Below are 110,919 nucleotides of genomic sequence, written 5' to 3'. Positions count from 1 at the left end.
CTGTCATCCTTCACTTACAACAAAGCACGGATTCCTCTGAGCTGCAGATGACGGTGCTCAGCAGTGTCCTGGGGCCCGCTGGGGGGCGGGGGAGGGAGGTTGCAGTATGTGGCATTGGGGGGGCGGGGCTTGGAGCCCCAAGCTTGGGGGCTGGCGCTTCTGGAGACCTGGAGCTGACAGGTGTAGAGCAGCAGGGGACCTGAGGGTCCCCCACCTCCCGGATGGGTTGGGAGCCCTGGAACCTCTTCCTCCTTTCTCTTGGTATCTCATGCCTCTCCCACCCTTGGAACAGGTGTCCTCCACCTAGTGGTGGTGGAGGATTCCCAAGCGCTTCCACTACCACCACGTTTGGAAAATGTCCCAGATACTAGAGATAGACGTCCATGGGCCAGACCAGGTAACTTCCAGAACATGGCATAATGGGGATTACTTGAGCCCAAGTGTGCAGAAGATGCTGACCTTGTACTGAGGAAAAGAAGTGTAAAGTCAAACAGTCGCTGCATAATGTTGGCACAGCGGTTTAAAGGGTTTGATGAAACAGAAAGCCTTTAACGTTGCTTGTAAACTGTGGAACTTTTACACTTTGGTGCTTTAAAATTTTCATCTGTCTTGCCCTGTGTAGTTCTAATTAGCCTCTGGATGGGCTTAGTACAACCAAATCAAAGCTGCAGCTGAAAAAGATCCTACAGCTCAGGACCTGGTAGTAATAATGCTAATAGCACCTCCATGAAATTATATAGTATTAATTTGTCCAGCTTTGGGAAATAATTTCCATTGTGATCAGAATAGAAGCTATTCATGTTAAGAAACTATTCTGGCTAATAAATGTCACGTCTAGGGGTGTGTGATTTTTCTAAACAACTGCAATTTATCAAGCCTAAGGTAACATAACACAGTTTTGACGGTTCAAGAATAACAGAACTTAAGGGTTTCTTTGGATCACTGTTAAAAACAACACACGTTAACGCCTTTCTAGCACAATTTAGAAGTGCCAAATAAGAGGAATTTCTGTTTGAAAAGATCTGAAATGTCAGCTTTTTAATTTTATCCTCATTCATAACTGAAGCTGAAGTCCTAATCATAGATCTTTCTATTGGCTTTGTGCTTTCAGCATTGGTTTGCTGCACTAGGTATGAGAGGATGATGACATCAAATAATTGCACAAGCCCAATTTTCGGGCTCGCTGCTATGTGTTTGACGAACATATACTAGTGATAAAACACGGTGGTCAAGTGAAACTGGTCTCCTTGCCTCCAGGCCAAGTCCATTTTTCACACAGTCCAGGTGATTCTGGTTTTCACCCACATGCTTAAGGCCCTTCCATGGCTCTGAAAGGCTGTTTGCATGACCTGCAAGCCCCTTGCTTTTGCATCCGCAATTTCAATTCCTAACAGCTCCTTTTCTCTATTGCTGGGGATGTAGGACTAGGGAAGGGAAGGGGGCGCTGACAGCCAGCCGGAGGGCGTGGTCTGGGGTTGCGGCTCGGGCTGCTAAGAGCTGCTCTCGGCCCTGTTCCACCCACCGGCTTCGTGTCCCCAAAGGCAGGGGCTGTGCAGCGTGTGTCCTTCCCGGGCACCCGAGGCTGGGCCTGCTGGGGTGCGACCCCGAGCGGTGCCCGCGTCCTCTGGTGCCAGGCCCGTGGGGTCTCGCCTGGCGGCCCGGCCGTGGATCTGCAGCCTGGGCAAGAGAGGCTCCAAGCTGGCGTCTTCTTTACAGAAGGTTTCAGAAGTCCATGGCAGAGATGCAAGCCAGTGATCATCTCCTGACATCTACTTCCGCATTTCCCGTGGAAACTGCCGGATTGTTTTTCCAGGGTGGTTGCAAAATTTCGCATTTTCAACAGCTACGTATGCAGATTCCAGAGGGTCCACATCATCGCCGACCCTGGATATTGTCAGTCTTTTTAATTCTAGCCATTCTAGCGGGTATGACATGGTTTCCTCTCGTTCTAATTTGCATTTCTCTAATTACTAGTGAAGAATTAATTCTAATTAATTAATTAGAATAATTAGCTAATTAATTAGAATTCTCTAATTACTAGTCAAGAATATTTTTGCCGGTTTATTGGCCAGTTGCATCTTTGGTACTGTTCACATCGTCAGCCCACTTTTAAATCAGGAGGCCTGGGGCACCTGGGTGGCTCAGTGGTTGAGCTGCCTTTGGCTCAGGTTGTGACCTTGGGGTCCTGGGATCCAGCTCCCCACAGGGAGCCTGTTTCTCCCTCTGCCTACGTTTCTGCCTCTCTCTGTGTCTGTGATGAGTAACTAAAATCTTTTTATGAAAAAAATCAGGATGCTTGTCTTCGATGAGTTGTGAAAGTTGTATGTTCTTGATGAAAGTCCTTTCTCAGATATGTGTTGTGCAAATATCTTCACCCATCTGTGACTTTCAAATCAAAAACAAAATAGCTTTACTGAGGTATGACTGACGAAAAACAAATTGAACGTATTTAAAATGTACAAGATGGGGCCCCTGACTGGCTTAGTCCACAGAGCATGTGACTATATGGGGGTCCGATGGGAGTTCAAGTCCCATGTTGAGTGTGTAGAGCTCACATTAAAAATGAATACATAAATAAAATGTACAAACTGGTTAAGTTTCATATAGTTATACACCTTTGAAGCCATCTCAACAATCAAAAATAATATATCCATCCTGTCCTCAAATTTCCTCATGCTCCTTATTAATTCCTTCCTCTTGCTCTCATCCTGTTCTCCAGGCAACCATTAAACTGCTTCTTGCTATAATTCATTTTCATTTTCTAGAATTTTATGTGAATGGAATCATTCAGTGTAAACTCTTTGTCTATCTTATTTCATTTAGCATACCTTTTTTTGAGATTCATCTACTTCCTTGTGTGTATCAATAATTTTTTAGGTTTTGTTGCTAAGTTGTATTCAAATGTATGGATACATTATATATATTCAGATTGGAGAACAGTTGGACTGTTTGCAATTTTTAACTATTACAAATAAAGATGCTAGGGATGAGTGGGTGGCTCAGTCAGTTAAGCATCTGCCTTCAGCTCAGGTCATGATGGGGGCGGAGGGGGGGGGGGGCGGTCCTGGGATGGAACCCTGCATCAGGCTTCCTGCACCAGGCTCCCTGCTGGGCAGGGAATCTGCTCCCCTCCCCCTTATCTCTCAAAAATAAATGAATAAAATCTTAAAAAACAAAACAAAAAGCAAATAAAGATGCTAGAACATTTGTGCACAAATCTTTTTAGGGACATTTCCTTGCATTTTCCTTGGTTAATACTTGGGCTAATAGCCAGTGGGATGGCTCAGTCATAGGTAGGTGTATCTTTTTTAAAAACTGCCAAACCTAGTTATAAAAAAAAAAAAAAAAAAAAAAGGAGATCTTGCTATTTGCAACAACATGGTGGACCTAGAGGGTATTATGCTAAGAAAAATAAATCAGAGAAAGACAAATATGATTTCACTCATATGTGGAACCTGAAAAACAAATCAAATGAACAAACAACAACAAAAACCAGAAACAGTCTCAAAAATACAGAGAACAACCTGGTGGTTGCCAAAGGGGAGGTAGTGGGCGAATGGGATAAATAGAGGGAGATTTAAAGGTACAAATTTCCAGTGAATGGTCATCTCTTGAAATCTAAGTCAAAAGGATGAAACAAGTCAAAAGGATGAAAAGTACAGCATAAGGGGGTACCTGGATGGCTCAGTGGTTGGGTGTCTGCCTTTGGCTTAGGTTGTGATCCTGGGGTACTGGGACTGGGTCCCACATCTGGCTTTCTGCAGGGAGCCTGCTTCTTCCTCTGCGTATGTCTCTGCCTCTCTTTCTGTGTCTCTCATGAATAAATTTTAAAAATCTTAAAAAAAAAAAGTACAGCATAGAAAATATAGAAATAATATAGCAATAACTTTATGGTGGTGACAGATGGTATTACATTTATTGTGGTGAGCATTTCTTAATGTATATAAATGTCAATTCACTATGTTGTTCACCTGAAATTATTGTAATATTGTATATCACCTATACTTCAATTTAAAATAATAAATAAAGACTGCCAAACTGTTTTCCAAAGTTGTATCATTTTATGTTCCCACCAGGAGAGAATGAAATTTGAATTGTACCATATCCTTGACAACACTTAATATGGTGATTCTTTTCAAATTTTAGTCATTCTAATAGGTTTGTATTTCATTGTGAATATAATTTACATTTCCCTAATTATTAATATATTAGGCATATTTTCATGTACTTATTAGCCATTTGTGTATATTTTGTGAAGTGCTGTTCAAATCTTTGGTTATTTTTATTGTTTTTTTTTTTGTTATTGTTATCGAGTTTCAAGAGTTCTTTAAATATTCTGGATACATATTCTTTATGGATTGTCTTTTCTTTCTCCTAACACAATTTTTCAAATAGTAATTCTTAATTTTAAGTCCGATATATCATTTACTTCTTTTATAGGTCATACTTATGGTGTCATATCTAAGTTATCTTTAATACAAGGTCACACAGATTTTTTCTATTTTTTAAAGATTATTTATTTATTTATTTATACATGAGAGACACACAAAGAGAGAGAGAGAGAGAGGCAGAGACACAGGCAGAGGGAGAAGCAGGCTCCATGCAGGGAGCCCGACGTGGGACTTGATCCGGGGTCTCTAGGATCACGTCCTGGGCTGAAGGCGGCACTAAACCTCTGCGCCACCAGGGCTGCCCTTTTCTCCTATTTTTTTCTGCAAATTTTATGGCTTTATGTTTTATATTTAGATCCATTGTGTGCATTTTAAATTAATTGCATACTGTGAAAGTATGGATCAAAGTTTATGTTTTTGAATTGGGAAATTCAATTTTTCCAGCACCAATTATAAAGACCATTGTTCCGCTCTTGAGTTGTCTTTCTACCTTGGACAAAAGTCTATTGATCATGTACATATGCTTGTATTCCTGGACTCTTCTGTTCCAGTAATCTATTTGTCATTCTTAATACCCATATCACATTATTTTAATCCCTGAAGCTTTATAAATCTTGAAGTCAAATAGTGTAAGTCCTCCAATTTTCTTGTTCCTTTAAAAATTACTTTAACTGTTCTAGGTCCTTTGCCTTTCCATATAGACTCAAGTTTGTCAAGTTAAAAAAAATCCTGCTAAAATGTTGATGGAGGTGATGTATAATTCAATTTGGGAAGTTATAACTTAATATTGAGTCTTTGGATTCATTAATGTTATCTCTCTCCATTTATTTGGATCTTTTACATTTTTCTCAGAAGTGTTTTATAGCTTTCTATATCCAGGTTTTGCATATATTTTATTAAATTTATCCCTAAATATCTCATATTTTATGCTACTGCAAATGTTACGTTTTAATTTTTAAATGTTATCTTTTAAATTTCAATTTCTAATTGTTATAGCTGAAAATACAATTGATATTTGTATCCTGTTGCCTTGTTACACTTCCTTATTAGTTCTGGTAGCTTTTTCTTTTTTGCTTTTAAATTTTATTTTATTTTTTAATAAATTTATTTTTTATTGGTGTTCAATTTGCCAATATACAGAGTTCTACTAGCTTTTTAAAAAAAGTTATAGCATTTCTACTTCATTAAGTCATCTGCAAATAAAGACCATTTTCTTTCTTTCTATCTAATTTGCATGCTCATTATTTCTTTTTCTTGTTTTACTGGACTGGTTAGGGCTCCCACTGCCTTATGGTAGAAAAGTTAGAACAGTCATCCTGCTTTCTTCCCAAAGGCATAAAAATCCAGATTTTCACTTGGTTAAGTATGATGGTAGCTGTAGACTTTTTATAGTTTTTATCATGGATAAGTGTTGAATTTTTTCAAATACTTTTTTCTACATCTTATTGAAATAATCACATTTTTTCTCTAAACTTGTCAATATGGGATGCCTGGGTGGCTCAGTGGTTTAGAGCTGCCTTCAGCCCAGGGTGTGATCCTAATCCTGGGATGGAGTCCCACGTTGGGCTCCCTGCATGGAGCCTACTTCTCCCTCTGCCTGTGTCTCTGCCTCTCTCTCTCTCTCTGGGTCTCTCATGAATAAACACATAACATCTTTTTAAAAAAATTGTCAATATGATGAATTATACCAATTGAATTTCAATTGTTAAATTAACCTTTTAATCCTGGGAATAATTCTATTTTATCAGGATAAAACCTTTTAATAAATTTCTGGATTTGATTTGCAAATTTTTTTTTTAAAGGATTTTCCTGTCTTCCTGAGGAATATTAGTCTGTAGTTTTCTTGTAATGGTATACTGATAACCAATAACTGGTATAATGCTGTTCTCATAAAATGAGTTAGGCAATATTCTTTCCTCTACCATTTTCTTGAAAAGTATGTTGTTTTTTCCCCTAAATATTTGATAGAATTCACAAGACATCTGGGCCTGAAATTTTCTTTGTGGGAAGGATTTTAACTACAATTTTTTATAGCTACTAATTTTAAAAAATATTTGATATGTATATTGGTAGCAGCTTACTGTGTTATAACTCACATACCATGCAATTTATCCACAGTGGCTGAGTAACATTCCATTGCATAGACACGGAACATTTTATTTATTCATTCATGTTAATGCCCATTTGGATTGCTTCTACTCTTTGGCTACTATATAATACTGCTATAAACATCCATGTACAAGTTTTTTGTGTGGACATGTTTTCATTTCTCTTATGTATATATGTAGGAATGGAATTGCCAAGTCATATGGTAATTGTTTGACTTTTTGCATAACTGCTAGACTTTATTTCTTGAGTGACTTCAGCAATTTGCGTCTTTCAAAAAATGTGTCCAGGGCAGTCCCGGTGGTGCAGCGGTTTGGTGCCGCCTGCAGCCTGGGGTGTGATCCTGGAGACCCGGGATCGAGTCCCGCATTGGGCTTCCTGCGTGGGGCCTGCTTCTCCCTCTGCCTGTGTCTCTGCCTCTCTCTTGCTCTCTCTGAATGAATAAATAAATCTTAAAAAAAAAAAAAAAAAAGTGTCCATGTCATCTAAACTGTTGAATTTATTGAATAAAGTTGTTTGCAATATCCCTTTATTACCATCATATTCTCAGTAAGTTCTTTAGTGATGTGCCGTCTTTAATTACTGACGTCGGTAATTTCTGTCTTCTCTGTGTGTGTCTGGGGGAGCAGATTTGGTCAATATGGCTAGAAGAAAGGTTTATAAATTTTATTTTTTCAAATAAGTTGCTTTTGATTTTTTAAAGATTTTAAAATCTTTATTAAAAAATTAAAACTAAAAAATTTTTACAGTAAACTTTATGTGCAATGTGGGGTTCAAACTTACGACCCAGAGATCAAGGGGCACATACTCTACCAACTGAGCTACCCACGTGCCCCTTATTTTTTTTATATTGTTCTTGCTTTCAATTTTACAGGTTTCTACTTTTTTATTATGTCCTTCCTTCAGCTCATGTTAGGTTTAACTGGCTCTTCTTTTTCTAGTTTCTTAAGATGGAATCTTATATTCTTGAGTTTCCTCAAGAGTTTTAATACATTAATAAATTATTTAATAATACATTTAATACTACAAACAATCCCTTAGGCAATTCTTTAGTTTCATCTCATAGTTTTTATATATTGTTTTCACTTTCCTTCTGTTCGAAATCTAATTTCTCTTGCCATTTCTTAAGACTTATTTAGAGGCATGTTGTTTAATTTCCAAGTATTTGGGAGATTTTCCAGATAGGTTCACTCTTGACAATTTAGCTATTGATTTAGTCTCGTGTGGTTAAAGAGCATGGTTTGCATGGTGTTAATTCTCTTAAAGGGACTGTGACTTATTTTATGGCCCAAGATACGGTCCATTTTGGAGAACCATCTTTGTGCGCTTGAAAAGAATGTCTATTCTGATGTTGATGGGTGAAACATTTCATACATGTTAATTAAGTCATTGGTGAAAAATGTTATTCAATTCTTCTAAATTTTACTTATTTTCTACCTGTCTTATAATTTACCAGCAGTTTGGAATCTCTATATAATTGTGGATTTGTCTATTTCACCTGTCAGTTTTTGCTTCATGTATTTTGAAGCTGTTACTAGGTTTTATACACGTTAAAGATTATATTCTCCTGACCAATTGATTCTTTTATCATATATCCCTGGAAATCAATTTTGTTCCAGAATCTACCTTGGTATTAATTTAGCCAACCCAGCTTTCATTAGTGTTTACATGGAATATCTTTTCCACTCTTTTGTCTTTAAAAGTGAACCTGCTGGGGGGGTCTGTGTGGCTCAATGGATTAGGCGTCCAATTCGGATTTCAGGTCAGGTCATGATCCTGAGACTGAGTCCAGGCATAGGATGGAGCAGCTTAAGAATCTCTCTCTCCCTCACCCTCTGCTCCTTCCTCCCTACGGCTCCCCCATCCCCCTGCCACCATTGCACATAGACGCATACACCCTCTTAAAAAAAAAAAAAGTCTTAAAAAATATCTAAAGATATTTATTTGAGAGTGAGAGTGTGTGTGTGTGGGGGGGGGCGGGGGGATGGCAAAGGGATAGAGAGAACCTCAAGCAGACTCCACTCAGTGCTGAGCATGTAGCCTAAGGTGGGGCTCAAGCTCAGGAACCTGAGAATCACTACCTGAGCTGAAACCAAGTCAGACACAACCGACGTCACCAGAAACCCCTCACTTATATTTAAAGTGGATTTCTTATAGGGAGCATTTTGTTGTTGTTTTTTAATATGCAGTATGAAGAATCTTTGCCTTTTAATCAGCATTTAGGTTATTTACATTCAATGCCATGATTGTGACTGGATTTAAAGTTTCATCTTGGTTTGTTATTTGTCCCATCTATTCTTTGTTGTGTGCAATTTTATAACTTGCCTTCTTCCACTTTTGATCATATTATTTTCAAAAGCTAGGTAATACTGACATACTGTATTTTAACCTTATTACTCAGCATTCTGGCTGCTTCCAATTATTCATTGTGAACATTATTATACAAGTGGCTTCCCTTAATTTGGTCATACCATTAAGATGTATTTCTCCAAACTGAAGTAGTGAGTGGTTAGGGGTTGGGCTTTGGAGTCATAAAACTTGTACACTAATCCCAGCTCAGCCCCTTAACTAGTTGTGACCTTGAGAAAGTTACTCTAAGCTTATTTCTGAAGCTATTAAATGAAGCTAAAGTTCCTATCACCAGACACTGCTGTGTGAATTAAGTAAGGTAACTTGGTATGGAGCACTGATCAGTGCCTGATACATGGTAAACTTTAAATACATGTTAAAGCAATGAATGAATCCAGTGCAAGGAAGTAGGGTTAGGCCTGGCAGGACACAAATGCTTTCAAATTCTCAACATCAGGCAAAAATAAAGCCACGGTTTTTAATAAACTGCCTATTTATTAGAATTCCCTTTCCCATTGTTAATTATATTTCCTTTTTGATAGTCTGCTTGGTAAATTACTAAGATCTCAATGTTTTTCTTAAATATGAGCTCCTTAGAGTTGATTTAATATATTTCCCAGTCTTTTACTACAGACATGTGTAATTGTTAAATCTGACCGTATTTTTAAAAACTTTGTGATTTCTGTAATTTCCCCAAAGGATACACCTGCCAGAATATTGTTGGACTTCACTGCTCTGCAGACATTTTTAGACGCACTTTATACTTTTTACATCCATGAATGTGGTATATACCATTACTTTCTCTTCCATTAATTCCCTAAGTTCCAAAGGAATTTCATGTCTTGTATAACTTGTTTTTACTAATTTACTCCGTTTCCTTTGTGATAGTTTTCCACTTTCTAGCTGGTGAATGCTGACAGATGCTCCTGATATTTGTCTAGCTTTTATTTTTGAGAGAGCAGGGGGGAGGGGCTTGAGCAGACTGCCCACTGGGTGTGGAGTCCAACGTGGGGCTAGACATCACAATCCTGAGATCATGACCCAAGCTGCAATCAAGAGTCAGGGGCTTAACCAACTGTACCACCCAGGAGCTTCTTGTGTCTAGCTTTTATTAAATTTACTTGGTTCTGTATCAAAATATTGCTAAGATATCTTGGGTTTTGCAACTCCAAAGCTTTATGGCATTTACAGTGATTATCTTTTTACTTAGATGTAAAAAATATTAACGTCATTTTGTATCGAGAACCAAAGTTAAATTGTCTTAAATGTTTTCCCCAAAATTCTATAAAATGTATTATACCTCCCACTCCGACATACTACCCCATGGCATCTCAAATGTTTGTTCACTATACCAGACTATTAAAGATTATGAGGGTAGGGGGTCATGCCCGTTATTCTCACTGCTCTATTGTTAGAGCCTGACCCATTGTGGGTACACTCCTTGACCAAATGTCATGTAAGGCAGTGTAATTTAGCCCTATGTTTTAGAAAGCACTTTATTTTTTAAACTTTAAAGGGTGACAATAATCTAGGAACCGTGCCCTAAATTTGCCCCAGGTTACATATTATTAGCTGAATTTTGATTTAGAGTGAAGATCCTAGACAATTCTTTGTAGGCAGATAGGGTTTGGCGATAAAAGGGGAAACCAGTAAGTACTGGATAGTTGTGGTAGTTACAACTGCAGGAGTTAACAGTATTTTAACCACAACCACGTAAATAAGGTTATGCGAAATCTTGCAAAGTGTAAACAAAGGTCACATAGATCTGCTTATATGTCAAATAAATGAATCAAGTCCCCAGTAGGTGGTCATTCATAGCATCAATCATCAGCAGAAGAAATGTTAAAGATCAGAAACCAGGGGCACCTGGGTGGCTCGACTGGTTAAGCATCTGCCTTTGGCTCAGGTCATGATCCTGGAGTCCCAGGATCAAGCCCCAGGGTATTGGCGTATCAGGCTCCCACTGGTAGGGAGTCTGCTCACCTTGCTCATGCTGTCATAAATAAAATCTTTTTAAAAAATAGATCAGAAACCAAAATGATGGAGACCTATGGATGCAGAAGTTTATGCTTTGGATTCTGATGCAAAAGGTCAAATTGTGTGGAAGGTCATTCTTAATTTGCCTGACATCTCTGGCTAAGATGCCAGTTTTTTTGTTTGTTATTTAAAGATGCCAGTTTTGAGCTAGTCCAGTTTCTAAATTGTAGCTTTCTCAAGGAAGTTTAGACTGGGATAGCCCGAGTCCAGGGGAACAAGTGGAACCTCTACAAAGTAAATTTGATGGCTTATTGCATATTCCTTTCCCACTCCCTCTCATACCTCTAGTCCCAGTCCTTCTGTGGGAATTAGATATTGTTTTTACTCAAACCAGTGTTATGAGAAAGCAAGTTAATGTAGGGAATATTTGTCTCCACCAAGTTCCTTCCAAAGTTGAAGTCAACATCCTTGGAGGCTCTGCTCATTATTTTAGTAGAGGTAAGCCTTTACTTAAGACATGAATTCTAAATAATTAGACTTTTACTTCCTTTTAAAGAGGTCCTCTTATCTGCCTAGCTTATTCACATATTCCTAGAGCTTAGAATAGGTGCTTAATATTAATTTTCAGGAACAATTTATAACTTTTATATCAGCAAAAGGCAGGTAACTTTCTCACACAGGAACATGGTAAAAACAAAGAGTTGTGAAACTGCTTTGAGGGTGCTGTAATACAGCCCTCACCCTACCAGATTTTATTGTTATATATACAAATTTCATCTGCGTGTGGAATCTAACAGTTTCAATATACTTTAGTGTAGGAGATTGCGAGTGACAAATAGGATCCAAAAGATTGTTCAAATCTTTATATAGAGAACTCTGTGGCAAATCAGGAATATCAGAGTTCACAAACTGCAAAATATTCCCTCCTGATAGAGTAGCTTCTGAAATGGTGGATTTAAGCTTTCATCATAAATTAATATACAACAGGCCATTAATTCTTCAAGATTTAAAATTCTATGCTGAAGGTGCCAGTCTGGCTTACTTGGTAGGACATGCAACTCTTGATCTCAGGGGGTTTTAAGTTTGAGCCCCACGTTGAGTGTAAAGATAATTATTTTTTTTAAAGTAAATTCTATGTTAAGTAATGACTGCTTCGTAATAACGTTATGCTCTCAACTATTTCTGAGTAGACTTTGATTCTAGATAAAACATTTTCTTACGTAAGAAGTGTTTTAGAAAACTGGAAAAGTTGAGAATTTGTTCCAGTAACTGATTATTTGACTTCACTCCCCTCAACGTTCTATCAGGGTAACTGGACTTAAAAATCTGACTCAAGTCCTTTTTCCCCCGTGTCTGTTACTTGGTTGTATCATAAACTAGGACTAAATTCCTACAGTATAGGCTTATAATAGGGGAAATCCAATTCAGGACCCTCGGCCATGATTTATTCTCTCAATATTCTTATTAGAGGCTCACCACTCCTTACTATGCTGTACTCCACTCAGGAATGTTCAAAACATCCAGCTAGAAAAGCACAACCTGGGAGATAGACTACTGTATGCCTCCACCTAGCCAAACTCAACCATTAGAACAGAACTTTTTAAGCTCACTTTCTGTTCTTTTACACTCTGAATGGTAAATTGTTTTTCTAACCCTCATTTAGGAAACTAAACCCTTCAGAGAGTAAGATAACAGAAGCTTTCCAACTACTTTGCCTTGCGTGACAATAAAATCCAACATTTTCTACAAGTATGATGTTGTAGGAGGTCCACATTGATCTCCACCTCCTGCAAATCATATCCTTGTGTATTGCCTTTCCATACTGTAGCAGGATGGGTAAAGTGGTTGGTCTGGGTCACCAACAGAATATAGCAGAAATAAATGGTGTTGCTTCTGGACATAGGTCATACAAGAATATGGTTGCTACTCTCTTGTAACACTTGCTTTCAGGGAAGCTAAACACCACTTGTAACCCAGGTAGCCTTGTACAGACACCCAAATAGTAAAAAACGGAGTCCCTCCATTGGAGGGAGTCATTTTAAGTATTGCTTCTCCAGCCTTAGTCAAGCCTTCAATGATGTGGCCCTGGCTGAGTTTCACTGCAACCTGATGATACCTCAAGCCAGAACCATTCAGCTAAGATGCTCCTGGATTCCAGATTCAGAAACTGCGGGTGATCATACACATGTGTGGTTTAAGCTGCTAAATTTTGGGATGTGCTACATACTGATAACTGAGACACACTGGGCAAAGATCACCTGTTGTTCCCTGAATAAGCAAAATTCTAATTACAACACTTCCAAGATACTGAATTAACTTTGTTAATAACAAAATTTTAAATTCTTGTTTTTTTTGATAATCAGAAAAAACTTAAGCCATTCCCAACTTACTCAACTACTAAACTCCTTCACTGCTAACAAAAAGAAAAAACTCTGAAAATACATTACTTGTACTCAATGCACACTAATTATATCACAGCTTACAGTGTCAGTTGTTTTTAACAATTACATTTAAAACTTCCCAGCAGTTAAGACTCCTCTTTAGATCTTACTTTTTCTCACTGGGACAGAACTGTAGATACTTAGCAGTATTCCTAGCAAGTTCCAAAAGGTCTGAATTAGGAGGCCTTGATTGCATTTGGCCTATTTCAACGTTTTAAGTTAGATCTTAAAGAAATGTTAAAGTAAATAAAACAGTATGGCCAAAGTAAACAATTACTACACATAACTGCAATTACTACATATAACTGTTGATCTCAGGATTCAACACACTGCAGGGTTTTCTTTGACATTACCAGACATCATAGATTACTACTAGAACATCACGTAAGTTTATTTCAGATGTAACAGCAATGTTAAAATCAACAAGTTTAATTTTTAACTGCACCAAGTAAACTTAGCCATTTAAGTATTTTTAAAGTTATTCCCTCCAAAAAACTGAGGGAGCTTTTCTTTTCCACCCCACAAACCACGGTTTCCCAATAGTTCTATTTTTGGAGGACTTTCAATTGATGAGTAAACTGCTTTGGGATATTTTAGAACTTCTTTCCCCAAATAGAAACTAATTTGGACAAATTATATATTGCATAGATTTCTCTGCAGATTCTTTTCTTTAGGACCTAAATGCAATTACCATAAGGATTTTTTTACCTATTTGCCCCATAGTAAAAACCATCTGTCCTAAAAAATATGATCGCTATATCCTCTGATTTTCCAGTTAATAGAATTGTTTTACCTCAACAATTTTTATGTTCCAAAATAACCAACTCAACATGGGACATTACTTGAGTCTCTACGGACTCACAGGCATATGAACTAGTGCCCAGCTTCTACTGCTTCTTACATCCTCCTCTTCCTTAAATGGATGGAATTACTTAATAAAAGTTTGATGTAGGAGAATTAATCCTTTCCAAACAAGTTTGATGTAGGACAACTAACTTTTTCAAACATACACAATTTAGACGTAAAGTCATTGTCTAATGTGGAAAAAGGAACTGTAACAATAGGGAGCCTACATACTCAATTCAAAATTTAACTTTTTTCCCCTCCTTAAATAATGTACTTAATTGTCATGAGGCAGCTATTCAGTTTTCAATAACCACATTTAGGGATACATTCATAGGACTGATTAGATAGTCCAGGTGAAATGGTTATAGAAATAGAGGCAGTGTCATCTCAGAAAACTCATTTATATATCAAAATCTATTTTGATATCTGGAAGTTTACAAAAAGGCTGAATTCTTCAAACTAAGTATGCCTTCTGTGTAACTCAAGCACTCTTCTCTTGGCAAGAGCAAGCTGAAGCTTATCCATGAAGGTAAAGGTGCTTAATACTAAACTTTCTCTTCTAAGCTTGTATTTGGACTGCTTAAGAAACTGACACCCAAGAAACCAGCATGGTCTTTCTACGTTTTTACTACCTTAAGATTCAAATTCTATAAACTCATTCAACTATCTTCCTTTTCCTGTATTACTCTTGGCACTCAAGACTGCTGAAATCTACTGTACTTTGTACTTTCACATTCTCAAAATAGAACTTAGGATTATAAAATGTGCATAAACATTGTGTAAAATAATTTTGTCATTTAACATATTTGGAGAGATGAGACTTCTATTACCACAATTTACATGAGGATAAATATTATAAATCAAATTTCCTTTTAAAGTCAAATGACAAGAAAATCCAAGCCCTCTGCATTGTTTTAAAGTCTAATGAGAACATTTCATGGGCCATCAGTATTGGCAATCTAGAAAATTTTAAATATTGGATATGGGACTATAGAAGAAAACATGAAAATTTCAGATGTCTCCTATCTTACAAAAAGTTACCAACCCGTCCAAGCCACTCCCTATGTGCCAGAAAATGATCTGGCATAAACCAGTCCTGTCAGTAGAGGAGGTCACAGTGACATTTACATTATTAACACTTCTGAACTTCTACTTTTCCAACAATAGAAGCAAAATGTTGAACAATTCCCCCTCCCCCAAATCCTTAAGCTCAGTATCATAGGCACAGAAAATAAGCAAATCTGGGATGTTCTCCAACAGATATGCAATAGCACAGCTATGTTATTCTCAAAAATACTGTCTAGATATATTTTCCTATATAATCAAATGCTCAGTGGCCACACTTTTAACAGTCTGCATTAGCTGACATTAAATGCATTTATTGTGCCACGAGTTCTTCTAAGCTTCCTTTTAGGTGTTTTCTAATATGTCCAAGAGACAATACCTGCTTCAGGTTTATTTAGGGGTACTGACCTATAAGGACATCAACTCCCATTTTTAAGGTTAGACTAACTATTGTGAGTTTACTGATGAAAAAGGACAGGGGGAAAAAGTAAATCACAACAAACCTCTTTAGGTCAGTTAAAGGCCATATCTCTAGCTGGGATATTAAAAAAAATTAATCTCACCAGCCACACTCTAAAAGTTAATGCCACCAATAACAATCAACAGCAGGAAAAATAAACCTGCTAACAACCAGCCCATTCATTAGCAAAAAGCAGTTTAACTCAAATACTGAGACCAAAGTAAAACACTATCTACCCAAACTGTCCCACCCACCCTCAGCAAGGAATAAAGAAATAATTGCTTAAAAAAAACAAGATAAGCTTAGTATTTCTTACAAGGATAACAATGGTCCAACTCCTGAGATAACACTCAGAAGGACAAAAGATGGAGTGAAGGCAATGTCTAGGGATTAGTATCCCACAGTCTTGAAAAACCCAAAGTACCACAAACACACTAAACTTGTCTTTGAATTAGAGAACAAGATATTGCTGCTGCTATTTCTTTTTGTCTTTTGATATATACAACATTTTTGTAGACTCTGCCCTTCAATGTGAAAGCAGGACATAAAAAAAAAAAAAATTGACACTGACACCCAATTTTTTGGGACCATATATATCTTAACTGTGAAACCAAACATATCTATACCTCCTCTTTTCTACAATCAAACCACCTCACAAAAATAAGAAAACTAAAAACAATCCAAACATGATTAATTTTGAAAGTCCTTGGAAGTACTGAACCTTTTTCAGAGGAAAGAAAAAGAAAGAAGGGAGGACAAACAAGAATAAGGAAGGAGGGGGAAAAGAAAGAGGGGGAAAAAAATCAATGGGCCTCTCTTTTATTTGGCGACAAGCAAGTGCAAGAAAGTTCATTTCTAATTTGTTCAGTTGTCTGTCTTTTGCACATCTGCATTCTGGCCAGAAGGGACTTTGAGGTTTTTCTGCAACACATGAGCATCTGCGGGCTCTATCCTCTTATAGTAGTTCTTCTTTGTCTCAATAATCTCAAAGCCAAACTTCCTGTAGAAGTCAATTGCCGACTCATTGCTGATCTGGACATGCCTGAGATATAGAAGGGTATCAGAAAAAAAAAAAAAAAAAGTAAGATTTCATCAGCTTTTGTGTATTCTCCACAAATAGCTTCCAATTGGTTAGAGCTGGAATACTGCACACATTTGTTAGATTCTTCTCATAATTACTAGTAATCAACAAAGGTCAGTATTCATCTCAGAAAAACCTTTGATGACAAATGTATACTTTTAACCTGTTACATTTGCATGACAGCTGGTTGAGGTTAGGAGACTCAGAAATAGTGTTTACTTTTACAATCAGCAAAGGACAAAGTACCCTAGGCTAGCATGGTATTTTTCATTTCAAGGGGAAAAAAAGATTCCTGTAATTAAAAATGGGTTAATAACCATAGGGATAATTCAAAAGCCGTATTTACACATGTAGGAAAAAACACAGAAAAATAACATAACTAGAGTCTCAAATGCCTGAATATATCCTCACTGATTTATTTTAAAAAATGCCAGATTTTGATAATAAATAATTTGAGCTTTCTCAATTGCTCCTTAAAACAGCATTATATAATCTCTCCCACCGACAAAGTTAAAATGAGAACAATCTTAATACCCTTGTGATATAGCCTTGGTTCTTAATTTGAGTTCTCTTAAGACAGAAATATAATACCAGCTAGGTACTCTCTGATTTTAATTATTGAATTCTACTACTAATGAACATAGCACTAAGAACCTTAAACAAAACCCAGAGAGCAAACAGCATGAGAAAAGTAGTATTAATGATACTAATTCTCCAATTCTGAACACTTGAGTTTTAATCTTGGTTTCATCTCTGACTTTGGAGCTCCCATTCCAACATAATAAAGCAAAATGAGAATGTTTTAAGTCAGATTCTATATCTATTATTGAAACAAAACAAAACGTAACCATTAAACTTCCATGGTTTTTCCAAAAGACAATAAAATAACTAACCAGATTTTAAAGTTTCTAGTAAAGATTTTATTGCCAATCTATTAAAATCTTTAAGGAAATTAAATATTATTTTACTTACAGATAGATGTTGTCAAAAGTGCCATCTTTTTCACAGATGTTTAAGACATGATTTAACATTTTAGTTCCTATTAACAAGACAAGACAAATAAGTAATCTCATAAAAATCAATCTTTACATTATATATCTAATTGCCATCTTAACATTTATTGGGTCCTAAGAGAATCTGAGGTAAACACTAGACAACCTGATTTTTAAAAATTTTGTTTTCTAAAAAAAAAAAAAAAAAAAAAAAAAAAAAAAAAAAAAATTTGTTTTCTCTCAACGTTATCTACAGATGTTTTAAACTCCTAGCAGAAAAACAACTTTTATATACAAGCCCTTACAGGTAAAAGAAAAACAAAAAAAGCAAAAGGGACATTGATAACAAATCTATATAGTGCTTCTAGCTGAAATATATTAAAGTTATTTCCTACCTTATATAATTCAGCAACTCTTTCCCAATATTCCCAAAAGAAACGGTCTGACTCACTGGGTCAGAAACAGTAGCTATGTATTTATGCTTCTTTAAACAAATAAAAAAATAAATAAATTTACCTATTCCTAGCCTTCGGTATGGTGCCAGACATCCTAGTGTCATGATGTAAAGTCTCTTCTGATTCTGTGAATGATCCACCCTACAGCATACTGCACCTACTGCAATATCATTGAAATAGGCTGCCATGGAAAACATAAAAATATAAAGTTCAAAGACAGAATAACACATTTTATTCAATCTCCCCCCTTCTGTAAGAACTAAATTACTGTTATTGGCATTAAATTTTATCAGCTACTTTGAATATCGACAGCTTCAAAAATTTCCTACTTCTTTTTAGGGATTTAAGCCTCTTCTAGTAAAAGACACACACTAATAAATAAGAGAAGATATTTAGCATTTTCTTTTAAAACTCAAATATCGTCTTGGTTTCTCTGAGATTTTGCTAAGAATCTAAATCATCCCCCATTCCCTACTTGTAAAATAAGGGGATTAAATCATTTAATTCTGCTCTAATGTTAAAAACTAGGGTCAAGAACACCAACAAACAAATGAAGGAAGAAAAGAAACTGTATAATACCAAGTTTTGCTAGCTCGCCAACCTCCAGCACATCCTTGTAGAACTTGTCATTGTAGCTGACTGGAAAGATGACCTGGTTTAATCTCTTCAACTGTTTAATATTGTGTGGTGTCACATCTCCCAGCTCGATCCGGCTACTGGAACAAACCAAAATGTACTCAATAAAATATAATTAGCTTCATCTGTTAAGATGAACACATTTAGAAGAGACTAAAGCTTTTTTTTCATGACTGATAAATCCAAACTTTCATAATGACTTTATAATCCTCTGCAGATTACCATTTATAAGATTCTGCTGGCCATTCCATCCAGATTCAATTCACAGCTTTCATATAATTTTATACATTGAGATAAATACAGTAAACAATTACTAAAAAGGCCAGACTAATATTCTATATAAATCCCAGAATTTTCCTTGTAGTTTACAGTTCAGAAAAATTTAGACATCTATTACTGATCAAAAGGACTGATGATACCAAATATTGGCAAGGGGGTGGCAAATGAAAATGGTGAAAACGTAAATAGAGTATCTCTGGAAGACAATCTTGTACTATGTATCAAAAAGCCTGAAAGGGGGCAGCCCGGTGGCTCAGCGGTTTGGCGCCGCCTTCAGCCCAGGGCGTGATCCTGGAGACCTGGGATCGAGTCCCATGTCGGGCTCCCTGCATGGAGCCTGCTTCTCCCTCTGCCTGTGTCTCTGCCTCTCTCTCTCTGTGTGTCTCTCATGAATAAATAAAATCTTAAAAAACAAAAAACAACACCCCCCGCCCCCAATCCAGATTCCTGGACTCATGCCACTTCAGGAGCAGAATCTCTAGGAACAGGAACACCTGAGTGGCTCAGTGGTTGAGCATCAGTCTTCTGCTCAAAGCGTAATCCTGGGTCCAGGGACTGAGTCCCGTGTTGAGTTCCCTTCGAGAAGCCTGCATCTCCCTCTGTCTCTGCCTCTCTCTCTCTGGGTCTCTCACAAATTAATAAAAATAAAATCTTAAAAAAAGAAAAAAAAAAAGAAATCTCTGGAAATTAAACAAAGGAACCCACACAGGGCAGGGTGCTGTTTGAAAACTACTTACCAAGAATACAACATAAACCATATGTAATCAAAACAATTTGTTCCATGGGAAAAGGAATTAAGGCTTAAAAGATTCAGACAAAGCTGTGTTGCCTATAATGCCATCAACAAAAGGATTTTTTAATAGCTCAAGTCAATATCACTACCATAAAGATTGATCAAATGTGAAAGACAAATCTGAACAAATATACAATTTTTCCCTATTATCACTAGCACTATCATTAGTAGAGTTGCTTGCATACATTACTGTCTTTCTTAAAAATCACAACAGTAGGTTATAAAATCCTTCAGAGAAAAGATCAAACTAAAAAATGAGTTGAAAAATAAAACGGGACGCCTGGGTGACTCAGTCAGTTAAGTGGCTGCCTTCAGCTCAGGTCATAATCTTGGGAGTCCAGGGACTGAGCCCCTCGTCTGGTTCCTTGTTCAAGGAAGAGTATGCTTCTCCCTTGGTTTCTTACCCTGCCTGCGCTCTCTCAAATAAATATATAAAATCTTATAAAAAAAAAAGAGAGAGAAACAAAATAATCTGACGTCATCCAAGTAGCTAGAAAAAGGTGAGCCTTACTCACTGGGTGTTAGTTCCAGATCATAATGGCACTAGTAAATAGCAGGGAAATGCAAACAACACACCTTAATCAATCATTTGCATCATATGCAAAAGGTTTTGAAAAAACTGTTGGAGAAATGACTAAACGAAAATGTTAATCATCACACTTTTATAATGGTAAAAAAGAAAAACCTACATAGTCCCCATCAGGGAACTCGTTAAATAAAGCATGCATGACACATTTCGGGGGGGGGGGGGGGGGGGGGGGGGGGGCGGGGAGGGGGAAACACACACACTCCAAATATATACAATATATAAACATATAAAATAGCTTTTATTAATTTAAAAAATCCTTTAAAGCACATACAAAAAAATCTGTGATCAGAATTGGGAGTGGCGCCTGCCTGGCTCAGTTCAATAGAACATTGGACTCTTGATAACAGGGTTGTAAATTCAAGCCCCATGTTGGGTGCAGAGGTTACTTAAAATATTTTTTAAAATTAAAAAAAAAGAATGGTAGGTAATTTTGAAAATATTCTCTGAAACGTCACAATTCAGATGATCAGAAAATCGAATATAGACGATTATACTCATTTGGAACTTTAGCCTTCCTGACTCAATTATTTCATTTTTATTGGAACTTTAGCCTTCCTGACTCAATTATTTCATTTTATGCTGTTTTTTTATTACTTACTGTGACCAACTACCCTTGCATTACCCTTGCATACTACCCTTGTATATTTTCTTAAAATCTGAGTACACAGTTTCTAAGTAGCCACACAAGTTCTTAAGATGCAAAAATCATAGTAAAAAATATAAAGATTTGTTTTATTTTCTTTCGATTTGTAGATACATTAAATACAGGTAAATACAGCCTCTCAAGTATTATTTCACAATTAAAATGAATTCCTTTTGTGAGATTCGGGTCCTCTTTAACTAGATTATATCTCACTCACAGAACAACTCTCCTCTTCATTAAAGCACACTCTGGCTTTCTCTTAAGGCTGAAGTAAATAACATTTTACCCAAAACCTTTCTGGTTAAATAGCTACTTAGGTTCACTTATCCACCATCTACCACTCACAGACTTTTATCGGCAGATATTGTTATGCTGTAAAATACAGAACCCTTAAAGTACAGGGAACACAGGGTGCCTGGGTGGCAGAGTTGGTTAATAAGCCTCTGACTCTTGGTTTCTGCTCACATCAACAATTTCAGGGTCATGAAATCAAGCCCCACAACAGGCTCCTTGCTGAGCACTGAGTTGGCTTAGCACTTTCTCTCTACCTCTCTCATGGCCCCTCTCACCCCTCTGAAACAAATCATAAAGAAAAGAAGAAAAGAAAAGAAAAGAAAAGAAAAGAAAAGAAAAGAAAAGAAAAGAAAAGAAAAGAAAAGAAAAGAAAAGAAAAGAAAAGAAAAGAGAAGAGAAGAGAAGAGAAGAGAAGAGAAGAGAAGAGAAGAGAAAAAAGAAAGGAAAAGAAAAGAAAGCAGTACAGGGATTACACCTCACCTACACTGCCTATTCCTTTTTTAGAAAAAGGATTCCTACCATTTAGTTAATTAACACATCTATGGCCTTGCATTTTTTTTGGGGGGGGGAGGGTTAGAACATTTATGTTCTACTCTCTTAGCAATTTTCAATTATATACATTAGATCCTCAGACCTTATTAATCTTACAGCTGAAGTCTGCACTTTTCCTATTCTCCTCACCCTGGCAACCACTTATATACTGTTTCCATGAGTTTGACTTTTTTTTTTTTTTAAAGTCACATATAAGTATGCCATGCAGTGTTTGTCTTTATCTGTCTAGCTTATTTTACTTAGCATACTACTACTTTTTAATTGGGTATAGCACCCCAAATTGGGTACAGTAATTTATTTGAAATAAAATACAGTATTTATTATATTTAGAGCACGGTACTTAAAAATTATCCATTGCAATTAAAAAAGAGATTCTATATTTTAAAAGTCACTGAAAAACTACATTATAAAGTCAAATTATAAACAACAATAAAGGGATGCCCGGGTGGCTCAGCGGTTAAGCACCTGCCTTCAGCCCAGGGCGTGGTCCTGGAGACCAGGGATCTAGTCCCACAACAGGCTTCCTGCATGGAGCCTGCTTCTCCCTCTGCCTGTGCCTCTGCCTCTCTCTCTCTGTGTCTCTCATGAATAAATAAAATCTTACAAAAAAAAAAAAAAACAATAAAGAAAAACTTAACCTAGGGAAGTCAAGTTTCTAAATTTTAAGTGAAACAACGTGGGTTTTTAAAAGTTTAAGAATGGGGGTGCCTGGATAGCTCAGTTAATTAAGCATCTGCCTTCAGCTCAGATTATGATTCCAGGGTCCTGGGATGGAGATCAATGTCAAGCTCCTTTCTCCGTGGGGAGTTCTGCTTCTCCCTCTCTTAACAGCACCCCCCCCCCCCCCCCGGCTCACGTGCGCTCTCTCAAATAAAGAAAGATCTCAATAAATAAATAAATAAATAAAAGTTTAAAAATGATTTCCAGGTGGGGCGCCTGACTGGCTCAGTTGGAAGAGCACACAACTCTTGATCTTGGGGTTGTGAGTTTGAGATCCATGCTGGGGCAGAGATTACTTAAAAATCAATAAAAACTAAAAAGATCTCTAGGTTATTGCCAGGCTTCTAGTATCTTCAGAATTCTTAAAAAGACAATAACCAAGTATTTTTAAACGTTAAGAGAAGGAAAAGATGGTTATGATACAATGTGCAAGGTTAAATCTAATAAAAATTCACGACTAAAAAAGTTTCCATTAGAGTAGGCAGATCGAGGCTAAATAAAGAACATTGTATTAAATCAATTACAGAATAGGCAGCTTAATCTTTCCCTGCCTAATTAAAAAACAAAACAAAACAAAAGAAACCCCACAGGTCTTGATTTAAAAAAAAAAAAGTCTATCACCATAGAAATGACTTAGGAAGTGAAAATATCCTATAAGACTACTACCAGAAATAGGTTCTATATCTAGTCTTTCTATATTTTCTATGTATATACACATATATATTTCAAAACAAAACTGGGATACTATGAATACTGTTTGGAAGCTGTTCAAGAAGTATCTATTAAATATCTTTGTCAGCAAAATTCACCTTCAATACAGTTTTCATTTTCACGAACATGATATGTCTGATTGAAATGGAATACTTCTGTCATCTTGATCACTTCTGAATTATTTTAAGATGCAGATATTCTAAATATATCAGAGTAATAGCAACTTGTAAATATAATTTAGCAAAGAACGTGTAAATATCAAAGGCATAAACATAGAGTGCTAAGTAGAAATGTCAAGAAAATGAGAGCATGATTACAAACAACCAACAAGCTTTTAGAAGTTAAAAAAAATCTACAGTAAGTCAAAAGGAATTCCAAAAAACACAGGAATTCCAAAGTCTCCATTACAAAATTAAACAGGGTGTCCAAGAGTTCTATCTGTGAATCTATAATTTTCGAAGTTCTTATGAATAGTTGCCTATTCAAAGCATAAATCAGGTCTATTTCAATAAATATATGAACACCTATGTGCTAACACCTGGAATGCAAAGGAGTTTATACCTAGTAGGAAAAGTGTCTGATTACATATGTATCAACACACAATAATTACATATATACATATAATACATATAATTATAAATATATAAATATAATGTCTTAGTAATAGCACATGCACATGAAGTACAAAAATAGTACTAGAATGAAAGTGATCCTGGGAACAGATGTGAAGGGTGACTAAGTTTGTGCTGTGAGAAGGAAAGAAATGAATTCTTTTTTTTTTTTTTTTTAATTTTTTATTTATTTATGATAGTCACAGAGAGAGAGAGAGGCAGAGACACAGGCGGAGGAAGAAGCAGGCTCCATGCACCGGGAGCCCGATGTGGGATTCGATCCTGGGTCTCCATGATCGCGCCCTGGGCCAAAGGCAGGCGCTAAACCGCTGCGCCACCCAGGGATCCCAAGAAATGAATTCTAAGTAGAAGGTAGAATATGAACAAAATAGCAACAGTGTATTCCCCAAATTACAGGCAGTTTGATTTGGTAAAATTAAGTGTACTTTGTGGCTCTCTTCCTTGGGGCTCCTACTAAGGGGACATCCGTCTCTTCCTCTACTGGGCATCATGGCCATCCTCAGACCTCTGGTAAAGTCCACGATCATTAACAAGTGGACCAAGAAGTTCATCGCACACCAGTTAAACTGCTATGTCAAAATTAAGCACAACAGGCCAAAACTCAGGCATTGACAACAGGGTGTGCGGAAGATTCAAGGGCCAGATCTTGATGCCCAATATTAGTTACAAGAGCAACAGGAAAACAAGGCACATGCTGTCCAGTGACTTCCCGAAGTTCCTAGTCCATAATGTTATGAAAAGAAAAGAAAAGAAAAGAAAAGAAAAGAAAAGAAAAGAAAAGAAAAGAAAAGAAAAGAAAAGAAAAGAAAAGAAAAGAAAAGAAAAGAAAAGAAAAGAAAAGAAAAGAAAAGAAAAGAAAAGAAAAGAAAAGAAAAGAAAAGAAAAGAAAAGAAAAGAAAAGAAAAGAAAAGAAAAGAAAAGAAAAGAAAAGAAAAGAAAAGAAAAGAAAAGAAAAGAAAAGAAAAGAAAAGAAAAGAAAAGAAAAGAAAAGAAAAGAAAAGAAAAGAAAAGAAAAGAAAAGAAAAGAAAAGAAAAGAAAAGAAAAGAAAAGAAAAGAAAAGAAAAGAAAAGAAAAGAAAAGAAAAGAAAAGAAAAGAAAAGAAAAGAAAAGAAAAGAAAAGAAAAGAAAAGAAAAGAAAAGAAAAGAAAAGAAAAGAAAAGAAAAGAAAAGAAAAGAAAAGAAAAGAAAAGAAAAGAAAAGAAAAGAAAAGAAAAGAAAAGAAAAGAAAAGAAAAGAAAAGAAAAGAAAAGAAAAGAAAAGAAAAGAAAAGAAAAGAAAAGAAAAGAAAAGAAAAGAAAAGAAAAGAAAAGAAAAGAAAAGAAAAGAAAAGAAAAGAAAAGAAAAGAAAAGAAAAGAAAAGAAAAGAAAAGAAAAGAAAAGAAAAGAAAAGAAAAGAAAAGAAAAGAAAAGAAAAGAAAAGAAAAGAAAAGAAAAGAAAAGAAAAGAAAAGAAAAGAAAAGAAAAGAAAAGAAAAGAAAAGAAAAGAAAAGAAAAGAAAAGAAAAGAAAAGAAAAGAAAAGAAAAGAAAAGAAAAGAAAAGAAAAGAAAAGAAAAGAAAAGAAAAGAAAAGAAAAGAAAAGAAAAGAAAAGAAAAGAAAAGAAAAGAAAAGAAAAGAAAAGAAAAGAAAAGAAAAGAAAAGAAAAGAAAAGAAAAGAAAAGAAAAGAAAAGAAAAGAAAAGAAAAGAAAAGAAAAGAAAAGAAAAGAAAAGAAAAGAAAAGAAAAGAAAAGAAAAGAAAAGAAAAGAAAAGAAAAGAAAAGAAAAGAAAAGAAAAGAAAAGAAAAGAAAAGAAAAGAAAAGAAAAGAAAAGAAAAGAAAAGAAAAGAAAAGAAAAGAAAAGAAAAGAAAAGAAAAGAAAAGAAAAGAAAAGAAAAGAAAAGAAAAGAAAAGAAAAGAAAAGAAAAGAAAAGAAAAGAAAAGAAAAGAAAAGAAAAGAAAAGAAAAGAAAAGAAAAGAAAAGAAAAGAAAAGAAAAGAAAAGAAAAGAAAAGAAAAGAAAAGAAAAGAAAAGAAAAGAAAAGAAAAGAAAAGAAAAGAAAAGAAAAGAAAAGAAAAGAAAAGAAAAGAAAAGAAAAGAAAAGAAAAGAAAAGAAAAGAAAAGAAAAGAAAAGAAAAGAAAAGAAAAGAAAAGAAAAGAAAAGAAAAGAAAAGAAAAGAAAAGAAAAGAAAAGAAAAGAAAAGAAAAGAAAAGAAAAGAAAAGAAAAGAAAAGAAAAGAAAAGAAAAGAAAAGAAAACATTGTGGTTTTAATTTGCATGTCCCTAAATAACAAATGATGTTGAGCACGTTTTCATTTATTTGTTTCCCATTCTTTGGTAAAGGAGCTGTTCAAATCTTTTGCCCATTTAAAGGAAACTGGGTTCTCTAACTGGGTTTTAAGTGTATTTAATATGGATACAATGTTCTTTTTTTTAAAAAAAAGATTTTATTTATTTATTCATGAGAGACACAGAGGAGAGACAGAGAGAGGCACAGACACAGGTAGAGGGGAAGCAGACTCCATGCGGGGAGCCAACGTGGGACTTGATCTTAGGCCTCCAGGATCACACCCTGGGCTGAAGGCGGAGCTAAACCGCTGAGCTACCTGGGCTGCCCTGGATACAATGTTCTTTGTAAACTAGTACAACTGCAAACAATCTGAGGCCCCTTCCCACTTTTTACATCTCTCTCATTTATGTTTCTCTTAAATAGCCTTGAGGTATAATTTATATGCCATAAAATTCACGTTTTAAGTGTACAATTCAATGATTTTTAGACTATTTACAGAGTTGTGCAACCATCACCTCAATTCAGTTTTAGAACATTCACATCACACCCCCAAAATCTCTTGTGCAAATGTGAAGTAAATCCCCTTTCCTACCCAAAGTCTGCCACTAAATCTACTTTCTTTCTATAGATTTGTCTCTTCTGGACATTTCATATAAATAGAATCAAAAAATAAATGTGATCTTTTGCACTACACTTCTTTCATGCAGCATAATGCTTCTGAGGTTCATCCATGAGGTAACACGTCAGCAACTGAACAATATTTCATTGTAAGGATATACCACATTTTTTTTATCCATTCACCACCTGATTTTTACAGTATTAACTTCAATGGCCATTATAAATAATGCTGTTATGAATACTGTATACAAGTCTGTGTGTGAACATAAGCTTTAGTTTTTCTTTTAGCTTTTCTCTTTAGTTATTCCTTCGAAATAAGGAATGCATGTGGCCTATAGAAGCTGAAAACTAGGGTGCCTGGGTGGCTCAGTGGTTGAGCGCCAGCCTTTGGCTCAAGGTTGTGATCCCTAGATCCTGGGATTGAGTCCCGAAATCGGGCTCCCCCTAGGGAGCCTGCTTCTTCCTCTGCCTATCTCTCTGTGTCTTTCATGAATAAATAAATAAAATATTTTTTAAAAAGCTTAAAACTAAGGAAACGATTCTCATCTAGAACATCTAGAAGAAACATCTTGTATTAGTTTCATAGATCTGCCTTAAAGGATTATCAGAGTAGCTTAGAGCAGAAATTTATTCTCTGAAAGTTTTAGAGGCTGGAAGTCAAAAATCAGGTCAGCAGAGCCATGCTCTCTGAATCTGAATAGAATCCTTCCTTGCCTCTGCCAGCTCCTAGTGTCCTCAGATACTTCTTGGCTTGTGGTAATCACTCTAATGTCTGCCTCCACCTTCACTTGGTGTTCTGTGTGCATGTCCTCCTTCCTCTTCCTTTAAGGACACTAGTCATCAGATTTAAAGTCCACCCTAATGGAATATGGCCATCTTAATTACATCTGCAAGGACCCTGTTTCTAAATAAGGCCATGTGCTGACGTTCCAAGTAGACATGAATTGTTCTTGGGGGGAGGGTACTATTTAAAATTGCTGTATCTACCAACACCTCGATTTTAGCTCAGTAAAACCCAGTTCAGATTTTTTATCTCAAGAACTAAGCTAATAGATTTGTTTTCAAGCCATTAAGTTTGTAGTAATTTGTTATAGCAGTAATGGAAAACTAATAAATTGCTAAACGGTTTTCCAAAGTGGCTGCACCATTTGCATTCTTACCAATAATGCATTAGGGTTCTAGTTTCTCCACATCCTCACCAACACTTTTTTCAAAAAGATTTATTTGAGAGAGTGTGTGTGCACATGAGAGCAGGGGGGAGGGGCAGAAGGAGAGAGAATCCTCAAGCGGACTCTCTGCTGAGCATGAAGACTGATGCAGGGCTCCATCCCAGGACTCTGAGATCACAACTTGAGTCAAAATCAAGAGTTGGACGCTTAACCAGACTGAACCACCCAAGTGCCCCTTCACCAACACTTTTCACTGTCTTTCTATTTATAACCATTTTAGTAGTATGAAGTGATAATCTAATTGGATTTGCATTTCTCTAATGACTAATGTCAAGCATCCTTCTGCATGGTTATTAGCCATTTGTCTATCTTCTTTGATAAAATGTCCAAGATTTTTGCCCATGTTCTAGGCCTGCGAATAAACCTAAAATGTTTACGTTAACTAATAAGAATTCCTGTTTTATATTGGATTACTTATTTTATCGAATTGTAAGAGTTCTTTATATACTCTGGATACAAGTTCTTTAACGGACATATAACTTGCAATTATTTTTGCCCAGTTTTTGGCTTGCCTTTTCATTCTAACAGCATATCACACTAAAGTAACCTGTTACTAATAGTGGAACTGGAAATTCTCTGTACCATCCTCACAAATCTAAATTAAAAACTACAAAACGATTCTAAAGTTAGTTTTTTAAAAAAGGAGGAGAAACTGTCAGATTAAGAGATGATGAGGCATTTCAGCCAATTAAAATGTGTGGACCTTTTTGAATTTTGATTTGAAAAAGATATTTATAAGACATGAGAAAAAGCAAATACAAACTGAGTATCAGATCATAAGATGGTATTAGGATTTAAGAGTATTATGTTTGTTTTTTTAAGGTCTTCCATGATAAAGACTTATACTGTAGTATTAACAGATAGAATAGAATAGCATATCAAGAACTTCCTTTGAAGTACTCCGCAAAAAGGGAAAGTACTGATCAGGCAAAGATGAAAAACCATGAAAATTAATACCACCTATTGGAACTGAATGCACCAAGGGCTCAATGCACTATTTACTTTCATAAGTGTTTGAAAATTTCCACAACAAAAAAATAAAACAAACATACATTACTTATTACATAAGGTACTACAAGCTGTAGCACTTTGCATTTAAGTTTTGTAGCAACTTTGGCTGAGAAAGGACAAAGACATGCTATTTTTGATATTGAAACTCATGGTAGAAAGCACTTTGATGCCAGACTTAATTTAATCTCTACTATCTGAAAAACACAAAAGGCAAGAATTTCAAACCTTTAACAATTGACAATCCCTCAATTTCCAGCTGTACCAAGCCTTCGGTTTGCAGAAAAGAAGTTGAACCAGATCTAGACAAGAATGAGCCTTCCATTCTGGTACAGACCTCCTCTTCTAACTTCACCAGTCACAGGGCAGCCTGTTATATAGTCGTTGTCTCTGGTGTAAATGGCTACATGTCCTGACACTTTTTTTTTTCCCATTAAAACTACAGTCAAATGCATTTTAGGTAAGAATGATCATTTAAAAAATTACTTATACAATGTAGTTTAAATGCTACCTAATGTGACTAAAAGCAATGTTGGTGTTAGGTAGCTAAAAACAATTAGATAGTAGGGGGAATGCATCCAGTTTTTTGCATTAACTTAACTCATGAGGGAAGAATTCCCTTTTCTAACATACCACTCTGAGAACTATTTCCTGAAATACAAATATTGCATAATATGTATCTCTGATTATGTGAACATATCACGTTATCAAGAAAATCACAGTGAATTAGAACATCTAAAAACACAACTACTAAAAGAAACACTTGAATTTTAGGGTAAACAAAGAGGAGCCCATAAAGAAACCCAAGAAACAATTTTCAAGAGAGTCTGGAAAAGCATTGTCACAAAATCTAAGAATGGATTCCAAATCTGCCTATATACCAGAATCACTTTGTCAGTTAAAAACTCAGACTTCCACATCCCACCATGGAATCTTTAATAATTAAAGCCTCTTATGTTAACCACACAAATTTAGCATCCACCTAAATAAATAAACTTCCCACTGCATATGGGTACATTTCCATATCCAAGAACTCTGAAGGGAAAGAGAGGCTAAAGATGGGCATAGAGATTTCATATAAAATGTTAAATCATTTTCCCTATGTAAGTAACACACTATATATTACACTACAGCTTTAAGGTTTATGGCATAGCTAGTGTTGAGAGCTAGTCTTAAACTCAAATCGGCCTGACTCTTGAAAGCTGATTATTAATCACTACACTGTTTACTTCAGATAAGATTTCATTATAATTTATTCTTTTTTAAAGGTTTATTTATTGATTCAGAGGACACATGGGAGCAGGAAGAGGAGCAGGAGGAGAAGGAGAGAGAGAATCCAAGCTGACTCCATGCTAAGACATAGGGCTTGATCTCTCACGCCTGAGATCATGACCTGAGCCGAAATCAAGAGTCAGATGCTTAACCCACAGAGCCACCCGAGTGCTCCAGATTTTAATGCAACTTAACAACTATCTTAATTTAGCATTACTATTTGCCACATCTATTAGACTCAACTGTTTTTAAGTTGACTGCAAATATTTATATCAGAAGCTTTTACATAAAGCCTACATTTCTGCTCTTTTTTAAAAAATTTTTTTATCTTATCTGCCTGGTCCCAGGTTCCTGTTGGTATCCACTTACAACCCTACCTGTAAAAAACTGAATACAGTAGTAATTAAAGAAATTATTCTCTTGGCTCAAGTAAATTCATGTGACATGTCTTTTTTCGTTTTTCAAATCTATAATAAATCCCAAAGTTTCTTCATACCAAAGATTTTAGAATGAGGATGTCAAAGGGGAAAACTGATATTGCAAAAGAGCCCATGTATACCAAGTTCTTAGATCTGAACACAGCTACTTGCCTTCTACTTTATAGAGCCCATTAGTTATTTATTTTGTATCAGCACCACAAGATTAATGTCTCTCAGTCAAATCTATCAACTTCACGCTTAGAATATGGTAGCAGAAAACCTTTACCTGTGGCTTAAAATAAGCACTGTGATACAATGATAACACACATTTAAGCATTTAGTACAGCAACATCAGATAATAAGCACTCAAATGTTTAGCTATTAAAAGTTAATGTCAATTATACCCATAATTATAAAAACAAAATTTAGTGGTAATATTCTAAAGGGCCACAAGATGGAGGTATGACTACACAAAAGTTGGTCTTTCTCTACGAAGTCTGACTTTTTAAGTTATACTGCAAAAGGAGAAAATTAAATACTGTAGAGAGAAAGTTTAAAGTTTAATACACTGTAGCACAAAATTTTAACTGCTTGGCAACTTCTTGTGCATAGTGTTTGATCTGGAAGGGACCTTAGAAGCCTCTGGGTCCATCCCTCTTCATTTCACAGATGACAGAACTGAAACCCAGACAAATGGACCTGTGGTTATACAGCCAATTACCAATAAAGCCAGAACCAGGCCTAAGTCTACAAATTTTCATTATAGTGCAAGATCAGCCATACCACGATTCCCCTCAAAGGAGTCATCTTTACTCAAGGTTATTAAGAGAGAAATACCAAACCTAGAACACTTATCTAAGGTATACTAATGATAAAGGGGATTTGCATAAAACTTAAGTATTTTAGCAAGGATCAAAGTATGCCCATGACCCTTTGATAAAAAATTTCCAGGGGCTTAGAGTAGGTTATTTTTTCTTAGCTAGCAGTAAATTTGGTTCTAAACTCTTGCCTTCAAGTAAATTACATCAAAGAGTGATTCCTCTAAAGTATAAATTCCCTTAACTTGAAAGTAAGTCCACTGAGAATTTATCAAAGCACAGCTTAAATACTAATTGCTCATGAGGCCTTAACTTGTCATCCTGCTGAGATTTCCACCTCATCTGAACTGTATCATATTGTTTGTACCCTTCCAAGGCAGAGCACCTCTGTGCTGCTGTAAGCATTTATTTTTTATACCCTACCTCTTCTACTGAACTGTAAGACTTAGGGCAGGACCTCAAATATTTCAAGGAATTGATGAATTACTCCAAGACTCTCTAGACCCTTAATTTAACTGATGGGCTCTTTCTCATCTCATCTAGATTTTAGGGTTTCTTAGTCCTAGTACTACCGATATTAAGTGCTGGATAATTCTTTGTGAGGGGCTTTCCAGAGCACTGTAGGATATTTAGTAACATCTCTAGCATCTAAATGCCCCACCCCACACGGTGACAACCCAAAATGCCTCTAGACATTACCAGATATCCAGGGATGGAAGGTGTGACCCTGGTTGAGAATCACTGTTCTAGAAGTTTAGCAGTTATCAAAAAAGTGGTGGTGGATGGATTAGCTCTGCAAGCTGTGTGAGTCCAAGCATCAACTATGCAAAAATCTCAACAATTATTTGCTTGGATACCAGAAATGCTAAACACACATTAGATATAATCTACTTAAGGTTATAACCTAAAAATAAATTATTATTTGAAAAAATTTTCCATGGTCATCCATCCATATGTTCAATTAGGAGAGCTCCTTCCCAGCTAAGGTTTTTCCCTTACTACCACCTAAATATTGCTTTTACTTCTCAATTTCTGAATCCAAGCACACATTTCAAACTGCTTACTGGTTATCTCTACAGAAATCTCACATTCAACACAATGAACTCACTATCCTCCTCAGGAAGTTAGAACATCCACCTGTATCCTCTATCTTTATGAATAGTCCCATCCAATACAAAAATTTAGTTTCATATGTACTCTTATATCCCACTTTAATTCCTGTTAATTCTGCTCCCCAAATATCTTCATAAACTGTTCCTATACCCCCCTCTAAGCAGTATGCTTCAAATCATCCTTTCAACACAAATTCTAATAGCCTAATGAAGGAACAACAACAAAAAAAACCTAGAGCCAAGGAGGCAAAGCCATCACAATGCAGTCAGAATAATATTTTGAAAACACAAATCTGATCTCTTTACTTAAAAAAAAAAGATTTTTTTTATTCATGGGGGGGAGGGAGGGAGGGGGGGAGAGAGGGGGGGAGGGGGAGAGAGAGAGAGAGAGGCAGAAACAAAGGCAGACGGAGAAGTAGGCTCTATGCAGGGAGCTCAATGTGGGACTCGATCCCTGAACTCCAGGATTACACCCTAGGCCAAAGGCAGGCGCTAAACCACTGAGCCACCAGGAATCCCCTGATCACTTTACTTCTAATGCTTAAGATCTTTCAATAGCTATACATAACCTCCCAAATGAAATTAGAATAGCACTGCATATAAAACTCTCATCACCTAGCTGTGGCCACCGGTGTAACTCTCTCTCCTCTACCTTGTTTTTTGGCCATATAAAACTTCAAAGATTCTAGAATCCACCAAGCTTTCTGTCCTTCTTGGTTCACCTCCATGTTATTTCATTAGCAGACTAAAGATGCTATACCTAAAGATACATTAGTACATTATGGATGCTATCTTAGAGCTTTTATGGTATTAAGTGAGAATCTATTGCCTGAAAGACATGTACTAGGTAGCTATAAAAAGTAAAAGTGCCATTAGGGGGAAGGATGGGAGAGCAGGTGTCAAAAGACAGACATAAAAGCAATGAAGAAAGCACCTTAAAAGAGAACAGTTCAAACAGGATTCCAAAGTTTTGTTTCTTGGTAGCATAGAGAGAGATAATAAGAGACCAGGTATGGCAAACATGTGACACACACGCCACAGCAGTCATGGTTGATATTAATAATCAATGACATCATTCTTTTTTTTTTTTTTTGGAATCTGAGAACTCATCAAAGCTATCAGCAGATTAAATACTGATTAAGTACTATTAGCAGATTAAAATGAGCACATGAATTTCAACTTTTGGCTGTTCCGGTTCAAGTTTAAGCTGTGCTTTCTAAAGACAAATGAAGGCCCAGAGGTAAAAAAAAAAAAAAAAACCTATTAGTCACCACACTGCTAACTATCACTAGTTAGCTGGATTGTCACAGCTGAACTACAAAATGTGGTTGCTTTTAGTTCAATGCTTTTTGTGTTAAAGTCTCCTTTAAGAAGATAAATTACGCTGAGTGGCTCAGTCTGTTAAGCATCTGACTCTTGATTTCAGCGGAGGTGATGATCAAGCCCTGAGTAGAGCTCCAAGCTCAACAGGGAGTCTGCTTGTCCCTTCCCCAACTTGTGTGCATTCTCTCTCAAATAAAAAAAAAAAACAAAAACAAAAAACAAAACAAAAAAAAACCACAAATAAATTAAAAAAAAATCTTTTCAATTTGAATGTCTCAACCCCATTTTCTGAAAAAATTACCTTTAGTTGTTTTGCAATTTGAAGTCCACACACTCAATATACAACTTAAAAACTGTTAAGTTACACAAGTAACAGGTAAGTAACAAATACAAATGGTTAGTGAAACTGGAAAATGTCCATCTTCACTAAGTAATCAAACCAACAGTAACAAAAAACGGGGGTGGGGGTGTGGATACCATTCACCATCTAACCAGCAAGTAAAACTATAAAGCTAGGAGTTAAGCTATTATGTGATTATGTCCTCAAACCCAACTTGTAAAGAAACTGTTATTTCTACCATTTTACAAATAAATGTTCAATGTATTCCACTCATCCCAGAAGGTAATTTATACTATCAATGGCTGAAATGGCAGCTGTAATGTCTTCCTTCATTTCTTTAAGGTTTAAGTGTCCCTCCCTTTCCCCATCAGCCCTTGGAGAAGAAAAAAGGACACTCATACATTGTTGGCAGTATGAATTGCTACTATCTTTCTAGAGGTCACTTGGCAACAAAGATCAGAGATTTTAAAATGCCAGTACCTTCTGATCCAAAAAAATTCACTTCTAGGGAATTATCCAAAAGAAAGATGTGTGTCAAGTAGTTTTGTAAATAAGCATTCACTGCAGCATTATTGAGCAATGAGAGAAGCCTCTGGACTTAGAAAATAAGGTTTTCCATTAACAGCTTCAGCAATGATAGAGGCAGAATACAGGTTGCACTAGCTGAGCAAAGACAAGCGATTACTTCCAACTACGCTTTCTCCATTATGGTAAACAAGGTAACTGAATTACAGTATTTTAATCTAAGACCAAGAGTTCCTCAGAATCCTTCACCACAGAGGTATAACCAGCCACTCACTATCTGTTGGCTTGCAAATTTACTATTTAGAAACACCTTCTGGGAATTGGATTCTAAGGAAAGAGATCATGTTTTACACCAATTTTTTTTCAGGGTCTAGCACAGCACCGTCCAAAACAAGTACAATTCAAGTCACATACATAATTTAAATATTTTTAGTATCTACATTAACAAGCCAAAAAGAAAAAGATGAAATCATTTCAAAAGGTAATCAAAATAAAAATTATTAATTTCATCTTTTTAAAAAATATTTATTTCATACTAAGCCTTTTTAAAGTTTACTTATTTTTGGTAATCTCTACATCCAACATGGGGCTTGAACTCACAACCTGAGATCAAGGGTCGCATGCTCCTCTGACTAAGCCAGCCAGGCACCCAGGGTTTCTGGGATGAGCCCCACATTGGGCTCCCTGCTCAGCGGGGAGTCTGCCTCTCCCTCTCCATCTGCCTCTCCCCCAGCTCATGCTCTTTCTCTATCTCAAATAAATAAAATCTTAAAAAAAAAAAAAAGAATAAATCCACTGTGTATTACACTGCAAATCTCAATTCAGATGCTAATTTTCCTTCGAAATATTTTATCTATATTTACATTTCATAAATTTTATAGTAGATACACATATTCAGGTTGTTCCAAACATGTGAAAATTGTCCAACTGACTCTTAATATCAATTTTTAAAATTGAAAATGTAATTAAAATTCACTTCCTCAGTAACACATGCCACATTTCAACTGCTCAACAGCCTACGATAGCTAGTCATTACTGTATTGGACAGGACAGGATTAACATTTTTCCAATAAGTTAGGAGATGTATATACATGTATATATGTATATGTATATATATAGAACTGATGGGAGAGATCAGATCAAGAGAAAGCAGTGTTAATGATATGAAAATTACATATTTTCTAGTAATTAAACTGTAATACATACAGCATTCATTTCTGTGATGAAAAAGTTTCCATTGGTTACAACTGGTATTTAAATGGTTTCTGCAGACTGTGCTTAAAAAAAAAAAGGACAACCATTTAAATAAATTGAGAAGTTGTATCTTTTCAGATGGCACAGAGCTAGAGGCCATAGCTAATATGCATAAGAGAAAATCAGAAGTCAAAAGGATTTCCACAGGCCAAAATGGAAAACATAGCAAAGTGAAATTTAATATAGATGATTAGTTTGGTCTGGAAAAACACTGGCTTTGAAAAATAATGCTTTATATGGACAACCTTTAAAAATCTTTTTCAACCCAGAAATTTATGATTATTCTTTGTTCAGAACTTTACCAACAGCTGTCCACAGTTTAGGGGAAAAAAATCACATCGATGGCAACACAGCATTAGTCACCAAGGCATATACCTATATTGGTAGCAGATCTACTTTCTAAATTATATAATGGTTTTATTTACAGACAGATACAAACATCTGGATATTATGATTTATGGTATAGTTGTACCCGATCATTTACATATTGATATAAACATAGCTTAGTTCTCCCTTATATTGGTTACATTATAATATTGATTTTCTAAAAAAAAAAAAAAAAAAAAGAAAAGAAAAGAAAAAAAATCATGGTACAGGTAGGTTATATTTTGTGTGAATGAATTCATTTCAACAAAGCAAGGGAACATTACAAAGTATTTTTAAAATACAGTATCTCAATCCATGTCCCACAAATTATTGGCTTTACAGAAGGAGTATGAATTGGAGATTTACAAAAGCTCTTGAACTCTCCTTCAGTCTCACTGTCCCCCCTACAAAAACAGCAATACAACCTTAAAAAAAAAAAAAAAAAACCTGTTTTATTGAAGTACAGAATTTGTATGGTAAAGAGCACAGATCTTGTTCACAGCTCAATAACTTTTTTTACGTAGTTATACATCTATGCAAGCAATACCCAAAGAAGAGAGCATTTCTAGCACTTCAGAAAACTCTCTCATGCTCCTGTCATATGCTGTCAGAGGTAACCATTATTCTTAGTTCTTCAACATAGTTTCTTTTGACTGCAGATTCTTCTATTTTAATAACTAGACTGTCCTATATATTGTATTTATATTGTTACCTACTTCCTCATCTTTACATTACATGTATTCACATCTTGTTAAAGAGTTTATTATTTTTTTAAGTAAGCTCCTCACCCAGCTTAAAGCTCAACATATGTCTGAACTCCCAACCAGGAGATCAAGACTTGAGCAGAGATCCAGAGTCAAAAGCTCAACAGACTGAGCCATCCAGGCATCCTAAAGACATTTTTATTAGAACTAATTTACACTTCTTTGCTACAATTAAAGGTAAACGGATTCAGTTTTACTTTTTATCATACTATATTGCCATCTCAGTCATGGCTGTAACTTTTTGCCTGAATATCACCTTCCCTAGAGAGGAATACTAGATAAAAATGATCAGCTTACTATCCACAAATTCAACCTACAACATCCCTGGTCCATAAAAACAAGTAGCTTCAGTGCAAAGGAAATAACATCTTGTAATATACCCTCAAAAGTTCTAGACCATGCATATAAATACATACAGTAATTAAAAACTGGAAATTTATCTGCTATGGTGGAAAGGCAAGTACATGCCAACACTATTAAATGTCCTACTGCTATGCTACTACTAATAAAAACAAAGCATAAATATATGGAAAAATCTGATAAAATAGTACATTTAAAAAGTTTGAAAATGATGGGGAATATAGACAATGATGTAAAACATTTAAATAGATTGACTTAGAGGTAGATGTTCTTCATGTTTCTAATAAATAATCAGGACCCACGGTTTCATTTTCATAGGCCTTTCCAAATCAAGAGTCAGGACTATAACGCTAACCACACTATGTATTACAAGTCTTTGAACTTAAGGACCTCAGAATCTTTTATTTTTATTTATTTTTTTAAAGGATTTTTTTATTCATGAGACAGAGAGAGAGACAGAGACAGAGGCAGAAGGAGAAGCAGGCTCCATGCAGGAGCCTGACGTGGGACTCAATCCCAGGACTCCAGTATCATGCCCTGGGCCGAAGGCAGGGGCTAAACCGCTGAGCCACCCAGGGATCCCAGGACCTCAGAATCTTTTAAATAATGTCAATTGTCTTCATTTGTTCCGTGCCTTAAATACAAGAGTTAGAACTTTAAAAAGTTTTAAAGTCCCATTTTATCTAGTAATTTTTCATCTGGGAAGTTAAAGGGACTATTCCTGTGAAATCATCTTAAAAGTTTAACATTAGGAACATAACTTTAAATTCCCGATCAAAAATGATAGGAACTAGATGTAAGGACTCTTCATTTTAGGGATGGTTGCTGGCTTGTGGTATAAATTCAGTAACTATAAGTTTCCTCTAGATTTGGCCAGTTACTTGTTTCTGAGGATTTGCCACCATCGTGTTGTTACATATAAATCACACTTTAAACAAAAAGAGAATTGCCTCATGAGTGTATTAACTGAAGGTAGATTGTGAATACCGCTGTTTGACCCCATTTCCATTGCCAAGGTAGGTATCAGAAAGAACATTACACCCTAGCAAGACTGAGCTAGACCAAAGATTTTGGATCTAAACACCCAGAATAACTTCTTGGAAGCCCTCCTTTATAAACCCATGCAGAGCCTCAACTGTAAGAACTATTCAGCCTCATTTTTAGTACTCTAACAGATAAGATGAGAAACACTGTGTGCTGATTAAGAACACAAAAACCAGTAAGAGAAAGCATCCATGCTCAAGGGAAAAAAGAAAAACCCCACTAAATTATGTTGGATCATATATAATAATAGCCAAACTTCCCAGATCGTGATTCAAGTGCTACAAATACTTCCCATACTTTAACGAGTATCCCGACTGGAACTCTTTAGAACTCGATGTTCTGTAGTACATGTACTATGAAAATTTCATTTCTGACCTTTAACGTGAAACAGACAATTCAACAGTAGACTGAATGTCCAATATTTAAAGCAAAATTAGAGTTAAGGAATCACATTACAAACCTACAGCCAATTAACCTTTCCTGGACCTCTTCAACCCCAATCACGTACACACACCGAGGGCCTTGTTTTAGGCGGCATGAGATTATTTCGGAGACTGGCTTTTATTCTCAAAAGGCTGAACATCTGAAAGGCTTCACTAACTCAAAACACAGTTCCAAGTCTTTGACTTGCTACAATAGAAAAAAAAAAAAAAAAACAAAAAAACCTCAGACATCTCAGAAAGCTTGTTTTGTTTTGTTTTTTTCTTCCAGAGAGCTTTTAACGCTGATAAAAGGAGAGGTCCAAAACGGCTAATTTAGGGAATTATTTTAAGACGTCGTGTTATGTAATTAATATTTTAACTGTATATAATTTTAACAGTAAGGTGACACCTTATCCAAGTGGAAAAGAGTTGAACCAAAATAGTCCCTGATTTTATCCAAGAAGGAAACTGTGAAAAAAGAAATATTAGTTTTGCTATCACCTGAAAAAAGCTTGGTAGTAGGAACCAAGGCCCCACCCCCCACCCCCCCACAGCGCGGGGGCAAGAGCACACCACTGGAACAATAGCTCCACCTACTGATCAACAACACTTCCTTAAACATTTTGGCACCCCGAGACTAGAGCTCACGCTCTCTCCCCCTCCTCCACGCGCCCTGACCCAACCCAAATCCAGTTGAGTCACTAGCTCTTCATACTCATCTCCATGCTCTTTATTCCAATTCCTTGTCCCTCCAGAAGGTTCTGCGCTGCTCCCAAGCGTGAACACGGCTGGAAGGTGTCAAAGATCGCAGGTCCCAGGGGTGAGCCTGGATCTCAAGAGGGCAGCCCGACCACCCGGCTTGGAGGGGAGGGGAGGGGCGGGGCGGGCGGGGGTGGCCCAGCCGTGCCCCCCCGGGTGGGAGGGCCAAGGCGCCTCACAAGAGCTTTTCCCTGCTGCCCCCAACCCCCCCCCCGCCGGCTGCTGGTCTCCGCTCGACCCACACGCGTCCCGGGTCTCGCCGCTGCTGGCCCTGGAGCCCGCCAACAGCCCCGCGCCGAGCACCCGCCCCCTCCGCTGAGCAGAGGAGCCCCGAAGCCTCCGTCCGCCGGGTCTCGGCCCAGACTCTCTCCCCTTCCCCGCAGCCCCTCGCTCTCGCCCGCCGGGCCCTGCCCGGCTGCCCTTCCTCACCCTTTCATCTTCCCCGCCTGCTGAGGCCGTCGTTGCCGCCGCTACCAACGCCGTTGTCGTCGCCGACCTGAGCTCTCCGCGCCCTCAGCTCGGGCCGCTCAACCCCCACCAGCCGGCCTCCCCGCCTAGGGCAGGGAGCTGAGCGGGTGACGGAGGCCGCGAGAGCCAAGCGCAGCCCTGCGTCTCCGGAGGGGGCGGGGGTGCGTCCCGCCGCCGCGCTGGGCCGCCGCTCCTCCACACGTGCGCCCCGGGCAGCCCGCTCCCGCCGCCGCCGCCGCCGCCGCCAGCCAGACCCGCCGCCGCGCTGTGACCTTTCACCCCGCCCCTCTGCGCGCCGGCGCGCCGGCCGCCTCGCGCGCAGGCGCACTGCTGCCCTCCGCGCACCCCTCCCCCTCCACCTCAGGACCTCCATTTTCCTACTGGGCTGTGGCTTCTGGCGTCACCTTTCTCCTCCCATCCCTTACGACACCTACTCGTGGGGCTTGCCCGGTAGGCCCCGGCGGTAAAATCCGGATTTTTCCACCCCTCCCTCTCTTCTCCCGTGTTAGCAAGAGCAACCTGCCCCGGCCCTGTCCTGTTTTTCCAGTTGGTAATTTCCAGAATGACCTTCAAACGCTCCTGCCTCCTAATACGGTTTTATAAAGGTGGTTTTTCTAAATGTAAAGATATCTGTGGAAGACTCAAACAAATGAGACTTTTTTTTTTTTTAAGACCAACGTAACGAGCAACCGGCCGGATAACTTGGCTGCGGTCCAGCACGATCCAAGTTTTGGGGTCACGTGATTGCCTGGGCTGAAGCCTGGGATTTTACCGGCGACAGAACGCCTTCGCCACTTCCGGTCCCTGGATCCCAGCCGGAACGTCACTTCCTTGGAAATGCACTTTAACCCGTTTCGCTCACGCACGCCTTCTGTATTGCACTTTACGACACAATCTTTGTGAAAGTTTTCTGGTTTTGTTTTTTGCTTTTCTTCCTCTGACCTCGTTGCAAGGAGATGAATGTTTGAAGGACTCGCAAAAAGACCTGCGCGGAGGATGCGGCACGCTCGCCCCGGGGGCGGCTGGGCGGAGCTCGAGGTCACGTGAGTGCCTAGGCCCGCCTCCCGCTGCAGCTGAAGACTTCCCCTCCCGCAGTGACAGAGCCTCTGGTCCGTGGTCGGTACTGTTTGTGCACCTCGCGCTCCGGCAGGTGAGCGGTGAGCGGTGACCGGTAACCGGTAACCGGCGACTGGTGGGAATAGGAGAAGGGGTGGGAAGAGGAAGAGAAGGGAAAGTGTGAACGGCGGCCTCCGTTGTCCGGGGCTTCCTCCCTGCTGTCATCCTGCACTGGCTAGGACCTCTTTTCTCCAGTTCTTCTGACCCTCGCTGCCCCCACTGTGGTCGCCCCCGCCACTTAGGGGTGAGCTGTCCACCTTTCCCAGGGTTGGGGGCGACTGCGGCCACTATGGTTGCCTATTCGGAGTCGTTGGGGCTTCGGGTAGTGGGTTTGGTTCAGCCATTTCTCGGGGTCCGCGGTAGTCTCCAGGTCCTATTGCCCAAAGCCACCCCCCCCCCCGCCCTTTTTTCTTTTTCTTTCTTTCTTTCTTTTTTTTTTCTTTTTTTTTTTTTTTTTTTTTTTTTTTTTTTTGCAGAGGCCCTGCTCCGTCTTTATCTTCAGCCTTGGGCTGGGAAGCTGGGAGGTAGGAAACACCCTGGAGGCAGAGGCGTCTCCGGTGAGACAGGCTTGGGAGAGACTCTCACTGATGGGGCCCTCACTGCGGAGTCACTGTTAAAAGCTTGCTCCGAATGTGCTTTCTCCGTAATTCTGAGTTTTCAATCTGGCATCCCTGTGTGAGGCGTTCTGTAGATGTTCATATACTTTGGTTGGGCCTGAAAGAGTAGAAGCAGCCGTTTTACCTTTCTGTTGTCTGATTTTACGCTACAGGAAGGGAGAAAACAGTTGAAATAATAAAGATACACTAGCTTCAAAACGGGAGGTGTGGGTAATGCGACAGTCTCCATTGAATGGGGAGGCGTTGAAAGATGATGGTGTTGCGGTTTCATGCTCTGCAGGAGACCCAGACTAGCTTATGGAAAAGTGACTGGGTTTCCCCGACAGGGAACTAATTCTTAAGAAACCGATTGAGCAGGAAATATAATGAAATCAAGTGTAATTTACCTTAAATTTAGAGGTAAGAAGGCTAAGTCGAGATATCGCTTACTTCATATTTTCAGCCTTTGACATTCTCTATTGTCGTGTCTACCTAAAATCCTGCTTAATTGCCCTTCGCAATCAAGTCCCTGACCGGTGGTAAATTTATAGTAACTAGCACATCCTCCTTAGGTTTCCCTATCTGATTTCTTCAGATTTAGATGAATAGTGTGTTGTGAACACTATTTTGCTTAGGTTTTTGCCCAGCCCAGTGTACTCCCATTTCATGTGTAATGTTGTAACCAATGTTTTGACCCCAAACAATGTGCTTTAAGGGAAGAGTGTTTTTCAGTTTTGGGGTTAAACTCGTTTATTTATACTGCAAACTCAGAAAGTCCCCTGGTTCTTTTAAATTGAAATGCCTTACAGAAATTACAAATTTGATTTTTAAAATTTAAATTACACTTTTTAAAAATCTGGAAAGTCATAGATTCTCTATTAAACCTTGTAGCTTTCTAGCTGATGTAATAGGAATATCCATTAGAAAGCTGGCTGAAAAGTGAGGAAAATGGAATCTTTATCTTTGAGTAGTGGATATGACTTATTTTTGTTTTTCTGTATCATCCAAATTCTCTACAATAAACTGATTTTGTTAAGGGGAACAAAAAGTTAAGTTTCTCGTGTAATATTAATTTAACAAGATATTTTTATAGTAAGTTCAAAATAGAAAAACTGAGCTATTGATGCTCCTTGCTAGAAAACAACTTAAAAAATGCTTCTTGCTTCCCCTAAGTAATAAACAAGACCAGTATCCTGGATTTACAGTTTTAGCATTTTCTGATATTGTCCTAATTTATTGGTATGCTTATGTAGTTATGCCTACTACCAGTATAAACATAGTTTCATCCGTTAATTTGCTCCAGAGTGAAGTTATACAATTTCTAGGGAGAAAAACATAAGCAGTGTTCCTTCATTGGCCAGGTGACATTCCACCAAAGACGACACATTTTTTTTTTAAGAGCCCTGGAAGTCCAAACCAGTCCTGTCTGGGTGAGACCACAGTAGGAAAGAGAAAACCAGCTAAAGAGCATTGAGTACTAGAGGGGAAAATGTCAGTATGAAAGAGGTTGTGAATGAGTCTGCAGTTTTACTTCACAATTTCCCCAATTTTAGGAAACTCTGAAAGAGTAGCTTATACCACTAATGAAATTAGCAGCAGGAATTGGTGACTAAATTGCTACTAAAGTTGAATGTGAAAAAGAGCTTTAATGTTATTTAGCATAATTTATACACAAACAAGTGATTTGAAGCTAGGAAGCCATTTCTGAAGCTAGCTTTTCTTTCTTTTTTTTTTTTTTTTTTTTTTAGATTTTATTTATTTGTTTGTTTTAGAGATAGAGAGAGGTAAGGGAGGTGCAGAGGAAGAGGGATAAGCAGACTCCATGCTGAGCACAGAGCCAGAGGAGTAGGGGAGCTCAATCCCACAACACTAAGATCATGATCTGAGCCTAAACTGAGGCTTGACGGACTGAGCCCCACAGGCGTCCCTGAAGCTAGCTTTTTATCAGTTTATGAGTATTACACGGAGAAACCTTAACATTCATTAGGGAATTGTATTGTAGTCCCAACAGCAAATGACCCACAAGAGTTTTTGTGTTAAGGTCCTTGACACCTCTTGTGGGCTTACTCTGACATCTTTCTTAACATTTCTCTGCCTTTATAGATTATCACCACCACCAAGAATGCTTTGTCCCCCTATTGGCAGAACTAGCCACTCAGTCCTCTAGCACACACATTATTTTCTATTTTCCTATTTTTACTTCTAGCAGATTGTATGATTACTGTTGGCTGGCTGTTCCTCGGTAAACCATAAAGCTCCTAGGAGTTCAAGAATTGTGCCTCTACTGCTATGTCTTTAGAACCAGGGTGCTGAAGTAATTTTTTTGAATGAATGTTTGACAATTAGGAAGATCAAACTAGTTATAAACTTTTTACAAATCATAGCTCCTTCTAAGGTTGTATACTAGGTATTAGTTTTCAAATATAAATTGGTAATAATATCCATCCAAATCATGGTCAAAAGAATAGACATAAACATCTAGACTTTATTAATACAGTGACCAGCTTATTTTCACAGCATATATGTTTACTAATAGGTATGGTTATCATAAATGGAAGGGACGAGAAGAAGAGTTGTCATTAATATGGTTGTGTATAGGCTACAGTTGATAGAGCAGTAGAATGAAAATCAGAGGATGATCATTCAGCCTTGCCACATTAGTTATATTCTTTTTTAAAGTAAAGTTGGGAGTAGAGGCTTAGGATTTAATACTTGGGAATCTTCCTCTCAACAGTATTGTGAGTTCAAGTGAAATAAACCCCAGGTAATCTGTGTAAAAGTATTTTAAAAACTAAGTGGTATTCATGTAAAGCAATATAGTATAGACTCTATTAGAATAGATTTCCCAGTCATATAGTCCTGAGGTTTAGGTTCTGGCCCTACCACTTATTTAGGCTGTGTGACCTTGGACAGTTAATGTAAGCTTAAGTTTTCTCATAGTCAATGTTATCCCATAGGTGCTATTAAATTAGATCATGAATGCAGGGGGCGGGGGACCTAGTATATACTTTGTAAATTTTTGTTAACTTTATTCATATCTAGTTGGTTTTATATATGGAATTTTTTTATATTTTATTATTTATTCATGAGCAACAGAGAGAAAGAGAGAGAGAGGCAGAGACACAGGCAGAGGGAGAAGCAGGCTCCATGCAGGGAACCCGAAGTGGGACTCTATCACGGGTCTCCAGGATCACGCCCTGGGCTGAAGGCGGCGCTAAACCACTGAGCCACCCGGGCAGCCCTATATACTGAATTTTTAAAGGAGACTTGAGGCAGCCTATAAAATTGAGGAACATGGGATCCCTGGGTGGCGCAGTGGTTTAGTGCCTGCCTTTGGCCCACGGTGCGATCGGATAGAGTCCCACGTCGGGCTCCCGGTGCATGGAGCCTGCTTCTCCCTCTGCCTCTCAATCTCTCTCTCTCTCTCTCTCTCTCTCTCTGTGACTATCATAAATAAATAAATAAATAAATAAATAAATAAATAAATAAATAAATAAATAAATAATTGAGGAACAGGTATGGGGTATGGAGAAATGAGTAGAATTTGAAATGAGGCTATTACCAAGAAATAGAGGAGTCAGAAAAATATACTTTTGGCAAAGATTCTAAAACAGATTTATCAATATAAGCTAGAAATCTCAACATAAGTCTTATTTTGGCAACTGCAGTGGCATAATTTTTTTTTTAAAGATTTTATTTATTCATGAGAGACACAGAGAGAGAGGCAGAGACATAGGCAGAGGGAGAAGCAGGCTTCGTGCAAGGAGCCTGATGTGGGACTCGATCCCAGAACCCAAGGAACACGCCCTGGGCCAAAGGCAGATGCTCAACCGCTGAGCCACCAGGTGTCCCAGTGACTTAATATTTTTTATAGACTTTCCAAAGTTTATGATTATTAATATGTGGAATCAACTTAAGGAGGTAGTTCTTCCATTTCTAAATTTTTATTCCTACATTAGGTTATAGAAATATATTAAAATTATACAGCTCCGTAGAACAGAGACTTGTTTATGCTTATGTTTACAAATTTTGCCTTTTATTTTACATGTCTTTATATCTCATTTTTGTCCTCATATAAAGGGGAATGTAGAGAATAAAATGGGGAGATGAACTGGAGTAAAAAAAAATTGTAAATTGATGATTCACAAAGATTAGTGGTTTTATATCGGAAAATACCAGTAAATTAAACAATAATTGAAATACAGTTATCATGAGTTTATGTTTCACTTTAATCCTGAAAAAATCATTACTCATTTGTTCTAAGGGAAGATTTTATTCAGAGATTATTGAATTTAATTCAACTTCTGTATTTTGGTAAAATAAACTGGTCATTGTTTTCCATTTAATTTCCTTCTGTAGAGATTTTAAAAGTTTTACAATTAGTTTTTTCCTATTGTGAAACAAAAGTGACTCTGGTTTGTATAAGTATGTTCTTTTTATAGTGTATACATATTCTATATATAGTGAATACATATATACACATATTTTTTGTGTATTTACAAAAACAACTGGAATGGATGTATATTTTCATGGTATAGATTCTTCATTTTACTTGAAACTATCAAAGCCATTTTTTTTTTAAGATTTTATTTATTTATTTATTCATGAGATACACACAGAGAGAGGCAGAGACATAAGCAGAGGGAGAAACAGACTCCCTGTGGGGAGCCTGATGTAGGATTCAATCTCAGGACCCTGGGATCATGACCGGAGCCAAAGGCAGAGGCTCAACCACTGAGCTACCCAGGTGTCCCTCAAAGCCATTTTAAAAATTATTTGCTGTGAGTAAAAATAACCATGACTAATTTATTTAAAACTCTCCTTTATGTTTGTTTGTAGTTAGTAGTTAGTTCTGTTTAATAAATTCTACAACCACAGTTAGGCCGTTTTTAAAAATTGATATTCATAGGTATTTTCAGATTTAACCAGTGCTATTTTTTTGGTGTCAAAACATTTTAAGTTTTGAATACTAATGCTATCGATTGTAAAAACTATTGTTCTTTTGGTGATAAACCTTTTTAAAAAATTATACCTACAACATATAACGTTTTGTTTCTTTTCTGAAAAATAAGCATATTTCATTGAAAATAAAATGGATAGTGCCAGGTCTGATGCAGAAGAGTTCCAAATGTGTTTGAGCATGAAAAATGCCAGATTTCATGTTTTGTTTTAGTAATATTTGTTTAAATTTTTAAAAAGGAGTGTTTAAAAGTAAAATGGAGAAGACTAATTTTGAAAATATTTATAAAACTGAAGAAAGAGCATGATAAAAATACTGTGTAGTAGTGATTTTATATATATGTATATGAAAAGTTGGAAGGAAATGCATCAAAATAAATGATTATATCTAGATTAGGAGATTAAAGATTTAGAATTTATTACTCTACCTTTTGTATATTTGAATTTTTATAATCAATAGTCTGCTTTGGGCAGCAGAATTTTTTTCAATTTGATATGGAGTATTAAGATATTTAAATAATGATTTCTTAATTATCTGAATATTGAATATCTTAATTGTAAATGTGTCAGATAACAAATTATTCAATTTTTTTTATCAGTGCAGATATATTTTTAGGCTTATATGAGCACAGTAATTTTTTTTGACTTTTTAAAAAATATTTTATTTATTTTGACAGAGAGGGGATCCCTGGGTGGCGCAGCGGTTTGGCGCCTGCCTTTGGCCCAGGGCGCGATCCTGGAGCCTCGGGATCGAATCCCACGTCGGGCTCCCTGCATGGAGCCTGCTTCCCCCTCTGCCTGTGTCTCTGCCTCTCTCTCTCTCTCTATCTGTGACTAACATAAATAAAAAAAAAAAAAATTTATTTTGACAGAGAGAGAAAGAGAGAAAGAACAAAACAAGCAGGGGGAGCAGCTTGGCAGAGGAAGAGGGAGCAGTAGGCTCCCTGCAGAGCAGGGAGCTCCGTGCTGGCCTCTATCCCAGGACTCTGGGATCATGACTTAGCCAACCAGGTGCCCCCTAGATGTGGTAGTTTTCAATGGCAAAGATAAAGGACAAAATAATACAGATTGGGGAAAAAAGTGTTTGAAATATGTATAACAGCTAAAGAGTTACCATTTATAAGAATTATTATGTTAATAATAAGTAAAAGTTCATATAGTAGAAACATGGATAAACATATGACCAGAGCTTCATAGAAGAGAAATCCAAACATTGAATGAATGTAAAAAAAGACATAGAGCCTCTTTAGTAATCAATATGCTAACAATGAAGTATTCTTTTCTGACTAACAAAAATTAAGTGGTAAACCTTACTGCTAGTAGGGATCTGTGGTATAGGATTTTCTCATAGGATGCTCATGGAGATGTGAACTGTTACGGTTTTTTTAGAAAACAATCAGACAGTATCTGTTAAAATTGGAAATATACATTCTTCCATCCAGCAGTCTCACTCTGTGGAATCTTTTTCTTAGAAATAAACACAAACTGGAGGAACCTGGGTGGCTCACTGGGTTAAACATCTGCCTTTGGCTCAGGTCACAGTCCCAGGCACCTGGCATTGAGTCCCGCATTGGGCTCCCTGCTCAGTGGGGAGTCTGCTTCTCTCTCTCCCCCTCTCCCAATTCATGTGTGTGTGCAAGCACACATTTTTCTCTCTCTCTCTCAAATAAATACACTTTTTTTTAAAAAAGAAATAAAGATATGCAAGCATTTATGTGAATATTTTTGCAGCAATGTTTTATAGTAGCAAAAACCTGGGAACAAAGGGAATACCTATCAATAGGAGTATTGTATAAATCATGGCACAAGCATATCTTGAATATTTTTGAAGTTATTAAAAAATAGGACTTAAATCTATACTGATGAGTTGAAAGGATCTCCATCGTGTAAATATTTTTTTTAAGATTCATATTTATTTATTTGACACAGAGCGAGTACAAGCCGGGTGAGTGGCAGGCAGAGTGAGGAGGAGAAGCAGGCACAGAGCCCGATGCGGGGCTTGATCTCAAGACTGTGGGATCGTGAACTGAGCTGAAGGCAGACGCTTAACTGACTGAGCCACCAGGCACCCCTCAATCATGTATCTTAAGTGACAAAGCCAAAGTTAAAGAAATGTATGTAATGAGATCCCATTTTTGTAAAATGGCTGAAAAAAAATACTTTGAGTTTTGTATATGCTTAAACAGCTGTTAACGGCTGGAAGAAATAAGCAAAAGAAAAAAGGAGGGAGGGATCCCTGGGTGGCGCAGCGGTTTGGCGCCTGCCTTTGGCCCAGGGCGCGATCCTGGAGATCCGGGATCAAATCCCACGTCGGGCTCCCCATGCATGGAGCCTGCTTCTCCCTCTGCCTATGTCTCTGCCTCTCTCTCTCACACTGTGTGCCTATCATAAATAAATAAAATAAAATAAAAATTAAAAAAAAAAAAAAAAAGGAGGGAAGAAAAAAAGAATATCTACAGTAGCATTGCATGTAAAACTACCTGTTTACCCATGTCTATATTAGATGAATTGCAGGAAAGGATAGTCACCAAAATGTTTAGTGGCCATTTCAGTGGTTGGATGGACATTTCAGGTGATTTTTACTTTCTTCCTTACACTTTTTAATATTACATGTTTTTATTTTTACAGTGAACATGTAATGTTTCTGTAATTACAAAAAACAAAACCGTTGACATTTTTAAAAACATTCTGACAGGGCAAAGAAGGAATTAATGAGGGGAAAATACTGCCTGAAATACCAGAAATGGCAATTATCTGAAATATATTTTTGACTTACTTACTTTGATGTCTGAGGGGTAAGTGTTTAAATTACCCTGATAATGCCGTAAGTTCCCCTTAATTGTGTGTATATGATAACCATTGTGTATCTAATAAGAAATTGTCATTAAAAATGTTCAGGGAGGGGTGCCTGAGTGGCTCAGTTGGTTAAGCAGCTGCCTTGGCTCAGGTCATGGTAGAGGCCCACATCAAGCTCCCTGCTTCTCTCTCTCTCTGCCTGCTGCTCCCTCTGCTTGTGCTCTCTCTGTCAAAATAAATAAATACATCTTTTAAAAAATGTGCAGGGAAATGATAGACATTACCAGATCAGATTTGGTGTGGATGTTAGGTTTTCCAGAAATCCTTTATGCCTGGGAGATACAGAGCATATTGCACGAATATGGGGTGTATCACCTGACTTAATCATATGACAGAATAAGGAAAAGTCCACATTTCAGTTTAGTTAATTAAAAAAAAAAAAAAACTAGTTACATGAGCAACTCTGCTTAGGAAAGCTTCAAGTAAGACTATCTTTTTTTTTTTTTAAGTAAGCTCTAAGGGCAACATGGGGCTTGAACTCACAACCCCGAGATCAAGAGTCGTACGCTCTACCCACTGAGCCAGCCAACTGCCCCTCAAATAATACTGTCTTTAAAGAGGCAAAATTAAAAGTATTGACAATTATTTACTACTTTATTTCAGTCCTTTTTAAGAGGCTGAAATTAATACATCGTTCGAGGCTGTGATAGAAAATGGCAGATTTGGGGCGTCTGGGTGGCTCAGTTGGTTGAGCATATGCTGACACCTCAGGTCATGGTCCTGGAGTCCGGAGATCGAGTCCCATGTCAGGCTCCCTGTTCAGTGAGGAGTCTGCTTCTCTCTCTCTGCCCCTCGCCCTGCTGGTCTCTCTCTTTCTTTCTTTCTCTCTCTATTTCTCCCCCCCACCCCCTCCCTCCCCCTCTCTCCTGTCCCTCTCTCTCTCAAATAAAGAAAATATTAAAAAAAAGACAAAGAAAATGACAGATGCTTTAGAGTTTAACTTGTTGCATGTTTAAAGCATCTATATTTCTCACCTCAATGCTTTTTGTTTTCTTTTGTTACCAATATTATTAACTTACGGTATATACATATATAAATATATATGTTCTTTATTGCAAAGTATACAAATTTCTTTTTGAAAAGAATTGGAATATATGTAAATAAAAAAGTAATTGTCAAGTATATTGAAAGGCAACATAGCAAGGAGGTTAAAGACATAAGTACTGGAGACAAAAGGGGTCGGTCACATGCTGGCTCTGCTACTTCCTAGCAGTGTGACTTTGGGGGAAGTTACTTTTATCTTTCTGCAATTTTCTCAGCTTTAAAATAAAGATAATAAGAGTATTTACATCATTAAATGTTGTGAGGATTAAATGAATTATGTAAGGGAAGTGATTAGAATACTATTGGCACAGAGTAAGATCTGTATAAGTATTTGCCATTATTATATAGTTACTATACTCTTTGTTCAGTTAGGTATAGATAGTAGTTTTTATTGGCTTAATTGTTTTAGCACTCATTGAATCATTCAGTAATATTTTTAATCAAATTGAATGAATAATGTACAAATGCAGCAAAAAATTTTGTGCTTATATGTGTGTGTTTTCTCCTCCCCAATCCTTTTTTTTTTCCCCATAAAGGTAGTACCTTTTCATATTATTCTGGACATTACATTTTTACTTAGCAATGTTATTTTTGAGATCTTTCCACATTTGTGCAGTTAAAGCTACAGCATTCTTTTAAATAACAGTGTCATGGGATCCCTGGTGGCGCAGTGGTTTGGCGCCTGCCTTTGGCCCAGGGCGCGATCCTGGAGACCCGGGATCGAATCCCACATCAGGCTCCCGGTGCATGGAGCCTGCTTCTCCCTCCGCCTGTGTCTCTGCCTCTCTCTCTCTCTCTGTGACTATCATAAATAAAAAAAAAAAAAAAAAAAAATTAAATAACAGTGTCATTATCATTGTATGTAACATTTATTAGAGTTTATTACTGATCTAGGCACTTTTCTTAATGTTTTACTTGTATTCATTCATAGAAGCCTCACAGCAACCTTATGGGATATAAGGTGCTATATTAATCCCCATTTAACAAACGAAGCAGTTTAGGCGTGGAGTGGTTAAATGCCCAACAATGTCACATGGCTCATAAGTAATAGGACTCAGGATTTTTTTTTTAAAAAAAATTTATTTATTTATTTATTCATAAGAGACAGAGAGAGAGGGGCAAAGACACAGGTAGAGGGAGAAGCAGGCTCCACGCAGGAAGCCCAACGTGGGACTCGATCCCGGGTCTCCAGGGTCAGTCCCTGAGCTGAAGGCGGCGCTAAACTGTCGAGCCAACCAAGCTGCCCAGGACTCAGGATTTGAATCCAGGACATATCTTTCCAGAGAATCTGTCTTAATACTGCTGAGTATTACATATTACAGCCTCTTATACTACCACAAGTTATTTAGCTAGTCTCTATAGTAATGTTCATTTCCAAACTATGGTATAAGAAATGGGCTATAATATTTTGATAATAGGACTTTTTTTTTTAGTAAAATATTTTTTTAAAAGGATTTTATTATTTAAGACAGAGCACGCATGCATGAGTGGAGGGAGGAGCAGAAGCAGGCTCCTTGTTGAGCAGGGAGCCCAGTGCAGGACTCCATCCCAGGATCCTGGATCAAGACCTGATCCAAAGGTAGCTGCTTTACCAACTGAGCCACCCCAGTGCCTCTGATAACAGGACATTTTGTATACATAAAGGAAATTCCTAGAAATGCAAGAATTGGGTCAAAGGATATGTACATTTTGAAATTTGGTGGGTATGGTCAAATTACTCTCCAAATTAGCAATGCACAGAAGTTCAGATTTATCCTCAGTATTGTCCTGAAATCTGCCAAATCATTTAGCTTGAGTCTTTGGGACGCCGAATAGCTAAATGCCTTGAACATTTCTAGCATCCCTGAATTATGAGTGATCTACCATCTTGTGATAGCATAGGCTATCCATTATATCTAATCAGTGTAGCAGTGTCAGTATAAGAACAAAGTATGACATTTGTACTTCTTGTTACTTTCAAATAATGGTAAGTGTTCTGGATATCATTTGAAGTGCTGCTTATGTGATTTATGCATTGAAATGCTACATATAAATTGAAGTTTTAATGTGTACAATTGAAGGAACAAAATGCTGAAATTGCCAATGTGTATTATTATTATTATTTTTTTTAAATCTCCTTCAGAAATCCCCTCTATAATTTCTTTTTCCGTTCCGTCAGTCTTTTTTTTTATTATTATTATTTATTTTTGATAGTCATACAGAGAGAGAGAGAGAGGCAGAGACACAGGCAGAGGGAGAAGCAGGCTCCATGCACCGGGAGCCCGACGTGGGATTCGATCCCGGGTCTCCAGGATCGCGCCCTGGGCCAAAGGCAGGCGCCAAACCGCTGCGCCACCCAGGGATCCCCTGTATTATTTAAAAAGTAAAATGCTATGATTGTTAGTAATTATGAAAGTTGCCAATTTTATGTACCATAACAATTATGTAAGCGCTTTCAAATAGGGAATCAGAATGCCAGTTAATAAGACCATTGAGAGTGATAGCTAAAATGTACGAATAAGTACATATGTTCTTATGAGAAATGGGTTTTTAGTAATCTGTAAGTCCTAGTCTTAGGTAATGCAGAATTAGGCAATGGGGGGGAGGTTATTCAGCTGAGTTACATCACCCACAAATTGTTTTAAATATACTTCTGCTCAGAGTCTTCTGTCTCATTTGTTTTAAGAAACGAAAATATCATTAAATCAAAAAGCAGGCTGGCTGACACCAGATTTTAAGTTTTTACTTATTTATTTATGAGAGACAGAGAGAGAGAGCAGAGACGCAGGCAGAGGGAGAAGCAGGCTCCATGCAGGGAGCCCAATGTGGGACTCAATCCCGGGACTCAAGGATCATGACCTGAGCCAAAGACAGGCGCTCAACCACTGAGCCACCCAGGTGTCCCAACACCAAATTCTTTAATGTGGTCCAAAGCAGACACTTAAAATACAGAACCTGCTCAGGTCTCAGTTTGATGTACCTACAGTGCTTGAATGCAGATTTATATAGTACTTGCTGTTGTTCAGTGGGGTGTGTGTGTGTTTTAAATATGATCTCATCCTCACCCAAAGATGCTGTTGGATAACGAGGGTGGGGGAAATACCTATAAAGAAACAGATCAACAGTCTATCAGTTCTTTATTGTGAACTATTTCTACTTCCAAATTAGAGCAGTATAAAACAATAGACAATAACTCTCCCTCAACCTTTATCTTCCAAATGAGTCATTGAACCATAGCAACTTTGATATCCAAGATATTAGAGCTTACCCTGCACCTTGAAGACAAACATTTCTATACCTCATATTTCAAAAATTCATTCAAGATAGAGTTAAGATTTCCCAAATCCTCATCCAAGATATTGCCATTAAGTCCTGTTCTGAAAGCATAGACGGGGAAGAACTTTAAAAATGTATCTGGGACGCCTGAGTGGCTTAATCGTCTGCCTTTGGCTCAGGGCGTGATCCCAGAATCCGGGATCAAGTCCCACATCGGGCTCCTTGCGAGGAGCCTGCTTCTCCCTCTGCCTAGGTCTCTGCCTCTCTCTGTGTGTCTCTCATGAATAAATAAATAAATCTTAAAAAAAAAAAAAAAAGACATATCTGACTTCTGTACTCCTGAGCTGTTAAAGGTTCCCAGGACTTGCTGAACTGACAGTTTTGAAGTGTGCTCAGAACAGTCTTATCAAGAGCCGCCACATAAACTTATTCTAAACAAACAGACAAAAGCCTGTTTGGCTGTTTTCAGCAATTCCCCCTGTGGGGCAGCCCTGGTGGCCCAGCGGTTTGGCGCCGCCTGCATCCTGGGGTGTGATCCTGGAGACCCGGGATCGAGTCCCACATCGGGCTCCCTGCATGGAGCCTGCTTCTTCCTCTGCCTGTGTCTCTGCCTCTCTCTCTGTCTATGAATAAATAAATAAAATCTTAAAAAATAAAATAAAACCTTAAAAAAAATTCCCCCTGTGATGCTCCTGGGGTTAAGATTCTCTTATGAGTGTCATAACCCACGTAGTCTTTTATAACTGTTAGTTGATAAGTAAAAACAAAAATGAATGTGTGATGTGTAGTATATAAACTTTATACCTTACCGTAGTCATATTGCTAATACTTTGTGCTTTTTAAAAAAAGTTTTATAGTTTATAATTGACATACTTGCACATAAAGTGTACAGTTTGATGTTTTGATGTATGCACACATACCTGTGAAACCATCACTGCAATCATTATAGTGAAATGTCATCACTCCAAAAGGTGTCTCCTCCCGCTTCCTTGTAATCCCTATCTTCCATGCTTCCCCACTACCCATTTCCAAGCAACCACGCCTCTTTTTTCTGACATTACAGGTTAGTTTGCATTTTCTAGAATTTTACCTAAATAGAACCATTTTTTTTCCATCTGCCTTTTACTTAGCATAATTATTTTGGGGTTCTTCCAGATTGTTAAGCATTTCAATGTTTCATTTTTTTCATTGCTGTTATTCCATTGTATGACTATACCACAATTTGTCCATTCATCTGTTGATAGATACTAGGATTGTCTTTCCACTTTGGCTGTTAGGAATAAAGCTGCTATGAACATCCATATAGAAGTCTTTGGATATGAGCTTTCTTTCCTTTTTTTTTTAAGTTTTTATTTTAAAGTGTTTTTTAAAAAGATCTTATTATTTTGAAGTAATCTCTACACCCAATATGGGGCTCAAACTTAAAACCCTTAGATCAGGAGCCTCCTGCTCTACCAACTGAACCACCCAGGCGCTCCTATAAGCTTTCATTTCTTAACACGTAAATACCAAGGAGTAGAACAGCTGGATCATGTGTAGTATGTGTTAACTTTTTAAGAAACTGCCAAATTGTTTTCCAATGTGGTTATACCATTTTACATTCCTACCACCAGTATATGATAGTTCTGATTCTATATCCTTATTAATATTTCCTGTCAGTCTTTTTAAGTTTAGCCCTTCTTTTATGTGTGGAGTAGCATTTTATTTTGGTTTTAATTTGCATCTTTCTAATGATGTTAAGCATCTTTCATGTAGTTATTTACTATCCATATATTTTCCTTTTTTTAAAAAAAGATTTTATTTGGGATAAATAAATAAATAAAATCTCTAAAAAAAATAAAAAATAAAGATTTTACTTATTCATGAGAGAGAGAGAGACACAGGCAGAGGGAGAAGCGGGCTCCCTCAGGGAACCTGATGTGGGACTCGATCCTGGCACTCCAGAATCATGACCTGGGCCAAAGGCAGACGTTCAACTGCTCAGCAACCCAGGCATCCCCCATCCATATATTTTCTTGGTGAGGTATATGTTCAAATCTCTTGCACATCATTTTAATTTTTTTAATCCAGTTTTGGGAGTTTTAAAATATATTCCAGATATGTCCTTTAATACATTTATGCTTTGCAAATATTTTTGTCCAGTCTGGAACTTGGCTTCTTGTTTTGGTTTTTTATTTATTTATTCATGAGAGACACAGAGAGAGGTAGAGAAATAGGCAGAGGGAGAAGCAGGCTCCTCACAGGGAGCCCGATGTGGGACTCGATCCCAGGACACCGGGATCATGGCCTGAGCCAAAGGTGGATGCTCAACCGCTGAGCCACCCAGGCATCCCTTGGCTTTTTGTTCTAATGATATTTTGAAGACCAAAGTTTTTAATTTTAATAAAGTACAATTTATCAATTTGTTCTTTTATGGATTATGTTTTCAATATTATATCTAATCCAAGATCACAAAGGAAGTTTTATGGTTTTAGGTTTACATTTAGGTCTACTATCCATTTTTAGTTTATTTTTATATATGATACAACATATGGATTGAAGTACCTTTTTTCTGCATTTGTATATAGACTTGTTCTACTACCACTTATTAAAAAACTAATTTTCTCCACTGAATTGCCTTTGCACTTTTGTCAAAAGTTAGTTGTCCATTTATGCATGTGTCATATAGCCTTTTTGAGCTAATAAATGTTTATAGAATTTTAAGTAGTAGTGCCAGGCAGAACAATAGAGATTTTATCTATTCTTTGTGGAATGATTTGGTTGGTGTTCTAGCATTAGTAGCCTTTAGCCATTAAAATTTCAAGATTTTCAACTTCTAACTTTCTTTTTTTATTTTTTGTTTTTGTTTTTGTTTTTAATATTTAAATTCAATTTGCTAACATATAATACCTGGTGCTCATCTCATCATGTGCCTTCCTTGTTGTTGTTTTTGTTTTTTTTTTTAATTTTATTTATTTGAGAGAGAGACAAGTGAGAGCACAAGCAGGGGAAGAGATATAGGTACAGGGAGAAGGAGGCTCCCTGCTCAGCAGGGAGCCCAATGTGGGGCTGTGGGGCTCAATCCCAGGACTCTGGGGTCATGACCAGAGCCGAAGGCAGAGAATAACCTGCTGAGCAGGTTAAAAGCTTTTATATAACAAAAGTTTTTATATTGGATGGTCATTCCATGGGGATGATATTTGGTTTCAGTTTTGGTGTCAGCTATATTGTTTTTTTTAGATCTTGGCCTTTGGGCATTAGGCCAAAATGTGTATCAGTGCACCTGAAAGGGGTTGTATCAATTTTCACTTAGTGGTTGAGCATGCTTATTTCCCACACAACCTTTGCCAATATTGTTACTGAGCAATATTTAGTAATTGCCTACTATGTGTCGGGGGCTTTACTATGTAATTGGAGTACTCAATGAATGAAACAGGTATGGTCCCTGTTTCCCTGGCATTTACAATCTGGTGGTGGAGATGGACAATGAACAACTCTGTTCACAGATTTTTAATGACTATAGTAGCAAGTATGACAAAGGAACAATATTGAAGACTGTGAGCATGTCCCAGGAGGAACTGGAAGTTAATTCCTTAGCAAACCATACTGTTGAAAATTTCTGTCTCTGGTTAAATCCTTTTCTCCCCACAGCCACTTTACTTAAATAAACCCTGGTCGTTAGTTAATCATGGAATACTAGACAAACCATTAGAAATGCAGACTTGCTGGGATCCCTGGGTGGCGCAGCGGTTTGGCGCCTGCCTCTGGCCCAGGGCGTGATCCTAGAGACCCGGGATTGAATCCCACGTCGGGCTCCCAGTGCATGGAGCCCCTCTGCCTGTGTCTCTGCCTCTCTCTCTGTGTGTGACTATCATGAATGAATAAATAAAATCTTAAAAAAAAAAAAAAAAAAGAAATGCAGACTTGCTGCCCTCTGAATTGGAAATGTCTATGAACTTTTGACTAAAGTCATACCTTTATATCCATGTTGTGAAGTGTTTTGTCACCTATATTAGGCAGCATTTTCCCCCACTTCTGTGCATTCTTTATTCTCTAGGTCATATTTTCATTGCAGAGATTTTATGAATTCCTGAGTTGAAGGTGAAACTGTTTATGATACTTCTTTTAAACATTAGGCTAATGTGTCTGCACAGTTTGTAAACCTTCTATCTCTTCTATTCCATCCATGAAGTTAAATGACAGGACATTTGAATACATAAATATCACTTTCTAATACAAATACAATTTGTATTAAATGCAATGCAAATGTATTAAATACAAATGCAATTTTTATTGCATTTTTACTGCAACACTGTTGATGCTGACTCTCCTAAGTACATTGTTCTCAGATATGTGTTTTGCTTATATTTGGCCACTTTGGCTGTTTGTGATATATTTGCTTTGCGAAGCAATCCAGAAAATTTCTCATTCATTAACATTGAAAAAAGTGATATGGTAATTGTAGGCAGTTTTCAAGAGAAGATTCTAAGTATTTTGAGCAAGAGGGTTTTTTTTTTTGTTTTTTGTTTTTGTTTTTGTTTTTTTAAGTAGCAAAATTTCTAGGTTGATTACTTTGGAAGGGGAAAATTCTCATACATGACTACTAACAATTTTTTAAATTGGTATAGTCACTCTGTCAGCAGTTTATGTGAGACAAACTATCCAAAAGCTGAAAAGGGGGATCCCTGGGTGGCTCAGCAGTTTAGTACCTGCCTTGGCCCAGGGGCATGATCCTGGAGTCCCGGGATCGAGTCCCACGTCAGGCTCCCTGCATGGAGGCTGCTTCTCCCTCTGCCTGTGTCTCTGCCTCTCTCTCTCTCTCTGTGTTTCTCATGAATAAATAAATAAGATCTTAGAAAAGAAAGCCAAAAAAGCCATTGGCAGCGCTCAAAGGCCATGAAGGTTAAGGATCCTCTCAGAAGAAAATTTGCTAAGGACAGTGTTTTATACTGTGAACTTGGTCTTGCAGACTTTTTAACAAAAGAAATTTCATTATTACTAAATACATTGGAGTTTGGAGGTAGAGTGTAGGATTTCAAATAAACGAATACTTCATTTTGTTGTTAGATCTTAAAGATAATTCTAATTTTTGGTATTTTACTGCTTTAAATCTGCAGTGATCTAAAATATTATGTAATAATATTTAATTGTGCATAAGTTGTGTCAGTAAGACAATATGAAGGTTTCTTGAAACCTGTAGATTGTCATTTTAGCAGTTTAGAAGTCTATTTTTCTATTTCTTAGTCTTTATTCTAATGAAGGTTGCCAAGTCTGGCCTCCTGTATAAATATTATTGTACTGTATTTAGTCTAATACCATATATTATTACTTCTAGGAAATACTTTTTTGCCCTGTATTTTGACAACTGTGAAATTCATGTCTGTCCTGTAATTTTTTGAGTGTAATAGAAGAGTATGTTATAATTGATAGTATCTTAGATTAGCTGAAATATGATATCACTTCCAGATGAGAGTGTGTATGTATAAGAATTGCTGCTATGAGACATTAGCATAAAGAGTATCCTCGTGTATACTTAGTTGGTTGCCTTAGTTTGGCTTCTCCTAGTCAGTAAGTTAAAATCAATGAAAGTATACTAACAAAGTATAAAGGATAAGAATAGCAAAAAGTGGGAAGCTGTCTCAGTACCCAGTAAGGAGAATTATTAGGCAAGCTATGGTATCTCTTTAATGAAATAGTTTAAGATGATACTTACAAATAACAATATGTAAAAATGTATTATAGTATTAATTACAAGTATGTCAAAGATTATTTGTGAGGAAATAAGTCTATTTAAGCAATGAGACTTTCCTTTTGAGTATTTTAAAAATTGTAAGCATTTCGCTTTTGAAAATAAATTTTAAAGAAAAGTATGTAATAAATGCTTTTTTTTTTTTTTTTTACTATATTTATATCATTTGGCTCTCTTCTTGGCTTTTACATCCTAAGAAAGTTAGGATATAAACCAAGGGACTTTATTACACTTCAGTTTATCTAGGAAATAAGAAAAATAAGAGGAATTTCTCACTCAGGTACTACATACGTAGCTTCATTGTTCCAAATTTATTATAGTCAATTAACCAGCAAGTTTTCCACTACTATTTGTTATTAACAGTTACAAAATTGGGTCTGTTTTCATTAATATTCTCATTTGCTCCAAAGATATTCATTTTCCAATTAGATGTGCCCCTTTATTGTACACTTCATTGATAGTTTTCCTTCCTTCCTTCCTTCTGCTATTATAATGAATTGGTTAGGTTAGTATTTTAAAGCTTGTCATTAATAAAATCCTGGTTTTTTGGGGCACATGGGTGGCTCAGTTGGTTAAGCATCCAACTTGATTTTGGCTCAGGTCATGATCTTGGAATGGTGGAATCAAACTCCATGTTGGCCTTTGTACTCAGTGAGGAGTCTGCTTCTCTCCCTCTCTCCTTCTCCTTCTTTCCCTGCCCTCCCTACCGGTTCTCTCTCTCAAAAAAGTAGATAAATCTTAATTTAAAAAAAAAAAGAGAGAATCTTAGTTTTTTAAGGAGATAGATATTTTAGGTGCAGTCAATTCTTGGTTGTTCTGCTACTTATACTTTGTGAATGATCTGTCACCTTTTTTTTTTAATCTCTTCCCTTTTGCCTTCATACTAACCTTTGTGATTGTTTTTCAATTTTATTTATTTATTCATGAGGGACACAGAGAGAGAGAGGCAGAGACCTAGACAGAGGGAGAAGCAGGCTCCCTGCGGAAAGCCTGATATGGAACTCCATCCCAGGATCCCAGGATCACGACCTGAGCCAAAGGCAGACCCCCAACCACTGAGCCACCCAGGTGCCCCAACCTTTGTAATTCTAACATACAGTCAGTTACTAATGAAAAACAAGCACTCTTGGTTTTAAAATGAAAAGAAAATAGAGCTATTGGCTAAAATAAGATCCTTTGAATTACTTGTTGTAAAATGCCTAGGTGTTAAAATCAGACTAAATCTAGGCTTTACCACTTTATAATTCTGTCATCTTGAGTAGGTGGCTTAAGTCTCCAAAACGGTTTCCTAATCAAACAACACCAATGTCATAAGACTCTCGTTAAGTGTTAAACGAGACATGTCCATTTTTAACATAATGCCTGGAGTGTAATATGTGTGTAATGAGTAGTAGTTGATATTATCTTTTTAATTTCAGACATTTTATCAAGTTACTTCTGTGCAAGGCACTTTGCTTTGTGGAGGGAGTGCTCCTTGTAAGCAGAAATACTCCAGTACATTCATATAATGGCTTACCATTGATCATAGGTTTCTAGCCTATAAATTCATACCATAGGACTTCTACAGTAAATGCAATATTTTGTTTTTTAGCTAAAATTTTGGACTAACACACTCAAAATAGTACAATTTTATTTATAAAAATTTGAAGTGAAAGGAATTTAATTGCTTATTTTCTAGAAATGCTCTAAAAATTGTTCATGGTCAAGCCTGTCAAAAAACCTAGAGTGTATGTAGCTGATACAGTTTGAATTCTGTGGCCACTTAAGTGTCCACTCTAGCTTTTATATTTACTATCTCTTTTACAGGAATGCCTTTATTTTTGATAAATGGAGGAGTATATGTATACTTGTCCTCAAAAAGTTATATTCCAATAGGAATAATTTTTTCCTGCTTTTGTTAGTCCAGTTTGCCATCTGTGATTTTTCTATACTTCTCTACTCTTTGGTTCCCACTTTTGTGCACACATTTCCTTATTGTCCACCTCAGTAATTTTTATAAACTATTTAAGTAATGACCTTATGTTGCCTTTATTCTTAACCTTTTGGTCTATCTATCTATCTATTTATTTATTTATTTTTAAGTAGGCTCCATGCCCAGCATGAAACTCCGTGCAGAGCTTGAATTCACGACCCTGAGACCAAGACCTGAGTTGAAATCAAGAGTCAGATGCTTAACCCACTGAGCCACCAAGGCACCCCCATTCTTTTTTTAAATAGCAATATGAAATATGTATATAACATACAAAGTTTCTTCTTGAAACTCTTTCCTTTCTTGTTATATTGGTTAATTTAGTAGACCAGTGAAAGCAACAAGGACCCAGATGCAAGGTGGCCTGTCTGCTTAAATTAGCTCCCTACAAGGTCCCAAGTTGGCTGTACATCCCATGCAGATGAACACAAAAAAAAGTGTTTCTCATGGCTTTTTTTTTTTTTTCTCTCATGGCTTTTATTATTTAAAAGACTAAATAAATTATTTCCACAAGCTTTGCCGGGAGCAGACTTTCCCATACCTGTTATTGGTTAGAACATCATTACATGCTCATTTCCAAAACAGTTACTCTCAAAGAAACTGGAATTACCTTGATGGGCTTACCAAAATTGGAACCAATTTAGGGTTTTGTTGACAAGATAAAAATGAGAAACTAATTATACATAGTCATCTGCTATATAAACCTTTCTTTTTTTTTTTTTTTTTTTAATTTTTTATTTTTATTTATTTTTTTTTTTAATTTTTTATTTTTATATATAAACCTTTCTAATCGAGTTGCTAAGTGGGTAGATTTAAAAAAAAAAAAAAGAACAGGGAAGTGTTTCACAACATGATGTAGTACTATATTCTGTAAATACAAGGAAATGTCATTAGCTGGAATTCTACTTATTCTATAACTTTTTGGCCAACCATAAGAATATCAAACAGATTTATGATGCCTTTTTCTAAGAAGGTAAACTGTGTACAAAATTAAGTGCCTCAGGATTTTATATGTAAATAATACTGTCTTGAAACTTTGGTATTTAGCTCTTCTATAACACCTCATACCTGCCCCCAAAGCCCCCATTATTTCTGGAATGATGAAATTACCAGGTATAGTGTGTCAACCAGTAACAATTTAGAGAGGATCTCATAAAATGGAAGAAACAGAACTGGGCCTCCGGTGTTGTGATTTGCCACTGCAGTGTTCTGCAGTGTTGGAGGGGAGACTGATGACTCATTAGATCAGATGGTTGCCTGTGCTAACCTTCTACAGCAGGATTTTGTTTTTAATTTTTCACAAATATGGGTGGAAAACCCTACAGTTTGTGACTATAGGAATCCTAGTTGTAAATTGCATTTGCTTTTTATCCTCAAAGTAGGAATCAAGCAAGTAAAGGCAAAGTTTTTATATAATCATTGAGTTGATTTCTCTATGAGTGCAGCTATATATACCACATTGTTTTGACAAAAGCAATTGTTTTTAAAGTAGGTATCATGCTTTTATTTTTTAAATGATGGAAGGCAGCAAGAATGGGTGTGTATATTAATAGGAAACAGTTATTAAATAGCATATAAAACTATAGAATGAAATCCTATGTTATTTTGGATATTATGGAGATTTGGGATAAGATTAACTTTCAGAGTAATGGAACTTGCAATATAATTTGCTTATTTCAGGTTAAAATGTTTTGGGATGTTGTCTTACACATCTTTAAAAGCCTATGCTTTTTCACATAAAGGCATAAGCATTAAATAATGAAACAAAATTTTGGTGTGGAGTATTTTTATTTTCATAGATAACAATGAAGGGTGATTAATGGATACAAAGTAAGATGTTGTATGACCATGCTTATCATACCCTTATATGCTCAGCTGTATTCAATGATTGTCAATATAGTTCTATCTAATGAATAATTTTTGTTTATTTGTGGGAAGAAAGCACTTTTATAGTTATTTTGTAAGACAGGTATTATATATGATAGAGTACAAAACTTGCTTTAAGAGAATGTACAAGAGTATACAAAGAAATTACCCTGGGGGCACTTGGGTAGCTCAGTTGGTTAAGTGTCCAACTCTTGATTTCAGCTCAGGTCATGATCTGAGGATCTTGAGAATGGAGCCCCATGTCCGGCTCAGTGCTGAGCGTGGAGCCTGTTTAAAATTCTCTCTCCAACCCTCTTCTCTCTATGCTCTGCACTCCCCCCCCCCCCCCCCAACCTCCTGGCTCACTCAAGTGCATGTGTTCTCTCTCTCTCAAAAGAAAAGAAGAAATTTCCCTCTTTACAGTAGACTACGTAACATCCTGTTCTCTCTCAAGATTAGGAGGAGATGGTGGGTATTTATTGGATGCTTTGGTGAAAAAGTTTTGGAAGTGCAATGGGAACCCTTATCTCAGTGCTGTGGGAATTGAAAATTTAGTGTTCAAAACAGCCCATTACCTTCAACCAGTCCATGGAAGTTTCTCAAAATGTTTAATGTTAAATGAGTTGGAGCTAAAAACTTCTGGACCTGGAAAACGTATTTTCTAATTATATCAGAATATAGTACTTTAGAAGTTAAATAAACTCTTAATTCAGATTTCTTCTCTTATGACTACTGATGATGGGTACTGTCTAAGATTTATGTTGAAGGACACAAAGCAAGTTCCTTGAAAAAACTAAGGCTTTGGTTGTATGGGGACCTGATCTCTATGTCAGCTGCTTGACGTACCCCAAGCATTGTCCTAAGTGCCCTGCTTTTCTAAAGCCACTTTTGTATTTCTTTCCCCATTAGCAAAATAACTAGTTACAAGATAACTAAGAAAACAGGCCAAAGATCATTGTGGTTCAAGTGTGAGTCTGAGTTTCAGTTACCCAGGAAGTAATTATTCACTTTATTCATTAGTTGAGCATTTAGGGTTCTCTGGAATCAGATGCCAAAAAAGAGTCTATTGTATAAGATGTTTGTTGAGGATCAACACATGGGAAAGGAAGGAAGCAGATGACAAATTGGGCAAAGAAGTTGAAATACAATTCAGGCCTGGAAAAGCCTTATTAGATGACCCTGTGAGGAGATCTGGAGTGAGTATTACTTGTGAGAGTATCCCACACCCAGTTGACATGACTGGGTCTTTATATCTCCAATTTGCTCTGTTATGGGGTGCAGGTTACCCTGTGATGGATGTGAATGTGGGCCAGGCAGTGCTCTGCACCTGAGATCAATGGTGAAGGGCTGACAGCTGCTAGCTCTCTGCTGATGCTGACAACACTCCCATGTCCTTTCTTGAAGGGGAATCTGGATGCTGCATCTCCTTTCTAATTTGATGATACTCTTGCCTGGAGGCAGAGACTGTCCTTCCTACCTTATAGGACTATTTAGATGCAAACAATATAAATCAGCATATTAATTAAGATAGAGAGTGCAGGGCTTAATAAGCAGAGTAGGCATTGGAGTCAAACTGCTGAGGTTCAAATCCTAACTTTACTCCTCGCCAATTTTTTGATCGTGGACAAAGTTACTTAAATCTCTATTCCTTGGGTTTCCCATTTGTAAAATGGAAGTGGTATTAGTGGATATGAAGTTATTAACTATTCACTGAGCGCTTATTTTCTTTGCCCGGGCACTGTTTTTTTTTTTTGCCGTCGTGAAACTTGCATTGTAGGGAGTGATCCAGATAGTAAAAAAGTGAATTAAAAAGAAAAATTACATCATTTCAGGTGGTTAGTTATAAGTGCTGTGAACAAAAACAGGGTAAGAACATTGAGGATGAAGGACAGTGGGAGCAGGGGACTATTCATAGGTGTGAGGAAACACTTAACAAGCTGGGGCACAGCAAGCCGAAAGGTGTGAGTTGTGGAGCCGAGATTAAAATTTGAGTGTGTTAAAACATCAAAAATGGACAACAGTCCTGAGAATTCCTGCATTTTATACTTTAAAAACTCATGTTTTCATAATTTTCTTATTTTGTCCTGAAAGATGTATCAAGAGTTGGATTGGGGATATATTTGCAACCACTTCTCTCCATATAACATAATGGAGTAGAAAAGGCTAAATTGCACATAATTGTTATCATATATTTTTCCTCTTTATACTGATTTTTAAAAAGTAGAATCTTGATTTGCTATATCAGAATTTTTTTTTTTTTTGCTATATCAGAATATTAATCAAATACAGATTTGTGGATCTTGTGAAAGCACCCTAAATTTATGGACTTATTATTTAGGCTTCTAATTCTATTAGTTTGATGTCACTGTTTCTAGTTACTGCTGTCTTTGTCAAATAATATATGCCTAAAAATAGAAAAGTTAAAAACCACAAAATCTATTAGTTTCCATGGTGGCTAGAATTATTCAGCTGAGTGATAAACCCACAAGGCAGCTGAAGCATAAATAAACCCTTTGATTTCCACTGATCATTGCTCATACATTTGGAGGTTCTCACTTTTTTTTTTTCACTTTTTTTTTTTTAAGATTTATTTACTCATGAAAGACACGGAGAGAGGGGGCGGGGGAGGGGGGCGGACAGAGACATAGCAGAGGGAGAAACAGGCTCCTTGCAGGGAGCCCAATCCCAGGATCGTGCCCTAAACCGAAGGCAAAAGCTCAACCGCTCAACCGCTGAGCCACCCAGGCGTCCCCTCACTGTTGTTTTAAAGGGAACATATGTAAATACTTGTTTTTAAAATTCGGAAGAGACACCTGTATTGCCTCATGACCTCTCCAAAATACCTTCAGGAACCCTGGAAGATTGGAATCATCTATGAAGAAGCCCTACTGTATATTCTAATGTCTCCTTGTTCATCCTACAAGTCTCTACTTACCTTTTCTAACTCATTCCTGTCCTGGCCAAGCCCAGGTTTCATGCCTTCACTTTATGCCCTTCCAGATCAGCTGCTCAGCTCCTCTGAGAGCACATGTGTCACTCTTAACTAGCTGTTTGCCTTTATATCCCATCAAGCCAGAAGCTCCTTGGGGGAGAGACTGTGTCTCATTACTTCATTATAGTTTATATCTTCAACCTGTAACACAAAGCACCTGTCAGATCATCCATGCTTAAAATCCATTTAGTTAAAAAGTTACAGTAAAATATTATACATAATAGTTAAGGAAAAAAACTAGGCAAGTGATTATATTTGGTTCAAGTAGTAAGGTGAAGATATACTAGATGCTTTTTAGAAATTAGGCAAGATTAGCTTGCATTAACAGAATAAAGTTAGTAGTCCTCACTATTTTCTGTTAGGCTTACTTTTAGGTGGCATGCAACAACCCTATTAGATTTAACAGATGGAACTGAGGTTCAAAAGTTTGAAAGAATTTGATTTGCCGGAGGACACAATTTATAAATTCAAACAATCTGTCTGACTCTAATCCTTGGTCTCTGTTTCAATAAAATAAGCAGCCTGACAGATGAAATGGTACTCTTCAGTACTTACTCATGTAACATTTAAAATACTATTTTTTATTTTATTCTGCTTTAAAAGAAACATTGAGGGGCACCTGGGTGCCTCAGTCCATTGAGCATTCAACTCTATGATCTGAGGGTCGTAAGAATGGCACAAGTCAGGTTCTGGCTCAGGGCAGAGTCTGTCCCTCTCTTGATCTCCATTCCAGTGTCCTCCACTGGCACATGCTCTCAAATAAAATATTTTTAAAATAACAAAAGAAACATTGAGATCATGAATCCTTCCAGGAAAAAGTAGCCTCAGGAGAGAAAGATCTGAAAAAAATCCTTGGAAAGTTAAAGGCATTACAGAGAATTTCCTTGGGAGAAGGGCATACTGTTTGTGGCTACAGCATTTGGAAGAAATAGGGCCAGGGGGTAGAAGCAATGGAATGTAGATTTATGTGGCATGTAAGACACTAAGAGGAGATTTTTGAAAATAGAATGGCTTTTTCTAAATTGAAGCCCTGTCCAAATAGTGGTGTTACAGATGAAATCCTTATAAGCATTTTACTTTTCATAAGGAACATTGAACAAGTTAGTAATTCAGTCACAACTATGGGGTAGGTATTAGCATTATTCTTACTTTTCAAATGAAGATACAAAGAGATTTTGATTTGTCCAGATTCTCCTGCAGCATGTCACTGGTAGAATTAGAGAATGTCCAAAGTCTGCTGACTCAAAATTTTGTGCTATTTCCATGGCAGGTGACCATGTATCATGCTTGTTCTTAGGAAATACCCGTATTTGAGGAAGAAGTTACACTATGATTATCAAATTCTCTTTTGATTTTGAAAATTTCTTTTTTGAAGATTAAAATCTGACCTCGTTTGTTCACTGCTCCTTTGAAGACTTTGCCCAACCCATTTCCCAAATAAATGTTTGTCTTTGAACTTCATTTTTTCTCATTATCTAAAGTAGTTTTTAGAAAAACTTGTTCTTTTTCTATTCCAGTCCCATACCTGCTTACTTAACAGTCCCATCTACTGCATCTTTGGACAGCTGGAAAATCCTAGTAAACCAATTTCCCCTTTTCTTTACTTCCTCCCTCAACTACCCTTCTTCCAACTAAATTTTCCAATTGAGAACACAAGAATCTTTGTCTCTTTTATTGTGACATTTGTGACTGTGGTATTTTCTTTCTAATTAAATTCCATTGTTTCCAATGGGTATAAATATTCCCTACCTTTATCAATAAATTACCAGCCTGATAGTCTCTACCTTACAACTGATGCCATCTTTAAGTTCTTGGTACTTTTCTTGCCTCTTTGGTCATATTTCTCTTACTTGCAAACTCTCCCATATTTCCATGTGGTTTTCATGCATACCTGTTTCTTGAATCACTCCGTTCTTCCTTGTTCGCCCTATCCACCATTCCGCTTCTGCAGCCACAGAGTGTATCAAACCAGATACACTGTTGTTACACTCACCTTCCCAATTCTTTGATATCTTGCTTAATGGATTACAAATTTTGTCCCTTGGAGAATATGTTTCCATAGTGATCCTTCAGTGGCTCCAGAAAGACAAAAACACTACTCAGCTACTCAACCCTGCCTGAATTAAACCCCAAAGCTCAAGGTTTTTCCTTTTTCTTTCTGTATTCCTTCTATCTAGACTCAACTCATCAGCCTCAAAACTTAATTTCCAGCTACCTGTTCCCCTTAGCCTACACATTGGTTTGCACTTCTCCCACATCTGAATCAATTTCTCCTCTGTTCTCAGTGTGTTGTCATTTTGCTATATACTACATTTGTCTAAAGCCAGTGATAGCTCCTTTTATTCACATTCCTTATTCCCTAAATTCAACACAGTGTCTTTTCAAGATAGGAGCTTAATAAACATTTAATAAATTGAATTCCATTGATACTCAAGCCATAACTACTTCCAGAACTTTTCAATGTATCTTGGCCTGCATTCTCTCTCCTATTTTAATCTGTTAGATGAATTAACAATTCTCATAGCACTTCTCCCTTGATTGTTTCATGTTGTTTATAGGCTAAAGTCCACTTGGCATTCATTTCAAGACCCACATATTAGTCTCTCTACCTTTGCATTCTTATTTTTCACTTTTATTCCAGTCAGACTGGTCTTTTAACTGTTCCTGAAAATTTTATTTCCATTCTTTTTTTTTTTTTTCCATTCTCTTGTTCATGTTATTTCCTTTACCTGGAATGCCTTTCCTGTCATCTTTCCTTAGTTTATGCTAATTCTACATGACCTTCAAGAAGTCTTCCTTAAACATTCTGATCTCTGTTCCTTTAGTAAATAAATGTGTATTATTTGATACTTTATTACTTATTAATCTGTTATCCTTACCTTGTTTGTGGACATTATTAGCTTTTTATATGTACATGTATTTCATCTCACTTATTCAGTTGCCAATAATTATTAAATTAGACTAGCAATAAAAAAATGAACTTTCTACTTTGGGATCTGCAACCAATTTTCTTTTTTCTTTTTTAAGATTTTATTTATTCATGACAGATACAGAGAAAGAGAAGCAGAGACATAGACAGAGGGAGAAACAGGCTCCATGCAAGGAGCCTGATGTGGGACTCTGATGTGGGACTCTGTCCTGGATCCCAGGATCACACTGTGAGCCAAAGGCAGATGCTCAACCACTGAGACATCCAGGCATCCCTGCAACCAATTTTCTGTTTGGACTTGAATAGTTCATTCTTTGGGGTTTTTTTTTGGGGGGGGGGGAGTTTTTTTTTTTTTTTTAAGATTTTATTTACTTATGAGAGAGAGGTAGAGACACAGGCAGAGGGAGAAGCAGGCTCTATGTGGGGAGCCCCTCATGGGACTTAATCCCGGGTCTCCAGGATCAGGCCCTGGGCTGAAGGTGGCGCTAAACTGCTGAGCCACCTGGGCTACCCGAGGTTTTTCTTTTCTTTTCTTTTCTTTTTTTTTTTTTTTTTTAAGATTTTATTTATTTATTTGAAATATAGAGCACATGAAAGCACAAGTGGTTGTGTGGGGATGGGGCAGAGGGAGAAACAGGCTCCCTACTGAGCAGGGAGTCTGACACAGTGAGACACAAGACCCAATCCCAGGACCCTGGGATCATGACCTGAGCTAAAGGCAGGCACTTAACCCACTGAACCACCCAGGTGCCCCTCATTCTTTGGGTTTTTGAGATTGCACATCTATAAGGTAAAGTTGAACTGAATTTCTTAAATGGTTCTGTGGTCTGCTTTAAAAAAAAAAAAAAAAGAAGGAAAATTGCTTCCAGAAAAATTATAAAGACAGATAATACATTAAAAAATTTTTTTCAGTAAAAAAAATTTCATTGAAATGGTGAAAAGTAAAGCAGGGAAGAAAAGAGATATGTTGCAATTATAAATAGGTGGCCAGAGAAGCCCCTCACAGAAGGAAACATTTGAGTAAAGACTTGAAGGAGTTACAGGAATGGCTATCTGGAAAAAGAATACTCCATGCAGGGGGATAACAAAGACCCTGGTGCAGAATGTATGTGTTTTTAAGAAAGGCAAGATGTTCAGTATGTATATGCAGAATGATAAAGGGGAAGAGGAATTGGGGAGGAGGTTAGAGTGGTAGTGGCAGGGAGGACAAGACGTAGGGCTGGATGAGCCATAGGAAAGACTTCGCGTTGTTTCTTATGGGCCTTGTTATTTTCTGTGGAATACTTTGCATAAGAATATGTACTTCCGAATTTTAATGACTGTAGACCCTCCAGGAATAGGGCACTTTTAACCAAATTTTAAGAATTTTATATTTTACTTTGAGGAAGTAATAACTCAAGAATACACCAATGATGGGCATTGACTACTTATGTCAGTTTTCTTGCTTTAGAGTTTGTAACTATAATTTTTTTTAACCATAGGTAAATTAACATGATGGATTTCTCCAAGCTACCCAAAATACTTGATGAAGATAAAGAAAGCACATTTGGTTATGTGCATGGGGTCTCAGGACCTGGTAAGTAATATGTAATAATCTCGATAGTAAAGACTCTTAACTTAAATGAATGTCTTTTCAAGGCATTTTAGGTAAAATACACAGGTATCTGTTCACCCATATAAGTTCTATTTGTCCCTAAAAGATTTCTTAGTTGTTATTGAGGTAATACCTCCATCATAAGAACTTCTCTGGCATTCATTATCTTAATAATTATTGGGCACTAATTTGTAATACCCTGTTTATTATGTAAATGTATAATTGGTGTTCAGTTTTAGATACGTCTTAATTTTTGTGTGAAATCTAAGGTTAAAAGGCTATATAAAGTTTATAGCTTTTAGTATATAATATCTTGCAGAAAATAGTCATTCAGTAAATATATGTTTATGTAGTTTGCCCTTAAATAATTTTTTTCAGAGCATTTCTCAAAAATATCATTCTTGGCTCTTTGCATATATAAATCCTTCTGAACACTTATTTTAGATATCTCATAACTAGTTATCTGTGGGTAAGACGTTTTATGATGTGAGAATAATAGGAAGCAGTTAAAAACTTTGTTTATCCTGTCAAAACTTGCAGTACTGCATTTTAAATGATAAATCTCATTCTAGTATTCATTTTAATCTAACTGTAAAATATGATTTATAGGTAAAATCCATAGGTAAAATCTGCTCATTGATTTATAATCCTTAGGCCATGGATATTTTTCCTTATGTCTTTTTATAAACCTCATTCTATAGTCTTTTTTTGTTCTATTCACAGTAGTGGTGATGACCCTTTTTCAGTGTTTATGCAAATAAAGTCAGTCACAGTGTTTATTTTCTCCCTAAGAAGCTTCTACAGAAGCTTAGAACTTGGTGTTTAAGCTTGAACTTATTGGCAAAAATACATCTCACTTGTTTTCAATATTTTTTGCCATTTGAGAAACAATTTTCCCCTTGATTGAAGCATCTTTAGGAAACACAGGCTACACTCAAGAACTTTTAGGGAAAAGACAACACCATCAAAAGAGTTTAGGTAAAAATGTTTTTTTGAAACTTGTAGTAAACTGCTCCTAGAACTTATTATTCTTAAGTATTTAATATAAAATGATAGAGAAGTGGCATATATTTAAGCTTCTGAAATATGGTTTTTATAAAGATTTTATTTGGGATGAGCACTGGGTGTTACACTATATGTTGGCAAATCAAACTCCAATAAAAAAATACAAAAAAATAAAAAATAAAAGATTTTATTTATTTATTTAACAGAGAAAAAGCATAATTAGGCAGAGCGGCAGGCAGAGGGAGAGGGAGGAAGTAGGCCCTCCACTGAGCTGAGAGCCGGATGCAGGAGTCAGTCCCAGGATCCTGGGATCATGACCTAAGCTAAAGGCAGACATTTAACCGACTGAGCCACCAAGGCACCCCTGTGAAATATGATTTAAAAATAAATAAATAAATAAAATAAAATTTTAGGAACATCTGGGAGGCTCAGTCATGAGCGTTAAACTCTTGATTTGGGCTCAGGTCATGATCTCAGGGTTGTGAGATTGAGCCCTGAGTCAGTCTCCCTGTGGTGGGGAACCTGCTTGAGATTCTCTCTCTCCCTCTCCCTCTGGCCCATCCCCCCTCTTAAAAAATAGTAAAATAAAATTTTAGTCATCTCTGACATTTCTGTGCATCTTAATTATTCTTATATGGTAGGTGTAGAGGTAAATATTTATGAAATTAACAAATCTTCATTGTCCTAATGCAAGTTAATTGAATATTAATACTTTAATGGTTTCTACTTGAATATTACATAATACATAGTTCTAATAAATGTATCAGAAGGCTGAATATTAAAAATAGAGTTATTCCTACACATATCTGAAAATGTACAACTTTCCCTGCCTACCAGAAAAGTAACTATTACTTTCTAGACAACATGATATAAAATAGTAAGTAAAAATTCTGGTTCAGGATTTATAAGAAATAAGAATTCTTAATTAGGACTTCACCCAGTGGTGATGACTGAATATAAACATCCTTATGAAAGGCTAAAAGGTCTATGAAAAAAAAATTTTACGGTTTTATTTTTTAGGTAATCTCTACACCCAACTTGGGGCTTGATCTCACAACCCTGAGATCAGGAGTTGCATGCTCTACTGATTGAGCTAGACAAGGTGCCTCTGAAAAAAACTTTTGTAGATGCATATGTGATTTTTTCTAGGTAGAGCTGTCATTAGTTTATCAAAGGGGTTCTTGTCCCAGAAGAGCTTTAAGAACCACCAATATGAAGTATTAGAAGTCAAAGTAAAGATGTAATTTTAAATATTATTTCTCAAAGGAATGGTGACAACACAGCAAACTGATTCTACCATGCTACTACTAGCTAAAGCTCTTGTTCCAATTTTAGTTTAAAAATGTTTTATGTTTTTCCTAAATCCATCATTCCATGTAGTATAGCAACCTGAGTTGATCAAAATGTGCCTCAATGCTGCTAGGTAAGAATTTGCCATATAGAACTTAAGACTTTTTGAAAATAATTTTCATGTGTGTTATGTAAATGAATAAACTTTAGCCTAACAAATTTATTTTGTTTACCTCTGTATCATATGCTAAAATGTATATTCTTGTGAAATGATATATGTTTCGTACATATTTTTCTTATGAATATATGAGAGAGATGTATTATTGGATTAATTGGATATCTCAATTATCTCTATTCACTGAGTCTTAAGTTACTAAAAACTCATTTGTTCTTTTCAGTGGTTACAGCCTGTGACATGGCAGGCGCAGCCATGTATGAGCTGGTGAGAGTGGGCCACAGTGAGTTGGTTGGAGAGATTATCCGATTGGAGGGTGACATGGCAACTATCCAAGTGTATGAAGAAACTTGTATCCTTTTTGGTTCAATTTTTTGCCGCTTTCTGCAAGTCAGAATTTAAGGATTTATGGCAAAGGTGGAAACAGCAACAACCAATACTATCAAAAGCATGAAATGTTGGTGTCATAAAGAAACCTGATTTATATAAGAATTTATTGAGGAAAGGTACTAGGAACTTATGATCATTCTTTAAGAAATTAGTATTATCTTCTGAACTTGTATTGCTCTTAATATTTTGATAGTTCCCAAACTTTAGGGGAAACCAATTACAATTTTCTTGAGAGTGAACACATATTGTAGAGGAAAGCATAAACAGAATGACAACATCGGTTTAAAGGGTTAAAATTCTCTGATCATGATTTCCATTTTAAATAGAAAATTCATAAGTAAATGAGTCACTACTCTATCCTAGTAAGATAATGTTGTATGTCATGGTACATTATAGCTTTAGCACTAGGGAATCTTTACTACTTGTTTATCATATTTTTGGCTTTTAAGCATAGTATTTATTTTAAGTTTTCAATGAAAAAGAGATAATGTATTAGATTTTATGAAGAGAAACCACTTTTTTTTAGCTTCACTTTGTGTTTTACTTAAATTATTCTCAAGATCAGCATTAAGTCTTACTTTTTAAAAATTTTTATTGAAGTATAGTTGACATACAATGTTATGTTAGTTTCAGGTATATAACATAGGGATTTGACAATTATATACTATATGAAATGCTTACCACAAGTGTAGTTATCCTCTGTTACCAAAGTTATTACAGTATTATTGACTATATTCCCCATGCTGTACCTTTTTATCCCCATGACTAATTTATTTTATAACTGAAAGTTTGTACCTCTTAATCTCCTTCACCTGTTTTGCCCATCTACCCAACCTTCTCCCTTCTGGTAACCACTAGATTGTTCTTTATATTTAATGAATTCGTTTCCTTGTTTGTCTGTTCATTTGTTTTCCAGGTTACACACATAAGTGAAATTACATGGTATTTGTTTTTCTTGATCTGACTTAATACGGACCTTCTAGGTCCACCCATGTTGTCACAAATGGCAAGATTTCATCCTTTTTTTTAATGGCTGGGTCATACTCTATTGTGTAATATAACATGTATATATTAAAAACACAATATATTCTATCTGTATACACATAACTGCCACAATATTCTAAACGCACATGCACATGCTACATTGTCTTTATCCATTAATGTATCAGTGGACACTTAGGTTACTTACATATCTTGGCTATTGTAAATAATGCTGCTATAAATATATGGGCAGCATTAGTTCTTTGACTCATTAAGATTTACTTTATACAAAAAAAAAAGATTTACTTTATACAAGTTTTTTGCCATATTAAAATCCATTTTTTTCCAGGTAACTTCTCTGTGTGAGTACTAGGGTGCTAAATCAGAGTAAAATCATCTGAAAATTTAAATAAAATTAGAAGTCTGTAGCTATAAAATCATGACTAATTAGAAGGATTTTTTAATGGATGTTTTTTAATGTTAGCTTTATCTTTCAATCTTCTATGTGATTTGAAGACTTAAAATAAAAACAAATGAACTTGTATACAGTGAAAAACCTCTCCGCCATTGTCATCTTATATCTGGCCAATTTTCAAAAGACATATGCATACAGCCACTTTTACTAATTCCTTTTATTATATATCTTTCTAGTTTGTTAATTGCATATATGAACCAATATTATTATGTTATTTTTCTTCTCTTCATTCCCAAAAGATAGCATATTATATGCACTATTCTACACCTTGCTTTTTTTACTTAAAAGTAAAACATTTTACTTAAAAATGTGTATTATGAAGATGGATAGGTATGTGATAAAGTATCAGAAAATGTTAATGATAGGATCTAACTGGTCAATATGAGAGAATTCACTGTAAAATTCTTTAAACTTTGCCCCTGTTGGGGACTGATATTCCTCAATAGTGTAGTTGAAACAGGGTATTAAGTAGAGATGAAATAATATATTAACAATGTATTGCTTCTGTTTTTAGCTCTGTGATTCCCAAAATGTGCAGAAGGCACACTGGGCAGCTGCCCCAAACTCATGTGATATCCAAGGATATTTAAAATTTTTGAGGTTAACACAGGAATATTAGACATGTTGTCAGATGTCACATGAACCAGTAGCTTCAGTTAATAGACACTTTCATTATTCAAGACACTATATTCTTGTCAGTGATGTCATATCTTTGCAAAGCTGAGTTGTGATTGTTAAGCTGAAAAGCAAGTATCATACAAAAATAAATGTGGAGCAGATATTCAGTTTGATTCCAAGGTTTCAAAATTTTACAATGCCCAGTAGGTATTTATATCCCATGAAATCATCCATGAAGAACTGTTACTGAAAAATGAAATTAAAATACCATTTTTTCTTTCAACCTATATATACTTTTCTCTTAAAGTGGCGTGGCAGTTGTTAGGGGATGCCTGGGTGGCTCAGCAGTTGAGTGTCTGCCTTCAGCTCAGGGCGTGATCCTGGAGTTCTAGGACCAGGCTCCCTGTATGGAGCCTACTTCTCCCTATGCCTGTGTCTCTGCCTCTGTCTCTCTGTCTCTCATGAATAAATAAATAAAATCTTAAAGAAAAAAAAAGTGACAGTTGTTAGGACATACATATTTATTAAGTTGGTTGGATAAAACTTTAATAAATGGAATTATTAGGTATATCTTTTGTTATAGATCACTGTGAAAAAGTTACTTAAACACTGAGGATGTTGCAAACTAAGCAAGTTTGAGAATTTCTGTTTTAGCTTAAGTATTGTTTCCCATTCAGCTGTGGTATTTCCTTCTTATAATGTCTCTAAACTTTCATAGTGAGTTTTCCTCAACTACTGTTTCTAGCTGGTGTATCTGTTGGAGATCCTGTACTCCGTACTGGTAAACCCCTCTCGGTAGAGCTTGGGCCTGGCATCATGGGAGCTATCTTTGATGGTATTCAGAGACCTTTGTCAGATATCAGCAGTCAGACTCAAAGTATCTACATTCCAAGAGGAGTAAACGTCTCTGCTCTTAGCAGAGATGTCAAATGGGATTTTACACCTTGCAAAAACCTACGGGTATGTCTTTGTAACCAGGATTTCTAAAGTTGGTGAAAGAATGTGAAATGGATGTTTAGTGAACTCTTTTGTACTTTTGTCAAATAAAGATAGGCCACAGAAGCATAGTTTAAATTTCTCTTTAAATCTACTAGAAGAATTATAGAACTAAAATGTTTTATGATAAGTGAAGCAAATGATTTAAATAATATCAAGGATGAATCTATTTGACATTTATTTGAACATTAAACAGCTTGATGTTTATTTGAACATTAAACAGCGAATGCATTTGTTCTCTAGGTTGGTAGTCACATCACTGGTGGAGATATTTATGGAATTGTCAATGAGAACTCACTCATCAAACACAAAATCATGTTACCCCCACGAAACAGAGGAACTGTAACTTATATTGCTCCACCTGGAAATTACGATACCTCAGTAAGTAGTATATAAACGTTATCTCATAGTGTGGTCCTTCCTGATAGTAGTCCCATTTTAGTGTCCTAAATAGTACTAGAATTGATATTTAATATGTCAGTTTTAAATAACTGCCATATTTTTTTTACCATGATGATTTAATACTTTATTGCAAAATGATTACAACAGGGTTAGTTAACACTTCCGTCGGAACACTTCATGCACTTAATTTATGTGTGTGTGGTGAAAACACTTAAGCTCTACTCTGTTAGCAACTTTCAAGTATATAGCACAATACTGTTAACTACAGTCATCATGTTATACGTTAGATTCCCTTATTCATTTTTTTTCAAGTTTTTTATTTAAATTCCTGTTTGTTAGCATACAGTGTAATACTAGTTTCAGGCATAGAATTTAGTGATTTATCAGTTACATACAGCACCTAGTGCTCTCACAAGTGCTGTCTTTAAGACCCTTCATCCATTTAGTCCATCCCCTACCACTCCAGTAGCTCTCAGTTTGTTCCCTACAGTTAAGAGTCTGTTTTGTGGTTTGCTTCTCTTTTTTTTTCCCCTGTGTTCATCTGTTTTTCTTAAATTCCACATACAAATGAAATCCTATGGTATTTGTCTCTCTCTGACTTACTTTGCTTTTAAGATAATATTCTTTCACTCCATCTGCATCATTGCAGATAGCTAGACTTCATTCTTTTTATGGCTAAGTAATATTCCGTTGTGTATACATACCACCTCTTCTTTATCCATTCATCAGGGATGGACATTTGGGCTCTTCTCATAATTTGCCTATTGATAATGCTGCTATAAACATTGAGGTGCATGTATCCCTTTGAATCCCTTTGCATGTATTTTTTATCTTTTGGGTAATTACCTACTAGTGCAATTACCAGATCATAGAGTAGTTCTACTTTTAACTTTTTTAGGAACCTCCATACTGTTTTTCAGAGTAGCTGCACCAGTTTGCATTGACACCAACAGTACAAGAAGTTTCCCCTTTCTCCACATCCTCACCAACACCTATTTTTTTCCTGTAAATAATTCCTATAATTATTTTTTAAGATTTTTGTAAAAATATTTTTTTTATTTATTCATGAGAGACATAGAGAGAGAGGCAGAGACATAGGCAGAGGGAGAAGCAGGCTCCACGCAGGAAGCCCGACGTGGGACTGGATTCCCGGTTTCCAGGGTCAGGTCCTGAGCTGAGGGCGGCACTAAACCACTGAGCCAACCGAGCTGTCCAGGACTTAGGATTTGAATCCAGGACATATCTTTCCAGAGAATCTGTCTTAATACTGCTGAGTATTACATATTACAGCCTCGTATACTACCACAAGTTATTTAGCTAGTCTCTATAGTAATGTTCATTTCCAAACTTAGGGTGTAAGAAATGGGCTATAATATTTTGATAATAGGACGTTTTGTTGTTTTCTTTTTTAATAGAAGAGATTTTTTAAAATATTTTATTTATTTATTCATGAGAATACACTGAGAGGAGAGAGAGGCAGAGACACCAGAAGAGGGAGAAGCAGGCTCCATGCAGGGAGGCTGACATGGGACTTGATCCCGGGTCTCCAGGATCACACCCTGGGCTGCAGGCACTAAACCGCTGAGCCTTAAAGGATTTTATTATTTAAGACAGAGAGAGCACGCATGCATGAGTTGGGGGAGGAGCAGAAGCAGGCTCCTCGTTGAGCAGGGAGCCCAATGTAGGACTCCATCCCAGGATCCTGGATCATGACCTGATCTAAAGGTAGCTGCTTTACCAACTGAGCCACCCTGGTGCCTCTGATAATAGGACATTTTATATACATAAAGGAAATTCCTAGAAATGCAAGAATTGGGTCAAAGGATATGTACATTTTGAAATTTGGTGGGTATGGTCAAATTACTCTCCAAGTTAGCAATGCACAGAAGTTCAGATTTATCCTCAGTATTGTCCTGAAATCTGCCAAATCATTTAGCTTGAGTCTTTGGGACGCCGAATAGCTAAATGCCTTGAACATTTCTAGCATCCCTGAATTATGAGTGATCTACCATCTTGTGATAGCATAGGCTATCCATTATATCTAATCAGTGTAGCAGTGTCAGTATAAGAACAAAGTATGACATTTGTACTTCTTGTTACTTTCAAATAATGGTAAGTGTTCTGGATATCATTTGAAGTGTTGCTTATGTGATTTATGCATTGAAATGCTATATATAAATTGAGGGAAAAGATTTTATTTATTTATTCATGAGAGACATAGAGAGAGAGGCAGAGACATAGGCAGAGGAAGAAGCAGGCTCCACGCAGGGAGCCCAATATGGGACTCGATCCTGGGACTCCAGGATCACGCCCTGGGCCGAAGAGAGGCACTCAAACACTGAGCCACCCAAGTGTCCCTTTTTAAAGATTTTTATAAAGATTTTATCTTTAAACTTGGGCTTGGGAACACAAAAAGCAGAACATATGGAGTTTTTTTTAAAGGGAAAGCAATATATAGTATAACATTTTCCTACCATCTTAACTTACACTACATTATTAAAGCTCTGATTCTTAAAGCATAGAATAGACTTACTTTGATTTTAACTGTCAATCTATATATACATAATAAATTGTATGTTGGATTATAGAAATTCTAACTCTGGATGAGCTATTTAAAACTTAGTCCTTTAATGTTATTGATAGTCACATCATATCATACAGTGAAGTCAAAATAGTCTTTGTGGGTATGAAGATAATTTTATTGAGAAGATCATTGTAACAAATAATCTGTTCCCAATAAATGGTAAAATAATAATTTTCTAATTATTTAATAAGAGTAAATCTGTGTTCTACAAAATATAGAAACAAAAAGAGTTAAGATTGGGATTCTAGGCAGTCAGTTAGCCTCACTAGCTAAGAGACTCACACTCCATCCTTCATGGAAGGAACCCTCTGGGGGAGACAATTCAAATTCACGTATCAACAAAATTACAGATTCCTATAGGTGTGTGGATATTGGGATTATTTGTGAATAGTTGAAACCATCTCAGTGTTCATAAATGTTAGAGTATTACTCATATTTTTTGCTTTTATAAATATTTAATATTTAACGTTATTAAATATTTTAGGGTTCTGAATAAGTATTTTTATTTAGTATAAGAGTATAGTAATAAAGTAAACAAATGAAACAGTACAAAATAAATTATGAATATTTTCATTTCTCCCCCCAGTCCCAGGGGTGTCTTCTATATCTTTTAAGATTTGTCCCTGTGCGTATCCATATAATTTATTGAACTATTCCTCTGTTACTTAAAATACCTCTTTCTCAAAAACTCCTCTATTTTTTAGTTATTGGAACAGTAATAAGTATACCTGGTTAAAAAAAATGAGAATCGAAAAAAAAAAAATGAGAATCGTATATAAAGAATTACAAGAAAAAGTATAAATCTCCTTCTCCACTTCTGCATACCACTTCTCTACCCTCAAGAGGAATCTGGATTACTTTGATTTTAGAGGAAGAAATGCTCATATTCATAAATTTGACTGTACTTAACATCCTGCTGCATTTTTATAGGATGTTGTCTTGGAGCTTGAATTTGAAGGTATAAAGGAAAAGTTTAGCATGGTCCAAGTATGGCCTGTACGTCAAGTTCGGCCTGTCACTGAGAAGCTGCCGGCTAATCATCCCTTGTTGACTGGCCAGAGGGTCCTTGATGCCCTTTTTCCGTAAGTTTGAGCTGTGCCCTGTGGTTTTTCCTCAGAAGATTAAATGTGCTTGTTGTTTACCTGCTTTATAAAGATTTCATGTGCTAATCCTATAATAAATTTTATCTAGAGAAATAACAGTGAATTAGTTAAATATATTCATATATTGCCAATGCTTATTATGGAGTCAAATCACTGAAGATTTATTGTTTCACAGTTGCAAAAGGAAAGGTTTTTTTCTAAAGTTTTCTGAAAAAAATTTCCAGAAGTAAATCTATGCCCAAATAATATAGCTGGAATTAGTAGATGGGTATCAGTATAAGTCGATGGTTTCTAAAATCAGTGGTGCTCTCCGTGCTGCCCAGAATTCATTCTTAATTTATAGTCTGCCCTTTGCCATTTTCTTTGACTACTTAAAAACCTCTTCTCTTTAATTCTCAGGCTTCACCATACCCTGCTTTACTTTCAACAAATGACTTCATTTAATTCACAGAAAAGATTGAAGCCATGATACAGTAATTCCTTCAACTTTGATCACCAACCCACATATGTCCCACTGACCCTTGAAACCTATTCTCTGAGTTGTTCTCATTATTTCTCATAAGATCTTTGATCCTGTGACTTATTAGTCAGCACCTCTTGTTTCCATATCCTTCAATATCTAGCTTAAGCTTATTAGGCTCTCAAGTTTCTGCATATTGGCTGGTATACTACAATTTCTTATTTCTTTCTTTTGTTACACCCACCCGGCAAAATCCCAACCGTGAAATCAGTCCACCTACCTCCTCCCAGGTCTACACACAGGCTACTGAGAAAATCAGATAATCAGTGCAGGTTAGTATCTCACCACTGGGTTGCAGTCCTGCATTTCCCTGTTTACCATGCTCCCCCTCTCCGCAGCAGCTGTTTCAGACCTCTACACCTGTCTCAGGGCCTCAGCTCCATTCTTCCTTCTTCCTTTGGCAACAAATGATCATGCTAGAGCCTCCATGAAGAAGTTAGAGACCATCACATTTGAAAACTCCTTCAGTTAATATATACTTCCATTTGTCCCTTCTTCCTTTCCTCTTTCTGGAATATATCCCGCCTCTTGTCTCCTCAGAAACCTCTCTTTAGGTTATCTCCCTTTAGATAACCTTAAAGGTTATCTTCCTTTTATCTGCTATCTAATGAAAAAATATCTACCCTCCACCCTTTTCCCCTTTCTACCTTCCACTCTGTGTCTCCTCATCTTCATAGCCAGACCTCTTGAAAAATCAAATTGGCCATCTCCACGTTTCCCACTCTGACTCGGTGTGCCCAGCCAGTTGCCTTGCCCACCCAGTTGAAACTACTCTCACTAACATCATCGTTCATTCCCATTACTGATAATTCAACAAATAAGTTTTAGTATTTCCTTAATTCCTACAACTTTGGATATTACTTTCTACTCCTTCCTCCTTGAAATACCATCTTTCTTTGTTTTTCCTGTTAGCCTCTGTACACAAGTTCTTATTCTCCATTTCAGGTTCCTTCTCCCTTAATTTTGGTATTTCTTAGAGTTTTTTTTCACCCTCATGACTTAAATAGTAATTTGATGACTTCCAAATCTGTATCTTCCTCCCAGATCTCATGTGAGTTCCAGACTCACATGTTCACTTCTGTTCACACCTCTCCTTTTGAATGTCTTAGAGGTGCCTCAAAGTCAATATGTTCATAGCTAAAATCATCTTATTCACTACTTTATTCCTTGAAACTTGCTCATCTTTTTTGTTGCCGCTTTCAACAGATGACACTATCATCCATCCAGTAAATGCTGACTCTAAAATCTGTGACTTCTCTCAAGGATCAGTCTTACGTGCACACATGTAATTATTGAACAAGTGCTTTTATTCTCTTACCTAGATATGTTTTATCTACATCTTTCATCCCTACTCCATGACTTTACCTAAAGATCTTACCCTAATTCTGCAATAATCACAATCAGACTTCTTCTCTTCCGTCTTGCCTTCTTTCTAAATGATTGTCCATACTACATTGTGACCCATCTAAAACACATACCTGGTCCTGCACTGTTTTTCTTGAAACTCCTCAGTGCACTTTATTGCTTTTAAAACAAATACTCCTTAACTCCCTACAAAACAGATTTAGCTGTTGGTTATCTTCCAGTAACCTCTCAGCCACTTGACTGCCCAATCTCCTTATATACTATCTTCCAGGCATCCTAAAGGACTTAGTTCCTCAAGCAATGCTCTTTCTTGCCCCTGGGCCTTTGGGTATGCTGTTTTCTCTGCCAGGAATGTTCTTTCCCGTCTGGCTAGTTTCTCTTTCCTTTTTTTTTTTTTTTTTTTAGTTTCTCTTTCCTTTCAGATCTTAGCTACTCTCAGAAGGCTCTCCTAAGCCCACTTCAATACAGTGTCAGACTTTACATCCCTTCCTGTGTTCTCCTATAGTGCCCTGGATTTTCTCTGTGATAGCACTTTACACATTGAATTGCTGACCTTCCAAACTGGGGCACACCCAACCCTGTCTCCCCACTCAAGTTAAAAGTGATTTGAAAGAGGTATACAAAACCACAGAACGAATATGGACATGCCCTCTTAGTTTATCAAAGTCACTGAAGAGTTTGAAGGACGAAAAATTTTAATGCATATTAGTTTTATATTGAAGATACCTATAATTGTTTTTAAGACTATAGTGTTTTTGTGAATTTTATAATAATAAAACACAATATTGCAAAGAATTTCCCTTAGCATTACATTTCATTTCTCCCACCCACACCCTCCTGCTCTACATACACAGCATGTGCACAGACATATGGACACATACCACGACATTCACTTTCCTCTGCTGTGAAGGGTAGCTCACTCTCCGTTGCCACTGCTTAGGGAAAGTTTGAACGTAGCTGCTAAATGGCACTATAATCACCAGCTGACTCTTCATTTTATCCCCTAGAATGTGAGCTCTGTGCTTACAGTAACACTACTATCTTATTTGCTGATCTCTCTTCAACATCTCCAGGCAATTTTTAGTGCCTAGGAAGTACTTTATAAATACTCAATATATAAAAGGGGATTGGCATAACACCTTACTTAATAAAAGTCTTTGTTCATTAACCTTTATAGCAGGATGTGATTTTTCTTAGGTCTTATTTTTTGCCTCAGAAGACAACTTAGAAAAGTTGTTTAAATTTGTCTTTTAGCTTTAATTCTTATATTTATGCTTTCATCAACTAATTAATATAAGCATTCTAAATATCATTAATACTGTTTTATCTATTTTCATGTTCCTTTTCCCCATGTATCTCATGGCATATATTCTCACTTTCAAACTATTAAAGATGGTAGAGATGGTTAATGATAATAAAAAATATACACTGTTATAGGTATCAACTGGGGGAGCAATTATAGTATTTGTATCTGTATATCTATCTTTGTGTGTGTATATAAACATAGATACAGATATAGATACAGAAAAAGATGAAAATATTTCAACGTGCTTTCTCTAACTTGTATTTCTGGGTCACTTACCTACTTATTTGTTAGTATTTATTAACAAGTAAAGTAATCCATACTTTGTTTACTTTGCTTAGATGTGTACAGGGAGGAACTACTGCAATCCCAGGGGCTTTTGGCTGTGGAAAGACCGTGATATCACAGTCTCTATCCAAGTATTCCAACAGTGATGTGATCATCTATGTAGGATGCGGTGAACGAGGAAATGAGATGTCTGAAGTTCTCCGGGACTTCCCAGAGGTCTGTATATATAAAGCTTAAAATATCATTCTAGAGAAAATGCTACTAATCGACTTTCAGTGGCAACTAGTAAAGCTTTGTGTTGGCTCTGGAGCAATGTTCTCATTCGTCAAGGATCTCTTAAGGAATTTTCTAATTATATTTGTGATTCAATTTGTATATCTAAGGAAAGGAATTTGATTTTTTTTTCAGTTAAATACTTTAAAGTTTCTTTTTATGATCTGGTGGTTTTCAGTTATTAAGAGAAAGATATAAAATAGACTATTTATAGGTGGGAGCTTCATATCAGCTTTATATGATTTACTGGCTTGCTAAAGTAATATTCCTCTTTCCATAAAATAATGAATTTCATTTATGAAGTGGAAATAATTCCTGTCTTTACAGCATAGTTGGACAGGGAGAAGAGGTTAGAGTGATGGGAAATTTTACTTTGGGAAAACTGATTATAAGAGGGATTAAATATGGGTAAATTGTAAAAGGGGGAACTAAAATGTTCTGTTTGGATATTAGAATATCAAAATAGATTGTTTGCCTTTAGCTCACAATGGAAGTTGATGGTAAGGTGGAGTCAATTATGAAGAGGACAGCTTTGGTAGCCAATACCTCCAATATGCCTGTGGCTGCTAGAGAAGCTTCTATTTATACTGGTGAGTATACAAATTAGAATAAAAGCAGTTTACATGTGGGGGTACATTGGTGGCCCAGTCGGTTAAGCATCCAACTCTTGATTTTGGCTCAGATCATGATCTCAGGGTCTTCAGATCAAGCCTCACATCAGGCTCCATGCTCAGCTCTCATGCTTGGGGTGTCTACTTGGGTATATCTCTCCCTCTCCTTCTGCCCCTTCCCCCCCACTCACTTGCTCTTTCTCTCTCTCTCTCTCTCTCTCTCTAACATAAATCTTTTTTTTTTGAAAAAAGCAGTTTACATCTGTTCTTAAGTTTAAAGCTAGCATGACCATAAAATGACATCACTGGTCTTGAACCTAGAGTAAGATGGAATCAGTCCCCACAGCAGTCTTTTGGCTACAGTTTCTTCATCTGTTTCATGGTTTATTAAAATCTGACTTTTCTAAGTTTCTTCAAGAAAGGCTCAAGGAAACTGATTCCATGGATTCTTTTTTGTCTTCATAAGTTTGTTTTTATTCCACTGCCTTTAAATTTTTTCATTTTTCTTTCTCTTTAATCTCTATACCTTTTAAGGGGCTCAAACTAACAACCCCCAAGATCAAGACTTAAACGCTCTTCTAACTGAGACAGCTAGGTGTCCCTGCACTCCCTTTAAATTTTCATAGTAGTTTGGCTGGATATAAATATTTTGGGTCAATGTTTGTTTCCTTGAGACCTCTTATTCTAGCACTTAATCCTAGGGAGAGAAGAGGGGTGGCTTGGTAGTCAGGTGGGCCTCCAACTCTTGGTTTCAGCTTAGGTCATGATCTCAGGGTCATGGGATTGAGCTGTGCATTGAGCCTTATGCTCAGCACACAGTCTGCTTAGGATTCTCTCTCCCTTTTCCTCTCTCTCTCTTGCTTGTGCTCCCTTGTGTGAGCTCTCTCTCTCTCACTTTCTATCTCAAAATGAGTAAATAAATCTTTTTTTAAAAATGCAAGGTATGGGATGCCTGGGTGGCTCAGCGGCTGAACGTCTGCCTTCAGCTCAGGGCTTGATCCCAGAATGCCTAGGTCAAGTCCCACATTGGGCTCCCTGAGGGAGCCTACTTCTCCCTCTTCCTATGTCTCTGCCTCTGTGTGTGTGTGTGTGTGTGTGTGTGTGTGTGTGTGTGTGTCTCATGAATAAATAAATCTTAAATAAATAATAAAAATTAAAAAATGCAAGGTAGAGATCTGAAGCTGACCTGCTTTTTCTTCTTTTTATAAGTGATTTTTCTTTGTGCCCAAAGGAATTTCTCCTTAAATTTAAAGTTTTGTAACTTTATAAGGATATATGCCAGTATCGATAGTTTTGATGAATTTTTCCCTGAAACTTATGTCTTTTCAATCTATGAATATATCGTTTATTTGGGACAGTTTTCAAGAATTGTTTCTGAAATTTTTTCTCTTCCCTTATGATTATTCTCTTCAAACTAGACATATTTATCTATTTTCCATACATATCTTTTCTCTCTAACTCTTTTTATTTAACCTTTTGTCCATTTGCTCATAGGATAATCAGCATATTCTTTGCTTCTAATGAAACCTTCATTTCTGTAATAGCTTTGTTTTTTCTTCCAGTTCTTTGCTGAGTTTTGCCGAGCTTACTATATACTCCTTGAGATTTTGTTTTGTGATAGAATGTGTTATTGACATCTTTCATTAATTGATAGTGATCATAGTTTTCATCTGTGCCTTGGCAGTTTCTTTGACCATCATTATATTTGCTCTTCTTGTTTTCTTCTTGTATTTTTGTGTAGTTCCTATACTCAAGTGTATTGTGACTCTTATTCACCTTTGCAGGAGATGGGAGGGGATGGCAGGATTTCTTCATGGAAATCTGTGAAGTTTGTTATGGCATGGAGTTGTATAAGTAAGTTATTTTGCTCTTCTCTCCTGCCAACAGATATCTGCAGTTGCAAGGTCACTTACAATGAAGTCTTTCTCTTCCACCACTTTTTCTTTATTGTAAAGGGGTGCCTACATGTGTTTTGTTTGTTGCCATATCCCTGCTTCTCCTTGATGTCAAACTAGTTCCAAGGAAACTTGCTTGTATCCTTTGTGCAGGGTTTCAAAGGATTTTTGTTTTTGCCTCTCTCTTGCTGAAGTTTACTTTGAGATGTGCAGCTTCTGGTCAGTTCTTACTGTCTTCCATGGCCTTGTTTGGGTTTTACATCATTTAGGTGGCTTTCCTCATTATTTTGTTGCGGAGCTAAACATATCCCCTAGTTTTTGATAATAGATTTTTTATATTTCTCGTTCTCCTTGTTTGATGATTACTTTTATGAGAAGGGAAAAATGACATATTCATCTACTTATTTTAAAACAGGAAGTTTTCCATAAATAGCTGCACAGCATCCCAGCTATATGGCTACCCCATAACCTATTTAAACAGCATCTTTCTGGTAGACATTTGGATTATTGATAGTGTTTTCTTTTGGTTTTTTTGTTTTTGTGTTTTTGTGTTTTTGTTTTTTTGTTTTTTTGCTATCACAAACCTTGCATCACAAAACATCCTTATGTGTTTTTTATGGTGTCTTTTCATGTTTTATGCATGGTTCTTTGTGCATTTGTAAGGTAAGTTTATAGAACTAAAATTTCTAAGCATACAACTATTAATGTACATTTTAGATTTTGGTAGCCCTTCGAAAGGGATAAGAGTGAGTAAGAGTTCTATTTCTCTACATCTTCACCTTTGCTAGGATTTGTAACACTTTCTTAGGATAATTATCAAACACATAGAAATTTGAAAGAACATTACAGTGAACGCTCATGTCCTCAGCACTTAGATTTGACAATTAGCATTTTACTGTTTCTGCTTTATTAGGTACCTATTCAGTCTGTATTTCTTTCAGTGGGCTAGCACCTTTCCTATCTGTATTAACCATTTGAAAACTATTTTCTGCTATGTTCCTTTTAGATAGGAGTGCTTTTTCATACTGATTTATAAAAGCCCTTTGAAATTGGTCTTTTATCTGTCATAAGTTGCCAGTGTTTTCCTAGTTTGTTCATCTTTTGATTTTGTCTGAGGTGTTTTTGTTTTTATTTTTTTTAACTGGTAGGCACTGATATTGTTAGGTCTGTGGAACTCCTTTGAAGCTTACTCATGTGTATCCGTCTCTTCCACCATGTCCTTCTAATACACAAGCATTAATGAACATCACAGAGACTGAAAATGCAGCCATGCTTGTGTAGAAGAGGACCTGATCCTATCATCAGATTGAAAAGTGTCATGACAAATGTGTTTTTTTAAGCCTTAATAATAATAAGTGATATTTTTTGAAGACTTTGTTTATGGAATCATTTTTTAGAAGCCACAGATACCAGTATTTCTTATTCTGAAAGATGTAATGGGATAAATAGTAAAGTGCTGAAGTTTTGAGCACTGTTTAGTTTTACTTATATGAACCTCTGTTTCTTTACTGGTAAAATAAAAAATGTGTTAGATTCTGGGACTCTTACAACATAGTAACAACTATGATTTTCTAATATCTTAGAGTTGCATAGTACTTTGTACTTTTCAAAGGACATTTATATATATCATTTCATCTGATATGTACAGGTAGACAGAACAAGAGTTACACACTGGGAAATGAAGCTAGTTTGCTGAGGTTAATGTCAGAATAGGAAATAGAACCCAGGACTTCTTTTTGTATATTAGTTTCTTCTGTGTGGTTTATCATAAGTGATTCTGATTTATCAGAACCTGATATGCACAGCAGAATAATCTGGATAATTATAAGATATTACTCAGGTTAATGAAGTTTGTTACTTTTGAAAAGTAACCAAATAGGCTAATTAGTTGGGAGTTTTTAGTATATGTATGTGTGATATGTAGATAAAAGCTCCAGTGGAGGGGATCCCTGGGTGGCGTAGGGGATCCCTGGATGGCGCAGTGGTTTGGTGCCTGCCTTTGGCCCAGGGCACGATCCTGGAGACCCGGGATCGAATCCCACATCCGGCTCTCGGTGCATGGAGCCTCCTTCTCCCTCTGCCTATGTCTCTGCCTCTCTTTCTCTCTCTCTCTCTCTGTGACTATCATTAAAAAAAAACAAAAACAAAAAAACCTCCAGTGGAAATTAATTTCAGACTTAATTTTCTAAGCAAAGAATAGGGAAAATATCTTTTCTTACTTTTTAAAATCTATATTATATTAGAATAGGCTATGGCTATAAATAAATCCAAACTTGTCATTGCTCAATAGTAGATTTTTTTTTTAAGAGGTCAGGGGACACTTTTTTTTATTGTCAGTCTGGGCTGGGACCCAAGCTGAAAAGTGCTCTTCTATTTTCAGCTCATGACTCCCAGGACTCCTGGGAGTCCTCTTTATCTCAGTAAGCCAAAAGGAATAAAAAGCATGGAAGGATGTGTGGCTTGCCTAATGATGGAACTCATTACTTTGACTTTCATTTGATCGGCTAGAAGTCAGTTACATGGTCATCTAATAGTAAGGAGGCCAGGAAACATAATTCAGCTGTGTGCACAAAAAAAAAAGGGAGAACAGATTTTGGTGAACAGCTAGCAGTCTACCTCATGTACCTATTCCTTTAAAGTTTTCGTAGGAGGGGTGACAAAGTCAAGATTCTACATTGTAGAATTTTAACTTGTGATATCTTCCCAATTTAGGAATTACGCTGTCAGAATATTTCCGTGACATGGGTTATCACGTCAGTATGATGGCTGACTCTACCTCTAGATGGGCAGAGGCCCTTAGAGAAATCTCTGGTCGCTTAGCTGAAATGCCTGCAGGTGAGTTTTTGTATTGCTTATCATGTAAGAAGGTTGATAGTATTTTTAGGACTGGCTTAGAACCTCTCTTAAATTTCTTTTTGTTTTTTTCAGATAGTGGATATCCTGCATATCTTGGTGCCCGTCTGGCCTCTTTCTATGAGCGAGCAGGCAGGGTAAAATGTCTTGGAAATCCTGAAAGAGAAGGAAGTGTCAGCATTGTAGGAGCGTAAGCACATAAACTGTTTCCTTTTCAAAATAAAAATTAAAAGTCATTTATTTTAAAGAGAAAAAATTTAGTTTCCTCTGAGGGTAGTGGTTCTTAACCAAGATTGGACTCCAGGGTCATTCAAAGAGCTCTTTACAATGTAATTGTGTAGGTTTTTTCTGCATATTATGGTTATTTAGCTTCACTGGTTTATTATATTTAAGTCACAATATCTTAAGAATAACCTAGAAAATTATAGACATTAAGATAAAGTTATATCATGGTAAAAACACAGTAAAGATCCATGATCACTACATAAAGCCCCTTTGTTCTTAGAGCTTTTTCTTCCTTCCTGTTTCATCTTTTGATTAGAATCACGAAACTGATTCTCTCATTTCTCATACTAGAAGGCATTTTGTAGTTACTGTTGTTATTTGCAACTTAGGACTTATTTTTATCAGTATTTGTTCTGTAAGTTTTTCTTATTTCTAAAGTTTAGTTCTGAAGTTCTAAAAGTTAGTTCTAAAGTTAACATTAAAATAATATTAAAATATTGACTCTCAAACAATTTTTTTTTCATATACCCGTTACTTGAACTTTCTAATGATTTTTTTTTTTTTCCTTTTAAATTTAGAGTCTCTCCGCCTGGTGGTGATTTTTCTGATCCGGTTACGTCTGCTACTCTTGGTATTGTTCAGGTATATCTTTTCCTAGCGTAGTCAACTTCTGAGCTTTCCCTCCCTGCTTCTTCTCTAATGTTATCTAAATCATCGTGAAGTATTTAATTTATTCACTAAAGAGTAAGCAGTAGGAAAATTTGTTTTAGGAATATTCTTGTCATTGAGAGCTTAGCTCTTTGTGTAAGATTTAGAACAAACCTAATTTCTGTAAGTGGAAAATACATCAGGAATAGCAAAGTTTTATTAGTGTTAGAATAATACTACCCTTTAGGTGAGAGTAGCCCCTAGTTGCAAAAACAAATAGGCCTAAAGATGCATAATGGCAAAAACTCAGTAGAAGTTTCTTTTTTCTCGTAGTATGGTCTAAAGCAGATGATTGTGTCAGAGGGCAGCTTTTTTCCACTAATAATTCAGAGACCAGGGTTCCTTCCAGCTTGGGGCTCCACAGTCACTTAGCCTGGTAACTGTCTGTGTCTGGCTAGCCTGAGGGAAACTGTGGAGAAGGCACACCCAGTCTGAACTCTTGGCTCAGATGCAGTCACCCCACTCACTCTGTTGGCCACACCCAGATGAAAGCAAAACTGCAAAATGGAGTTTCTGCCTACACAGCTGCTTCCCAGCCTCAAGGCATGAGTTGTAGTGGATAGCTTATCAACTGGTCATCAGAAGAAGCCTAAATGAAGGATATGCAAATTAGGGCTATAGTAAAGAAAATAAACGTTGATATATTCATATAACTCTCACATTTTGAGTTTAAATTGCAGAGAAAGGGGGAGCAAAGTTAAGAATGTATAAAATATATGTGAACATTTGGCCTCAGAAAAATGACTGTTAAGATCCTATTGGATTGGCCCTTAAGGAATTGAATTTAGTCAGAATGTTTCATGATGTATGACCAAAGTGAAGAATCCATTCTATCTCAGTAAGCATTTTCTGATCCTCTGTTTATATTGCAACATAATAAATCTTCAGCAGAGCCCATTAATTTTCTTCTTACTATCAGATTTACCACACTATTAAGGAAATTCAGATACAGTTTGAATTTGATTTATAGATAGTATCCATCCTGAAATTAAAAGGAATATATTTTTTATTATTTTCAGTTTTATTCTATTTCAATTATATGTGGGATATACTAAAAAGATTGATAATTTGACCCAAAAATTACAGAATTGTATACATAGGACAAACAAATATACTTCAATTTTGGGACTCCCGGGTGGCTCAGCAGTTGAACGTCTGTCTGCCTTTGGCTCAGGGCATGATCCCGGAGTCTCAGGATTGAGTCCCATATCAGGCTCCTCCCTGCATGGAGCATGCTTCTCTCTCTGCCTGTGTCTCTGCCCGCCCCCTCTCTCTATGTGTTTCTCATGAATAAATAAAATCTTAAAAAAGAAAAACAAAACTTTTTTTACTGCTTTTTATTTAAGAAAAAATCATTGTATATGTTTGTTTTCTTTTTAAATCAGGTGTTTTGGGGCTTAGATAAGAAACTAGCTCAACGTAAGCATTTCCCCTCTGTCAACTGGCTAATCAGCTATAGCAAGTACACGCGTGCTTTGGATGAGTACTATGACAAACACTTCACAGAATTTGTTCCTCTGAGGACCAAAGCTAAGGAGATTCTGCAGGAAGAAGAAGATCTGGCAGAAATTGTACAACTTGTGGGAAAGGTGAGTGGTTAAGTCCCATTGAGGACAGATCTGTCAGTTATGCTGGTATGTTGTAAGGACAGATAGAACCTTGGACGTGCAGATTCTTGCCTAGCAAAATAAGTACTTATTAAATATTTTTTGAACTAAAGAAGTTTAGCTTATCTTTTATTCAGCAGATATTTGAGGGTCCTATTTATGTTCTAAAGTTGGAAAGATGATTATTGTTTTGATTATTGTTGAGTAACAAACCACTCCTAATATTTAGTGGTTTGAGTAGTGTTTTACTGCTTCTACTTTTGGGTTTGATGGACTGTTGGAATTCTTGGCTCAGGCCCTTCATACAGTTGCAGTCATCTGGTGGCTGGGGTCATCTGAAATTTTCTTCCCTCATATGTTTAGTGCCTGGGCTAAGATGATTAGAACAGCTAGGCCTTGGCTGGGCATTTCTCTCTCTATGTAGTGTCTCCATGTAGCAGTGTAGGGCTCTCAGAGTGTTTAAAGAGAAATGGAAACCAACAGCCTCTTAAGCCTGGGCCCCAAAACTAGTATATCACTTCTATCTTATATTCTGATCAAAGCAGCCCCAGAGCTTGCCCAGATTCCAGAAGAGGGGCTTGTACTTCAAAATGGTCAATCAAAAGGACTAACTAAATTGTTAGGACCTTTATATTCTTTTTGATCCTTTGTAGCACTTTGCATGGTCCCAGTTATATTGTAGATGAGAAAGAAACACTTGATTTATTTTTATTTCTTGAAATAAAATATACCCATCACCAACCAAATTAGAGGTGGCATGGTTTAGATCTATTATATTTTTTCAGGAGCACTGGGGCTAAAAATCAGAAAGGTTGGATGCCAGTTTCTTTAATAATTAGCTGTGTGACCTTAAACAAGTGACTTACATTCTTGTGTCTGTGTCTTGATGTTTCACAGGAGGATGGTGTTATTAGATTTAACCAGAGTACATTCCAAAACCAAATGACTTCTCAACTAGTATTCAGTGGCTAGTCAGGACCTCAGAGTTCTTGATCTGGTTCTGTTCTTTTTATTATATCTTATAAAGTCACCTCTTAATTCTTTTTTTTTTTAATTTATTCATGAGAGAGACAGAGAGAGAGGCAGAGACAGGCAGAGGGAGAAGGAGGCTCTCTGTGGGGAGCCCTATGTGAGACTCGATTCCAGGACTCCGGAACCACGCCCTGAGCCAAAGGCAGAGATGCTCAACCACTGAGCCACCCAGGCATTCCACCTCTTAAATTCTTTTTCCATAAATTATAGTATTATTAGATTGCTAGCACATGTTAAATACTCATTTTCTATAAATGAGTACTGTGGCCCTATTTAAGAGAAACTAGGAACAGAAGATCTCCAGAACCAGACAAAGACAATATAAGACTAAAAGATCTCAGGCTAATTTGGTTTATGAATGTAGGTATCAAAATCCTAAATGAAACGCTACTATTTACTAGATTCTGCAGGGTATTAAAAAGAATAAAATATCATGAGCAAGTAAAGTTTATCTCAGGAATGCAAATATGATTCAACACTGAAAATCAATTATTGTAACTCACCAGTGTAATGTAATGGGAAAAGGATATCTGAACTAATATGGAAGAAGTATTTGAAGTTCATCATTTATTTACAGTTTTGTTTTGTTTTTTTTTCTCTTTCGAGAGAGAGAGAAAGAGAACAAGAGTTAGTGGGAGGTAGGTAGGGCAGGGGGCAGAAGGAAAGGGAGAGAATCCCAACCAAGCAGGCTCCATGGTCAGTGAGGACCCCAATGCAGGGCTCAGTTCCACAACCCTGAGATCATGACCCAAGCTGAAATCAAGAGTCCCGACACTTAACCAACTGAGCCAGGTGCCCCACTTATTTATAGTTTTGAAAATCTCTTAGCAAACATGGAATAGAAAGGAACTTCCTTAATTTGTTAAAAGTAACTTACTAAAACCTAGGGAAGGCATTTTACTTAGTGGAGAATGTTCTGATCGTTCTGTTTACAAATCAGAATGCCTACTATCACTGCTTGTGTTCAGTAATATCAGGGGGACTAACCAATGATATAAGAAAAGAAAGAGATTAAAATACCATTATTTGTAGATAATGTGTTCATATGACAAGAAAAATAACAACAGAGAAACAATTTGAACTAATAAGGGGGTTCTAGATTTAAGATAAACGTAAAAAAATCAAGAGAATTTTTCTGTATTTGCAATACCTGTTAGAAAATAAAAATAGAGTGTCCACAATGGTAACAAAAGCTAGACTGTAGGAATAATTTAAAAAATATATATTGGGATCCCTGGGTGGCGCAGCGGTTTGGTGCCTGCCTTTGGCCCAGGACGCGATTCTGGAGACCCAGGATCGAATCTCACGTTGGGCTCCCGGTGCATGGATCCTGCTTCTCCCTCTGCCTGTGTCTCTGCCTCTCTCTCTCTCTCTCTCTCTCTCTGTGTGACTCATAAATAAATTAAAATCAAAAAATAAAATAAAAAAATACATATATATATATTATTTTTTGGGCACTCGGGTGGCTCAGTCAGTTAAGTCTCTGACTCTTTATTTTGGCTCAGGTCATGATCTCAGGGTCATGAGGTCAAGCCCTGCGTCGGGCTCTGCGCTGGGCACAGAGCCTGCCTAAGATTCTTCCTCTTCCTTTCTTTCTGCCACCTACCACCCACACACACACACTTTTTACAACTTTCTCTCTTAAAAATAAATTATTTCTTCTATGGAAAACATTTTAAAACTAATAAATGAAACAAAATCTGAAAACAGACAATCCAGGCTCTTACAGCACTTAAGTCTATAATTTTGATGTGATGTCAATCCAGTTTCCAGTTGCAGCTTCTGAACAAATTAGTAATGCTTCAAAAATTCATTTGCTGTCACAAAGAATTAAGCCTTTAAAAAAGAATAGTAAAAAGGGAGCTTTTACTCTTTTGGATATCAATATAAAACCACTGTAATAAAAATGTGTTATTGATGAAATAAATAGATCAGTAAAACAAAGCAGAAATGTACTCATGTACATATAGACCTTTCACATTGCAAAGATAGTATCACGGTTCAAGTGAGGGGAGGATGGATTGGATTGTTTTAGTCAGTGATGATGGAAAACTATTTACTGTGGCGCCTGGGTGGCTTAGTTGGTTAAGCATCTGCCTTCAGCTCCAGTCATGATATCGGGGTCCTGGGATGGAGCCCTGCATCAGGCTCCCTGCTTGGCAGGGAGTCTGCTTCTCCCTTTGCCTCTGCCCCTGCTCATGCTCTCTCTCCCTCTCTCTCTCAAATAAATAAAGTCTTTAAAGAAAAGAAAAAAAAAACTGTTTACTACTTGGGAAAAAATGAAAATGCATTATTATCTAATTCCACACAAAAATAGACTCCAGATTAACAATTTAAGTGTGAAAGATATGACTTTCAAGTTAATAGAAAACAAATGTTAAGATGATGTCTTTGTGATCTGGTTGAAAAAAGGACTTTATAAACAAACCCTCATATGCACCAACAATAAAACCAACAAAAAAAGGTTTTGATTACGTCAAAAGCAAAGATTTTGTTTTGTTCAGCAAAGGCCTACTGTGTATAGAGGTAACAAAACAGATGACTGGGAGGGAGTTTGTAACATCTAAAAGTGGTAAACTGATATCGAACAGGTACAGAGAACTGTAAGTTAACAAGAATACTGGAACTCCAACAGACATATGGGCAAAGGAAGGATCAGGAAAGATTATAGAAGAGGAAACACAAAAGATTAACAAGCCTGTGGAGAAAGGCTCAAACAGTAACGAGATATCATGTTATACCAGTTAAAATGGCAAATATCAGAAAGCTGGATAATGCCAAGTCACGTGAGGATAGAGGAACCGTGTACTCTGAGTAGGAGTGTCTGTCATCTGGTGCTGGCATTGTGGATAGCAGTGTCAGAACTTGCTTGTATACCCTCAGACTTAGTGGCTCTGTTACCGGATATTTATCTCAAAAGAAATTCCCAAACAGGTCCTTAACTGGACATGCTTGTGGTGGCAGGGAGGAAATCTCAGTACCCGTTACTGGGTGCAAAGATGAAAAATAAAAATAAGGAAGTTGTTGGGGTGTCTGACTGGCTCAGTCAGTTGGGCATCTGACTCAATGTCAACTGGGGTCATGATCTCAGTATCGTGGGATCCAGTCCTGCGTCGGGCTCCATGCTGGTTGTAGAGTCTGCTTAGAATTGTCTCTTTCCCTCTGCCCCTCCCTGTCCCTCAGTGCTGTCTCTACAAAAAAAAAAAAAAAAAAAAAGAGAGAGAGAGAGAGAAGTTGCATACCATGGAGAATGAGGTATGCAAGACCTGGAAGCCAACTGTGGCTCACGGCAACATGCATGGATCTGAAAAAGTGCCAAAGACGCAAATATGACTGCCTTACATAGTTTAGAATACTAATACAAAATAAAATACACATTTCACATCAATCTATGCACATAAAAGGATACACACAGAACACATTTTAATACCTAACTATGGTTGAAGAGGGGATTAGAGAGAAGAGAGATTTTAAAAACATGAAAAGGAAGATCTGATCCTTACCTCTAAGAAGCTTAGTTGCAGAGAAATGACAAAAGACTGCAGTTAACTTACTGAGCCTATGCCTTTGCCATAATTTCCTTTTTTTTTTTTTTAAGATTTTATTTATTCATGAGACAGACACGCACAGAGGCAGAGACATAGGCAGAGGGAAAATCAGGATCCCAGCAGGGGGCCTGATGGAGAACTCAATCCCAGGACACTGGGATCACAACCTGAGCTGAAGGCTGATGCCCAACCACTGAACCATCCAGGAGCCCCTTTGCCATGATTTCCAACAAATCTTTACCTGTTAGGCTGATTAGGGTGATTGCCAAAGTTAAAGCTTTTGAGACAGTGATTTTTTTTTTAAAGATTTATTTATTTATTCATGAGAGATACACAGAGAGAGAGGCAGAGACACAGGCAGAGGGAGAAGCAAGCTTCATGCCGGGAGCCCGATGCAGGACTTGATCCCGGGACTCCAGGATCGCGCCCTGGGCCGAAGGCAGGCACCAAACTGCTGAGCCACCCAGGGATCCCCGAGACAGTGATATTTAAAGAAGCTCTAACAGCAATTCCAATAAAGTACCACTCAGACATAGATAAGCGCATGCTTGCTATGCTTTACATTTACATAGTTTCTTCTTTTAAAAAATTTTATTTTTAAGTAATCTTTACCCCCAACATGGGCCTTGAACTCAACCTTGAGATCAAGAGTTGCACACTCCACTGCTAAACTAATCCAGCCAGGCACCCCATGCATGTACATAGTTCCAAACCGCATGTAATTTTTTTTTAATTAATTGCATATGGGATGCGTCACGGTTTGGGGTTGTTTTTTTTTTTAAACAAACTCAAGACTCAGAATTCAAATAGTTAAGCTAGCAAGACAGGATGTGAAGAAATTGTTTCAAAAAAAAACATTATTTGTTATATTCATGTTCATAATAGCATAGTATTCACAATGGCTAAGAGGTAGCAGCAATCCAGCTGTCTTTTGATTAATGAATGGATAAGGAAAATGCATGTATATGTATATGTGATGGGCTATTATCCAGTCTTAAAAAGAGAGGAAAATTCTAACACATGCTTTAACATGGATGAACCTTGAGGACATTTTGTCAGGTGATATAAAGCAATACCAAAAAGACAAATGCTATATGATTCCATCTGAATTAGTCACATTCATAGAAACAGAAAGTAGAATTGTGGTTACCAGGGTCTGGGAGAGGAGGAAAAGGAGAACTGCTATTTAATGGGTATAGAGTTTCAGATTTGCAAGAAGAACAATTAGAGAAATCTGTTGTGAATATACTAAGCACTACTGAACTACACTCAAAAAGGGTAAGATGAAAAACTTAGGTTGTATATTTTTACCACAATAAAAAAGTCAACAAGCAGTTATGAAGTGAATTTGTTAATGATAGATGATTGTGTGTTGATTATATAGTTTTTGCCTGCTCAATTGATTGCAATCACTGGTCCCACATTATAGAAGTTGATTTCTAAAAATATTTTTTTCTTCTAGGCTTCTCTAGCAGAAACAGATAAAATCACTCTGGAAGTAGCAAAACTTATCAAAGATGATTTCTTACAACAAAATGGATATACTCCTTATGACAGGTGACCTATCTTGATTTTCTTTTTTTGTTTGAGGATTTTCTGTTGAGTTTTGAAGAAAAAGCTGCCTCCTTTTTTTTTTCTCAGACACAACTCTGACTCAATATATAGGTTTATTTTGTATGTTCATAGCAAACATCTAACTATCTGTCTCCCTATCTTGATTTTGCTCATTTGTACAGGGATGACTGTATTGTCACTCATTATCCAGCCATCTTTAATTAGATTGTGGCATAGTGTGTGGAGCCCGGGGATCATTGCCTCCTTCAGATGCCTTTCTCACTACCTGTTAAAACTGCCCATGCCTCTTCTACTCTTTTCCTAAGTAATTATGTCCTACTTTCCTGTTGCACTTCCCAATAGTCCTAGTATCTTTCTTTCCACTGTAGTCTCTGTTAGACGTCCCACTTGTGTCTACTACTGCTGTGGTTTATTTAGAGCCTCCGTTTCTTTTAAACTTCATTAATTTGAGCCCTTTCATTGTAGGCTAGCTTTTCTCCCTCAAATCATATTTGGATTGAAGAGGGAACTGAACAAATAGGAAGATTACTAGAATGTAGGACAAGCAGAAAATAGGACAATATAATCAGTAAGCCTCAAAAATCTCTATCAGGGGGCACCTGGGTGGCTCAGCAGTTAAGCATCTGCTTTCCACTCAGGTAATGATCCTGGAGTTCTGGGATCAAGCTTCTCCCTGTTTGCCTACTTGTACTCTCTCGTTCTGTCAAGAAAATAAATAAAAATCTTAAAAAAAAAATATCAGGAACTTAAGAAGCTCTGGCTACCCATACAAAGATAACTCAACCAGGGGAAAATTCTTTGGAAAGTGAAGTACAGAATGTGCATGAAATTGTGTATGCAAGTGTATTTAAATGTGTCAGAAAGTTAGTAAGCATGCATGTGATCCAAGTTGAATATTAACTTTTGTGTCCTCATTGTTAAAAGGTATGGGTAAAATGAAAACGAACTCATTAGTGGAGGGACTGCTCTTCACTTTAGGAAAAGGCAGTTTTCTGTTTTTCTATTACTCATTAAACCTTAACCCCACTTCACAGGGAGTCTTTGGAACTCAGTTATTTTACCATTTGGGTTATTACTCCTTTAACTGCACCGTACAGGAACAGACCCTCAGAGAGTTGTTAGATTATAGCAGTATTGTTTGATTGTTCTTCCTCTGATTATTTTACTAGATAAAAATAAATATCACTCTTAAAGTACATAAACAAATATCTCTCCATCTATCTGTCCACTCCATATTCCATCTCTGCCCAGAAACTCTGGTTAAATCTTTGTTAGTCTTTTCCACTTTTTTTTCCCATTCATTATTATCATCCAATAAATCTAAGTAGTCTGCATATTTATATAAAGAAGCTGATGCTCTGATATTTTATAGATGGAAGTATGAACCTGGTTTGGATTTTATTTTTATTAATTATTTTGGTTTTCATTTATACCCTAGGTTCTGTCCATTCTACAAGACAGTCGGGATGCTGTCCAACATGATTGCATTTTATGATATGGCCCGTAGAGCTGTTGAAACCACTGCACAGAGTGACAATAAAATCACATGGTCCATTATCCGTGAGCACATGGGGGAGATCCTCTATAAACTTTCCTCCATGAAATTCAAGGTATGTTTTGTTCCTATTTAACATTTTTACTGGGAAATATTCCTTTTTATTTTTTTTAACTCTTTACCGACAGTGTATTTATTCACAAACCTGGTGTGTGGAACTTGGGTTTATCATTTTCACACATGCTCAGGTTATGTAAAATCAGAGCAGACCACAAATTTATGTTCAAATAGAGTTCTGGAGATAAAAATTATAGTATGTCATGTCTAAAATAAATGCTGACGTGTTTTCCCTTTTGTCTTAACTGCCAGGCAATTTAGAGCTAAAATCATGGCTGAGCAGCAATTACTTTTCCTCACGTACCTATTACCATCTTACCTCCATGCTCATCTGAAATGACTGCTTCGGTTTACTTCTGAGTATCCTATTACACATCATATTTTTCCCCCTATTACACATCATTTCTAACTTTTAGGTGGATTCTCTCTCTCTTTTTCTTTTTTTTAAGTATACAACATATAGATAATTTAATGAAATCATCAGTAGAAACTCCAACATGTAAGATTTTTTAAAAAATATTTGGTCAGTTGGGTTGTATTTAATTATTTCAAAGTCATGACATCCAAGTATATTTACCAATCACCTAATGAGAAAATGAGAAGGATTCTCTGCATGTATATGTAGTGTTTGTTTACACTATAGGGTGAAAGTAAATCTGTAAAAATAGACACTCACTGTATCAAGAATTTTAAAATATTCACACTCTTTGAGTCCTGTCATTCCAATTCAAAACATACAGCCCAAGGAAATGATTAGAGATTTTTTTTAGTTGAAGTATAGTTGGCACACAATAATCAGAGATTTTTGATATGAATATATGTAAAAGATTATTTATTAAACTTCTTAAATGTCATTCAGGAGTGAAAGTCAACAGCACATTATGGCATGTATTTTAGCAAGAATATTATGAAGACATTAATAGTGTTTTTTCAAAGAAAAATCCAAAGATATGGGGATATCAGATATCTGAAAAAATCAGGTTGCAAAAAAACTCCTTATGTAACTTGATCCAAATTTTAGTTTTAAAAATTATACATTCATTTGGATAAAGAAAGTGATGTACACATACAGTGGAGTATTACTCAACCATATAAAAGAACGAAATCTTGCCACTTGCAGCATGTATGGATCTAGAGAATATAATGTTTAGTGAAATAAGTTAGATGAAGGCAAATACCATATGGTTTCACTCATGTGGAATTTAAGAAACAAAACAAATGAGCAAGGGAAAAAGAGACAAACCAAAAAAACAGACTCTTATAGAGAACAAACTGGTAGTTGCCAGAGTGGAGATGGCTGGGGGGATGGGTAAAATAGGTGAGGGGGACTGGGGCACCTGGGCGGTTCAGTCGGGTAAGTGTCTGATTCTTGATTTCAGGTCAGGTCATGGTCTCAGGGTCGTTAGATCAAGCCCACATTGGGCTCTGCACTGAGCATGGAATCTGCTTGAGATTCTCTCACTTCTTCTGCCCCTCCCCCTGCTTGTGCTCTCTAAATAAATAAATAAATAAACAAACAAACAAACAAACAAACAAATAAATAAAATCTGTTTTTAAAAGATAGTCCACTGTTATGATGAACACTGAGTAATGTATAGAATTGTTGAATCACTATATTGCACTTAAAACTTATGCAATACTGTGTATTAATCATACTGAAATAAAAACTTATACAATACTGTGTATTAATCATACTGAAATAAAAATTTTAAAGTTTTTTTTTTTTTTTTTTTTTTTTTTTTAATTTTAGAGAGAGAGAGCAAGAGCACAAGCAGGCAAGGGGCAGAGGGAGAGACTCCTCAAGCAGTCTCCTTGCTGAATGTGAAGCCAGGCACAGGGCTCTATCCCAGGACCCTTGAGATCATGACTTGAGCCAAAATCAGGAGTCAGCTGCTTAACTGACTGAGCCACCCAGGCGCCCTTCAGTCTTTCATGTTTTGGGGTTTTTTTAAGATTTTATTTATTTATTCATGAGAGAGACAGAGAGAGAGGCAGAGACATAGGCAGAGGGTGAAGCAGGCTCCGTGCAAGGAGCCCGACATGGGACTTGATCCCAGGACTCCAGGATCACGCCCTGGGCTGCAGGCGCTAAACCGCTGAGCCACCGGGGATCCGAGTCTTTTATGTTATTAAATATTCTTCTGTAGTATTATTTTGTGGCTGGGGAGTCATATTTTTCTATTATTAAGTATTTAGGAAATTTCCAGCTATTGGTATGGACAGCTTGGTTTATGTAGTTGGTTTTGTGTATTTTCCTATTATAGGTTCCCAGAAGTAGAATGAATGATTGGGTTAGAGAGCTTCAATATTTTAAAGCCTCTTTTACACATACTACTCAAGATGTTTTCCATAGGAATTTAAAATGTGATGCATTTTAAGATTATTTTAGAAATTTTACTTCCCTGTACCAGTGTGATACCGTGAGACCTTGAACAGTAATTGTGTTTTGACTAAACGAATTCCAACTATTGTGTACGTGCGGTAGCATGCATCGAGTGTGTGATACTGTGTAATTTCCCCATCTTTTGCATATTGTTGAGGATAAATCCATTGGTCATTGAATACAGTTAGCAGGCCAATTACAAAACCAAAATTTTGTCTTTTTAAAAAATTGTTTTGTTTAAATGCAATTTAATTGACATAGAGTATATTATTAGTTTCAGGGGGAATCAAAACTTTGTGTCTTTCTTAGGTTGGAGTACTCTTCCTTGTGTACATTTCTACCCTTAAAGGAAAATAAGAGTAATTTTGATTCCTGCCTGCGATTTGCCAGTGTACCTCACTAATACTCAAAATATGTTAAATATAAGTAACTTACTACCTATCTTGAACATTATTTTCCAAAGGTAAATTGAATTCTGTAATGTCTTTTTTCAGGATCCAGTGAAAGACGGTGAGGCAAAGATCAAAGCCGACTATGCACAACTTCTTGAAGATATGCAGAACGCATTTCGTAGCCTTGAAGATTAGAACTGTGATTTTTTTTTTTCCTTCCTTTCTTCGGCAGGCTCTCACATGTGTATATTTTCCTAAATTTCTCATCTCCAAACCCTTGCTTCTTTACTGTGCAGCTTTGAGACTAGTGCCTATGTGTGTTCTCACTTGTTTCCCTGTTTATCTGGTAGGTCTTCTATGAAACAAACATTCCTTTGTTCCAGTGTTTGAAGGACCTCCGTGATCCTTTCTCCGAAGTGGTGAATGTAGTAAATATGATATATAATGGCTACACTACTGTAAACTTATCTGTGGGGTGACATCCCTCTTTGTCCTAGGTTTGCCCTTTCCTCATCTCCATTAAATTGTAAACAGGACTACTGCATGTACTCTCTTTGCAATAGATTTGGAATGGAAGGCCAGATTTCTATACATTTTGACAGGTACTTTGTGAAATGACTCAATATCTATGTGGTAAGGTTTATAATTGCTTTTTTAAAAACATGAATGATTAATGTTCCAATTATGCATTGCTTCCCCCAGTGTAAATCAGGAATGTTTATAGGAAACTGTTGAGAACTCTACTGTTTTTAAAACAGGCATTTGTGGGACTCAGCACAGTGTATGAAATCACTACCCTCTAAAAAAGTGGAAAAGGAGCCAGGTGGTCAAACTTAAACATCATCTTGTTAAAGCATATTTTATTTCAGTATGAAAAATTCAGTATCAAGGATTATACTACTACGTAACTAAGAAATTCTTTTTAAAAATTGCATTTAAAACAATCACTGGGAACTTGATCCACATCAGACCCTTTTCTTTTCCTCAAACACCTTAGAAGCCTGAGCTTCTAAGAATCATGTGGCAGTGTGATGGGCAGTGAAATGCCACAGAGAAGGTATTCAGTGTGGTTAAAGGCTGTTTGCACCATTAAGGACCCGCTGGACTGTAGTGATTCTTGGGGCCAGAGTGGCATTGCGTTTTTACAAGATAATGAATGATGTGTGTCATGTGTTTGCATGTTTCTCGGCTTATTGAACTTTTGAACAACCAGTTTACTGGCTCAAAAGATTTCTCAGAATATCTGTAGCAATAGCAGCATAACAGTTTCCATTCTGTTTAATAGGGATGAAATTAATTCTTAATATCTGCTGATGCCAGAATCTGGGTCATGTGATGAAAAGATAATTTCATCTTGTCTTTTAAGTATATGTTTTAAAATAATAATTTCTGTGTCTGTATAAGGCACACTGTGGAACAGCTCTGAGAGCAACAGTTTCTCATTAACTCTTTCTGACCAATAGTGCTGGCACCATTGCTTCCTCTTTGGGAAGAGGAAAGGGAATGTGAACAGGTCAAACAATCTCAAATACCCAAATGCAATAGCATAAATAAAGTATTTATTTTATGCCTCAGTATATTATTATTTAATTTTTAGGTAACATATTTCTTTTGGTCTGTTAAGGAAAGATGCCATGAGTAGAGAATTCAGCTCTAGTTTGTTTAAATCCTTTCAGATTGCATTTTTTTACAGTGGCTTGCTATTCAGGATAGATACTCTTCTATGCAGCTTTTTTTTTTTTTTTACCTTTCTGAATATTAGAAGATAAAAATTATGCAGTGATTTGTTGAGATATGGACTTAATGGTGCTGCTTTATCAGTTTGCTTCCAATGTGGCCTCCTACCCAGAGGCCCTAAGACCCATGGAAATGAAAAGGATTTCAAAAATGTTCTATTCCTACCTTAAACCTACCAGCAAACTAGGATTGTGATAGTAGTGAATGATAGGATGAAGAAAGTTTGACCAAGTTTGTTTTTTGTTGTTCTGAATTTGCAATGTAATTTCTACTCCCTTTTAAGAATGTTGATGTATGGATGTGAAGATGCTAGAGATAGAAGATGCTCTGATATTCATTATAAGTGTTCCTCCACCTGTATGTTGTAAAATTTCAAATTGGTCACTGATCATATTTGTTTGGTAAGAATGTGTTAAAATTACAACAATCTTTTAAAAAGATGATGCAGTTCTATATTTATTGTGCTATGCCTGGTCCTAGGTGGAGCCAGTTAAACAAGTTTCATATGTATTTTTCCAGTGTTAAATCTCACACATTGTACCCTTTGGAAATTTCCTTCCATCCTGAAGAATGAATAGAAGAGGCCATATATATTGCCTCCTTATCCTTGAGATTTCACTATCTTTATGTTAAAAGTTGTGTATAATTGTTAAAATCTATGAAAGAATAAAAAGTGGATTTAAATTAACATTTTTTCTTTGTGTGCGTGTGTTTGCTAGAAAACATGCCACCTATTTGTATTTTGACTTACTGTTTTCAGTATGAACTTTAAGATTTTTTGTTTTTCCCCTTTTTTTATAGATTGTTACTTAAGATCATGAAATCGAATTGGGGCCCTCACAATAAACTGCAAAAAGTCCTATAATCATATACTGGTATGATTTGGAAATGTAGTCTACAGAATCCCATATCATTCTGAGTATCATTAAATTGAAAAAATGAATAGTTTCTAAAAATGCACTTATAAATTAAAGGAATAGTAGTCATTCTATTTTTGACAAATGAACGAAAAGCCTTGCAATTCGTGATTTTGCAAGCCAGATCATTTAAGATCCAATGTTGCAACATGTTACTTAGGACATATTTTATTTCTTTAAATGTATTTTTAAGAACTTCAAGGGAGTAAAGTAGGAGTGTGAAATGAACCTCTCTATATTAGTATGTTACTATCAAGTGTCAAGTTTATTTAGAGAAATACTTAAAAATTCACAGAAAAGTTTATTCATTATACAATATTTGGGTAATTTTTAGTCCACTTGGTAATATCCCGATATCTTCGGGTTATCCTTTTGATGTATTGCTACAGTATAAGAGCACAAAGAAGGAAAGCAACTTTCTTAAGTGGACTGTGATAAAATGCCCCTGAAGTTGTTCTAGGGGCCTCCTCTTAGTTCGTGTTGCCCTAGAATTGACTCTGAGACAAATAGTTGAGTGCAGAGAGTTTATTTGGGATGTGATCTCGGGCACACACCAGGAGGGCAGTAAAGAATTCAGACAGAATGGAAGGAAGCCAATAAAAATTAATTATCAAAAAAGTTAACACTTTAGACTATTAAGCACAACGCTGCTCTGGAGTTTTGAGAACACCTAGCAATCTGCACCTCAGTTATCCCACCTGTGGTACAAGAGAAGTGGAGTACTTTCTGCAGCTCCTGGCAGTCATCCAGGGAAGGCTGTTCCCATAAAGACTGGGAAAGTCAATGCCCAGCACTTGCATAGAGGTAGATGGGGCACTGGTGGCCACAGAAAACCCAGCAGAGATTTGAGTGCAGGTAGTTGGGAGGTTAGGCTGGTGTCCAGTGAAATGGTGGTCATGGCCAAGGAGATTTAGGTGAGGCACTACTAGCAACTGCTTCTGGCTTCTTAAGAACCCTGGGGGGATAAAAATCAATTAGTAGCTGAAAAGCCATTGTTCCGCAAAATAAGGAAGCACCTTGTAAAAGAATCCCAGGCAACCTGATTCCAGAGAGCATACTCTTAATCACACTACATTCTGCCTCTGTATTTGAAAAGAGTTTTTTGAAGAGCTGTACTTTAATGAGGAAATAGTATACTTGTTATGGTTATAAATAAGCAGATGTGGGATTTAATACTCAAGAAAATCCACTTCTTAGATTAATGAGGATTTTGGTCATTCATTCCAACCTTCTCATTTATACAGAAGAGGAAATTAAAGTCCCGAGAGGTTAACTGATTTGCCCTATGTCACATTGCCACTTAATATCAGCCTTCAAGTCTCCTGCTTTCTAGTGTCTCTTTGTACTAAATCATACTGTATATCTTTTCCTTATGTATGTTTCTTTCGGAACCAGGAAGCTGGTTGAATAAATGTGATACAAAGATAAACCAGAAGAAAAGTAGGGAGAAATAACTGGCTGAACAAGGTAGTGTAGTCATAGACACTGTGATGACTCATTTTAAGAAGGAAAATGTGACTGAGAAACAATTTGAGCCAGAGTTTAGGGAGGTGAGTCCAGAAATAATTTTTATCAAAATTTTTTATCCAAGTTACAAGAAGTCATTAAAGTGTGGAGAACAAGAATATAAATAATGACAACTTAATTAAAGACTTGAATCCAGAATGCATAAAGAACTACAAGTCAAAAAAAGTATATATTACAGGGGCACCTGGGTTGCTCAGTGGTTGAGTATCTGCCTTTGGCTCAGGTCGTGACCCCACAGTCTTGGGATCAAGTCCTGCATTGGGCTTCCTGTGGGGATCCTGCTTCTCCCTCTGCCTGTGTCTCTGCCTCTCTGTGTCTCTCATGAATAAATAAAATCTTTTTTAAAAATTACAGATCTTAGTAAATAAATGGGTAAAAGACTTGAAAAGGCACCTCACAAAATGGCCCATTAATATATGAAAAAAGATGCTTAGCTTCTAGTCACCAGGGAGATGCAAATTAAAATTACAATGTGATACCATTTCATACACTAGAAGGACTAAAATGGAAAGAACAGGGTGCCAAGTGTTGGTCAGAACTGTCATACATGTGGGAATATAAATTTGTACAATCAGTGTGGGTAACTATTCTGGTAGCATCTACAAAGTTGAATTAGGAATACCTAATAACATAGGAGTCCCGGTCATGGGTCTATATGCAACAGAAATGAATACATGCATGTTCACCAAAAGACATGTATGTTCATAGAAGCACTATCTGTAATAGCCCCCAAATAAATGGAAGTTTGGAAGAATGGATAAGCAAATTGCGTGTTCACACAATAAAATAGTATGTAGACATGAGAGTTCATGCAACAACATGCATGAATCTCACAAATATAATATTTAGTTAAGCCAAACAATATATACTATGTGATACCATCTATATAGAATTCAAAACCATAAAACTAACATGCGGTGTTCAAAAGTCAGGATAGCAGTTACACATGGTAGGGAAGGGGATGTTACAATAGGAGAATAGATGGGGGAGTATTGAGGTGTTTATGCTCTGGTTCTTGTGGGTCCTACTTACACGGGTGTGTTCATTTTATAAAAATTCACACACATTCAAACACTTCTGTACATATGTCATACTTAATAAGTTTACCAAAGAAAAAGTCTTACATTGAAGGATTTTCTATTTATTTATTATTTAATAATTTTTAAAAAATAAAGTAGTTTTTCACTAGGAAATGTTTAATGGTGGTTTTGTTTTTTTTTAATGGTGGTTTTAAAATGCTTTTAAGTTCTACCTTATAATAAAATCATGTTTTTGTTTGATTTTTAAACTTGCACTTCTGTAGAAGTGATAGATTTGAACTTTTCAGTTCAAGAACTGTCAGTTCTCTTTGCAACCAGTAATTTACTTTGTCAAACAGGTGACCAGGATTTGGGGAATAGTTCGTTCTTAGAACAGTGAAGCTAATGAGACCACACAGACATAGAATGCTATAGCCAGTCACAAATAAGAAGGTACTCAGGTGTCTGTGAATGCATACCACAGGACTCCAAGCAGCAATGGATGACTATAAAAAGGTTTGATGTCTTAAATAAGTATATGTGTCTTAATTAGCTATTTTCTGAAACCTCTGAACATAAATATATGGGGCTGTATTTATAATATTCAGTCTCTAAATGGACTGAAATGAAATGTATTCTAGGGAAAGGGCATAGGAGTCAATTTAACAAGCATTCCAGGTAATTCTCACCATGGAGCAACTTTTATGAAACTGGTGTCTTTATTCGATGCTTAGACATGAAAGATAACAAAGGATACTTAAGTAGTCTTGGAATGTTAACTAGTTGTGCCACAATCTCAGAGTTAGAAAATTTGACTGAACCATGTGTCAAATTTAAGACATCCTTGTTACTGACCTTGAACACTGCTCTGCTGATTGACATGTATTCTAACTGATTTAGATTCAGAATGGTCTGACAGTAGGACAAAATATTCCAAAATCATGACCTTTGAACAGTAGTAATTGTTATGTGTATGGATTTCAAGTAGGATTGTTACTGTATTTATTGAATGGACCAGCAGTTTCTCTTCTACCCGTTTCTTTATAGGCAGGCGAACTCAAAAAGGAATCAAAATTCTGTGACATATTTGAATTTTGTCATATACAGGCTTGGTTTGTGAATATAATTATAAGAGTATAATTTAGCTCCATTTTTAAAAAACAGCATTTGTCACGGGATTCAAATTCTTTTTTAAAAAATCCATTAAGATGATTTTTTTAGTTTGATTTTGCAACCATCATCTGAATAGCTCTTGAAAACTTCCAAATAGCTAATGACATCCAGCATTTACTAGATGACTTAAAATTGCACTAAAAGTTTTGGATACCCTGTATAAAAGCCGAACTGCCTTCAATCACATGAAATCATATTCATGGCCTTTGTTTTTAAATTTCATGCTTTATTTTAAAGCCATCATGAAGACCTTTGACACCTGTCCTGAAAACACCATTTAGGACGGTATTTCCTCAAGCATGGTGTTGCAGGTTAGCTTCTCTGGAAACATGCTGAGACGGACGGAGATGGGGGTACACATTGTCCCTTTGAAATTGACCTTGAGAAAAGAAGGGGCAAAACAGGGTGTGCATAGTGGAAATCAAGATACCAAGCAGGCCTAACAAAGCCTTGGCCACTATTGTGAGGAAGCTCGGGAGCAAATATTGCCAATCAGAGTTGACAGGCATCTGGCTAAAGTGGCCAGCCTTTATTACTTCTCCTCCCTTGGACTCCAGGTTGAAGCTGTCCTGTGGGGACATGACCTCAGGAGAGGTGGCATCTGCAGACCAGACCTGGAAGGAGCTAATAGCAGCAGGCTGTCCGCTGAGCACTCCTGGCAGCTGGGCAACACATCATGTGTCTTTCCTCGAAGCGCAGCTCTGTGTCCATGAGATGGTTTGCAGAGAAGGACATGAGTAGTACACATTTTAAGGTATAGAGGCAAATGCTTAGTACTTCATATCCAAGATCTCAAGGATCTGCTTAGGGAGGAAGCCAAACGGTAAATGTTAAAAATGAGTTATTGCTACAGAAAAATATTAGGTATAGAAAGTTACAGACAATAATAAAACATGACAAAAATCGTAAAGGTACTCTCCGAAGCAGAAATTTGAGCCAACAGTGCCTGTAAGTTAAAAGTCAGACTGATTATTTTAGTGTCTATTAAAATGTAAGTGCTTGCCAAATACTTTTAAAGAGGACCTGTTGGTAAATGTTGGCTTGAAACTCCTC

General features: G+C 36.7%; 2 protein-coding genes across 4 annotated transcripts; one reads left to right on the top strand and one right to left on the bottom strand.

Moving 5' to 3' along the window:
• Positions 1-13,630: 13,630 nt before the first annotated feature.
• NAA50 (N-alpha-acetyltransferase 50, NatE catalytic subunit) lies at positions 13,631-40,662 on the bottom strand. 2 transcript variants are annotated; one of them, XM_041744227.1, is made up of 5 exons: positions 40,342-40,662; positions 18,743-18,879; positions 18,225-18,344; positions 17,689-17,755; positions 13,631-16,677 (listed from the first exon to the last, which is right to left on the bottom strand). In XM_041744227.1, exons 1-5 carry the CDS (start codon positions 40,347-40,349, stop codon positions 16,500-16,502), a joined length of 510 nt encoding a protein of 169 aa, XP_041600161.1. In that variant the 5' UTR covers positions 40,350-40,662; the 3' UTR covers positions 13,631-16,499. The 2 variants fall into 2 exon arrangements, with proteins under 2 accessions (XP_041600161.1, XP_041600170.1); XM_041744236.1 differs by having other exon boundaries at positions 18,743-18,876.
• A 437-nt stretch (positions 40,663-41,099) lies between these two features.
• Positions 41,100-105,918, top strand: ATP6V1A (ATPase H+ transporting V1 subunit A). 2 transcript variants are annotated; one of them, XM_041744205.1, is made up of 15 exons: positions 41,100-41,530; positions 71,172-71,266; positions 73,978-74,106; positions 76,964-77,178; positions 77,458-77,595; positions 81,131-81,282; positions 84,833-84,995; positions 85,534-85,642; positions 90,271-90,393; positions 90,487-90,601; positions 91,215-91,278; positions 92,730-92,933; positions 98,994-99,088; positions 100,545-100,716; positions 103,596-105,918. In XM_041744205.1, exons 2-15 carry the CDS (start codon positions 71,182-71,184, stop codon positions 103,686-103,688), a joined length of 1,857 nt encoding a protein of 618 aa, XP_041600139.1. In that variant the 5' UTR covers positions 41,100-41,530; positions 71,172-71,181; the 3' UTR covers positions 103,689-105,918. The 2 variants fall into 2 exon arrangements, with proteins under 2 accessions (XP_041600139.1, XP_041600147.1); XM_041744213.1 differs by lacking the exon at positions 41,100-41,530 and adding an exon at positions 64,856-64,965.
• The last annotated feature ends 5,001 nt before the right edge of the window (positions 105,919-110,919 follow it).

Source organism: Vulpes lagopus, chromosome 1, assembly GCF_018345385.1.
Source record: "Vulpes lagopus strain Blue_001 chromosome 1, ASM1834538v1, whole genome shotgun sequence".
NCBI lineage: Eukaryota > Metazoa > Chordata > Mammalia > Carnivora > Canidae > Vulpes > Vulpes lagopus.
The sequence above is the reverse complement of the archived record's forward strand: the minus strand, read 5'-3'. Positions and strand labels throughout refer to the sequence as shown.

Bases quoted from the DNA above. Each gene is read 5' to 3' on its own strand.
- NAA50 (XM_041744227.1), bottom strand. The intron at 18,345-18,742 runs GTATTATACAGT...TTTCCATGGCAG, and splicing joins TGGCGAGCTAGCAAAACTTG to CCTATTTCAATGATATTGCA. The intron at 17,756-18,224 runs GTAAATTTATTT...TCTTGTTAATAG, and splicing joins ATACCGAAGGCTAGGAATAG to GAACTAAAATGTTAAATCAT.
- ATP6V1A (XM_041744205.1), top strand. From the start codon at position 71,182: ATGATGGATTTCTCCAAGCTACCCAAAATACTTGATGAAGATAAAGAA. The intron at 74,107-76,963 runs GTATCCTTTTTG...TACTGTTTCTAG, and splicing joins CCAAGTGTATGAAGAAACTT to CTGGTGTATCTGTTGGAGAT. The intron at 91,279-92,729 runs GTATATCTTTTC...TTTTTAAATCAG, and splicing joins CTACTCTTGGTATTGTTCAG to GTGTTTTGGGGCTTAGATAA.